At 42.4% G+C, this 117,106-nt stretch overlaps 2 protein-coding genes across 2 annotated transcripts; both read right to left on the bottom strand.

Moving 5' to 3' along the window:
* Window positions 1-37,977: 37,977 nt before the first annotated feature.
* LOC115139208 (protein Wnt-10a) lies at window positions 37,978-54,474 on the bottom strand. The gene is made up of 4 exons (XM_029676391.2): window positions 53,958-54,474; window positions 52,420-52,685; window positions 47,646-48,019; window positions 37,978-39,329 (listed from the first exon to the last, which is right to left on the bottom strand). The coding sequence occupies exons 1-4, from the start codon at window positions 54,017-54,019 to the stop codon at window positions 38,859-38,861; spliced, it is 1,173 nt and encodes a 390-aa protein (XP_029532251.1). The 5' UTR covers window positions 54,020-54,474; the 3' UTR covers window positions 37,978-38,858.
* A 7,580-nt stretch (window positions 54,475-62,054) lies between these two features.
* LOC115139101 (protein Wnt-6-like) lies at window positions 62,055-95,357 on the bottom strand. Its single transcript, XM_029676277.2, has 4 exons — window positions 94,607-95,357; window positions 90,173-90,393; window positions 66,540-66,850; window positions 62,055-64,815 (listed from the first exon to the last, which is right to left on the bottom strand). The coding sequence occupies exons 1-4, from the start codon at window positions 94,684-94,686 to the stop codon at window positions 64,354-64,356; spliced, it is 1,074 nt and encodes a 357-aa protein (XP_029532137.2). The 5' UTR covers window positions 94,687-95,357; the 3' UTR covers window positions 62,055-64,353.
* Window positions 95,358-117,106: the final 21,749 nt, after the last annotated feature.

Genomic DNA, 117,106 nt, shown 5'->3' with positions numbered 1-117,106 from the left:
GAGCTTTGGTGGCGCGCCCGATCGCTGTGACAGCACGGTTCCTACCCCAGCCTCAGACTTGTCCATCTCCACTATGAGCCCTAAAGAGGGGTCCGGATGCACCAACACGGGCGCATTGGTGAACAGCTCCTTCAGACAACTGAAAGCAATGCCCGCCTCTGCTGACCAGCGCAAGCGCACCGGTCCTCCCTTCAGTAGTGAGGTAATGGGAGCAGTCACCTGACCAAAACCCTGGATAAACCTCCGGTAGTAATTGGCAAACCCTAAAAACCACTGCACCTCTTTTACCGTGGTCGGAGTCGGCCAATTACGCTCGGCTGTAACACGGTCATCCTCCATCGCCACCCCAGAGGTGGAAATGCGATAACCCAGGGGGGAAATGGCATGTTTGGAGAACACGCATTTCTCAGCCTTGACATACAGGTCATGCTCCAGCAGTCCCCCAAGTACCTTATGCACCAGAGACACGTGCGCGGCACGTGTGGCAGAATAGATCAGGATGTCATCGAAGTACACTACCACTCCTTCCCCGTGCAGGTCTTGGAGAATCTCGTCTACGAAAGATTGGAAAACGGCTGGAGCATTCTTCAACCCATATGGCATGACAAGGTAATGGCCAGATGTAGTACTAAATGCGGTCTTCCATTCATCTCCCCCCGGATACGCACCAGGTTATACGCACTCCTCAGGTCCAGTTTTGTGAAGAAACGCGCCCCTTGAAATGATTTCACCGCCGTAGCGATGAGAGGTAGTGTGTAACTAAACCCCACTGTGATTGAATTTAGACCTCTATAATCGATGCACGGACGCAGACCTCCCTCCTTCTTCTTCCCAAAAAAAGAAGCTCGAGGAGACGGGTGACGTGGAGGGCCTGAACACTCCTCTGACCAGCCTCGAAGAGCCCCCTGTCTCCATGGAATCACCAGATTTTGATGAGCTAGCCAGGGAATTCCCAGCACCACTGGAAACGCAGGTGAATCGGTAAGGAAGAGACTAATCTGCTCCTTATGATCTCCCTGCGTTACCATGTCCAGTGGAACCGTGGCCTCCCTGACCAGCCCTGACCCTGATGGTCGGCTATCTAAGGTGTGCACGGGGAAAGGTTGGTCTAACGACACCAGTGGAATCCCTAGCCTTAGCGCGAGCCCACGATCCATGAAGTTCCAAGCTGCGCCTGAATCGACTAGCACCTTATGCTGTAGAGAGGGAGAAACCCCAGGGAAAGAAGTTAGCACAAACATATGGCCGACAGGAAGCTCTGGGTGAGTCTGGTGCTGACTCACCTGGGGTGAACGAGTAGTGCTCCGCCTGCCTTCCCGACTCCCAGACGAGCTCCTCCAGCACCGGTCGGCAGTGTGTCCTTGCCAACAACAACTGGTGCAGGAGGAAACTCCTCCTCCGGTCCCCCTCGATGCAGCCCCCCCTAACTCCATGGGGATGGGAGCAGGAGGGCCTGGAGGTGGAATCGACAGGGCCCATTCTGGACTCCCACGGGCAGCCAGCAGGTTGTCCAGACGAATGGACATGTCTATCAGTTCATCCAGGGAGATGGTGGTGTCCCGACACGCTAGCTCCCTGTGGACGTCGTCCCTGAGGCTACAACGGTAGTGGTCCATCTAAGCCCTGTCGTTGCACCCCACCCCTGCGGCCAAGGTCCGGAACTCCAGTACAAAGTCCTGCCCGCTCCTCGTCTCCCGTCGCAGGTGGAACAGCCGTTCACCGGGGTAGTGATCCCTCGCAGAGTCTGGGTCATTAAACAATGCGTTGGCCCACTCCAGGGCTCGCCCCGTCAGACAGGAGACGAGGACGCTCACGCTCTCCTCCCCTGAGGGAGTCGGAAGGACGGTAGCTAGGTACAACTCCAGTTGTAGGAGAAACCCCTGACACCCAGCCGCCATCCCATCGCACTCCCTGGGGAGCGCAAGACGCAGGGCACCGGAGCCGGACACTGAAGCAGGGGTAGGCGGTGCTGGTGGAGGGGGCGCTGGAGAAGAGGTGGGAAGGCCACTCCTCTCCCATCGGTCCATCCTCTCCATTATCTGATCCATAACCGACCCAATCCGGTGGAGAATGGTGGTGTGATGGAGAACCCTCTCCTCCATCAATGGGAGAGTAGGTGCGGCTGCTCCTGCTGATTCCATAGTAAGGTGTTGGATTCTGTCACGGATGACTAGGAGTGGAAGGTAGGTATCAGGCGCAGAGAGCAGAGGGTTCAAGGAAAAATTGCAATTTATTCCGGCACAAAATGGTTATGCCCAAACACAGGGCGGAAAACACTGACCAACCCAAAACACAGGGTAAAACGGTCCGGAGCACAACAACACCTCCAACTCAAAACGTGAACACAAAATAATCCCGCGCAAAATAGAGTGGGCTTCACAAGCTTAAATTGGGGAGCAAATCAAGAAAACACAAATAGGAACAGGTGCAACTAATAAGACTAAACTAACAGAAAAGGAAAAAGGGATTGGTGGCGGCTAGTAGGCCGGTGATGACGACCGCCGAGCACCACCCGAACAGGCAGGGGAGCCAACTTCGGCTGGAGTCGTGACAGATGTGCCTTTTTCGCCAGTGAATCTCGTATTTAGAAACGATTGGCTTCCCCTCATTTAGTTTCATTTGATTTAAAAAAATCAAGCATAGTCCACCCTCCCATTAATCAAGACTGGTTTAGTAGCATTGTGTATGTGCATCTTTTTATTCTGGCCATTAACCAAAAGTAGCCTATGAATAACGTTTTTATTTTAATGGTCTACTGTAGGGATTATCAACTATCACCCGTGCAATGATTTTATCTTGAGCAGATGAACAGGGGGCCAAAAGATATTTACAAATAATTTGTAGACTGCAAATTGACCACAAGAAGCCCAAACAAATATAATATTTCAATTAAACATAATAACATCACATATACAGTATCTCTCTATTATGCATGGACATACTTTGAAACAGATTTCCAAAATGAAAATAACTTGGAGCTGATTTGCAGTTTTTTTATCCAACAATAGAAATGCAAAAACATAGATATTTTTGGGGCTCAGAAAACTTGTGGGGCCAAATAGAATCACCCACGGGCTAGCCAGTTGGGGAACCCTGGTCTACCGAGTGCGCTTTGAAATATTTTGGAGGTTTTTGGCCGTATGCTTTTCCCTTATTCACAATTTACATGCTTGCATTTCGCTTGTTCAAGAAAGCTACACATCCCCATTTTCAAAAAGCACCCCTCATTTGATTACCATGATTATTACACACCCAGGGGAGCAATTATGGTGCCTTTAACCGTATTTACATAGCCTATTTAAAACAAGTTTTTGTTTGGTTTTTATTAGAACTGTCTTTTTAGCCCTTATCAATAGCCTAGTGAATTTCATTTCATTTATTTACTACGTTTGGCATGTCCATGTCCAGACTGCAATTTACAGTAGGCCTAGCCCCTATATCAGTATGAATGCTGTATAGCCTATGTTTAATGCATTTCCATATTAAAGAAATGCAATTAGAACAATGTAGACTGCAAACATGTTCCACACACAGTATTTAACCAATATATGGCAGGCAATTTAGGCAAACTAGGCATAACGGATTAACATTCGAATTAGAGTTGATCACAATGCAATACATAAAAGACCTTAATACACCGCTTGAAGCAACCGCATATTTAGCCATGGATCATGTTCTCATTGGCCAGTGATGGGCCAAGCCTCGACACATGCACCACTTGTTTATTCATCAAAACCCAGCCTTTTTGTGCAACCGCCAGCTACTGTACCCATAATTCTGGTTGTGAAAATAGCAACAACAAAAAAATCGGACACACCCCCGAACCTATAACGCTACCGCCAGGACTAGGATTTACCATTGCCTTAGGTTTGTTAAAATAGAGCCCATAGAGACAGGGAAACTTCCTACAATAGATTCAAATCGAAACTCAAACAATACATTCACACACTTCTGTGATCAACATCAGTGTTGAATTCCATCGGGCTCTCGACACAAGAATGCGCCTCAATATTTTGACTGTTAGGAGAAAAAGAAGAAGAAGAAAAAAACAGAGTGGCAGCTATTGGAAGTATTTCTGCAGATGGTGAACTGAACATGTGCATGTTTTCTTGTGTATTTTTGGATTTCACTAGATTCTCAGATATTAAATGCACAAATGAATGAGTGCATGGCAGTTTTTTATTTATGCAACCACAAAATGGTACACAAATAAAGAGCAGAAATGTCCAAACGAAAGTATAGGTCTTTAATATTTGTAAAGGAAGCCACAGAGAGGGTGTTCCCGTTGGAGCAGGGGCCAGCAGCCCAGCAGTGGTGGCTGGAGTCTATAGGTTGTTTGATCCCTGAGCCGGATTCCCTGGAAACACTGAACGTTCTCTTCAACCAGAGAGTTCAGATGCTCTGGTTCACCGGCTGGAAGCATTACAGTCAAGTCAGCAGTGGACTGGCCCTGATTCTCCTCAGCTGCACACTGCTCTACCACGGGAACCGCTCAAGAACCACTTGAGAACCACTCGAGAACCTCGACATGTGTCATAGCCACAATTTACCGAGAGCTGTGTTGTGAAACAGATATACGATACCATAGTACTTACAAAGTTATTTTGGAAATGGTAAGAAGTCCTAGGCCCGCTGCCATTGGGAAGATCTCACATCCGACAGATGATTAGGCGATACAGGCTGATACACAGATGGCATTGGGGAAAGGTGACTGGAAGGTGGGGAGCTTCAAAAGATCTAAAATGGATGCTCACTATTTAGGCCTTGCCTCTGATTATCTGAAAGGGTCAAAGGTTCGGGTTGGAGAGTAGGGCATGGCATGAAGAGAATACACATAGTTATAGTAACATGAATTCCCCCACCACCCAAACGAAGACAAGATGCAGAGGGTCTGTTGCTAATGTCTTAACGGGTCCAATGAGAAAGCCCAACAGAACAATGGTGGAAGGAATTAAGAGAGTTTTAGAAAAAAATAAAAAATAATTTAAGGGCCCCATTACATTTTAAGACAGTAAGAAACCAGGACAGACCATGGACACGTCCCAAATAGCACCCTATTCCCTTTATAGTGCACTACCAGAGCCTATTTAAGGAACCATGAGGGAACAGGTTGCCATTTGGGACCCCACCATTAAAAAAATCTTTACACAGACAATACAAGACTACACTCTTAGAAAAAAAGGTCCCCATAAAATAACCCCTTGAAGAACCGCTTTTGGTTCCAGGTAGAACCCTTTTGGGTTCCATGTAGGACAATTTACACAGAGCGTTCTACATGGAACCCAAAAGGGTTCGAGGTGGAACCAAAAGGGGTTCTACTTGGAACAAAAAAGGCTTCTCCTATGGGGAAAGCCGAGGAATCCTTTTGGAACCTTTTTTCTAAGAGTTTTAAAACTAAGTTATACACTGAATATCACTGACAATCACCTTGAATTATGGGTCCAACGTTGAAAAGAAGATACGATCGCGATTTGATATAGCCATTAAAGAAAGGGGATCATAGGCTGGTCATAGGTACTGGCAAGGTGCTTTGGCCATCTGTAAACTTGTGGAGTGTAATCATCTGTGTGTGTGACCACAGCAGAGCTTTCACTGATGGCGGTGGACTGGGCCCTGACATTCCCATGGAGTCATCCTGATGTGCATCGCTCATCACCATGTGTGAAGTAGCACATGGGAACCACATCATGGGCCGGCCCTGCCCAGTTCTCCCACAGCTCCTAGTCACACACCAGATAGGAATCCAACAAGCAGGCCCCTCCCTAGCAATGACCATTAAATACACAGAAACAGGCCTGGCATATGGAACCATGCAGGACAGTCACATCGGATTTGTCAAAAACACATTTTCAGAATCGGGTTGATGTGATTGTGGTGTGTGTCTGTATGGGAAAGCAGTATAATTTAAACAATTAAAGAGTGAGCTCTTATTACAGTACTTATAATACATTTCTCATGTTGTCTAATGCATTCTGTCACTCTCGGAACTATTCTAGATTGAGATTATTGTATGCGTCTCATGGAAAGACAGTGCTTTCATTGAGTGAAAGCTGAAAATGTGACACTTCATTCATCATGGAAACTCTGGGGGTGTTGTGGAATGAAACACCGCAGGCATCCCAAGTGGCACTCTATTCCCTACCTACGGTAAATAGTGCCATTTGGGACACAACCCATGCTCCCATCCCATCAATGTGACACGGTGTTTGTCAATCTCTGTCACGGTCATTAGTGCTGGTGTGGCCCAGAGTCATATATTTAGATAATATGTGGTTCTGGTTTGGTCTATCCTAGAACCATACCGTGTTAAAACCTTCCATATCATTCCACATAGACACGAAATAGAACACAGGCCCCTTGATGCTTATCACCCAGGACAATTTCTGTTGTTCAGTCAATGTCAACAAACTGGAGAAAAAAAAGGAAATCAATTTAGGTTTACCTGAATAAAAATAACACAATCCAAAACAAACTGTTTTTCCTTCTCTCTCTCAAACAACATGGCTAATTTTAGAAATGAATACAAACTATACCTATGGTAAAACAGAAGGTATTTCTATACTTTTTATATTTTAATTGAGAAAACCACTCTGAAAAATTGTGTCCGTGCCCAATGGGTGGAAGGCCTGTAGAATGCCATTGTGAAGAACTATTTTGACACTTAAAGGAACCGTGGAGCCGTTTGCTGGTTATAAACAATTTCTGTCAGTTTTGCTACCCATAATTAAAGTAGTAAATACTTAATTATTGCAACGGGGTGTTAGTTACTTTATGAGGCAATAACATGCATTCTCTGGTATCTGGTTGTCTCTGTAGCTGGCAGCTCTCCAGGAACAAAGATGTAATGCATTGACAGCAATAAAACATTTGTTGACTTATTTTTATTTCAAAAATACTTTGTATAGCATTTGTATCTGTCATGTGTGAATATTTATGTATGTTTTCTATAATGTATATCTTTATCTTTTCCCACTTGCCACAACTGAAGTTCCTTCTAGGAAAAATAAAGTCATGATATTCTATTTTATTCTAAGAGTATGCAATTGGCACTAAAATGTTACATGATTAGCATAAGACAAATAACATTTAACAATCTGAAAATATGAATTGATTTGCCATCATATTGCCCTGGACTTGTAGCCAAAATAATCCCCCTGTCTACAAACATACCCAGGATGACAATTACATCATCTTTTCTCTGAGCCGACCGTTAGGAACTTTTGTTTACTAAATGTCTTCCCTATTTCATCATATCCATTTTTTTTAAATAACAAAGCCAGACTGAGGAGTTTGCATCGCTGTGATTAAGTAGAAAATGGCGGCAGGGTACACAGTACAATGGCCATGTTTCAACTGCTCCCTGATTCAGCCACCACTGGCGGAGCACAGAGCTGAAGATGAAAGTCTGTGTTTTGTGATTCATATCTCACTGATGTGGTTCAAGATGGTCTGCTAGGTTTACATGGCCCGCTCGTAAATTGGCACCAGAGTGTATGCAGAGTGTGGCAGTCTGTGGCGGGTGACTTTAAAGGGGTGGATTATCATCTGGATACAATTGTGTCATTTACAGCTTACTTCTGTCTGTAAGTGTGGGGATGCTAAATACCCCGACGATAACGACTGAAATATCCCCCCATTATCCTTCAAACTCAAACCAATCACTGAAGCCACACAAGTCGTGACTGCAGGAAATGGGGTGCCTGCAGTCCAAGTGAGTTGGACTTACTTTGATCTCTGACCTCTTGTCTGTGAGTGATTCAGGAGCAATGACTAACCACTGGGGCACACAGACAGTTACCGTAACTCAGCTCACTCCTTCCGGTAATGTTTTAATTGGACAAACAGTCATCTATGTTTAACTATGTTTGGTAAGTCCTTGAAAACAAAGCAAGCAAGAGATCACTTGTTGGTATTCCTAAAATATCAGAGGAATCCATTGCAATCTACTTCCCATTCCAACAAACCTTGGAGAAATCACAACATCAGACAAATCTGCTTCTGCAAAGACTGTTCTATTCACCAGCCTTCACATATTTTCAAAATTGTTTGTCCCACAAATACTCCTCAAGAGAAATTCCCCTCAAGAGAATTTCATGAATTTTTATTTAGCCAATTCTATGCGGAAGGTGATGATGACTCAATTATTTGATTTACGGCAGACCAGCTCATTTTAATTTTAACTCCATTTCGGGTCTTTTGAGTACAATATGTCTAAAGGTTTCAAGTCACACCTGAGAATTTAGTTAAGTAGCCATTACCTCATCACAATATACTTTAAATAGGTCTTTGTCATTTCCCCCCCCTTACAGAATCTTATATCCTGCCTTTAATTACTAATTAAATAGCTTATTTTCTCTTTATCCTCAGAGGGTGGCAACTGTTCATTCTCTGTCCCTGCGAATAACATCACCCTGTTATTTAGCTTCAAGTTGTCTCATCCTTCACCATCAGACAGGACACGCTTATTACACTTTAGCTTGTGGTCATAACTTAGCCTGAAATCAAAGGCCTAACTGCACGCAGACTAATTGACTCCCCTGCACGATGTTTGGCATCTTACCTCCAAGGACCTCAACCAGTAATTGTCTGAGTTAACAGTTTACCCCTGTCACAGCACTCTGTAATCTAGATATGCAGATTGGAGGGGATGTCATGGATGGAAAACAAATCAAGCATTGTGTGACAGAGGCGGAGCTAATTGTGTGGTGTGATTCCATCCGTGTGGCCTGCAGGTGCCTGATCGGGAAGTCAGTTCAACTGAAACCTGGAATCTTAGTCATCTATTCTTAAGTGTAGATATCACCTGAATTATTCAAAACGATTCAGCAAAAATGATCAGCAAAAAGACAGGCATGCTAGGACAGCCTCACTCTCAAAAACAACAATGTCAAACCTGCCATCTAGCTGTTCCAGACTACATTTGTTAAGCGTTGCTACCATTTGAGCATTTGAACTGCAGGCGGAAGTCCTGGCACCGTCACCCACTAGCAGCATGTTCACATTGGTTTAATTAGTACATTGCCTGTGCTGTGAGGAGGACTGGGTTGTTTGCTTTCTTTCTTTCTTTCTTTCCATTCCAGTTCCAGTAGCAGGGCTGCTAACTGACAACATCCCCCTGACATTTTGTATGGGATGGCTGGCCTTGTTTTGATGTAGAGATCACGTCCCCGAAATGAAGACCCGTACGGGGTCGATTGAAACAACTCCTGCTGAGACTGAGGCTGTCCTAATATGGACACCGTACACAGTACACCGTACGCCACTGTGGCTTACATATAGTATTGACGTGATATGTACTCAAACGTCCAATGAACCTGAAGGTCATTCTGTAGAAAGCCCCTGCCTCTTTTCTATGATGACTTTTTGGACAAACATGGGTATACAGTGATGCCATGTACATTCTAAGTGTGAAATGTATCAGGTCATATCTAGTAGTTGTTTGCTAATAGTTCCCAGGGCATTTTGAAATCTGTCCAAAGATAGCCTTTGTTTAATAAGAACTTCCCCCACCTCGCATACTGTATATCCGCAGATATAATGACTGACAATGTCATTTGGTCTTGTTTTCAGGAGCAGCACCCTGCACACTGAGATGTGCTCCTTGTGCTCTGAGAAACCGAACAGTGTATTTTATGCATTAATGAGCAAGAATGCCCGTTTGTAAATCCACACACTGTGTCACACCCATCTTTATCACCAGATGTAGAGGTCTCTTATGCATTTTAAACTCAATTGTAAGCATCACGACAGGCCATTGGAATGTGGAACACACAGGGACATCCATCCTCATTGGTTTTCAAAGCCACATGAACACCAAGGAAACAGAAATAGTATTCACTAAACAAACCTTATAGCTGATACCGACATTTCATTAGCTTGGTCCCAGATCTGTTTGTGCTATAATGTCAACTTCTTGTCACATGTTTGACATGGTCGCACAAACATATCTGGGACCAGGTTAGCGTTTCATTACCCTACAGCACCCCTGAACATGTAACTTCAGGTTTCCCTTGTAAAAGAGGTCTTCTGACCTCAGTGTGACTTCCTGGTAAGATAAGTGTAAATGTAAAAAATATGTATGTTTTTGGACATATCGAAGAAGTGGAAAGGCAACTTGACCATTGCTTCTTCCCAATGACTTGGCTTCCACTGGAGAACATCTGAACATGTGATAGATATTATATCCCTTCTTCTTTATATAGCCCTGTTGGCCTCAAACCTGAGAGCATCTGAACTCTGGGAGAAACCACAGAGCCCTATGAGCCCATTGCATCCATCATCCTCAAGTTACCAAATATGAGGAGATCACTGACCTCAGGGCCAGATGTTCATGCAGCCAGGCAGAGCTTAGGGCTCACGGCCTGCTGTGGTTGCCACTATTGATGAGACCATCTGCGAATGAAGCCATTTTTAGAAATGGATTAGGACAGTTTACATTAGCTAACGGATTAGCATTGGACCGTTAAAGTATGTGCTTATTGCCAAAACGATATGATGTAAACTTGTGAAGAGTTCATCTGGATAATGGCTTTGGTTACTATAAAGATATTATGTAACAGCTACTGTACAGTTGGGTCCGGAATTATTGGATCCCTTCATGAAGACGAGGAAAAAATACTATCAAATGAACAATACAAATACTGAGCTATATTGTATACTACATTACTTTTTTTTATCAATTATATTATTTTATACTAATACATTGCTCAAATAAAGAGATTTTGTTTAACAAGTAATAGCCAATTGCAAACTGGGGATGATTAGGTGCCATGATTTATCCAGGAATTTATACAGGACACCAGGGTTAACACCCCTACTCTTACAATAAGTGCCATGGGCCGTTTAGTGACCACAGAGAGTCAGGACATCCGCTTAACGTCCCATCCGAAGGACAGCACCCTACACAGGGCAACGTCCCCAATCACTGCCCTGGGGTATTGGAATATTTTTTTTTGACTAGAGGAAAGGGTGCCTCCTACTGGCCCTTCCAACAGGGACCAACCCTGCTTAGCTTCAGAAGTGAGCCAGCAGTGGGATGCATTAGGATTATCATAGAGATGTTTCTCTTGAAATGACTAAACACTTAACTGTCCATTGAAAATCTCACTTTTAAAAGTTCCTATTCTGTTGACTCATACCCAAATATTGTTGTTGACTCATCCTATACTTGTATTTGTGACCAAAGCATAAATTGGAGAAAAATAAAAAGACTTAAAAACCCCCACCTCAAACTTGTATCTCAAACAGACCATTTAAAAAATGCTTGCTATGTCCTCATAGACTAGAGGATGATGTGGCCAATCAGCAGTCTACTCGCATGAATATGTTTAATGACCAGTATACGCTCACACCATTCTCTTGTTCGGTTATGCTCACGCCATTCCAACACAGAAAAGCACATTATTAACATAAGTATTTCATTTTTTGGGGGAAGGAAAACTATTTTACTTGTAATTGTAATTAATTATAGGTCATATTTCATAAAACTCTAGAAACACTGGACAGTTACTTTAACCTCTACGGGATCGGTGTCTAAAACGTTGCACATACACTGATGCCACCTAGTGGCCAAAATCTAAATAGTGCATTGGCTGGAATAATGCATTATGGCCTTTATCTTGCATTTCAAAGATGATGGTACAAAAAAAACACAACATTTTTTTTCTTCTTTGTATTATCTTTTTAGATCTAATGTGTTATATTCTCCTACATTAATTTCACATTTCCACAAACTTCAAAGTGTTTTCTTTCAAATGGGATCAAGAATATTCATGTCTGGGTGGCAGGTAGCCTAGTGGTTAGAGTGTTGGACTAGTAACCAAAAGGTTGCAAGATTGAATCCCTGAGCTGATAAGGTACAAATCTGTCATTCTCCCCCTGAACAAGGCAGTTAACCCACTGTTCCTAGGCCATCATTGAAAATAAAAATGTGTTATTAACTGACTTGCCTAGTTAAATAAAGGTACAATTATTTTTTTTAAATCCTTGCTACAGGCAGTTAGATTTGGGTATGTCATTTTAGGCGAAAATGGGAAAAAAAGGGTTGGATCCTTAAGTTAAACAGTAGAAATACATATGATGCATAATGCATGAGTCAGAAAGGAGGAAATACCACACCTGAATGTCCTTCCTTCATTTGCTGCAAAGGTGCACAGAGAATGTACTGACTATTTGTTATTTATTTATTTACTTACGTACATGCCTATTTATTGTCATCTACTCACAACCCTATCAGATTACTTCCATTGATTCAGACCAGAACATGAAACTTCATGAAATATATAACAAAATTAGAAATTAGAATATTACGAGAGTATGGGACTATAAAGTTAGATCTGCAAAAAGATGATTCTGGGATAATTGCCTTTAAAGTTCCGATATTCCCAATATCTGGTATTATTTTGAATTTAAGAACATGAATTGGAGTATTTAGAGTACTATATAGGTAGAGAATATTGAACAGAACAAGGATATGTCAATAACTACATTTTGACAAATGCAGCAACTGTTGCTAGTCTGGCTGCACTGTTTGACATGGCTGTAAATTAGCCGCAGTTACATTTACATTTAAGTCATTTAGCAGACGCTCTTATCCAGAGTGACTTACAATTTGGTGCGTTCACCTTAAGACATCCAGTGGAACAGCCACTTTACAATAGTGCATCTAAATCTTTTAAGGGGGGGGGGGGGGTGAGAAGGATTACTTTATCCTATCCTAGGTATTCCTGAAAGAGGTGGGGTTTCAGGTGTCTCCGGAAGGTGGTGATTGACTCCGCTGTCCTGGCATCGTGAGGGAGTTTGTTCCACCATTGGGGGGCCAGAGCAGCGAACAGTTTTGACTGGGCTGAGCGGGAACTGTACTTCCTCAGTGGTAGGGAGGCGAGCAGGCCAGAGGTGGATGAACGCAGTGCCCTTGTTTGGGTGTAGGGCCTGATCAGAGCCTGGAGGTACTGAGGTGCCGTTCCCCTCACAGCTCCGTAGGTTAGGAATGCTTTATTAGAAAAGGTGAAAGGTGACCTTTTATGAAATAGAATGAATAAATTATTCAAAATAACGTTTTTTATTGAAAATATGTATATCATTATTTTTACATGTTGGTAAAAGTGATAATGTCCTTGAAGCCGGTGTATAAAGGGCCACTCACTGTAAGTTCCTCAATGTATTTATCCTTCTGCACACCTTTCACCTTTTCTAATAAAGCATTCCTAATACGGACACCGTATTCCTATCCAGTATTTCACCTGATATCACTTGAAATGCTTACTTAAGCCCTTAAACGACAATGCTGTTTAAAAAAATAATACATACAAAATATATACACAAAATAATAATAATAATGGAAAAAAAATGAAAAAAGAAATGTAACTAATAATTAAGGAGCAACAATAAAATAACAGTAGCGAGGTTATATACAGGGGGTTCCGGTACAGATTCAATCTGCGGGGGCACCGGTTAGTCGAGGTAATTGAGGTAATACGTACATGTACGTAGGTAGAGGTAAAAGTGACTGTGCATGGATAATAAACAGAAAGTAGCAGCGGCTTAAAAATGGGGGAAATAGTCCAGGTAGCCATTTGATGAACTGTTCAAGATCTAATGGCTTGGGGGTGGAAGCTGTTAAGAAGCCTTTTTGACCTAGACTTGCCACTCCGGTACCGCTTGTCATGCGGTAACAGAAAGAACAGTCTATGCCTAGGGTGGCTGGAGTCCTTGGCAATTTTGTGGGCCTTCCTCTGACACTGCCTGGTATAGAGGTCCTGGATAGCAGGAAGCTTGGCCCCAGTGATGTACTGGGCCGTACGCAGTACCCTCTGTAGTGCCTTGTGTTTGGATGCCGAGTTGTTGCCATACCAGGCGGTGATGCAACCAGTCAGGATGCTCTCGATGGTGCAGCTGGATAACTTTTTGAGGCTCTGAGGACCCCATGCCAAATATTTTCAGTCTCTTGGGGGGGAATAGACGTTGCCGTGCCCTCTTCACAACTGTCTTGGTGAGTTTGGACCATGATAGTTTGTTAGTGATGTGGACAGCAAGGAACTTGAGGCACTCAACCTGCTCCACTACAGCCCTGTCGATGAGAATGGTGGTGTACTCGGTCCTCCTTTTTCTGTGGTCGACAATCATCTCCAGTTTTCATCGGTTTTACTCAAGTGTGACAATTTAGTACTTTTTCCATCACTGTACTTAAGTACACTTGAAACCAGATACTTTTAGACCTACTCAAGTAGTATTTTACTGGGTGATTTTCATTTTTACTTGAGTAATTTTCTATTAAGGTATCTTTACTTTTACTCAAGTATGAAAATGTAGTTGTTCTTCCACTACTGCCTGGGGCACATTTGTAAGGAAGCATTCTAATTGTTTTATGCAGCACAGCAGCTCCCTCTCAACCCCTGTCTAAACGACTGATGCAAAAAGCACAAACCTTAACATTGACATTACCTCCAAAACATTAACTTGAATAACTGTATACTCTGTAAGGTTTTCTTATTCTTTCTATGTTGAAAGTTGTTGTTGAGGTTACTGTTGTGACATAAACAGGTTGGAAATAAATGACAGGAAACCATTTCAAATCTCAAGATGGTGTTTTCTGTTTCTGCACAGAGCTAAATTGTCTCTTTTCCTCTCAAACTGTGTACTGTAACTCCAAGGTTAGGATTACTCTATCGCTCTTCCTCTCTCTTTCTTTCTCTCTCACAGGCCCTCACTCCCTCACCCTCTCTCACCCTCTCTCACCCTCTCTCTCTCTCCCTCCCCCTCTCTCTCTCTCTCCCCTCACCCCCCCCCTCTCTCTCTCTCTCTTTCTCTCCCTCTCTTTCTCTCCCTCTCTTTCTCTCTCTACCTCTTCTACTCGGAAAGTCCCCCTGCTCGGGAGCGATGGAGTAGAGGCACGCCACTTGCAGCTGCACGACCACATGAGAGGGCTCACTGGAGGAATACGGAGATAATGAGAACCTCAGTGCTGTCAGCCGAGGCCAGCTGCTCTAGCCAGATTAAAGACCTGCGTTTATTGCTCGTCTAACTGATGTGCTCTGCACTGCCGCACCGCTCCGTTCTGCTCCACGCTGTGTGACTCTCTCTGCCCTGTGTCCCCACGCCGGCTAAGCTGGCCACTCACTAAAGGGCCACTCACTGTAAGATCCTCAATGCGTGTCTCCTGCTGCACACCGTTCACCTTTTCTAATAAAGCAGTCCTAATATGGACACCGTATTCCTATACAGTATTTTACCTGATATCCCGTTTCACTGCAGCAGCAGGACCACAAGTAAACTCCATCACTCAAAGGAAAGAGGGAAGAGCACACCACCAGTGCAGGTCTTTCTTGTGGGATTCCTAAGGTTTCCTCACAACTCATTTGACAATGCATTACTACTGATTAAAATCATCAAAGGCTCGGATGTGTTTTCGGGCTCCACATCACATTTCACAGAGGTCTCTTTTTAGTCGGGGCAAGGCTCATGCTCTCCTTGGTTTATGGCTGTCTCATGCATGCAGCATGCCATTATTGTCTCCTTCTTACTGAACTTCCAAAGAATGTGTAATGAGTGACTCACTTGTCTTCATTTGAAACCACCAACCTGGCAACAATGCCACAGAAAGGAGAGGGAGAGGGATTCCTGCTTGGAGAAGATTGGACAATTACCTGTCTCTGGCAGACATTTGCTGTGTAATAGTTTTCAGTAGAACACACAATCCCTTCTTCACTAAAGTACCTAGAGAAACTGTCACTTTTATGTTGAGCGCCAACAATTAAACATTCAGTCCGGGTGAATAAGAGTGAAGGGTCTTTTCTTGATACAAATACAGCAATTTAATTAAATATCAGAGCTGACTTTGACTCCATAGCCCCCCAAGTCAAATGTCAATTGAAGCTAAGTGTCTTCCATCAGTCAGATGACACAGAAGCCTTCCAGGTGCACAGTTGTGGTTTCCACATCGAGATGAAGAGTATACCTATGACACTGGCTGTTTGTAGCGCCTGCAAGGTACCCCTTTACTGGCTCTTGTGTTCTGTTTGTCTGTGTAAGAGAGCACCCTGATGTCGTAAGCCTTATAAAAGTTGCCTGTTCCAGATGTCCCCCTGTACTGTTTCAAAAGGGCGGGTGTCACTATCTAGGCCGACCGCGCAAGAAAAATAGCACATCAGAGAGAAGACATCTCCTCAGTCCCCCTCCTCCTCCTCCTCCTCCTCCCACCCCCAACCCCCCTACCTCTCCAAAAGGTACAGCATCAAGATTTTCAAAAAGTTGGTGGGTTAAAATATAATGCTGCCAATAAGACGAAGTAGAATGCCGATGTCACATGTCCAAGATTATGTGATTTAATTCAGGGGTTGTGGTTGGTGCAGGCAGAGAAGAAGAGGTGAGGTGAGAGGGTTTACTCTGCCCAAATGTTTTCCATGAAAATAAGACTACGAAGTGAGGTATTTTTATATGGAGGTCAATAAGAGAGAGTTGAACAAAAAATGTAATTGATCATTTGCTACATGAGGCTTATTTGATTGTATAGAAGTTTCGGAATGGTTGTTATGACTGCACTGATATAAGTGGGCGCATGTGGCATTTCTCCAACTTGGAAAATAAATACTTTACTGTATATCAGAGTTGTGCCTGTTGTTCATGCCAATATCTGTCACAACTTCCGCTGAAGTCGGTCCCCCTCCTTGTTGGGCGGTGTTCGGTGGTCGACGTCACCGGTCTTCGCCGATCCATTTTTTATTTTCCATTTGTTTTGTCTTTGTTTTCTACACACCTGGTTTTTATTCCCCAATTACATGTTTTATTATTTAACCCTCTGTTTCCCACACGTTTGTGTGCGTGTTTATTGATTGTTCATGCCGGTACTTGTCGGCTGGTTATGTTTGCTGGGTTATGTATTTACGCCCGTTATTTTCGAGTGACCTGTATTTCTCCACACTTTGAATATTGTCTGTATACTGGTGCTGTCATGGAATTAAATACCTTGTACACTCATCTGTGCTCTCCTGCACCTGATTCACTGTACCAGTCACCCACCGCCTGACAATATCTGCCCTATCATTGGCTAGAATGATCCCACATGATCTTGCCTTCTCCCGCCTGCCTTCCATCTTTGATGACATGAATTTCCATTGTTAGAGTGGTCACTCGACTATCTTGTCAATATTATTGATCATCTTTGGTGTGGGTAATGTCTGACGCACACATCAGCAGGCAGGTTTCAAATTTAGGGAACAGTGAAGCGTTGGCACTGCCCTTCAGACATGTTCTAATCTGTCTCGGCCAAGTAATTTCTAGTGCTGCTGAATCTTATCTGATTACTTTTCTGACCTATTAAATAAAACAAGAAGATGTTGTGGTAGAGGACACACTTACTAGCGTGTCATTTGTCATGGACTTCACATGGTACCTGTGAGACTTCGGGTGAAAGTGGAGCACATTCCTGTCCAGGACATTTCTGGTTAACTACAGGGGACAGCTAATGTATGCAGCTGATTCAACTTGTTCACAGCATACTTGTATAGTGTACCACAAGCAGTACTAGATATATTTCCCGGGCAGGATCCGCAGGGTGGAAGGACGGAAAAATGTCTGGAATGATCTCTGAGCTCAGTTCTACAGGTCTCTGCAGAGAATATTGAACTTTTGTTTAAGGTAGCCAAAAGGCCCTGGGGCTTTGTATATTTCTGAACAAAAAGCAGTTACTGATTAACCTACAGGTAACTGCCAAAATAAAGGAAACACCAACATAATGTGTATTAATAGGGCATTGGGCCACCACGAGCCGCCAGCACAGCTTCAATGCACCTTGGCATAGATTCCATAAGTGTCTGGAACTCTTTTGGAGAGATGCAACCCCATCCTTCCACAAGAAATTCCATAATTTGGTGTTTTGTTGATGGTGGTGGAAAACACTGTCTCAGGCGGCGCTCCAGAATCTTTCATAAGTATCAATTGGGTTGAGATCTGGTGACTGAGACACACACACATTCATATTCATCATATCCAACACCACCCCAACATCAACATATGTGGAAATTGCACGTTTCTATGTTTTGTAGTAAAAATATAGAGGAAGATAAGTGTTTCCAATGACATCGTCAGTGTACATCGTGTGATTTTAATCAATTATGAGTAGGCATTGCCTACTAATTGTCTACAAATTGTTTGGTGATGTAATTTGAAACACTTATCTTCTATCATTTGTACTACAAAACATAGAAACACACCATTTTCACATATGTTGATTTTGGGGTGGTGTTGGAGATGATGAATATGATGTTTATTTTTTATTTTAATGTCCCTTTAAACCCCCTATGCTCCTTTGAGACCTCTCTTTAGAAATCTCTGAGATCTCTTCTTCTAGCCATGGTCGCCATAATAATAGGCAACTGAATAATTTTATGCGTAACCCCAAGCATGATGGGATGTTAATTGCTTAATTAACTCAAGAACCACACCTGTGTGGAAACGCCTGCCTTCAATATACTTTTTCATTTACTCGAGTGTTTCCTTTATTTTGGCAGTTACCTGTTTATCTAGCCTTTCTAGCCTATCTAGCCGGATGCCATGTCCCTTTAGCAATGCTTCACTGATAAATATAATAAATACCATTTGATATTTTTCTTAGGTTAAGACAGCCATCTGTTTGGCCATGCAATGGAGTAGATGGTAAAGATTTATACAGAAATTGCTAGAATTTCTTTAATATATATTTTTTTAAACACACAAAAATCTTTAAAGTACAAAAATTGTCACATTGTCCTGTATCTGTGATACCTATTCCCAGCTCTACTTCTCTGGAATATTCTCTAGAAGCTTTAAATTATAGTTTTACTATGGGACACTGTTTTTACTTCGACAGTTCAGGTCTAAAACAGTCTATAAACTCCTGAAGTCCTCCATTTAGTCACAAGTGCTTGGCTCTGTTGTTGTTCCACCATCGCTCCTCATACCAGTCAATAAAACCACTTTACTATCCACAGCTCTGCGATTTAATATTAGGTAACCATAAACCATGGCTTGTGGCTTGGTGGGTCAGCAACTGAAAAAAAGCACACACCAAAAAAAAATCTGAATAGCCTGAGATTAAAGGATAACGTAGCTTGTACGTTTTATGTTATTAACTGCTGAAATGGCTAATTATACTCTTTAGAACTTTTGAATGGTTGGTTGATGATGCAGCAATTGAACTAATTTAGTGCAGATAACTTTGATCAGAACTGTAGGGCCCAGAGTCAGTGGTGGGAGTGTGCCAGGACTTAGGAGGTAATTCCAGGGGCACAGGCAGGGACATTTGATTTCCATGATGACCAAGTGTAAACATTTTGAAATAGTATATCTAAAATTCTCCAGGAGACCTCTCATGGAGGCAAGGGGGGCCGATACACCAATACTCACAGCTGTCTCTGTTCGGGAGAATGCAAAACAGATGACCAAAATATGCATCCTAGCACAGATAAAAGACCGTTTCCTAATGGCGTTTTAAGTACATTCCATTGTTTAAGGGCAATCGTGGATGATACTGTCCTAAAATCAACCTAAAACAATTCTCAGCCCTTGAGGAGAAGCCAAAGATGTTGATGGATAAAATAGAATCTGTATAGAAATTTCACCCGTTGGGAAAAGTGATCAAATAACCATGCTGATAAAGAAAAAAATGCTATTTAAATGTTTTCCTAACTCCGTTAGCGAGGTTGGGAAAATGCGTGCTTCCCCAATTCATTTCTCCAATTCACTCTAGAGTTCCAAGGCATTAGGTATGTTTCAAACACGCTCTCTTTAAATAACTAACGCTTAACTAACAAAATATTCCCCAAAAACTTTGCACAGCCTCCATTAGATCATGTTCAGCCCCCACTCAAGTATGGCCTAAGTACATGATGTTTTATGAAAGATGCAACAAGTGACTCAAGGAGCCCTTTTTTAAACAGAACTCGTGAAGTATTTAAGAAGTCACAATAGGAGAGGGCGCACTTAAATAGAGAACAGGTTTGCTCTAATGACAGATGGGGGACATTGGGAGGTGGAGTGGGCCGGCTGTGAGTCGAAGACTCTCCCTCATGGGGACCTAGCTGGACCCATGGCTTTCTGGCTTCTACCCATTTATGGCACTCGTGGCGAGGAAATATTTAACCCCGTCGATCAATATTTCAGTGGATTGCTCTGTGTCACTCTCCATCTCCTGCATTGTAAAATACATGGCCATAGAGCCTAAGCTAGTGTAATGTGGGAACAGTCACTTGGGTGAGCAGGCTTCATAACTCCCTTTTCGCAGAGCCTTCAAGAAAATCCAACTAAATCCACTCGTGGTGTCGGCTTAGGTCTCTCGGAACATGTTGCGAATGGTGTTAAAAGCATGCACTTGCTGGCTTGCTCTCAATATTTCATGAATACGGCTCACAAATTATCCTTCTTTCCTCGTCAACAGCATTCATGCTGGTACAGGCCATTAAAAAGTAATAAAGATCAAACTGTAATGTTAGCACAGATCAAGTATTTTGTGAAGAAGCTGACAGAATGAGGTATGAGGTCCTACGAGATAAAGTCTGTGTCCGAAATCTGGTTTACTTAAAATGCATACTGTGTACTAATCGTACTACATACTATTTAGCATGTACTGTTTAGTAAAAAGTATGCAGTATGTTACGGACGAAACATGCTACTGTTGGTGCACTCAAGACAACTGGGAATTCGGAAACAAAATCGTGACCTAGGTGATCTTCAGGTCGTAGAAGTCAGAACTCTAGGAAGAAACCCGAGTTTCAATATGATTTTTCCATGTTGAGTTCCCTGTTGTCTTGAACCCACCATCAGTTACAGGTTCATATGAACCAGAAAGGTTCATCTGTAGCCCCACCCAGTGACCGTTCTTGTGGTTGTTTTGAGCTAATGTTAGCTAAGTAGCTAGCATTTGGAACAAAGTATTTGGTGTAGACTTCAGTGTACCGTAGGCCTACGCATGTACACTGCTCAAAAAAATAAAGGAAACACTTAAACAACACAATGTCACTCCAAGTCAATCACACTTCTGTGAAATCAAACTGTCCACTTAGGAAGCAACACTGATTGACAATAAATTTCACATGCTGTTGTGCAAATGGAATAGACAACAGGTGGAAATTATAGGCAATTAGCAGGACACCCCCAATAAAGGAGTGGTTCTGCAGGTGGTGACCACAGACCACTTCTCAGTTCCTATGCTTCCTGGCTGATGTTTTGGTCACTTTTGAATGCTGGCCTTGATTTTACTCTAGTGGTAGCATGAGACAGAGTCTACAACCCACACAAGTGGCTCAGGTAGTGCAGCTCATCCAGGATGGCACATCAATGCGAGCTGTGGCAAGAAGGTTTGCTGTGTCTGTCAGCGTAGTGTCCAGAGCATGGAGGCGCTACCAGGAGACAGGCCAGTACATCAGGAGACGTGGAGAAGGCCGTGGGAGGGCAACAACCCAGCAGCAGGACCGCAACCTCCGTCTTTGTGCAAGAGGGGCAGGAGGAGCACTGCCAGAACCCTGCAAAATGACCTCCAGCAGGCCACAAATGTGCATGTGTCTGCTCAAACTGTCAAAAACAGACTCCATGAGGGTGGTATGAGGGACCGACGTCCACAGGTGGGGGTTGTGCCTACAGCCCAACACTGTGCAGGACGTTTGGCATTTGCCAGAGAACACCAAGATTGGCAAATTCGCCACTGGCGCCCTATGCTCTTCACAGATGAAGGCAGGTTCACACTGAGCACATATGACAGACGTGCTGCCTGCAACATTCTCCAGCATGACCGGTTTGGCGGTGGGTCAGTCATGGTGTGGGGTGGCATTTCTTTGGGGGGCCGCACAGCCCTCCATGTGCTCGCCAGAGGTAGCCTGACTGCCATTAGGTACCGAGATGAGATCCTCTGACCCCTTGTGAGACCATATGCTGGTGCGGTTGGCCCTGGGTTCCTCCTAATGCAAGACAATGCTAGACCTCATGTGGCTGGAGTGTGTCAGCAGTTCCTGCAAGAGGAAGGCATTGATGCTATGGACTGGCCCGCCCGTTCCCCAGACCTGAATCCAATTGAGCACATCTGGGACATCATGTCTCGCTCCATCCACCAACGGATGCTTTAGTCCAGGTCTGGGAGGAGATCCCTCAGGAGACCATCCGCCACCTCATCAGGAGCATGCCCAGGCGTTGTAGGGAGGTCATACAGGCACATGGAGGCCACACACACTACTGAGCCTCATTTTGACTTGTTTTAAGGACATTACATCAAAGTTGGATCAGCCTGTAGTGTGGTTTTCCGCTTTAATTTTGAGTGTGACTCCAAATCCAGATCTCCATGGGTTGATAAATTTGATTTCCATTGATCATTTTTGTGTGATTTTGTTGTCCGCACATTCAACTATGTAAAGAAAAAAGTATTTAATAAGAATATTTCATTCATTCAGATCCCAGGATGTGTTATCTTAGTGTTCCCTTTATTTCTTTGAGCAGTGTATCAATTGAAGAGTGACCCGAAGATTGAGAGTAATGGGAGATGCAGAGTAGAGGAACGCAGAGGTTAGAGGGACCAAAATTATGATGACTGGCTGCTACTTTGAACTGTGAGTGGTGAGCTTTCTGGAGCCCAGACCTGCTGAGGCATCACCCAAGTGGGTACCATACATTGTGAAGGAGAAGTCCAGTGGCTACAGGACTCAGTCTGGTTCCCAGAGTAGCTAGCCCTCTACAAGATCTTCACCAGACTCCATCTTCATCAACCATCTCCCTGACCACTTTCCTCTGATTAAGCCATTAATTGGCACTCTCCATCTTTGGAGACTGCATGAACTCAAAGACTCGGCGTCTATTGATTCACCTAGCCTAGGCTACTCATGTTGTTGTTAGTGTTAGTTTTTTTGCTTTTGATGAGCTTTGAGATTGTTTTGAAAAGCGCTATAGAAACTGAACAAAAACATAAACGCAACATGTGAAGTGTTGGTCCCAAATTTCATGAGATGAAATCAAAGATCCCAGAAATGATCCATACGCACAAAAAGCTCATTTCTCTCAGATGTTCTTCACAAATGTGACAATCATTCCACGTGTGGCATATCAAGATTAAACAGCATGATCATTACACAGGTGCACCTTGTGCCGGGGGAACAATGAAAGGCCACTCTAAAATGTGCAGTTTGGTCACACAAACACAATGCCACAGATGTTACACATCTTGAGGGAGTGTGGAAATGTCATGCTGACTGCAGGAATGTCCACCAGAACTGTTGCCAGAGAATTGAATATTCATTTATCCACCATCGTTTTAGAGAATTTGGCAGTACGTCCTCACAACCGCAGAACACGTGTTTGGCGGTGGGGTTATGGTATAGGCAGGCATAAGTTACAGGCAACCAGGGTTGAGGAGTAACGTATAACATGTAATCAGTTAGTTACATGAAAGTGATTACAAAAAAACGGTAACAGTTACCAGCAAAAATATTGTAATCAGATTACAGATAGTTCTGAAAAACTAGATGATTACTTTGAGGATTACTTTAATATTCAGAAATGATGTTTGCAAAAAAAAAATCTTTAACACTTCTCTGTTTTCTTAATGACATTCAAATCAGCATTGAAAAAAGGTGCATGTTCAAGTTTGTTCCGCCTGGGCGAGTCTGACCACAAGTCAGAGACCACTATGATGACACACCAAATGTGTTTGATGGATCACGGGAAAAGCGCAGGAAAAGGCTTTTGTTGAATAAATGCTTGGAGGTAAGGATGACAGCAGTGGTGTAGTCTACGGCGACACAGATATCACTGATTATTGATATCTACATATTGCATTGATGTGAATCACACTGCTGCTCTCTCATTTAGCTATTTGCGCCTTATGGATTGTTGTTGTGGATGTTTGTTCAGAAATCTTCAAGTGTATTTGAAGCCAATAATGGTTGAATTCATTAAGTTTCAGCTGCCTATCAATCATTATATTTGATACCAGTGGACAGCCAGTGAAAAATGAGCTCTTGCAGCAGCTGCATAGTGCAGATCCCAGCCTAATTCATGCTAATAAAAAAGAATTCCATAGGCCTAATCGACACATGCTCAAACGTTCACGCTTTTGATTGACTTTAAGGGCCATTCTGTAGTTGCTACATCCATTTTTGTGACTCATAAATGATATATACTGTATATATATGCATTGATTCTTGAATAATATAACTTACAAATGCCTCATGATCTTAGTTTTGTTTTATTTAACCAGGCAAGCCAGTTAAGATCAAATTCTTATTTACAATGATGGCCTACTCCAGCCCAACCTGGACGACGTAATCGTATTATTATATGTAGTAGATGGGTTAGAAGAATGCTGCATAATCAACCCATGAAATCCATATAAGGCCAGCTATGTAAACCTTTACATTGATTTATCCTGCAATAGATGTTGTTCAATTGGTTACATACATTTTTGTCTTCTTCTAATGCCTCTTAAGGGGAAAGTAATCTAAAAGTAACTGAATGTAATCAGATTATGTACCTGGGTTTGGGTAATCCAAAAGTTATGTTACTGATAAAAATTTTGGACAGGTAACTGTTAACTGTAACAGATTACATTTAGAAAGTAACCTACCCAACCCTGCAGACAACGAACACAATGGCATTTTATAGATTTGAACGCACAGAGATATCGTGACTAGACTAGTGCCATTAATCTACTGCCATCGACTCGTGTTTCAGCATGATACTGCACTGTCCCATATCGCAAGGATCTGTACACAATTCCTGTAAGCTGAAAATGTCCCAGTTCTTCCATGGCCTGCATACTCACCAGACATGTCACACATTGAGCATGTGTGTGATGCTCTGGATCGATGTGTACGACAGTGTGTTCCAGTTCCCTCCAATATCCAGCAACTTCGCACAGCCATTGAAGAGAACTGGGACAACATTCCGTAGGCCACTGATCAACGCCTGACCAACTCTATGCAAAGAGGCGGGGCGGCAGGGTAGCCTAGTGGTTAGAGCGTTGGACTAGTAACCGAAAGGTTGCAAGTTCGAATCCCCGAGCTGACAAGGTACAAATCTGTCGTTCTGCCCCTGAACAGGCAGTTAACCCACTGTTCCTAGGCCGACATTGAAAATAAGAATTTGTTCTTAACTGACTTGCCTAGTAAAATAAAGGTAAAATAAGAAAAGAAAAAGAAAATGTGTCACGCAGCATGAGGCAAATGGTGGTCACACCAGATACTTAATGGTTTTCTGATGCAAGACCCTACTTTTTGGGGGGTACAGTATATTCCAAATATGGTTTAGTAGAGCAAAAAGCTCTAACTAAGGCCAAGAGGTCGACACGTAAGCTTCAATAAAAGTGATATTAAGAGCGGTGTACCATACAACAAGATAGCTCAGATGTGAGAGAACATTTTTGAATGTTGAAATGTTGAAAGTAAAACACACCAACAGTAGATGTACTGGTATAAAATAGCAATGTTTACTACAAACAAGAAACACCTTTCAATTAGAAAACAGAAATTCACTTTAGGTAAAAAAACAAACATAAAACTACATAAAATGACTTAATTATGGCCTCTAAAATGTCTCCCTGGCAGTCACGTCCTTCTCCCATCTACACATCTGCACCCTTCTGGGAGGGAGTATTCAGACCCCTTGACTTTTTTCACATTGTGTTACGGTTACAGTCTTATTCTAAAATAATAATTTTATTATTATGATAATCTTATTCTAAAATCATTTCTAATCAATTGAATTTACCACAGGTGGACTGCAATCAAGTTGTAGAAACATCTCAAGGATGGAAACAGGATGCAGCTGAGCTCAATTTTGAGTCTTATAGCAAAGGGTCTGAATACTTATGGAACTAAGATATTTCCCTTTTTAATTTTTAATACATTGGCTCAAATTTATGTGTGCAAATTGCTGAGGATTTTTAAAATGTAATCCATTTTTAGAATAAGGCTGTAATGTAACAAAATGCGGAGAAAAAAATCAAGGTGTCTGAATTCTTTCTGAAGTAAATATATATATATATATATAAAGTGGGTGAAACAATATGTAAACATTATTAAAGTGATCAGTGTTCTATGACTTTATGGACATACTGTATGGCAGCAGTCTCTAAGGAGCAGGGTAGAGTACCGGGTGGTAGCCAGGAAAGAACAGTGACTAAGGTTCAGGGCGGGGCACTGGGCGGAGGCCGGCTAGTGGTGCCTTTTTAACAGTTCAATGGCCTGGAGATAGAAGCTGTTTCTCAGTCTCTCTCTAGCTTTGATACTTCTGTACTGTCTCTGCCTTCTAGATGGTAGCGGGGTGAACAGGCCATGGCGAGGTCCTCGATGATCCTCTTGGTCTTCAAGTTTCAAGTTTTAATGTCATGTGCACAAGTACAGTGAAATGCCTTTTTTTGCATGCTCCAAACCCTTTTCCTGTGACACCAGGTGCTGTAGATGTCCTAGAGGGCAGGCAATGTGCCCCAGGTGGTGTGATGGGCTGACCGCACCACCTTCTGGAGAGACCTGCAGCTGCGGTCAGTGCAATTGCCGTATCAGGCGGTGATACTGCCCGACATGATGCTCTGTCAGCGATCAATGGCTTTTGGTTTGAATAAGTTCTAATCGTCACAGTGGGAACAACATCCTCTATGCACTTCCTGAGTCACCGAGTCAGTGTATACGTTGATACTATTCTCAGAGGAACCCGGAACATTTCCCAGTCTGCTTGCAAAACAATCTTGAGGCATATGTGGATTCCGATTGGTCAGACCAACGTTCAACAGTCCTTACCAGGGGAGCTACCTGTATAGGTTTCTGCCTATAGGTGAGGAGGAGCAGAATTAATCTGATTTGCTGACGGGAGGGCAGGGGAGAGCCTTGTAGCCATACCGGAAGGGAGAGTAGACATGATCCATGGTCCATGTTGCACGTGTAGCACAGATGTGTTGGTAGAATTTCGGTAGCGTTTTCCTCCTATTTACCTAATCAATCACTGCAAACCACCTCCAGGATACTGGTGCTGACTGAAAAATATGAAAAAGGATAGCTTTCAGCATCAAACATACTATATGTAAAGGACTGTAAAAGGTATTATGCCAATTGCAATACCTTTCTCTTGAATACTTTCAGTATTTCAGTTCTGCCCACAAAAGGTCAGGGCTTTGTGATGGCCACTCCAATATCTCAACTTTGTTGTCCTTAAGCCATTTTGCCACAACTTTGGAAATATGCTTGGGGTCATTGTCCATTTGGGAGACCCATTTGCGACCAAGTTCTAACTTCCCAACTGATGTCTTGAGTTGTTGCTTCAATATATCCACATCATTTTCTTCCTCATGATACCATCTATTTTGTGAAATGCACCAGTCCCTCCTGCAGCAAAGCACCCCCACAAAATGATGCTTCCACCCCCATGCTTCACGGTTGGGATGGTTTTCTTCGGCTTGCAAGCTTCCCCCTTTTTCCTCCAAACATAACGATGGTCATTATGGCCTAACAGTTCTATTTTTGTTTCATCAGACCAGGGGACATTTCTCCAAAAAGTACGATCTTTGTCCCCATGTGTAGTTACAAACAGTAGTCTGGCTTTTTTATGGCGGTTTTTGAGCAGTGGCTTCTTCCTTGCTGAGCGACCTTTCAGGTTATATCGATATAGGACTCGTTTTACTGTGGATATAGATACTTTTGTACCTGTTTTCTCCAGCATCTTCACAAGGTCCTTTGCTGTTTTTCTGGGAATGATTTGCACTTTTCGCACCAAAATACGTTCATCTCTAGGAGACAGAACGCGTCTCCATCCTAAGCGGTATGACGACTGCGTGGGCCCATGGTGTTCATACTTGTGTACTATTGTTTGTACAGATGAACATGGATTTTCCCATGATGTCAAGTAAAGAGGCACTGAGTTTGAAGGTAGGCCTTGAAATATATCCACAGGTACACCTCCAACTGATTCAAATGATGTCAATTAGCCTATCAGAAGCTTCTAAAGCCATGCCATACTTTTCTGGAATTTTCCAAGCTGTTTAAAGGCACAGTCAACTTAGTGTATGTCAACTTCTGACCCACTGGAATTGTGATATAGTGAATTATAAGTAAAATAATTTGTCTGTAAACAATTGTTGGAAAAATTACTTGTGTCATGCACAAAGTACATGTCCTAACCGACTTGCCAAAACTATAGTTTGTTAACAAGAAATTTGTGGAGTGGTTGAAACATAAGTATATATGTAAACTTCCGACTTCAACTGTACATGAGTGAGATATTATCATTTTGATTTTCATTTTTTTTTTAGCATGAGCATTTTCCATAAAATACTGTATGTCAAATTTGTCCTTACAATTTGTTCAGTTCCAAGCAATCATCATCAATACTGATGAAAATCTTGTTTCATACTTGGTGTCCCAAGTGGCGCAGAGGTCTAAGGCACTGCGTCACAGTCCTGTCTACGTCACTACATATCCTGGTTTGATTCCAGGCTGTGTCGCAGCTGTCTCATCAGGTAGTGCACAGTTGTCTGGGTTTAGGGGAGGGTTTGGCCCGGCTGGGATGTCCTTGTCCCATCATGCTCTAGCAACTCCTGTGGCAGGCTGGGCGCCTGCACGCCAACGCAGTGTTTCCTCTGACACATCGGTGTTTCAAGTGAAGTGGGCATTGTGTCAAAGAAGTAGTGTTTCTTGGTGGGGTTCTTGTTCCGGAGGATGCACAGCTCTTGACCTTTGCCGCTCCCGAGTCTGTACAGGAGTTAAAGGGATGGGACAAGACTGTAACTACCAATTGAATACCATGAGAAAGGGGTGAAAAAAAACATGAAAACCCTACAAGGGGTAATTGCTGTGATAAGAGAAAAATGAGGACGGATCAAAAACATTGTAGTTACTCCACAATACTAGTCTAAATGACAGAGTGAAAGAAAGAAGCATGCACAGAATTCAAAATATTCCAAAACATGCATCCTGTTTTTAACAAAGCACTAAATATTGCAACTCACTCTTTGTCCTGAATACCAAGCATTATGTTTGGGGAAAATACAAAATCCAATATAAAACATTACCGAGTTCCACCCTCCATAGTGGTGGCTACATCATGTTTTTCAGGATAATCTGCTTTCCACCAGACACTGGGAGATGAATTCACTGTTCAGCAGGACAATAACCTAAAACACAAAACCAAATCTACACTGAAGTTGCTTACCAAGGTGACATTGAACGTTCCTGAGTGGGCGAGTTACAGTTTTGACTTACAGTACCTTTGGAAAGTATTCATACCCCTTGAGATTTTCCACATTTTATTATGGTATAGCTTTATTCTAAAATCGATTAAGTTGTTTTTTTCTCATCAATCTACACACAATACCCGATAATGACAAAGCAAAAACAGGTTTTTAGAAATGTTTTCTAATTTATAAAAAGAAAAAAATATATATATATATATCACATTTAGATAAGTATTCAGACCCTTTACTCAGTACTTTGTTGAAACACATTTGGAAGATATTACAGCATATTTTCTTCATGGGTATGACACTACAAGCTTGGCACACCTGCATTTGGGGAGTTTCACTCATTCTTCTCTGAAGATCCTCTCAAGCTCTGTCAGGTTGGATGGAGAGCGTTGCTGCACAGCTATTTTCAGGTCTCTCCAGAGATGTTCGATCGGGTTCAAGTTCGGGCTCTGGCTGGGTCACTCAAGGACATTTAGAGACTTGTCCCAAAGCCACTCCTACGTTGCTTTGGCTGTGTACTTAGGATCATTGTCCTGTTGGAAGGTGAAACTTCACCCCAGTCTGAGGACCTGCTCACTCTGGAGCAGGTTTTCATTAAGGATCTCTGTACATCGCTCTGTTCATCTTTGCCTCGATCCTGATTAGTCTTCCAGTCCCTGCTGCTGAAAAACATCCCCACAGCATGATCCTGCCACCACCATACTTCACCGTAGGGACGGTGCCAGGTTTCCTCCTTTGGCAGTCAAGCCAAAGAGTTCAGTCTTGGTTTCATCAGACCAGAGAATATTGTTTCTCATGGTCTGGGAGTCTTTAGGTGCCTTTTGGCAAACTCCAAGCAGGCTGTGATGTGTCTTTTACTGGGGAAGTGGCTTCTGTCCGGCCATTCTACCATAAAGGCATGATTGGTGGAGTGCTGCATCCATGGTTGTCCTTCTGGAAGGTTCTCCCATCTCCACAGAGGAACTCTAGAGCTCTGTCAGAGTGACCCCGGGTTCTTGGTCACCTCCCTGACCAAGGCCCTTCTACCCCGATTGCTCAGTTTGGCCGGGCGGCCAGCTCAAGGAGGAGTCTTGGTGGTTCCAAATTTCTTCCATTTAAGAATGATGGAGGACACTGTGTTGTTGGGGACCTTCAATAGTGCAGAAATGTTTTGGTACCCTTCTCCAGATCTGTGCCTTGACACAATCCTGTCTCAGAGCTCTACAGACAATTCCTTCAACCTCATGGCTTGGTTTTTGCTCTGACATGCACTGTCAACTGTGGGACCTTAAATAGACAGGTTTGTGGCTTTCTAAATCATGTCCAATCAATTGAATTTACCACCGGTGGACTCCAATCAAGTTGTAGAAACATCTCAAGGATGATCAATGGAAACATGATGCAACTAAGCTTAATTTTGAATCTCACAGCAAAGGGTCTGAATACTTATGTAAATAATATAAATAAGGTTTTCACTTTGTTGTTATTGGGTATTGTGTGTAGATTGCTGGGGTTTTCATGAATTTAAATCCATTTTAGAATAAGGCTGTAATGTAACAAAATGTGGAAAAAGTGAAGGCGTCTGAATATTTCTGAAGACACTGTAAATCTACTTGGAAATTTGTGGCAAGACCTGAAAATGGTTTTGAATAATGGGCAAATGTTACACAATCTAGGTGTGTAAAGCTCTTAGAGACTTACCCAGAAAGACTTACAGCTGTAATCACTGCCAAAGGTGCTTCTACAAAGTATTGACTCAGTGGTGTGAATACTTATGTAAATTACATATTTCATTTCAATAAATGTGCAAACATGTCTAAAAATATGTTTTCAGTTTGTCGTCATGGAGTATTGTGTGTAGATGCGTGAGAAAAACATATATTTAATACATTTTGAATTCAGGCTGTAACTCAACAAATTGTGGAATAAGTCAAGGGGTATGAATACATTCTGAAGGCACTGAATATATCCCTGGGAAATACTGGTAACTGGGTTATTTACCATAATCTCTGGGCCCATATTCACAATTCATCCAAGAATTTGAGTGCTGATCTATCATGAAAAATAAGACAGGGTGGACAATATCAAGCGTCTCAAAGTAGGAATTATATTGTGTGTTTTCACAAATTGAACTATACATTTTTGCAAAATGCTTCATTTTTTACAGGTATTCTAAACTCTGCATTGCTGACTGGATCTATATATCTGGATGACATCTTTTAGGAGAGTATATACTGTATATATATATATATATATTTTTTTTAAACAAACATGGTTGAAGAATATGTGGAGTGAACCTGCAATCGTAAGCACTGTAGCCAGATCATTAACCCTCTGCATCACCAGGGGAAAACAGTGGTCTTCCAGGTTTGTGTTTGTCCTAACATGTTCAATCAGGACACAGAACACAATTTCTGAGTTATTGAAATGTTCCTATCCCTTTCATATGCTGTGTACATGTAACACTGTGTGATGATTAAAAATATATATATATTTTCTTCATCACATACAAATGCATGCAAAACATATACAAATGCATGCAATACCCATTCTGAAAAATGATGATACATAATAAATATACAAAAACAAATTCAGGATTAATGCAATAATCTTTGAATTGATTTAAAGGTCCAATGCTGACATTTTTCAAATCTCAATATCAAATCATTTCTGGGTAACAATTCATTACCTTACTCTGATTGTTTTCAATTAAAATGGTATTGTTCTTTTTTTAACGCAAGGGCAAAGAGCTAAATCATAAATCCGGCAAAATCAGGTCTATCCCCTGGTGGTGCAGAGGGTTAGTCATCTTGCTGCAGATCTGAAGATTGCTGGTTCAAATGCACATATTATTTAACGTTTCTGTTTTTTAACTATGAAATTGAGCCTCACATATAATCTACTAAAAGAGAGGATTTATTGTATTTTGTCCAGATGTATAAATCCAGTCAGAAATGCAGAATTTACTATAACTGTAAAAAATAAAACATTGTGTAAATATTGACTGTTTAACCTTTTTTTTTAAGTAGATTGTGTGAACAGCAATTGAATATTATGTTAAACCTAAAACAAATGTGCTATAAATGTCATAAAAACGGACTAATTTGGAAATTGTCGAACATTGTGCAACATTGTGGGAATGTTCTGTGCAACCTTTGTGAACATCACAATAATATTCTTGCAACATCCCAGACAACTCACATGACATAATGAAATGTTGTGGGAGCCTTTAAAAAACTTAGACCAGGTGTTCCATCAACATTTTTAAAACATTAAGGGAATGTCATGTGCAACCTAACTTAAACATTGTATTAATGTCACAACTGAGCATATTTTGTGTTTTGGGAACCTATCTCTTGTAATGTAACCAGACTGTTCCCACAACCTAATTAAATGTTCTGGGAATCTTTAAATAACTAATGAAGGCTGTTCTGTCAAAATTCTTGCATCAAAATAATGTTTTGTGCAACCTCGTACAAACATCTGAATGTCAGCACAAAGTGACAGTTTTAGTGTTACGGGAACATATCTCTTGTCATGTCCCACACTTTTAGTACAACCTAAAACAAATGTGTTAGGAACTTTTAAAGAAAAAAATATGTTCTGGAATGTTCTTGTAACCTCAGGTGAATGTTTTGGGAACATATATTTTGTGATGTCCCAACAATGTTCCCACCAGACTGTTCCCACATCCTTTCTTGCAACAGCAGGTTCATGTTTTATACAAACATTGTATACTAATTAACACGACTGCACAGTTTCACTATGAGAACGTTTGCTGCAACCTAATGAATGTCCTGGGAACTTTCACGGAACTAATTTTGGTTTGCTGGGAAAATGTTACTCGTACGTTGTGCTATTGCATTACCTGAAACCTCATGAGAACTTGGGAATGTCGTTGGTTGTGTGGAGGTTGTTACAGATGTTGTGCACAACATTTTAGTAAATGTTAGGAGAACATTCCAAGGATATTTAATAAAAACATATATACATAATAATTATCCAAAACATTTTTTGAATGTTATTGGGATGTTATGATCCTAATGTTAAATTAAACCCTAACTAGAACTTAATGGGAATCTTAGCTAATGTTTTGGAAATGCTCCAAATTTGCCGGGTAAAACAACCGAAGGGGAAAAACATTTCTCAAAACCCAAGCAGAATTAGAAGTAAGGATTAGGATGTTTTCACCAAACAGGATGATAGTCCGGAGTATTATCATATTAACCATAGAACAAATCCAATAATAAAGGTGCATCAAAGTGATGTATCACGGTGTAATCTCAGGGAGAAATAGGGCCTTGATGGGATTAAGCGTCTATATGTGTTCTAGTTCTCGTCTGATCTGACCTGAGCTGTTACATCTCTGCTGACTGTGGCATCTTTCAGACCACTGGTCAGCTACAGTAGGCAACAGTCTATAATCACCTATAACAGAATCAGGCGGATTCACACAACTGCCCATCTCGTGAATGTCTTTGAACATCGCCCGCTCAGGCATTACGATTACATAAAGTATTATAGCATGTTTGGCCAAACTAATATGATCAACTGCTTGGTGTTAAACAGAATGCATGAGCAAACTGTATATCCCCATTCAAACCCTGAGTTCAGACATCCCAGCAAACAGGAGATGTCCTGAGAACGTTTGGCGACGATCCCATTAGGTCCCTTAAGGGTTTCGGTGCGAAGTTATCCCACTGACATTCTGAGAACGTTCTCAGGAGGACCTTTGTCTAGTTTCCTGTAAGTTCCCAGGACCTTTTAGAACCTTTTTAGGACGCTCATTTTTAATAGTCCTTAGGACATCGCATAATGGCCCCAAGGGAACATTCTCTAAGGGACCTTTTTATAGTTCCCGGTTTGACCTGGGAACGTTTTTAGGACATTCTTGGGACATTGTGTCTTGGACCCCTGAAGGTCACCTGAACGTTCTTGGGATGTTGTGTCATGGTCCCCTGGAGGTTTTTGTCACGTGATGGTCCTAGGTGTCCCACACCATTAGAAGTAAGGTAATGAAATGGTAGTGAGAGTTTTAAGGTAAGTGGTACGCTGTTCAGCTAACATAGTGTAAAACATCTTAAATCAATGAGAACTACATTTTACATGATCAAGACTGACTTTTCTATTTGACCCCACCTGGGATATGAACTCCTCACTTCTGGATTTAGGCATGCTGTTCTTTCTGCTGCACCACAAAGTCTGTAGAAGTTTGGTTCCCTACACATTCATTACCTACAATACATCTCTGCCATCTGCATTGCTATTTTAGATATCAGTTAATCTCACTATTCTCTCACCAATTTAATTGACCATTTTCAGCACTTTGAGTTTGGGCTTTCAGTATAATTGTCTAATGTTAGTGAGGCATATTATTCTCTTTTAATGTTACTCCTGAATCACTACGATAAATATAATATTTTTAACAGCACTGAGATTTACTTTGAAGTGCAAAGTATAGGAATAGGCCTACATGTGAAATCAGTCATTGATACAGACATGGTGGCGTAGCAGGAAGATTAGAATACTGTGAACAAGAGGTTGTGAGTTCAAATTCCAGGTGTTAAATAATACTTACTATAAATATGCACAATGTAATCATGTTTGTCAAATATGTAAGTTGTTAAACACTGTATTTTAAAAGCACTGTGGGTGTCCCTAACATTGCCAAAAGACCAAGAGCTGTGACTGGATCAGTGGTCCACCAATCAGGGCTTTGATGGACTTGGCAACAGTAACAAGGGGTAATATGTAATGAAACTAGGGTGCACGTGCCTTGGGGAGGGAGAACGTTTCTTTGCGGCCATCAGGTGACGTCCCTGGGACCAATCGGGAACGAGACACAACCTCCAGGGGACCATGAGGCAACATCCTAATACTGTTTGCAGGGGTTGACTTTCAATTATGGATTGTTCATATGGTCCATTCATATGGTCCATTTACAAGATTTTTGCAGATTCAGCAAGGATTTCTGGAAAACCTGTGAATTTGGGGAAATCTACTGGAATTTTGCAACCCTAATCTGTGATTAGCCATTGTGTTACTGGAATAGCCAGTGTGGCATTCCGTTACGAACCAATATGGGTCTCTAGAGGAGGTGGCCCGTGGCCGTACAGTCACACAGACAGGACTACACACTGACCGCCCATAGGAAGGGTGTCTGTAAACAATGGGTCTGGTAATCACCAAGCCCTTTCCCCAGATTAATGGTACTGATAGCAAGGATCAGAGTGAACACTACTGCCCCTTGATCTCCTCCTTCACTGTAGCCACAGTACCGTACTTTGGTATGGCGTCCATATTAGGACAGCTTTAGTCTCAGCAGGAGTTTACTGAGTCTGTCCTAATATGGACACCGTACCTGTGCTCAGATATGGTGGGTAGGCCATGCACTGGATGTCTAAACATGAGAGAAACGGTTACATTTTCTGAAGGATTCTAGTAAACCAATCATGTATGTTCATAATTTGTCAGTCTTCAGCAGAGCTTGCTCATTTCAGACATGTCAAAGTGATCAGTAATCCTATGCCCGTAACAGAGCTCACATGTGATCTTCGTGTACAAAATAATGATATCTAATTAAAAGAGAAATTAGAAGAACAAGTTTGAAATGGGTCTCTTGTGATAATAATTCCTCCTTAGTGTATGGGCAAACAAGCATGAATGACTCATGTAATACGTTCAATAGACATGCTATGGTTATTGACTATGGACGTCAACAAAGAAAATCACAATGACTCATTTCTTCTCGCAATAAAAACTCGCTCAGAAATTCACGTGTTGTGTGTACTCTCTCAGTTTGGTACCTTGCTTGTATGGACTGGTCCCCTAGATCTGCTTCACGCGATCCACCCTTCGGGAAATATGCACAGAGAACTTTTATTTCCCATCAGTCTTTGGCAGTGCACTGCCTGTTTCCCATCTGCTAGCTCTGAGGCCTGCTCTCCTCGGCCCTTCTTTATGACTTCTGGCTTTTCCTGCTGTCGTTTACACCACAAGGAGCAACGCTTGTTTGCGGAGAGTAATGTACTAGCATTTTCGGTTGCTTACATTTTTGGTCACCTAAATTTGCCGACTCTTTAAATATATGGTTGGTGACACAGTTCATGTTTTTTAATTCAGAGCATGTACGTTCTATACGCCAAGGTCAGACATCGGGCAACAGTGTTTTCTGATGTTTAAAAACACGGATTAAAATGCTATTGAAAGTTTTTCTGCTATTTCACTGGAAAATGCTCGAGAGGGTGAACTATTGGATAGTGAATTTGTGCAAAGATGAGTATGTGTTTACTGTGGGTCCAGTGTGTTCTCAATGAATTATTGCAGCATCAGAAGGTTTTCATTTCTTATAAAAGAGGTGTAATACCACACCTGCCAGTTCATGCAATGGGATCAAAAATCTACATCTCAATCACCAACATAATGTTCGGTACTAATGTTAGGTACTTAGAATAACTTAGAATAACTGGGATATACACTCAAGACCAATAGGAGATACTATTCTAATGAACTGCACAAGTCCAGACCTGGATTCATGCACCAGTTAGTGCCAATGATTGATTGCTGTCCATTTCTTTGTCATTTGATATTTACCAAGTATTTATCTGGATGATTATACCTATTCATGATTCAAAATGTCAACGTCACAGGTTATTTTATTTTTTTAAAGAATGAGAGACAAAAGGGAATTATCAAAGGGAAGCTTAAAATCATCTTCTACGTGTACTGTTTGTACATTTTCTGCCTGTTTATATAAGGCTGAAATGATCAGCTCGCTGCAATTTGGCTGCTGATGAGGCTCACCGTAGACTGACAGAAGGCCTGGGGATATCTCTGTCCGGATTACCAAACATACATGTCAAACTTCAACCTAGGGTTTTGAGGCACAACATGTTCTCACAGTGCAAGCAGTCCTCACCAAGGCAAAACAAAAACAAAAATCACTGAAAGTTGTATTGGATGCCAAGCTACTACTACAGCTCAGGAAAGAGGGAGAGCTTTTCTTCTCAGCTTGTACGTTTAGATACGAAAAGGTCTGTATGACTTTGCACATTAATAGTGCACATCTATTTACTTTGAAAGCATATCTCTCACATTCTTACACTTGACTTGGTAACTTCATCCTACACGAGGGAACTGAGAATGCATCACTAAGCCAGGATGCCACAGTGGTGCTGCACGCAAACGTCTATGGAAGGCAAACAAGTCGTGATGATGTGCATTGCCGGTAAACATGCTGACTCATGACAAGATATATTTGGACACTTTATTTTTTAAATAAATGTACTTTTCTCATTTTTCCATCACATTAAATTCCCTTTTATACTTTAGTTCTTTATTGCTTCACAAATATTAAGTGATCCACAAAAATAAAATAACTTAGAAAATAACCATGACCATCGAACATGAAAAATAATACATTTATAACAAATTGCATATAGCTATGTTATATCCCCAAAATACACGTTCTCCAGAACAAAATGCATGTGCAAACTACGAATCTGCATCAAAATAACCTGTGCCAATATACCAGTAACACATTTTCAGTTTTTTAAACACAGACACAATGTGTTTGCTCATAATAATTTACCCTGACTGACAAGGTATTTGATGAAATTCATTTTGATATATTCTATGGGGAAATCATCTTTTTCAGAATAAAACACACAACACAGACAAACAACGGACCTATTGGCAAGCAAGGATATATACAACCATATATTTGCATTGAATTTTAACGATTTATCTGTACAAATTCTAATGGTGGTTTTACGATAGATTTCTAACATTTAAACTTAATTGAGTCAAACCTATGAGATAATTGTAGTGCTTTATTACATGGACTATATCGTAACAGTTAGTAGTGTGAAGGTAGGGCTATAGATTACCAGAGTTTGCAACTACTAACTGTACCAAGAGCAGCACAGACCAATTGGCCCAGTCTTTTCATTGTCAGCTCCACCATTGCCCTCAGGCTGTCCATTCTGTATAACTACTCATGTCTCTATCACTTGACCCTCTGTCTTCACAACTCCATCCTTGCAATCGAATGCCCGCAACCGTCAACATAGTCCACATTCCCTTTCTTTTTTTTACCAGTATGGATAGATATACTTTTTTTGAGGCACATGGTAGCCATTTTGCAGATTGACATATTGAATTGGCACATTTTGTAACCTGAAACATTACTAAACAGCCCATATGAGTTAACATCATTAACGTGTGGCTCTGAGTATAAAGCAAGAGCAGACATAACATTCTGGAACAACCTCTTTCTTTCATATATCTGCTGTTAGTTTTTCTTCTTCTTCTTAAATTACCGGAATCAGAGCAATTTTTTTTTTTTTTTTTTTTTTACATCTATAGATAACAAAATCAGCCATTTGTCATTTTCAGAAACCTAGTTTAAATTCATGAGTGCTCAATTATTAATATTGTCCGTAGTATTTCACTATCTTTAATCTAAAAACACTTTCTGAGATGAAGGGCAGTGCAGCTCCAGATGCTCTTAACTATGGTGGTTGGACACATGCTGTGCACACTCTGATTGTACACCTCTTTGAACTGGCTATATTCCAGTCTTGTTTTCGTGCGTTCCATTCTACTAATGGAAATGGCAGTCCACTGCAAAGGGAATGGGTGTTTTGCAGTCTTTCCCTGTTTTAGAAAAGGTATATTATTGAATTCCTGCATTTCTTCATTTGCAGACACTGACCCACTCTGTTATTCGACACTCTTCGCAGACCACGTAACAGCACCAGTGGAACTTGCAGTTGCATCGTTCACTGCGGGTCTGCTGTAAGATGTTATGTCCTCGCCCGCAGCAGAGGCTTTCACAGTTGTCCATCTCTGGACTCGTCTTGTTACAGATCCTCCCTTGCGTTCCGGCCGAGTCGGACCGCAGATCCCTCTCGCAGAAGTCCGGGGACTTCTCAAAGTAAACCAGCTCGTTGAGGTTGGATCTGCGTCTGTGTGTGGGGTGGTGGGCATGCTCCAGCTGGCCCGTGTTCCTGTTGTGGGCTTTGATGAGGGTGGCGATGTGGAAACGCTCCTTGAGCAGCGAGCCTACCACCCTGAACTCTGGTGTGACTTGCCAGCAGGTCTTCAGTTGGCAACTTCCTGATGTCCCGTGGCATTTGCATTTCCGTCTCATGTGGTCCATCACCACCTGCACAGAGAGGAACAGGGAACTGCATGTTAACATCCTCCTTCATCCCATTCTGCAGTAGGACACACGTTCCCTCATCAAATTAGGCAAATGAACTAGACTGTGATGAGACTCCTCTTTCATTCCACAGCTGTTAACATTTATCACATAATTGTCACTACAATAATTGGCTTAAGTGTTCTACAGTAATGTTCTATAGAAATACACTTAATTTAAACTATTTCTGACTCTAAGGCGGTGGAACTCCCTTCCACTTGATCCTGGCCCCTGCTCCTAACATGGGCTGTGTGTGGGTGCTTCATATTGCTAATTAGGCATCAAAAGTATGTAGGTAGCACTAGCCTACTATTGAGATGTTTTGCCTGGAATAACTGACTCGAAGAAGCTGTGCTGAAGTAGTGCTCTTTCAGGACAATGCCAAGTTCACATCCCGAATGAGGATGTCCCTCCCACACTCCCAGACCTCCCATTTTCTCAACAATGCACTCATCTGTCAGCCTGAGTTATAAACTTTTAGATCCAATTACCAACAGGAAAAGGGGCCACCCTCAGCACTGACAGATGCTCCTACACCCACCCCTATCAACAGCGCAAAGAACAAACACACACCTTCAGCACTCCCACATTCTACTCTCTCCTAGGCCTCTACGTAGCTGCCCTGGGACACACACACACACGAAGACGTTCAAAACCTTTGAGAGAAGTCAAGTTTAGTCTGTCGATTGCTAAAGGATTACATTTCTACTACCACACTGTGTGAGTGAGTCAGAGCTAAAACGAGCTGAGATGAGGCTGCACTATTTCATGTACTGGGTTCTCTTTCTTTGTTTTGAGATAGAATCTGATGAAGAGTGAGGAGACCCTGAAACGTGTTTTCCCTCGGTCGAAACGAGTCGAAACCCACTGTATTATTCAGCTGTGTTCTGATCCATTCAACAGAGCGCTCTGACGGTTTGAGCCGAGGGCTTGTCGCAGCCACTCTAAGACTAAAGGTCATTTTGAACAGTTGCCAAAAGCAGATATACTTTGTGGAGGAGCATGAATTCTTTAAGGCTTGGGTTTGCGCGCTGCGGGTTTCCATTCCAGGGCCTCTCGTACGTGTTCCCATTGAATAGAGAGAAAGTGATATTCTGTGTGAATTGGTAGAGTGGGAGAGTGATAAATGGACCCACTTGGAGTCATCCATTAGGAATGACGGGGAAAGAGAAACAACACTCTTGATCTCACTGGGGCCGAAGCTAACAACTATCGATCACAACCCAATCAGACCACCATCACAAACCTGGGGAAATACTTTCAGGCCTTTTAAGCTTCGTTTTTACATCAGACCAACTTACTTCCCTGAACTGCATCCTTCTGGCTATATATACACCCTGTAATTACGCAACAGTAACCCACTTAACCCTTTAGATACACACTGAACTGGCCGGTCTAATTGTCTCCCCTACTGTAGTTGTTTTCACAAATTCTCATAATCAACTGTCTAACTAGTAGGTGTTTTATTTACTACAACAACAAAAAATCTAGACGAAGCAATATCCTGAAGCCTGTAAGCGGGGTACACAAAAATGACACACTCAAACGAGAGACGACTGAAACCAAAAGTGGCATAAAACCTCAGAGCTGTCACAGTTTAGGAAACGGGACCTGCCTGCTCTTACCATAAGTGGCCTGTTCTGACATGACTGCGGTGATGATGATCAGATCAGGAAGATTGTTCCCTTTCCTCCAAGCCGTGGTGCACCAGGGTGCACCTGGGGGCATGAGCTGAGTCGACGTGGGTGTGCCTGTGGCACCGGGAGGAAGAGTGTGTGAGCCACTGCCGAGCTGAGCTCTCCTGGAAGTGACTGCCTGACGAGAGACGCTGATATGGCAGTGATTTATGGTGCCCTTTTGGAAGCGGAACTGACTGGGTTATAGAATCTCACTCATAGGCCCAGAGGCTAGACAGGCCTAGAGGGGAGAACAGAGAGCAGAGTACAGGAACTATCTGATGGTCGTGTCTGTGTCTGCCATCCACTGATTAGCATCTCCTAGGGTGCGCCCCAAATGGCGCCCTATTCCCTATGTAGTGCACTACTTTTGACTAGAGCCCTATGATCTATGGGATATACAGTATATATAGGGAATACGGTGCCATTTTGAATGCAACCATAGACTCATTACACTGCTAATACTGCCTGTCTCGTACAGGTCTCACTCTACAGTGTATTCACACAATACTCCCTCATGTTCACAAAGCATATTATACATGGTAACTGTCAGATATAAACAAACAATACTTACAATATTTAGCAAAGACTGGTACCTCGGTATTACAACTGTATCGTCTTAGAAAAAAACTGCATACAAGGATTCTTTGGCTGTCCCCATAGGATAACCCTTTAAAGAAACCCTTTTGGGTTCCAGGCAGAACCTCTTTTGGCTTCCATGTAGAATCCTTTCCATATTAGGTCCTACACGGAACCTAAAAGGATTCTTCAAAGTGTTCTCCCGTGGGGACAGCCGAAGAACCCCTTTTCTTGATTTGAATACCCTCTTATACTGTATGAGGAGATGTTCATGTTTAACTACACATGGTCATATCCTCCAAGGCCTCTGTCTCAGCACTTTGACTGTCAGTCTCAATGAAAACTGTGGACTACATATGTAGGTCTTATAAACTAACATTGTAGTTATGCAAAGGGGGGGGAAAAAACTTCTATAGAAGTAATTGCCCTCAAATTCATTGGCAGACCACCGTTAAAAACACACATCTGGGCTGTTTTAATTGGGGAAGAGCGAGACAGACTCCTCTATAAACCAGCCCCAGACTGAGATCAAATAAGACATATTGGTAGCAGATTAGGACCACAGGCAATACTAGGTATTACATGGTGTACAGAGCACTTAAACACTTCGCTATGTTTGCATCCCAAATGGCTTCCTAGTCCCTATTTAGTGGCGTTTGGGACGCAAACCATGTTCCTTCCTCTATCAATGATGTGTCTGTTTTATATTGCCATCGTGCTTCATCCCCTATTCCTCTCATCCTAATTGTGTCATAATAATTTTCATTGAATAGTCTTTTAAAATGTTAGGCCTAAATGACTTCTGTTGACTGTCTTGTTTGTGGATTGTTACTGGTATGTTGTCTCCAATGAGATTTAGAGTACTATAATGACTCAATGTTTAGCAAATATGACGTTAAGTTATGAACTTAGCTACATCCTGTGGGTTATGACTTAGATATTTGTGGGAGATAAATCTGTCCTGGAATGTCAAACGTCCGTTTAAAAAAAAAATTTTAACGAACAACGCAACATTGCACACTGCTTTATGTAGTTCATTTCGAAGACACGCAATAACAACCATAAAGGGACACAAAGCCAAGAATTCAAAGAATATAAACAAACCCACAACGCGTTAAGTTTCAGCATCAAGTAAGTCATTTAAACACGTCATCAAAAGAACGATTCAAACGTGGCCACACAATAACCGACAGTGAACAATGATTTCATCTTAACGTAACAATCTAATGAAAACCGTTCACTGCACAACAAGCACATGCAGTCTTACTCTCAGTTAATTGTACACGACAGTCACAGATCCAAATTGGGGCCCTTTAATAAAACGTCATTACATCGATAGCTTCCACATGATGTGCCTTAAACAGTGTTGAGCATTTGTTGTGGCGGTGCCCCTGTGAGACCCTAGACCAGGGTGGCGAAACTGATCCACTGCCGGCCCAGTGGAATGCTCCCTCTCCTTAGATGCCACAACTCTCTAATGGAGATCCAACAGGCCACCGTAAAGGCTTCATAAAGGCCAGACCAAGCAGTCACAAGGCCCTTCAATGTGTAATAAGCTCTGCTACATACGAGCGAGAGAGAGAGACCGCATTAAATCGAAATATACAACATAAAAGCAGAGCGCTAATATCTACTTCCAGGCACACAGCTCGTAGCTGGGAATACAGACATGCTATAGGTGAAATAATGCCATCATTTGTTGGGGCTGTGCAGGTCAAATTGAGTGATTCCAATGAAAATGTAAGTGAAAGGAATTTTACTACCCTTGCAAATGTTTCCATGTTATCGACAGACACCGTAAACATTTAATCATGCAGAGGGAATCTCGAAAACCATGTTCCAATCAATCATCAGTAATTATACACAACACACTGCTGTACACTAAACATTTGCTTAAAATTAACTCAGAGAAAATTGTTGGAATGAGAGGGATGTGCTTTGGTTAAAAAATATATTTTTTTTCTGGGACTTTTCTCCCCTGATCAACTTCTCTGAAATCTGTATTTGGGGGGGAGGGGGAGGAAGGGCGAATCTCTTTCTACTTTCCGTCGTGTTTGATGTCTAAAATCTTTCGCTGTGTTTAAACATCTGTTTCCAAAGAGCCAACAGCCACTAATTAGAGCTTTTAACAAGACTGAACGTCGTGACAACCAGAGGGTGGGCATGAGGCGACATGTATACCCCACTAAAACCGCCACATTCCTCTATAAAAGACAGCTCCTTTTTAAGGGGAGGGGTTGGGGGAGGTGGGGGAGGGTGGAGGTATTATGAGACCTCACCTGTCAGTGTTTTCATTTTGATTTGGGGGGGGCTTTCTGCTCTGTTTGAAGTTATCAAGGTGCTGCCCTGGCTGTGTTCTCCTATTGATGCATAACTCCATGAGTCATACTGTACCTCTGATGTCTCTGTACACTGCTTTAGTATATTTAATTTGCACCTTCAGTTGTTTTCTCCTCCGAGCTTAGAACTCATTAAAGCATTGATATATGAAGTGTGCTAAGAGAACTGCACTCCACATACCCAGAGCATTGTGCAGCCTGACCTGAGTGACGACTAGCAGATGCACAGACTGCAGCTTTGAACGCAACTCTGGTCAAATCTGTATCAAAACACAGGTCAGATAATGTACATTGAGTTCATTAAAACTGCTCACAATAAACTGCATATACATTCCAGCGAAATGTAATTGTGCCATACTGAAATACATTTGATGATAAACTGCCTGTTAATTACACAGTTGCAACTGTTGGACAGGGTAATTGGATATCAGCTTGGATAGCTTTTGTTTCAACCAATGTGTATGTTAATAGTTCCGGTTTTCTTGGCTCTCCTTCAAGAAACTGTCTCCAAAAGCGGTTTTGTCAGTTTCAAAGCATTTCCCAGTAGCAGCAGGTATATTTCTAGCACAACCAGCTATTGTTGCCAAATAGGCCTCTTGTCAAAAACAGAGCTTCAATGTGCCCAACTATGAATCTTCCCTGCAACTTATCACCCTGATTGTCAAATAGATCAAAAAGTCAGTAGCTAGCTACGCCTCTCTATCTTCCCTATGTTGATATACTTTTGTCATAACACTGCAACTTCCTAAAACAAAGGGGTGTAACAATGATCATATATCATCGGTCTTGTCATCCAACTAACAACATTAGCCTTGTAGTACGTAACATAGAAACTCTGAAATTCTTAAGAGGATTAACTTGACTGTTGAATTAGAAATGACATTCGTTCTTTTTCAATGTATGTCATCTGATTTTATAGTATATCACTGGCCAAGAAGCAAATCATTTTATGGCTCATTGTGCCTATGCTATGGACACACAGATGGGTCACTGTGTTGGGCAGAGCATTGGCTTTATTGCCGGCCCTGCTGTACATGAAAAGCAGGACAATCCTCCGAGTCTCTCTCTCTCTCTCCTTGACTGAGTAACTCCACATTTGTGTTTTGTCTGAATAATCAAGGAAACCCGAAGTAAACGGATTAAAAGATACAAGACCAAATTACTCAGGAGGAAGCGTTGAACAATGTGGAATTTACTGCTACTTTTGGGTATGGCAGCAGTGCTGCCTGGGAGTGATAATCTACAGTAACAATAGGTAGTAGTAGTAGTAGTAATAGTATCATCAGCAGCAGCAGTAGTAACAGGAGCAGGAGTAGTAGTAATAGTAATAATAGTAATAGTAGTAGTAATAGTTATAGTAGTAGTTGTATTAATAGTAATATTAATAGTAGTAGTAGTAATAGTAGTAGTAGTAGTAGTAGTAATAGTAGTAGTAATAGTTATAGTAGTAGTTGTATTAATAGTAATATTAATAGTAGTAGTAGTAATAGTAGTAGTAGTAGTAGTAGTAGTAATAGCAGCAGCAGCAGCAGTAGTAACAGGAGCAGGAGCAGGAGTAGATGTAATAGTAATAATAGTAATAGTAGTAGTAATAGTTATAGTAGTAGTTGTATTAATAGTAATATTAATAGTAGTAGTAGTAATAGTAGTAGTAGTAGTAATAGTAGCAGCAGCAGTAGTAACAGGAGCAGGAGTAGTAGTAATAGTAATAATAGTAATAGTAGTAGTAATAGTTATACTAGTAGTTGTATTAATAGTAATATTAATAGTAGTAGTAGTAGTAGTAGTAGTAGTAGTAGTAGTAGTAGTAGTAGTAGCAACAGTAGGAGAAGGAGCTGTATCGGTAGGAGTAGGAGTTGTAGTAGTAATAGCAATAGTAGTAGTAATAGTAATATTAATAGTAGTAGTAGTAGTAGTAGTAGTAGTAGTAGTAATACCAATATTAATAGTAGTAGTAGTAGTAGTAGTAGTAGTAGTGGTAGCAGTAGTGGAAGGAGTAGCAGTAGCAGTAGGAGTAGTAGCAGTAGTAGTGGAGGCAGTAGGGGAAGGAGCAGTAGCACTAGGAGTAGGAGTAGCAGTAGCAGTAGTAGTAGTAGCAGTAGCAGGAGCAGTAGCAGTAGCAGTAGTATTAGTAGTAGTAGTAGTAGTAGCAGTAGTAGTAGTAGTAGTAGTAGTAGTAGCAGTAGCAGTAGTAGTGGCAGTGGTAGTAGTAATAGCAGTAGCAGTGGTAGTAGCAGTAGCAGTAGCAGTAGTAGTAGCAGTAGTAGTAGTAGTAGTAGTAGTGGCAGTAGTAATAGCAGTGGCAGTGGTAGTAGCAGTAGCAGTGGTAGTAGCAGTAGCAGTGGCAGTAGCAGTAGTAGTAGTAGTAGTAGCAGTAGTAGTTGTAGTAGTAGTAGTAGAAGCAGTAGGAGTAGGAGTAGGAGAAGGAGTGGTACGTAGTAACTGTAGTATATCAACATTTCTATTGTTAACTCATTCCTATTGGGGCACTTTCTCTTCTCTGCTTATTTCATAAAACATACTTGACTAACCCTAAACCAATCCCATGCTCCTGCTACTCTTCGTGTCATCTGGAGCAACACAAATCTGACTCATATTATCCAATTAGTCTAACACCAGACCAATAACACCATGGCAACCCCAAGCATCTGTCCATGAAATCAACTATATGCTGGGAAAATACCTGTGGAATAGCATACTAATGTTATTCACTTCATCACTTATGGTATCATAACATCAGCCAAATTAAACTAGAGTTAAGGATAATCATGTTTTTTTAGACGGAAACTGTCAATGTTTACGTTCTAATTCCAAACCACTGCTATATGGCCATCATAACCAAGCTTCTTTATTAGCCAAATGCTACACTGCCCATAGGAACACATAAGTAGATTAAACTGAGCATGCACAAATTGCAAGATCACATAGACAGGAGAACTGCCTGTGTTGTCCACATAATTAGGCATCTTGCTTTGAAACGTAATAATGATAGGAAAATGTATATGGTGAGGGGTGGTGCAGACACCTTCATTGCCAATAAATGTCAGCTATGACATTTATTTCATATCAATCCATTAACGATTTCCTATATTGACATCTGAAAAACCATACTAAAAGTATGAGTACTTTCAAACAACATACGCAGCTGCTTCCATGGTTGTTATTGTAGGCTACAACTGCCTGATTACGAACTAAGTGGGAGAGGAAGCCTGGCTCAAAAGAACACAGATGCAAGGCAATTGCATCATGTGGAGAAATCAGTGAGTAATCTGTATTGATAGGTCACTACTGACAACCGAGCCAATAAAATCAGAGCATGTGCCTCAAAATGACGTTATCGTTAGGACTCGAGTCGTAATCCTCTCATTTTGTACCTGCATTAATGTGTCTTTTCCATTCAAAAAACTCCTCAGTGAACTAAGAGTGTGTCCCAAACGGTGATCTAAGTGCACTGCTTTTGACCATAGCCCTATGGGCCCCCACAAACTAAGTCCTCGATACTCAACAGATGGTCCACAGGCCGGATCCAGACCCAGAGAACGGGGTCAATACGGACCGCGATCCCGACCTTCTCAAATAGTATTTTCTCTAGAGAGAAGAGAGCTGTACTGTAAAGCCCTCTACACAGTCATAACACCCACCACCCCCAAACAGTGCCCTTCAGTAGCTGAAACGCCTCCTCTCACCTGCCTGCCAACTCTGTTGTTGTGGAGCCTCATCCTGGCATGGATGTCCTTGTAGGTCTCGCGCGAATCCAGGAAGTCCCGGGAGAACTTCTCCCCAAAGTCCACATCGGGGCTGCAGCCTCCCCACTCCCAGGAGTCCTGAGACCCGGGCAGATCTGCAGGGAAGTGCTCCATGACACCGTGCACCATGCCCTTCCCGCGGTGTATGGCCTCCAGTTGCAGCCGGTTCAGTTTGACGCGGAAGGCCTCCTCGTCGCCTCTCCGCTTTTCATCACAGCCGCACGCCTTCAGCTTCCCCATGGAGCAGGCGTTGGACACGGCGTGGACCACGCCCGCCGCTGCGATGGCGTATGCAAAAGCACTCTCACGGAAACCTGGGGGTGTGGGGGGTGTGTGTGTGGGGGGGGGGGGGGGGGGGAGAAAAAAACAAGGGGTCATGTTTAAGATCGAGATAGGATCCTGCTGTACACCGTTTGATTCCTACTGCATATACAGTACAGTGCAGTGGATGACTATCTGTTGAGCTGAGGAGAGGTCCAATGAGCCTGCAGTACCAGTATGAAACCCCCGCCGTGCCTCACAACAGAGGCAGAGAAACATCTGGGACAATAGCAATTAATCCCAAACACTTGCATGTCTCCAGGCTCAGAGGCTGAAAGTGAACAGACCCCCACCATCAACCATCCTTTCAACACAAGGATCTGACAGTGATCATAAGCAGGGATGGAAGTGGCCGATGATGGTGCAGAATATATGAGCACCGTATTGTTAATCCCCTTTAAAGCTCTCGCTTTATTGAGCTCTCCGGCATGTTTACAATTAGCCTGGCTACTGTTGGCAGCCGTTTGATCTGCCTGCCATTTCAAATGGGGGAAGGGGGGATTCTGATTCAAGTTAAGCACGGGTAAATGGAAGGCATTTCCCTTTTTTATGCATTTTTCTCTCTATGCATATTCTGACCTTGAACCTAAGCATGAGAGCAGCGTGCTGTTCAACCGCTATTCGTTGGAGGCGGAGGTCAAAGAAATGAAGGTGTAGCAGTGGTGTGTCTACAGATATACTGTATTCGGACCTTGATTTCATTCTCTCATAATTCCACCACCGTAACGCACAAAGATCCCATGGATAAGGTTGAGGGAACCTGCCGGTTCCAAAAAGCGTCTTCTTTATTATTTTGCGATAGAAATAACAGCATTCTCCGTGTACTGTCATTTATAAATTGATAAGAGCTATTGATAAGAGCTAGGTAAATGTGTAATCTCTTTGGAGAAGGGGATTGTAAATACACATACTGTACAGTGCTGTACAGAAACTGTACAGAAAGTGTTCATACCCCTTGACTTATTCCACATTTTGTTGTGTTACAGCCTGAATTCAAAATGGATTAAATATATGTTTTTGCTCAGCCATCTACACACAATACCCCATGATGACAAAGTGAATGCGTTTCTAGACATTTTTGCACATTTATTGAAATTCAAAACAACAACAAAAATCTAAATGTTTATAAGTATTCTCACCCCTGAGTCAATACATGTTAGATTCACATTTTGCAGCTATTACAGATAGTGAGTCTTTCTGGGTAAATCTCTAAGAGCTTTGCACACCTGGAATATGCAATATTTGCACATTATTCGTAAAAATAAATGTCAGCCATTTTCAAGTCTTGCCATAGATTTTCAAGCCGATTTAAATCAAAATTGTAACTAGGCCACTAGCTTATGTTTCTTATGCCTAGGGCAGGGACCTGTCCCACGTAATGTATATACATATGTAATAATTCCACACATCTTTGACAGTGGATCCACACGTGTGTAAGGTGATTCTGAGGGTTTTTCTACAGTTGTGCTAGAGAATCTTAACATTGTTACACCAAGTTAATGGGCCTAGACTTTCTCTGTCCAGTGCTCCCCATTTACAGGGTAACAGGGTAACATACAGAGTATCTGTCTATACTATAATCTCCTTAGTGCCCGTCAGACTTAATAGCCTGCAACCATGACTCGCTGAGTTCCTGTAAAACCATCCCTTCTCAGAATAACTCACTGAAGAGAAATGTTGTGTTATTAAACAAACATGTTTAGAATATGTCAAATAAATTGTTAAATTCAAGACTTTAAAGGAGCAATCCGCAGTTGAGACATCCATTTTTGGACTTAATTAGTGATATGTACCCATTGTTTCTTGAATAATATAACTAAGCCTCGTGTGCTTAGTTAAACTGGCATACCCGATCAGAACCCAAAGAATAGGCTTGTTTTGCTTAAATGTTTGTAAACAAATGGAATGTTAATAAACACTATAGCCTCAAAACATGGTTAAAACTATAACTGATGTCATGGATGGTCAGTCCTTGCATCCATATCTGTCTATGAACTTGAGAATGGTTGCATTTCTCCAGACCCAACCTTCAGATTTTTACCGAAACAGGGGCAGGATAAACGATTTGAGATTGTTTCAACTGCTGATTTGCCCTTTAAAGCTTACAGTTTGATTCCAAATCTTACAGCAAAACAGCCCTATTTGTCACCATTGTAGAGATGCTCAGTTCGGCCTCCCGAGTGGTGCAGCAGTCTAAGGCACTGCATCGCAGTGCTTGATGCGTCACTACAGACCTGAGTTCTTCGACTTTCCCGAGGCCTTCGCCTCTCCCGAGTCCGTATGGGAGTTGCAGTGATGGGACAAGACTGTAACTACCAATTGGAGATCACGAAATTGGGGAGAAAAAGGGGTTAAAAATACTACAAAAAATAAAAACGTTTAAAAAAAGAGATGCTCAGACCCAAGTCCTAAACTGGCCATGACTCCAGTTCAATGCAGATTTTTTTTGTTATACCTTAGATGGAGCACATGATTAATGAAAAACTGTACTGCACTGTTCAATCAGATGTGAGCCGGTAATGTCTGAAATTTGCACTATTCACAAAACATGTTCAAAAAAAAATGCTACCATGGCTAAAAGAAAAGCATCCAAAGGGTTTAGGCAGGGCTTCTGAAACGTTTTTGGTCCACGACCCCATTTTGATTCCCCATAAAATTTTACGACCCCACCATGTAAAAAAAAAAGATGGAATCAACGGCCAATGTTTGCTTTTTTAATTGGGGGCTATGACAGTCTATTACAAATCAGTCTGACAGTACTTTTGACAGTATTGAAATGCATCAGAAAGGTATTGGGAAGTATTCAGGTAATAATTTTGTATGATCTTCTTGTATGATCTTGTATGATCTTCTTTGATCTTCGTCCCCCAAGGGTCTGATTTAGTGCCTGGTTTCTTCTATTGAGGTTTGTGGCGATTGTAGAGGGAAACAGAGAGTCTTATCTTTCAGTGATTGTCATAATATTTTGGATCGTAGCCCTTTCATGCAGTTGATGACCAAAAGTGCCATCTTTGGCCTCATGGGTGGATTTCATAATGAATAAAGATATTTATTTTTTTAACTACAAAAATCAGATTTTTTCTTTGTCAAATGGTTTTGTTATATTTCAGTCTTCTGTGATGTATATAAAGTGTAATATTGGGATGCAAACCAAAAATTGAAAACATTTCAACTCCATATCTGACATCTGATGCTTTTGGAAATGCTGGTTTAGATACATAAGATATAGTCAATGATGTTTCATTGATCATCCCCTATTCACGCACATGTACACGCACGTACACGCACGTACACACGCATGCAGGCACGCACACACAGAGTACTTTTTCTCCCTCTCCATCTTGCCATGATTCCATGGGGGGCGGAGGACAGCACTTAGATGCAGTCCAGAGACACAGACATGAAAATGCTGTTTTAGATTTCCTCCCAAGCAGGCTGAGGCGAGAGACCTGGAACAAATCAGTCTAACAAATAATTTAAAATGAGAGGCACGCCCGGCTGAACTGATGGCTGAGGAAGTGGGAAAATTAATTAAAGATTAAAGAAAACTGTCACTTTGTCTTACAGAAACCAACTAAACAGGTTTATGTATTGCCACTGAGAGTTGGGAAAGTGCTGAGAGCAAATTCACAGCACTTGCACTGGCAGAGAGTAAAAGCACTAGCCAGGCCTTGAGAAGGCTCACTTTATGTGTCTCATTGGCTTTTTAGCTTAGCTTTAATTCCGGTTAATGTAGAAATATGGCCCTATAAAGTATGTCAGAATTAATCAACAAGCAGATATATGTTTGAGGTAAAGAGGATATGACATCCGTTTCCTGTAGTAAAATGAGATATCCAAACAAACAATTAGTTAGGGCATGCATAATATGCTGCATTTGTAAAACCCCACTCATAAAAGCATTGAAACAAACAAAGACTCACATTACTTAATTTTATTTATTTCTGCCATCGGGCTACTTACTTACTTAAAACGTAGTACAAGAAAACATATTTTCATGTATCTGCAACTATGCAACAAAAAAATCATTCAGTATGCATTTCTTAGCGGATGAATCACCTAATTTAAAAGTGTCTGTTGATATCTATCATTTAGAGTTTCTATGCCTCAGGAAAAACATACCCGTCCATAACCAAGTGCCAGAAAACCAACAACTCTTCCAATAATGATAATGACAAACAGCTTTGTGAGTCAGTGTGTGAAGTGAATGAGTAAAGGGGACCTGTGGTAGAAGTCCCAAATGGTACCCTAATCCTTTTATAGTGCAATACCTTTCATAAGAAGGGCATTCTATAGAGAATATGGTGCCATTTGGGATGCAGGCGTGTTAATCAGAAGCACCCTTTTTAACTAAGGGGGTTCCCTACCCCGTACTTTCTGTAAGGTGACTCACCTCGTTTGAAAACCACACTATCGTATGGGATCTTGTTCCTGGTCTCCAGGCTGGAGCAGTTCCACCTGTGTCCTCTGAACTGATGTTGGCACTCATGGATGGCGATCTGGATCCCTTGGATGGCCGAGGCGGTGACGTCGGGGTTTCTCATGCACACCTCCAGTTGTCTGCGGTTCAGTCCAGGCAGGGTCAAGCAAACGGTGTTGGCGTTGAGAATGGGGTCAATATTGGGGATTTTCAGCCCTAGAATCTCATTGGAATCTACCCTGGAACACAGAAGGTTTGATGTTAAGGTGTGCCTGTTCTGTAGTACATGATTGATACTTCTGTGCCCCGTAAATCATGTGTAACAATCGTCATTCACAAGACAGGAGTCAGGTGTTTAACAGTATTACACTTCTGAAAGTTTATGGTTGTAAATTGTTTCTGACAATATTGACTCAGGAAGCGTTTGAAGGTCTGAAAGCGGTGCATTGTACAGTGAGGAAATAAAAAATATCTGTTTTATTATTATTGTGTTATGCATTCTTAAATATATTGCCTCCTGCACACACACACACACACACACACACACACACACACACACACACACACACACACACACACACACACACACACACACACAATGAAGTTCATTACATCAAATTCCATTTGTGCAATCATTCATATATGCTGAGTTGTTACTGTAATCATAGTATTGACCAATAAAACATGTATAAACATGTACCAATCAAACACCAATTAAACAAATAACAGATTGCATTTTCCCAACCCATTTTGACCATGTCTCAAAGCACTCTGTGACAACAAACTTGAAATCTTGCAGTCTGGTATTGAATGAAGGGGCATGTCACAACAGAGGATGGAACCACATGTTGGCAAGAATAAAATAAAATAAACACTTATCCCACAAGTGTGGGATAACTTTTCAAGTCAATAAAAAAAATCCCAGAAAAGTACTTGGGAACATTTATGTGATACAGCATCCTGATCTTTAAACAGGTATGCGTAAATACATATTTCATAACCCTTTCTTTCAATGTTGGGTTATTACAGCATCCAAAGTAGCTACCTACACTGACCCAACATGGAAGGAACAAAAACCTGTTTTATCTGCAATATTATACTTATTATGTGATTATAACAAACTGAACCCCATTTAATGTTAGACAAACAGGATTTGCAGAGCTAAAACTTGTTTTGAGTTATTTATTGGACAGTACTATAATTGCACAATATGATTTGCAAACAAAAACAATACCTACAATGAACCTGATTGCGCCTTCATAGATTAGCCTGGGTTAACTGTAGCTAGGTTATGTAATTAAAACACACCTGAATGATGTAGCAACTGTATAAATACTTGCGATATAAACTTTATATAAACACTGGCACAATTATTTATTTTTATTAACTTATGTGTGAGTACATCTTGAAGATGAATAACTACGCCGGTGAAAGTAGAAGGCTTCCAACTACTATTCAAATAAATGTTCAGGTAAAATATTAAAGTAAGTAAATTAAACTTCTCAACTCACCTTTGATTGAGCAGAGTGATAGCCATCAGAAGACATATTAGGCGGCAGAATGAGAAATCCATTGTATGGCTCGTTTTTGACCAAAGATACGTGCAGAGATAGAGCGCGTATAACAAGTTTTATGTCCCTCTAAAATCTGACAGCTTTATCAAAGCCTCGTCCACTCCAGAGTTCCCGGCGATGGAGTTTGAGGATGACAGGTCCTGGGTTCAAGTGTGTATCTGATTTGAGATCTGATGAAAGGCAGACAAAGTGCTGGATGTATCCTATCTACTGCAGGACAAGTGATTTAAAGAACGAAAAAGTTTGACTGCACTTTCTTATAACTTATTGAATGAAGATAAATTGGAAGTGAGTTGACTGAACACTCTTTCATGCTATCTCACATCTGCGCAAATGTACGATAGCTCCGCCAAGATATAAGCATTGGAATCCATCCGAAAGCAGTGGGTGTACTAACGCGCACTATCTTGAGTCTCGTTGACTTGTGATGTTTTTCTTATAGCCTACTGATAGCATTCTAAACTACAACACTTAGCACTTTGCCAGCCCACTTCGACGTCACTCAGAGCAAAGAAAAGCGGCAGAAGAGCGCAAGTGTCTTGTTAAGGGATATGGAGATTCCCAGATAGGTCTAAATGGGTCGGTCTGGGACAGCGGCAAATACTTTTAGTCCTCTTTTCTTATGATGATGATGATGAGATTGAGAAGGATGATACAACAACAAGTTAATTGACTTACTTTCAGTCAGAGAATGAGTTGACATGGGAGTGATCGGGCTGCACTTTTATGAATAACAGTCAATAATCCTATTAATACATATGATGACATTGTAACTTTTCTTCCTGACTAGAGTTACTTTATAGTTGTTCAACCCTAATTTGAATGTCCATTGATTTATTTTCCTAAGAGCTGTATTGTCTAAATACGAAGTTGTTCCAAGCCATGTGATTACGCATATTATTAGGCTTTGAAGAGAGCGGGTGGGATGAAGAAATGAAACCATTTAACCTTTAGCCACCGCCACCAGTGTAAAGTACCATTCTGACAATGTGAAGTCACAACCTGAGTTCATATGGTCTGAACCTCTCTACTTGACTGGGAGTAGATACATGGCAATTGTCCCACTGTCTGCTTCATACTACTGCAGATAACCACGACTGTGAGCCATTACGACTGAGTCAACTGTTCTGCTTAAATGACTCACGTATTACTTTCCTCAGGTCACATACATTACAATATACAAATTTCCTCTCAGAGAATTAAATAGCAAAATGTTAGAAGCTCAAGAAAAAATAAATACTGCTTCCATCTGGTGTGCTGTGGGGTTTTGCCAAGAAGATCTGCAGTCAAGACTCTCAGGACTCTCACACAAGGCGCCTAATTGTTTCCCATTGTTCACTGGGGAATCCATTTGCTGTTCATTTAAATTGATCGGTCCCAAGTCAACCAAGGGTAGGCCAGTTCTAACTTACAAAAAATGTGTTGCTTTTCTCAAATGATTCATGGCAATTAGCTTCCTCAAGTCATTTGAGTTAAAACTTTGTGTGCTTTACAGTGTCCTGTCCAGGGACGAACCATGGCTATTTCCTACCAATAGCATGTATCTAAAAGGCTTATACAGTAGATGATATCATTATATTATTATTATATTACTTCCGTTGACACTATATTCATATTTCAGGATAGGCACTATGAATTCACCAATATGAAAATTCACCAATATACTTTCTTGTCAGTTAAAATTACATTCCAACTTTTCTGTCCACCTACCATTCTCTTGAAGTTAAGTAGTTGTGCTTGTATTTATGTCCCTCATTACAAATTTACGACCAGTCTCTGTTGGGAGAAGCCCCTTGTGTTCAGAGGCTCAGAGGAGAGGGGGGAAATCTGCCATGAATTTGAGTGAAAGGTTGTTTTGCATTGTTGCTCAAATAGCAGAAGGGATCCTATAGTAACTCTTGCTATCAAATGAACATCCCTTTTCTAAGAATTTTCTCCCTTCCAGTCGAAAAATGGACAGACGGTGAAAAAAATGATCATATTAGAATAGAATAGAATAGAATAGCTTGATTTTTCCCAGAGGGAATTTCAGTTCCCGTATTGTGAAAACGCTGCATCATTACTTTTGTACTACATTACAACTATTCACAGTATTAAACACATGTATTCACTACACATGTAGTGAATATATATAGAAGAATAAGCCATTCAACTAGTTGGAGAATACCCATCTACACTACTGTACATCTCCATAGTAACATCCACTACAGAAATGGAGTGATTATGGTACAGTAAAATTCTGCAGAATTTCTATAAAAAAAATTAAATAAAGAGACTTACAGTAGTGTGCAGGGACACTTCAAAGCTGGGAATGACCTTTTTTAGTTCATGAAAAGCCAAGACATTATAGTTATAATCATGTTTATTAAAACTGCACTGTTCAACAGATGCATGGTGCAATAGAAAGTTTAGGCCGATCTTGTTGTTGCTTCGTATCTATGTTGTAATCTTCTGGGAGGAAGAACAGTATGGTTTTCAATTAACTAGTCATTGTGGGACTGAAAATAGTTTGGGGATGAGTGTAACTTTATTTTGGACGGTCTTAACAACTCACAGAAGGTACACTAATCTGTCGCCTCGGGGAGGGTTTAAACTTTTTATGGGCTTTTGAAAAATGTGGCTTGTTTTGTTTTGATTATAGCAAAGAGAGTCAGAAGTGTGGTGAAATGATGCAGAAAGAGTGTGGCGTCTATGCAGTGTATTTATCTGGAAAGGACATGCTGGAGGTCAGGCTGAAATAGGGTGTGTCGCAAATCACGGTCCTATGGGCCTTGGTCAAAAGCAGTACACAATATAGGGAATAGGGTACCATTTGGGACGTAGATTGCCGCTCTCTACCTCTCTCTAATGTCTGACATGCATAAGAGCACAGGAAGATATAAGTGCAGTCCTTCATGTGACATTGCCTTTTGCCTTTTGTTGTTCCCATGTTACCATGGGAAGATATAATCTGCTTTCCCAATGGCACCCTATAACATTTATAGTGCACTACTTTAAACCAAGGTACCAAAAGTAGTGCACTATATAAGAAAAAGGGTACTATTTGGGTTGTACCCATACTGACTGTAGAATGTGTGAATAGCTACAGTTGAAGTCGGAAGTTTACATACACCTTAGCCAAATACATTAAAACTCAGTTTTTCACAATTCCTGACATATAATCCTAGTAAAAATTCCCTGACTTAGGTCAGATAGGATCACCACTTTATTTTAAGAATGTGAAATGTGAGAATAATAGTAGAGAGAATGATTTATTTCAGCTTTTATTTCTTTCATCACATTCCCAGTGGGTCAGAAGTTTACATACACTCAATTAGTATTTTTAGCATTGCCTTTAAACTGTTTAACTTGGGTCAAACATTTCGGGTAGCCTTTCACAAGTTTCCCACAATAATTTTGTGAAGTACAACAGTCCCTCCTGCAACAAAGCACCCCCACAACATGGTGCTGCCACCCCCGTGCTTCACGGTTGGGATGGTGTTCTTCGGCTTGCAAGCCTCCCCCTTTTTCCTCCAAACATAACGATGGTCATTATGGCCTAACAGTTCGATTTTTGTTTCATCAGACCAGAGGACATTTCTCCAAAAAGTACGATCTTTGTCCCCATGTGCAGTTGCAAACTGTAGTCTGGCTTTTTTATGGCGGTTTTGGAGCAGGGGCTTCATACTTGCTGAGCGGCCTTTCAGGTTATGTCGATAGAGGACTGGTTTTTACTGTGGATATAGATACTTTTGTACCTGTGTCCTCCAGCATCTTCACAAGGTCCTTTGCTGTTGTTCTTGGATTGATTTGCACACCAAAGTACATTCATCTCTAGGAGACAGAACACGTCTCCTACCTGAGAGGTATGACAGCTGTGTGGTCCCATGGTGTTTATACTTACGTACTATTGTTTGTACAGTTGAAGGTGGAATCTTCAGCCGTTTGGAAATTGCTCCCAAGGATGAACCAGACTTGTGGAGGTCTACAATTTATTTTCTGAGGTCTTGGCTGATTTCTTTTGATTTTCCTATGATGTCAAGCAAAGAGGCACTGAGTTTGAAGGTAGGCCTTGAAATACATCCACAGGTACAATTGACTCAAATTATGTCAATTAGTCTATCAGAAGCTTCTAAAGCCATGACATAATTTTCTGGAATTTTCCAAGCTGTTTAAAGCCACAGTCAACTTAGTGTATGTAAACTTCTGACCCCACTGGAATTGTGATACAGTGAATTATAAGTAAAATAATTTGTCTGTAAACAATTGTTGGAAAAATTACTTGTGTCATGCACGAAGTACATGTCCTAACCGACTTGCCAAAACTATAGTTTGTTAACAAGAAATTTGTGGAGTGGTTGAAAAACGAGTTTTAATGACTCCAACCTAAGTGTGTGTAAACTTCCGACTTCAACTGTATCGAGATACATAGAGCTCATGGTGTTACAGTTTCTTTACATCCGTGAGTTACAAAAAGACTGGGGACACAATGGACTTTGGGAAAGTTGCTGTTGTGAAAACCGAGGCTCCCTCTTCTGGACAGTAGAGTAAAACAGAATATAACCTAAGCCATTTTGGGATATCTTTCATCCAGAATGCAGCCCACAAATTAGTCAAGTGAAATGTTCTTGGGGAAAAAAGCAACGATTTCCACTATTCTATTTCGTTCTCTTCTATTATTTGTTTATTCAATTCTATTCTGCTCTTTTCTGAAGCCTTGTGTCTGGGTATCCTCAAGCTATTCAAAGGCATCCCATGACCAGGTAGTTGTTTGTGGTTTGAACATAGCATTGAATGTGGTATTAATTACTGGAGGGCAACAAGCAGGGAATCCTCTGTGCTGAGGTTTACCTACCAGCTGGCTCAGGCACTCTACAACCCATTGAGGGAAATCTGAGCATCACTTATTTTCTTTACAACTTGAATTAATCCTGGGTTTCCCTAATTTGACATAATTACACTATGTTTGCGTGCTATTGTTATTGTGCAAAAACATCTGCGTGAGCAATGCTGGTGACACAACCAGAGAAGTATGTAGGGTCGAAAACATAAGAGGTACAATAATGTTGATGTTTATTGCTGTGCAATCACGCAAAGAATTGCAGTATAGTAGCTGGCTAAATGCATAAGTATTGTAACTGAAATGACAAACACATGTGCGCACGCACAGTCTCTCCGAGCTTTGCTCTGTTGTTGAACAGTGGGAGCTCTCTCTCTCTCTCTGCTGTAGACGGTGGTCTCTCAATCTCTCCCTCGCTTTCTCTCTCTCTCTCTCTCTCTCTCTGCTATAGACAGTGGGCTGTGCTGACCCGACCATCTGGACTCTGTCTCTCTCCACGGCTTCCTGTGAATCATCCACCAACGTCTTGTTTATCAAGACAAGGATCACATCAAAATAAGGATTGGCACTTTTACAACTTTAGGTAAACTGCACATAAAGTGCAGAAAGTTACCGGAGGAAGGAGAAAGGAGTTGCTCGAGGCATTATTGATAAACAATCTGAGGAGAGAAATGGGTTGGAGATGGAGATCTGAAGAGATGCTATGCATGGCCTTCCTTCAAAACGACCTCTAAGTGGAGTGGTCTCAGGTCACAGAGATGAAGATAAGGATGAGAGAGAAAGCAGGGAGTTCAGTCTGTTGAAGCACCTGGCCCACCGGGACAGTGGTTGCGTGTCTCAAATGCCATCCTATCCCCTGAACTACTTTTTAACCATGGCCCATAGGGCTCCTAAGGTCAATGTAGTGCACCATATAGAGAGTCAGGGTTCCATTTGGGAGTGAGTGCACTGAGCTGACCAGGCAAAAACAGATTACTGTGGCTTGCCAGTGGCCTTGAACAGCAAACTATACTGTGGAGTATTTGAAAGCCCCATAACAGTCAACAAGAAGCTCCAAACCCAGACGTGTTAGTGTTGTAAGTCAACCCTCTTGCAATTAACCAGCTGTTTCATGACACAACATTTCAAGGAATTGTCTTTGAAGCATGGTACAGCTGGGGAGAGAAAAAAACACACCCTGTTCAAAGATCGCCATCTTGTGTTAAAAGACCATACTGTCCTCTGAGCTGGCACTGCATCTTGCTGCTGATTTAGTATCTTTTTTTTTCTTCTTTTTTTTTTTACATGGAAAGGGGGAACCTGATCCTAGTTAAGCCCACCTACTCTGAGACGCTTGATACATACAGCCCTGGGACTCTCTAAAATTGAACCATATATAATAAACAGTCAACAAGAGGGCTGTGTTCAAACAGAGAAAACAACATTTGATTGGGGACATAGGCTAAACAGCATTAGGAAATTCCCGTCTGGAGTGTTGGCAAACAAAAGTGTTTATTGACAATGGAGGGACTGTCCTGAAGCCTGTTTTCTGTTGAACTGGAATTGCCAAGTCAACCTCAAACAGCAGGTTCCTCAATCACTCCCCGACCAAGCAGCAGTTTTTTTTGTTCACCGTGAAGGATAACAAGGTCTACTTTTACTACACAGAGAGTTCCTCCCGGACAAAGTAATGATACACTGAAGGTAATTGCGTTACTCACGTACTCTATTGCCACCTACCTCGGTGGGCCCCTCTCAGTCAGTCCACCAGGCAGACAACAGCTGAACTTCCAGCTCCAGCGGCATGTCTCTCTCGTAAATATCATTGCTTCATCCAAACACTGTGCTCACACATGACTAGAACAGAGGTTTTACACTATGTGGGTTATAATTAGACTGATTACGATCAGATCAAGCCTCACACAACGCTTGGGAATGGAGTCGAGAGCGTCTCGGTGAAGATCAAGAGAGGTTCACAGAACATTATGGGTGTTACATTACCTGTGACAGTTACTCTTGCTCTTACGCTCTCCTTTGTTCCTGGTCAAGATTCAAGCTGACTGACAACAGAGAACGATCTCCCCAAGGAAAGGAGCAAGCAAGAAGAGATTCACATCTAAGTCATCTAAGTTGTTCTCATGTCAACAGTTACACTCTGTGACAAACCTTCATCCCATATCGCACCCTATTCCCCATTTACTGCATTACTTTTGACCAGAGCTGTGTGGCCCCTGGTCAAAAGTAGGGCTGTAAATAGGGAATAGGTTGCCATTTGGGACATTGCCAAAGGTTCCAGTATCTAGAATATGCACCTTTAATGAGAACCTCTAAGCTCAGTGACTAGACCACCGGGAGTTCATTCATCATTGCCCTTATGATAGTCAGACATTACCCCAGGAGGAGTCATATTGGTCTGATTGATCCAAGGAAATGTGTCTGCCTCATGACATATAGCCACATAGAGTGGCAGGCCTTCATTAACGTCTCTGTGTGTTTTACAATCAACGGGCAAAGGCAGACACATATCCGAATACACCACATTCCTCAGGGCACTGTTCAGGGGGAGACGTGGAAAAGTACACCTCTCCATTGAAAGACGGCAGGCAGGCAGAGAGGCAGCCACATTAATACCAGGGCTTCTATAAATCTATCCACTGTCTATGCAGTTCCTCTGGCTCTACCGACGCTGAACCGTGGCAGCTCGAGGAGAGAGCGCTCCTAGCGCTTTCCCTGTCTGTGGCCTACCTCTGTATTAAACACTGCTGGCTCCACTGAAATGTGAATTCCTGGAAAAAATGAACTTGTGTCAACTTGCAAGGCTCAAACTAATACAGCACAAGTTTTTTAAAGTTTTTTTACATCATAAATAACTCAAAACAACACATTTTTTTGTTGGGAGGCAAAATGATATAGTTGAAGCAGAAGTGTTGAAAATATATCTTCCAGAATGGTCATTGGAAGGGAGTGAGGTGAAACCATCCACCCTGACCCAGCATGAAGACAATTAATATGAATAACACTTACACAATGTGTTGAAGGTCAACAGAAGGCAAAAGTGACATACGTTTCTATAAATCTACTCGTTTATAAAGGGTTATGCATTTAAATCTCTGCTTTGTCTTGGTCTAACAAAAAAAGGCACTAAAACGAGACAACAACAAAAAAGACATTTGAATTCATTGCTACACAGACCAGAAAACAAAAAATACAAATAAATGAAAACTAGAGTGAACAGTTTACTTTTTATTTGTATAGTAAATGCAGAAACTCAATTGCCAATTTATTTAAATTTATACAAATACTGTAACTGGAAAGTAACTAAATGGACATGAAATGAACTTCGTAGAATAATACAAGTTTAATCAATGAACAACTAAGTATGAGAATATCAAATGATGTCTAAGAATCCAAACAAATGCTGAGAAATTATCTTTAAATCATTCAACATTCCATGACAAAATCCTGTTTTCTAAACTTGTGTCTTGCTTTGAATCCAGAAAGCAACAAAACAACCTTCTTCCATTTTGACAAGGGCTGTTTAAACATACATACAGTAGCAGTAAAACGCTCCTGGCAGCCCAACAAGTCCAAAAGTTGTTCTATGGGGAATGGATAGGCTAAGACCTTGCTTAGTCATGCATATATCTCACATATGAAATGTCACATTTGGTCTGATTTCATAATTTGGTCGACTACAACCCAAACTTAACATGGTACAGTGACCAATTCTACTGCTAAACATAACTGTATGTAAAGAATGCCTAATATTTTAGTAAATCTCAGTCAGAATAGTTCAGTTTTACCAAGTCTTTCTCCCTTAAAGTGATATTCTTTTTTGTACAAAAACTGTATTTAGATTAAATTAAACACAAAATGTTGCTGTTTCCACAGATAGAGCTAGTAACTCTGAGAATAGAGTGATCCTGTGCAGTGTGTAGTCACTGTCATGGTAACAATATGAACTATGAACTCTGGCCAGAAATCATCTGGTCATAAACCATGGTATATTGGCAATAAATTATAGCGATGTGATCTCTCATCGTACTCTCTCTTTGTTTTGCCAATGGTTTCTTGTCTTGCAGATCCCTGAAAGGTAAGTAGCAACAAAAAAACGTACTCTAAAAGAAGGGTACGACACAGTACATTTCAATAACTTATAGCTATGCACATCAACGGAAAATGTACAGCGTGTTTGGGTACCAACACAACTCATGAGGAATCGTTATTATTATTAATCACAGTGAATGCTTTATCCCCCCCCCCCCAAAAAAAAAACAAGCAAGGAGATCTTATTTGCCTATTTTAAAGAATTTAGGGGAGAGAGTAAAAATAAATGGTCTTTCTAACTTCCAACTCACTTCAGCAAGTTGACTTATCAAAGAGACCAATGTATGGATTCATTGTCAGCATTGTATGTGATTGTGACTGGCTATTCTGCACAACATGACTATACCTAACAAAGCTTAACGTAACCAATGCTTTAATTGAAAGTGCATTACAAAAGCCCTTTATATTAAACAGATAAACATAATATCATACTTTCTCGACACTGCACCATATAACGAAAAATAAAAGTTTTCCATTTGCAAACTACTCTAACAAACAAAACCAGAAATGTAACAAATGGCTTACATAGATAGCTCCAACATCCAAAGTGCTTTTCAGAGAGACGGTAGGCACGTTCCTCACCTTATCACTATGAGTAGTCTTGTCATAAAAAATTTCATAAATAATAGTCTCGGATGTCAGTTCAGCTCCTCACCATGAAACAAGATGGGGTTCGGTTCGTCTTCCAAAAACACAACCCCACATTTCCCTTTTTTATACATTTTGTGCTAGATACAAAAAAACTGTATTCCATGTTGAGCATGTCCATTTACCTTTCACATGAAGGACATTTATGTTACATAGGAAAATATTTTATCACCATGACTGTATTTTCCACATGCAAAGTCATTATGTTTTCTTTACAATAGTCACCCCTCGTAGAAACATGGTTAACTGACTATGCAAAGTTTTTCCCTAATGGTGGGTTGTAGGCCCCATGTTCTTAGTGGGTCCTAGCATTGGGTTTGAGGCTAGAAACAGTTGTTATGCTATTTTCTGGGTCAATGGCTAATTCTAAAGACCTGTGGTGGGTGGTTCACTGTGCAAACATGTTTGGGAACCACTGCTTTAGAGGCTAACAGCTCTGTACAGATGACTGAGAATAGTACCAAACTTTCTGATTGTCTTATATGACATGGGACCCAGCATTCTGCTCTAGAAAGTTCTGGGAGCTGAAATGTAACTTTTAAAAAGAGCCTAAGTTCAGGGTCATAGAGCTCTATGTGGTGAGCACTGAAGTAGGTGGCCATTCTGGACTGTTCTACAGCTTGAGAGGAGAGTTCCTCCAGCTGTCTGTCCAAGATGATCCTAGATAAGACATTCATCTTTCAGCGTGCTCCTGAAGTGAACTGTGGGAGCCTGATCTCAGTGCATCATTCCTGTGAGGCTGAAGTGGCCTGAAACCAACCAAGTTCCTCTGTGGTAATGCTAGTGACAGAGACTGAGCTCTTTCCTCACCGAGCACTTCTTACACTGCACCACGCAGCACCAGTGGAAGCGGCAGAGACAGTTCTCCTCAAACACCACCGTCTCGTCTCGGTAGCCACGCTCACAGCACAGCAGGTCACAGCCGCTCACGTCCATGGCTGTGCTGTTGCACATGCGGCCCCGCGTGCCCAGCGAGCCTGTCTTCCTGTTGGGTGAGCAGAAGTCGGGCGATTCGGCCGAGTAGATCAGGTCTTGTTTGTCCGGAGGCTTGATGTTCTGGCCCACAGGAATCAGGGTCTTGCCATCGTTGCCTCCCATCACCTTGGAAGCTCCATTAAACCTCTCCAGCAGGCGATCACCCACCTCCCGAAAGTGAGGCATCTTTTTCCAACAGGTCCGGAGTGTGCAAGACCCGGACAGGCCATGACATTTACATTCAGTCCTCATATAATTCCTCACCGCCTGTAGTTAAGACACAGAGATAGATAGGTGAGATAAAAGCAGACACCATACAGAAGGAATTTACTCTCCCCCTCCTGCCTCTGGCCTTCACAGAGCTCCCAGACCTTGACAACAGAACAGAACAGAGATCATTCAGTTATACTCATGCTAATTAACCCTGGCTGCATGCAGTGCTCTAACCTCTCAGTAGCTCTTTAAGATTACATTGTTGTTTCTACATTTGGGCTCCCTTTGCTTCTTGTATGTTATTTTTCCAAAGATGTCCTCCTGAGACTATAATTGGCCCAACTACACAGCCACTCCTCCCCATTTACCTGTCTCTGACCCCTTGGAAAGGTTTTGGCTTGTGTGACAGTGTAACATACTGTGATGAAGCAATACTGACAAGGGTGAGCAAGTCCCAGGAAATTCAGAGTAATAACCTGTAATTACCTTCTCAAAAGAGCAGACAACCTCCAAACTGAGTCAGTGTTTCCCCTATATTCATTTAGCAGCGATGGACCACCGCTGCTAAATTCTTTCCACCGCTTCTGCCGAGACTCACTTTTAAATCAATAGTTGTTGGTTCAATGACTGGAAGTATATGGGAACAGCTAGCATGTTCTTGCGCTAAGGCTAGTAGCAATGCACCCCCCCACACACACACCCTTGCCACCATTGCTGAAAAAATACTACGGGATCAATGTTGCAATGTTCCTCTCTCCCTGTCAACAAGAAAGTCATTGTATTTCAATATTTCACTTTGTCTACATACATGTATTTAGTCCTTCATAAAGAGCTGGAAAAATCACAGTTTTATAAGGAGAAATATTAGCAGCTACTTGGCTTAAAGGTTTGAAAACAAACTGTGTGGCACACACTTGTTTCCTTGTTCAGAAACATGATTTTTGTTGAACTATCAGTTTACAGTGTTATAGAACTATTGTGGTGTGGTGCGTACTGGCGGCAGAGAAGTCAGGGGCAGGAGAGCGGAAACTGATTTACAACGGTGTCGTTTAATATCCATAAACCACCGTCAACAGAACAATACAATAAATGGGTCAAACAAAACCAGGTAAATACCAGCATACCGTTGCACAAGCACTACAAGAAACAATTACCGACGAGGACATGGGGGGGACAGAGGGTTAAATACACAACATGGAACCAGGTGTGATCGAAGACAAGACAAAACCAATGGAAAATGAAAAGTGGATCAGCGATGGCTAGAAGGTCGGTGACTTCGACCGCCGAACACCGCCCGAACAAGGAGAGGGACCAACTTCGGCGGAAGTTTAGAGTCCAACTATGGCTAGAGGCTGTCTTTGATGATGCATTAGATGAAAGGAGGAACATTCAGCTAGACAATTAAGATTTTCAGCATCTGAACCTAATTTTCACCATTGTAAAAAAAAAAAAATTAAGCATCAGGTGAACATAATCTAAAACATTTCTGAAGTATAATTTCCTGTACTTCTGCTTATATCAGGACAGGTCAAGTAAAACATATGAGATTAAGTGTGTTTGGAGTGAATGATAAAAAGTTAGCTGACCGCTTGGGGTGGTCCAGTGCTCCTTAAGCTACTGCCTCTGGGTGCACATTAACATTGTGCAACTGCAAGGATGGGTTTGAATACGACCCACTGTTCTTTCCTACCTATATCCATTGTAATAAAGCATGAAGAATTACGAAAGGAGTGGGACTGTATCACCCGTTATTTAAAAAAATGTAAGTTTCACTCTACCAGTCGTCCTGCTTCGTTGTTGTGGAGATCGATCAACGTCCTGATGTCACTCTTGCCCTTTTTCCTCTTGGCATCCATGAACTGCTTGGACTTCTCGTAGCCAAACTCCACGTCGTCTCCGCAGCCGCCCCACTCCCACTTGACTCCTTCGACAGAGGTGGTGGTGGAGAAGGAGGCAGGCCGGGGGGGAGCCCTGCTCCTGGTCGCCTCACAGCCACACTGCAGCAGCTCCCCCATACTGCAGGCCTGCGTTACCGCGTGGGTCACCCCAGCCGCCGTGATGGCGTACACAAACGCTGTCTCCCGGATGTCTGAAAGATCATACAGACACAGACACACACAAACACACACGCACACACGCACATTCACACACACAGGGGTGTCATCAGAGGAGTGAACAAAGAGTGACCCAGGGCACCTAGTGCTTTTCCAATTTTTATTTGATTTATTTTGTATTTAACCTTTACTTAACTAGGCAAGTCAGCTAAGAACAAATTCTTATTTACAATGACGGCCTGCAAATGAGTGGGCCGCCAGTGTTTTGTGTTAATGCAGGCACTAGTGTTATTGTGTTTCAACCAGAGTGTGACACAACAGACTTGAGGCGAGAAGAACCAACAACCTCTGCAGCATTCAAGACTGTTGCTTTGTGCGAAGGTGTTAAAGTTCACAGTTAGCCATTGATATGTTAATCCTAGCAGAACAGTAGCCACGGCCTTGCCTTGGCTCCAAGTCAGAGCAGGTCCGCTGGAGCCAAGGCCCAGTGAGACATGGGTGCCGGCCCGCGTAGATGGAAACAGAAATGTCGGATCCTTTCGGGTAAAACACTGGGGTAAATCCTCAATACCCCTGGTATCTCAGACACAGCTGCAGGGCTATTACTGTAGAAGAGGGGGCTTACCCCCCTGGCCCAGAGGGATGTACAGCTGCAACTGCAGATTCCCCTGTTCTTTGTTACTTTGGAAAAGATCCAGGTGTATTTTAGGCCAGTTGTCGACAACATCTCTATTCACTGTTTCTAGCTGCTATATTTCCAGGAACTGGGGGAAGGGAGGTAGGTAGTTAGCAGTCCATTGTGTCGAAGCTAAAATGAATGACTTATTTTCTGAAGCTGGAAGACATGAGCGTGCAGTCACCGCTCTGCCCTGTTGCCAATTCCATATCGCATGATTCAGTGAATGGGATTCATTAAATCTAGTGAAACAGAATCGGTGCCGTGCGAGGGCCCTGCAGACCAGCACCCTGTGATATGAATACCAGCTGTCTGTCTGCACACCCAGTGATGGCTCCATACAGGCCTGTTCTGTGTGTGTGGCGTCTCCCTGCCAGCCCCAGCCCCAGCTCAGCCCGAGCCTTGCCCCAGCCTCAGCCCATCCCAACCCCAGCCTGAGCCCAGTCCAGCCCCAGCCTAGCTCAGCTTTGAAAGTCACCTGAACAGCCCCAGCCCAGCTCCAGCCCTAGAACATCCCACCTGAACACACTTCATCCTGATTCCTCCTCAGTCCTCCCTACATACTTCTCCAATAAAGCCCCTCCCTGCCTGCCTGTCATATGCATTGTGCAGGCCATTCCCTATCACACACCATCACTGTTTGTTCTCAGGTTCAACCAGCTGTATAGATCTGGGGGGAAAACAAATGTTCTCCTCCCAGGCCAATTGAGTGTACAGAAGGGGTAGAGCTGACTAACTCAATAACTTCTGTTGAGACTCCTCTTAGACAGGCCAGTCACGTCAGCTGCTGTTGCAGGAGGTTTCATATAGCCTGTGTCTCAAATGGCACCCTATTCCCTTTAAAGAGCACTACTTTTGACCAGGGCCCATAAGGCTCTGGTCAAAAGTAATGCACTGCATAGGGAATAGGGTGCCATTTTAGAAGCGTCCATGGAGGGATTGAAGGGAGACGTCGAACAGTCACACCTGTTTACTGTTTCAGCAGGAGAGGTGGAACTAGAGAAAACAACTACAGACAACTGTTTAGAACCCCCCGAATCTCTAAGGGGTTCAATGTCTAGACAGTGTTGTTTCAGTTAAGAGCTATGTCCCTTAGCTTCGCTCGTCTTTAGCTACTACACCAACGTGTAATGCCATCATCATATCTATATTGGATAGAAGACGTTCAATTCATAACGTTAAACGAAACTTTATTACAAACACAATCAGAAAGTGTGTCCGTTCAGTTGTACAATGTGACCGACCCTCTTGACTAAGATGATAAAAAAAACAGTTACATGACTACGAGAGAGAGGAGATTATGAAAATGTATATCTCTTGATTTGAACACCCTTTTATAATTTCCTCCAAGACACAAATTCCAAACTTCTCCAGCAGCCTATGCCTGGGCTTGCCTGGGAGATCACTTGGTGCCAGAAGGGGCTTCACGAGGAATTAGCTAATCTTTTTTTAATACTCAATCTTTGAGTCAATGATGCATGGGTTCAGGTAAAAATATATATATATATATATATATATATATATATATATATATGGAGGGAACCAGGGCCCCTCTCTGTAGCAGTACATGAGACAAAGCCTGACGAGTGCGAATACTTTTTATTGATTGATTTTGCTTCCATGTGTCACAGTCAAGTTGTGTACAGCACATATCTCATAGAAAACCTGAAATCCATTCTATTAAGTCATAGAACAGTGAGCACACCAAGTAATCCCTAAAGATGCACAAAATAGACGAAGACACTTACTCCAAAACTATACACATTCCACCTTAAAAATTATGCATAGCCTTATATTGCATAGCTTTTACTATAATCTGATAATTGACTCAGCGCAGCTGCTCTGTTGATCTCTGAATGGCGAAAACACATATTTCTTTCATCGTACAGAGTCCAAGGCCATAAGCCCCTCTCAAGCCCTCAACTTCGAGCCAGAGGAATGTTCAAGAGTATTCTGACTGTAGCTGGACATTGGTGTTCACTGGATGCACACTACTGTGCCTTAACACAGGTGTGAAATAAATTATTATATTGAAAATACATGAAAAATAAGTAAGCTTAACAACTGTCTGCCCCAGTGGAGCAGTGAGAGGTTGATATAGTACACAACTTTAAGTGTTGGTGGTATGGATAATGAATGAATGTTCATTTATATTTGTACAATTTATCCCATGTCCAACTGGGATCATTTAATTGACATTATTATGACATTATGTCACAATGTCTCATCTCATTCAGAGAGGAATGTGTGCAATGTTAAATAAGTATGTTTTTAAATAATTTGTTTTTATATATAGAGTACCAGTAAGAAGTTTGGCCACACCTACTCATTCAAGGGTTTTTATTTGTTTTTACTATTTTCTACATTGTAGAACAATAGTGAAGACATCAAAACTATGAAAGCAATGTAGTAACCAAAAAATTGTTAAACAAATCAAATTATAATTTTATATTTGAGATTCTTCAAAGTAGCCATCCTTTGGCTTGATGACAACTTTGCACACTCTTGGCATTCTCTCAACCAGCTTCATGAGGTAGTCACCTGGAATGCATTTCAATTAGCAGGTGTGCCTTGTTAAAAGTTATTTTGCAGAATTTCTTTCCTCCACAATGTGTTTGAGCCAATCAGTTGTGTTGTGACAAGGTAGGGGTGGTATACAGAAGATAGCCCTATTTGGTGAAAGTCCATATTATGGCAAGAACATCTCAAATAAGCAAAGAGAAACGACAGGCCATCATTACTTTAAGACATGAAGGTCTGTCAATGCGGAAAATTTCAAGAACTTCGAAAGTTTCTTCAAGTGCAGTCTCAAAAACCATCAAGCGCTATGATGAAACTGGCTCTCATGAGAACCGCCACAGGAAAGGAAGTCCCAGAGTTACCTCTGCTGCAGAGGATAAGTTCATTAGAGTAACTGCACCTCAGAATGTAGCCAAAATAAATGCTTTGAATTAGTGCAAAGAAACCATTACTAAGGGACACCAATAAGAAGAAGAGACTTGCTTGGGCCAAGAAACAAGGGCAATAAACATTAGACTGGTGGAAATCTGTCCTTTGGTCTGATGAGTCCAAATTTGCCTTTTTTTGGTTCCAACCGCCATGTCTTTGTGAGCGGATGATCTCCGCATGTGTGGTTCCCACCGTGAAACATGGAGGAGGAGGTGTGATGGTGCTTTGCTGGTGACACTGTCTGTGATTTATTTTGAATTCAATGCACACTTAACCAGCATGTCTACCACAGAATTCTGCAGCAACGCCATCCCATCTGGTTTGTGCTTAGTGTGACTATAATTTGTTTTTCAACAGCACAATGACCCAACAAACCTCCAGGCTGTGTAAGGGCTATTTGACCAAGAAGGAGAGTGATGGAGTGCTGCATCAGATGACCTGGCCTACACAATCCCCCGACCTCAACCAAATTGAGATGGTTTGGGATGAGTCGGACCGCAGAGTGAAGGAAAAGCAGCCAACAAGGGCTCAGCATACAGTGGTTGTTCCACTAAAAGTTTTGCGATTAGGCTTCAGGACTTAGAGGTAATTTGTGGTTTAGTGCGGTACCCTGCGTCACCACTTCATTGCTCCAGACCAGCGCAAGGGGGAGTTAGAGCACTGATCATGCTTTTGGGTCCTACTGTGTCTCTAACTGACAATGAATGGGTGGCTTAAATCTAAATAGAAACGGATAATTGTGCACAACTTCAGTATTACTTACTAAAATTGTTGTTACACTAAGGTTTTTATTATTTTATTTTGTTAGGATTCTTTTGGTTTTACTGTAGTACTGTAGGCCACTCACGACCGGTCACGTTATACAGCGCCTGAGTAGCGCAACGGTCTAAGACACTGAATACCAGTGCAAGCTGTGTTGCTACATACCCGTGCCGTCCTCGACTGGGAAACCCATGAGATGATTGTCGGTTTTTGGTTTCTCTCCCTCTAAAAACATGTCTCACCCCATGTTCAAGAATGTTTTTTTTCTCCCTCATTTTACGTTATTTGAAAATGAAATAATCTCCAAAATATTGTTATTTTTTAAACAAAACAATTATTATTAATTTAGTAGAATTATATAAAATCCCGTTGGATGTTCTCACAGATATTTTATCAACCATGTTATTAGCAGGACAATATACACTGCTCAAAAAAATAAAGGGAAAACTAAGATAACACATCCTAGATCTGAATGAATTAAATATTCTTATTAAATACTTTTTTATTTACATAGTTGAATGTGCTGACAACAAAATCACACAAAAATGATCAATGGAAATCAAATTTATCAACCCATGGAGGTCTGGATTTGGAGTCACACTCAAAATTAAAGTGGAAAACCACACTACAGGCTGATTTAACTTTGATGTAATGTCCTTAAAACAAGTAAAAATGAGACTCAGTAGTGTGTGTGGCTTACACGTGCCTGTATGACCTCCCTACAACGCCTGGGCATGCTCCTGATGATGTGGTGGATGGTCTCCTGAGGGATCTCCTCCCAGACCTGGACTAAAGCATCCGCCAACTCCTGGACAGTCTGTGGTGCAACGTGGCGTTGGTGGATGGAGCGAGACATGATGTCCCAGATGTGCTCAATTGGATCTGGGGAATGGGCGGGCCAGTCCATAGCATCAATGCCTTCCTCTTGCAGGAACTGCTGACACACTCCAGCCACATGAGGTCTAGCATTGTCTTGCATTAGGAGGAACCCAGGGCACCATCATATGGTCTCACAAGGGGTCTGAGGATCTCATCTCGGTACCTAATGGCAGTCAGGCTACCTCTGGCGAGCACATGGAGGGCTGTGCGGCCCCCCAAAGAAATGCCACCCCACACCATGACTGACCCACCGCCAAACCGGTCATGCTGGAGGATGTTGCAGGCAGCAGAATGTTCTCCACGGCGTCTCCAGACTCTACGTCTGTCACATGTGCTCAGTGTGAACCTGCTTTCATCTGTGAAGAGCACAGGGCGCCAGTGGCGAATTTGCCAATCTTGGTGTTCTCTGGCAAATGCCAAACATGCTGCACGGTGTTGGGCTACAACCCCCACCTGTGGACGTCGGGCCCTCATACCACCCTCATGGAGTCTGTTTCTGACCATTTGAGCAGACACATGCACATTTGTGGCCTGCTGAAGGTCATTTTGCAGGGCTCTGGCAGTGCTCCTCCTGCTCCTCCTTGCACAAAGGCCGAGGTAGCGGTCCTGCTGTTGGGTTGTTGCCCTCCTACGTCCTCCTCCACGTCTCCTGATGTACTGGCCTGTCTCCTGGTAGCGCCTCCATGCTCTGGACACTACGCTGACAGACACAGCAAACCTTCTTGCCACAGCTCGCATTGATGTGCCATCCTGGATGAGCTGCACTACCTGAGCCACTTGTGTGGGTTGTAGACTCCGTCTCATGCTACCACTAGAGTGAAAGCACCGCCAGAATTAAAAAGTGACCAAAACATCAGCCAGGAAGCATAGGAACTGAGAAGTGGTCTGTGGTCACCACCTGCAGAGAACCATTCCTTTATTGGGGGTGTCTTGCTAATTGCCTATAATTTCCACTTGTTGTCTATTACATTTGCACAACAGCATGTGAAATTTATTGTCAATCAGTGTTGCTTCCTAAGTGGACAGTTTGATTTCACAGAAGTGTGATTGACTTGGAGTTACATTGTGTTGTTTAAGTGTTCCCTTTATTTTTTGAGCAGTGTATATATTGTTCATGGCTCCCGAGTGGCGCACAATGGGATTGCCTTGCAGTTCTCCAGTTGTATCCACTGAAAGCGCGCAAGGTTCAAGGCACGAGGGCAGGGGGCACGGGATGGGACGCAGAGCCGTGCACAGAAGACCGACCTAGCCCATGGGGAAGGGAGGAGGAGGAAGGGGGGCGGGGGGTGGACCCCATTCATTGTCATTAATAAAATAATGCTAAAAATAGTTTTTCAAAATGCCGATGTATATTTAGTTATTGATTTATAACAAATTACTATGGGAATAAATATCACTGAATTACAGAAATATCCTCCAATCCTTAATATGTAATTATTGGTGGAGAGTCATGTCATATTTTTCGACATACTGTAGCCCTACCATAGGTGACATGAGTCTAACTAGTGTTGAGTAATGTGCTGTTAAAAGTGGTGTAGGTCTTATTTATTTAAAGAGCATATTGGAGTTAGTGTAACCTTTATTTAACCAGGCAAGTCAGTTAAGAAAAAAAATCTTATTTACAAGGACAGCCTACTCCTTCTTCTTCGACATCAGGGAATTGAACCCCGGTCTCCCGCACAAAACAGGGATTCTTTAGCTAAATAGCCCAGTATTGTACTCGCGCCCGTCACGTTGTACATCGCCATATTTTCCATTCCATCCTAACGGAAACACAGAGGGTTTTTATTTTTTCTTGGAATAGAAACACCATAATATTAATGAAATTAATTTAAGCAAGTACCAGTGATACGTTTTGAAACACCTACTCATTCCAGGGTTTTCTTTTATTTTTACTAGTTTCTATCATAGTTTTGATGTCTTCACTATTATTCTACAATGGAGAAAATAGTAAAAATAAAGAAGTATGTGTTCTAAAACTTTTGACCGGTAGTGTATATTTAGTCTCCCACCTGCCTTTTGGCGAACACCAAACGTGTTTGCTTATTTTTTTTCTTGAAGAAATGTTTTTTTTTCTGGACACTCTTCCGTAAAGCCCAGCTCTGTGGAGTGTACGGCTTAAAGTGGTCCTACGAACAGATACTCCAATCTCCACTGTAGAGGTTTGCAGCTCCTTCAGGGTTATCTTTGGTCTCTTTGTTGCCTCTCTGGTTAATGCCCTCCTTGCCTGGTCTGTGAGTTTTGGTGGGCGGCCCTCTCTTGGCAGGTTTGTTGTGGTGCCATATTCTTTACATTTTTTAATAATGGATTTAATGGTGCTCTGTGGGATGTTCAAAGTTTCTAATATTGTTTTATAACCCAACCCTGATCTGTACTTCTCCACAACTTTGTCCCTGACCTGTTTGGAGAGCTCCTTGGTCTTCATGGTGCTGCTTGCTTGGTGGTGTCCCTTGCTTAATGGTGTTGCAGATTCTGGGGCCTTTCAAAACAGGTGTATATATACTGAGATCACGTGACAGATCATTGGACACTTAGATTGCACACAGGTGGACTTTATTTATCTAATTATGTGACTTCTGAAGGTAATTGGTTGCACCAGATATTATTTAGGCGCTTCATTGCAAAGGGGGCGAACACATATGCACGCACTACTTTTCCGTAAAAAAAAATTTAAATAATTTTTTGAAACAAGTTATTTTTTAATTTCACTTCACCAATTTGAACTATTTTGTGTATGTCCATTACATGAAATTCAAATAAAAATCAATTGAAAATACAGGTTGTAATGCAACAAAATTGGAAAAACGCCAAGGGGGATGAATACTTTTGAAAGGCACTGTGTTACCACTCATTTTGACATCTTCGGGAGATGAGAATCGTAGGCTGAACAATAATAGGCTACGGACCTAGAAAGACGGAGCTTATTCAGAAGTCCCATTGTGTTACGACCGGTTGTAAATATATGGTGTAGGCTAGGTTCCATAAGGCTAGGTCCCGAGTTGGGGTGTTCCTCTGCGAGATCCATGTAAATATATGGTGTAGGGTAGGTTCCGTAAGGATAGGTCCAGAGTAGGGGTGTTCTTCTGCAAGATCCATGAGTGTCACTACAGTGTAGGGTAGGTTCCGTGAAGGACAGGTCCCTAGTGGGGGAATTCTGAAAGAGGGACGAAAGTGGCCATGAAGCCGAAGGGTGTGTGTGTGTGTGTGTGTACGTTTGAAGATGATTCATGTGTAGTAGCAGTAGCAGTAAAGAGAGATTGGTTTATGCCTTAGTGGTGTGGGGAAATGTGACATATTAGGTGAATTGACAGACACAAAAGTATCATCCAGCACCAAAAGGTGGAGTATGGTGTAGTGGCCAAACTATTGATAGCCTAAGCTGTTACTACTCAACACTGTTGGGGGGTGACGCCGAGTCAGTTATAATGGATATGGCTTTTAGAAGCCAGTGTAACTGTATAGCTTCCGTCCCGCTCCTCGCCCCTACCTGGGTTCGAACCAGCGACCCTCTGCACACATCGACAACAGCCACCCTTGAAGCATCGTTACCCATCGCTCAACAAAAGCCGCAGCCCTTGCAGGGCAAGGGGAATAACTACGTCAAGGTCTCAGAGCGAGTGACGTCACCGATTGAAACACTATTAGCGCACACCCCACTAACTAGCTAGCCATTTCACATCGGTTACACCAGGAGATTCACGGAGTGGGATGGGTAGAAAGGCAAAATGTTACCAAAGCATTAGAAGTGCAAAAAAAAAGGCATATGACCAGCACCAAGAACCAAATAAATGGTGGGAAAAATTTGCCAAATTGGACAAAACTGCTACACATTATCCCGTAGATAGAAAGTTTAAAACCAGCCAAGAATGCAATCGTAGTGTGGAATATTGAAATCAGAGAACGGTCCAAACTACAATATGTAGGCATCCTAACCATGGCATTTTATCAGCAGCGGATAAAACTGGAAAAAGGGAAAAATAGAGACCTGCAAGGTCAAATGGAGCAGGCAGTGGACAAGAATGAGACAACAAATAAGAAACTAGGCGTATCCGAAGGGAGTGCGCGTAGATTAGATCAGGGGTGTCCAACCCTGTTCCTGGAGAGCTACCTTTCTGTATGTTTTCGCTCAAACCCCAGTTGTAACTAACCTGGTTCAGTTTATCAACCAGCTGATTAGTAGAATCAGGTGTGCTAGATTAGGGTTGGAGTGAAAACCTACAGGATGGTAGCTATCCAGGAACGGGGTTGGAGAGCCCTGGATTAGATGAACAAAAGCAGGAATTGGCTGTTGCGCTAGAAAAGAGTCAAAACCTAAACCAGGAATTAGAGGGTGCCCTTGAGGATAGACAAAAACAAATAAAATAACTCGTGGTTGCGCTTCAACAGTATTACAAATACGTTTAGAGGAGTATATGTAATTGCACCTCATCCGCCGTTCACCACATGCTACAAGGTGAAAGTTACGAGTCTGGATTATAGTAGTACCGGACTGGATAGTGATTAGCATTATCCAGGTAATCGTAGAGATGTGCACCCAGTACGAACACATGAGACCCCGGTTACATATTATCCGTGACAAATAGTACCAGGGGAGGACAACCCTGTTCCTGATGACGCACATCCTCAAGTACGGATCCAAATTCAGCATCACCATCAGCCAATGAGCGAATTGGGTAGTATTATGAAAGAGGCACCAGATCCAGTAAGGGAGGGACAGGAATTTATCAGTTGCTGGAGGAAACAGGGTACAATTTTTGGGTTCCATGCTGGTGATTACAATCATATTGTACGCTCGCTTTTGCCAAGGGCCATGTTACCAGCACTCGCACGGGGATATCGAAGCATGTGACCCAGCCAACAGCAAATTATGAAATTGAGGGATTCTTAACTAGTTGGGAATGTATTGTTTAGACGGGTGCAAGTAAAATTAGTAACTGAAAGAAGGAGTACGCGATTATGTGGATCGGATGGATGATGCGTTACGTCTTTTCATGGTTCCTCCTGGCACCAGAGGGCGGTAGAGTCCGCCCTAGAGACTTTTATTGGACTCAGGTGTGTCTTATTATTTTAACGATGTCCCTCTTAAAAGAGGTGTGTTTTCTGTGGTCGTTACGTGAGTGAGTTTGTGAGACTTAGTGTTTGTTGGCTTTTCAAGTGTACTTTGATCCCGTGGCTTCTGTTTCTCTGTAAAGTATTATGTTTATCCTTAACTTCTTGGATATAGGGGGCACTCTTTTAATTTTTGGATAAAAAAACATTCCCGTTTTAAACAAGATATTTTGTCACGAAAAGATGCTTGACTATGCATATAATTGACAGCTTTGGAAAGAAAACACTCTGTCGTTTCAAAACTGCAAAGATATTGTCTGTGAGTGCCACAGAACTGATGCTACAGGCGAAACCAAGATGACATTTCAAACAGGAAGTGCCCCAGATTTTGAAGGCGCTTGTGTTCCAATGTCTCCTTATATGGCTGTGAATGGGCCAAATCAAATAAAAAATCAAATCAAATTTATTTATATAGCCCATCAGCTGATATCTCAAAGTGCTGTACAGAAACCCAGCCTAACACCCCAAACAGCAAGCAATGCAGGTGTAGAAGCACGGAATGAGCTTACACTTTCTGTCATTTCCCCAAGGTGTCTGCAGCATTGTGACGTCTTTGTAGGCATATCATTGGAAGATTGACCATTTTACACTACATCTACCAGGTGCTCGCTTGGTGTCCTCCGTCGCAATTATTGCGTAATCTCCAGCTGCGTGTATTTTTCCATTAGCTTCCGAGGAGGAACCCAACTGCCACGAATGATTTATCATCGAATAGATATGTGAAAAACACCTTGAGGATTGATTCTAAACAATGTTTGCCATGTTTCTGTCGATATTATGGAGTTAATTTGGAAAAAAGTTTGGCGTTGTAATGACTGAATTTTCAGGTTTTTTTCTTAGCCAAACGTGATGAACAAAACGGAGCGATTTCTCCTACACAAATAATCTTTTTGGAAAAAATGAACATTTGCTATCTAACTGAGAGTCTCCTCATTGAAAACATCCGAAGTTCTTCAAAGGTAAATGATTTTATTTGAATGCGTTTCTTGTTTTTGTGAAAATGTTGCCTGCTGAATGCTAGGCTTAATGCTATGCTAGCTATCAATACTCTTACACAAATGCTTGTGTAGCTATGGTTGAAAAGCATATTTTGAAAATCTGAGATGACAATGTTGTTAACAAAAGGCTAAGCTTGTGAGTGAATATATTTCTTTCATTTCATTTGCGATTTTCATGAATAGTTAACGTTGCGTTATGGTAATGAGCTTGAGGCTATGATTACGCTCCCGGATACGGGATTGCTCGACGCAGGAAGTTAACCACTGATTCCTTGTCTGGTCTCTTCTCTGCACCTGGGTCCAACCTTAGCACGTCACAGTACTAATCTGACAATGGGGGACGTTACAGGGAATTGGAAGAGCAGAATTTAATATGACTGGGATGGCGATTTGTGAGGCTAATAAATGAAGGAAGTGGGTAATCAAGTCTCTGGGGAACGATACCACTCTGTGTATATTTTACAGGGGATAGCTCGTAGGAGAGGAAGGAGAGGAATGACATCATGTTTAACTGAACATCACACATACCCAGATCATGGTGAGAGTAGCAGAGATAGTGTTGTCATTTCAGACACTATTGTCAACTTTCAGTGAGGCGTTTGTCAAAGAAGGTACAACGCTTGAAAGAATAGCTACAGATCCCTGTATACAGGAGGCCATCTCACCGGAAGGGAAGTTCACTGAGGTAGTATCATCACATCTCCTGCAGAGTGTGATTAAGAAACATGTGACTCAGAGTTTTGTACGGTTGGATACTCTTCCAACTCCACTAATATCTCCCACATTTCTAACAGCCAGCAAACACTTGACATTTCTCCCAGAAGATTGAGACCGAGTGACGGTAAACAGAAAGTGTCAGAAGGTGGCTGCTTATCAACCATTGGGACCGAAAGTTAGCACAGTAACGAGGGTGTTCACAAAGGGGTGGGTGTGGATCGGCCTTGGGATGAGCGATGTGTACCTAACTGGAGCACAGGAAAGTATTATCCATGGTACCGACTGTAGCAGAATATAGGAGGTCATTGAAGATGTTGGTGGCTAGGGAACCAGGTATGAGTTGGGAGACAGGGAGTATCTGAAAGGTTCAGTCCTAGATCTATCTGTGCATTGTTGGGATATCATCTTCTGAAGGCATTGATGTTGAAACGTATATACAGTGCTGATTTACCTCAGGATGAGATAAAGTTGATTAGGGCCGTGTATCTCGTGTATCTCGTGAAGGAGTTTGGGAGCGAAGTGAAAATGACATGGCTTGGGAACACCTCGTGTAACCTGTAGCCTGACAGGGCGAAGTCTGGCATGAGGAGGTTTTTTAGGGCCTTCATTTTTGAGAAACACGGCAGAAAATTATCCCAACGGCATAGACATTTACATTTACATTTAAGTCATTTAGCAGACGCTCTTATCCAGAGCGACTTACAAATTGGTGCATTCACCTTATGACATCCAGTGGAGCAGCCACTTTACAATAGTGCATCTAAATCTTTTAAGGGGGGTGAGAAGGATTACTTTATCCTATCCTAGGTATTCCTTAAAGAGGTGGGGTTTCAGGTGTCTCCGGAAGGTGGTGATTGACTCCGCTGTCCTGGCGTCGTGAGGGAGTTTGTTCCACCATTGGGGGGCCAGAGCAGCGAACAGTTTTGACTGGGCTGAGCGGGAACTGTACTTCCTCAGTGGTAGGGAGGCGAGCAGGCCAGAGGTGGATGAACGCAGTGCCCTTGTTTGGGTGTAGGGCCTGATCAGAGCCTGGAGGTACTGAGGTGCCGTTCCCCTCACAGCTCCGTAGGCAAGCACCATGGTCTTGTAGCGGATGCGAGCTTCAACTGGAAGCCAGTGGAGAGAGCGGAGGAGCGGGGTGACGTGAGAGAACTTGGGAAGGTTGAACACCAGACGGGCTGCGGCGTTCTGGATGAGTTGTAGGGGTTTAATGGCACAGGCAGGGAGCCCAGCCAACAGCGAGTTGCAGTAATCCAGACGGGAGATGACAAGTGCCTGGATTAGGACCTGCGCCGCTTCCTGTGTGAGGCAGGGTCGTACTCTGCGGATGTTGTAGAGCATGAACCTACAGGATCGGGCCACCGCCTTGATGTTAGTTGAGAACGACAGGGTGTTGTCCAGGATCACGCCAAGGTTCTTAGCGCTCTGGGAGGAGGACACAGTGGAGTTGTCAACGGTGATGGCGAGATCTTGGAACGGGCAGTCCTTCCCCGGGAGGAAGAGCAGCTCCGTCTTGCCGAGGTTCAGCTTGAGGTGGTGATCCGTCATCCACACTGATATGTCTGCCAGACATGCAGAGATGCGATTCGCCACCTGGTCATCAGAAGGGGGAAAGGAGAAGATTAATTGTGTGTCGTCTGCATAGCAATGATAGGAGAGACCATGTGAGGTTATGACAGAGCCAAGTGACTTGGTGTATAGCGAGAATAGGAGAGGGCCTAGAACAGAGCCCTGGGGGACACCAGTGGTGAGATGACGTGGTGAGGAGACGGATTCTCGCCACGCCACCTGGTAGGAGCGACCTGTCAGGTAGGACGCAATCCAAGCGTGGGCCGCGCCGGAGATGCCCAACTCGGAGAGGGTGGAGAGGAGGATCTGATGGTTCACAGTATCGAAGGCAGCCGATAGGTCTAGAAGGATGAGAGCAGAGGAGAGAGAGTTAGCTTTAGCAGTGCAGAGCGCCTCCGTGATACAGAGAAGAGCAGTCTCAGTTGAATGACTAGTCTTGAAACCTGACTGATTTGGATCAAGAAAGTCATTCTGAGAGAGATAGCGGGAGAGCTGGCCAAGGACGGCACGTTCAAGGGTTTTGGAGAGAAAAGAAAGAAGGGATACTGGTCTGTAGTTGTTGACATCGGAGGGATCGAGTGTAGGTTTTTTCAGAAGGGGTGCAACTCTCGCTCTCTTGAAGACGGAAGGGACGTAGCCAGCGGTCAGGGATGAGTTGATGAGCGAGGTGAGGTAAGGGAGAAGGTCTCCGGAAATGGTCTGGAGAAGAGAGGAGGGGATAGGGTCAAGCGGGCAGGTTGTTGGGCGGCCGGCCGTCACAAGACGCGAGATTTCATCTGGAGAGAGAGGGGAGAAAGAGGTCAGAGCACAGGGTAGGGCAGTGTGAGCAGAACCAGCGGTGTCGTTTGACTTAGCAAACGAGGATCGGATGTCGTCGACCTTCTTTTCAAAATGGTTGACGAAGTCATCTGCAGAGAGGAGGAGGGGGAGGGGGATTCAGGAGGGAGGAGAAGGTGGCAAAGAGCTTCCTAGGGTTAGAGGCAGATGCTTGGAATTTAGAGTGGTAGAAAGTGGCTTTAGCAGCAGCGACAGAAGAGGAAAATGTAGAGAGGAGGGAGTGAAAGGATGCCAGGTCCGCAGGGAGGCGAGTTTTCCTCCATTTCCGCTCGGCTGCCCGGAGCCCTGTTCTGTGAGCTCGCAATGAGTCGTCGAGCCACGGAGCGGGAGGGGAGGACCGAGCCGGCCTGGAGGATAGGGGACATAGAGAGTCAAAGGATGCAGAAAGGGAGGAGAGGAGGGTTGAGGAGGCAGAATCAGGAGATAGGTTGGAGAAGGTTTGAGCAGAGGGAAGAGATGATAGGATGGAAGAGGAGAGAGTAGCGGGGGAGAGAGAGCGAAGGTTGGGACGGCGCGATACCATCCGAGTAGGGGCAGTGTGGGAAGTGTTGGATGAGAGCGAGAGGGAAAAGGATACAAGGTAGTGGTCGGAGACTTGGAGGGGAGTTGCAATGAGGTTAGTGGAAGAACAGCATCTAGTAAAGATGAGGTCGAGCGTATTGCCTGCCTTGTGAGTAGGGGGGAAGGTGAGAGGGAGAGGTCAAAAGAGGAGAGGAGTGGAAAGAAGGAGGCAGAGAGGAAAGAGTCAAAGGTAGACGTGGGGAGGTTAAAGTCGCCCAGAACTGTGAGAGGTGAGCCGTCCTCAGGAAAGGAGCTTATCAAGGCATCAAGCTCATTGATGAACTCTCCGAGGGAACCTGGAGGGCGATAAATGATAAGGATGTTAAGCTTGAAAGGGCTGGTAACTGTGACAGCATGGAATTCAAAGGAGGCGATAGACAGATGGGTAAGGGGAGAAAGAGAGAATGACCACTTGGGAGAGATGAGGATCCCGGTGCCACCACCCCGCTGACCAGAAGCTCTCGGGGTGTGCGAGAACACGTGGGCGGACGAAGAGAGAGCAGTAGGAGTAGCAGTGTTATCTGTGGTGATCCATGTTTCCGTCAGTGCCAAGAAGTCGAGGGACTGGAGGGAGGCATAGGCTGAGATGAATTCTGCCTTGTTGGCCGCAGATCGGCAGTTCCAGAGGCTACCGGAGACCTGGAACTCCACGTGGGTCGTGCGCGCTGGGACCACCAGATTAGGGTGGCCGCGGCCACGCGGTGTGGAGCGTTTGTATGGTCTGTGCAGAGAGGAGAGAACAGGGATAGACAGACACATAGTTGACAGGCTACAGAAGAGGCTACGCTAATGCAAAGGAGATTGGAATGACAAGTGGACTACACGTCTCGAATGTTCAGAAAGTTGAGCTTACGTAGCAAGAATCTTATTGACTAAAATGATTAAAAATGATACAGTACTGCTGAAGTAGGCTAGCTGGCAGTGGCTGCGTTGTTGACTTTGTAGGCTAGCTGGCAGTGGCTGCGTTGTTGATTCGGGGGCTAGCTGGCTAGCTAGCAGTGTTGATTACGTTACGTTGCGTTAAAAGAACGACAATAGCTGGCTAGGTAACCTAGAAAATCGCTCTAGACTACACAATTATCTTTGATACAGAGACGGCTATGTAGCTAGCTATGTAGCTGGCTACTATCAAACAAATCAAACCGTTGTACTGTAATGAAATGAAATGAAAATGTGATACTACCTGTGGAGCGAGGCGGAATGCGACCGGGTTGTTGAGTTCTAATCGGTAGACGTTGGCTAGCTGTTGGCTAGCTAGCAGTGTCTCCTACGTTAAGGACGACAAATAGCTTGCTGCGTTGTTGATTCAGGGGCTAGCTGGCTAGCTAGCTAGCAGTGTTGATTACGTTACGTTGCGTTAAAAGAACGACAATAGCTGGCTAGGTAACCTAGAAAATCGCTCTAGACTACACAATTATCTACACAATTATCTTTGATACAGAGACGGCTATGTAGCTAGCTATGTAGACGGTGGGCGTTAGCTAGCTGGCTAGCTGCTGGGCAGATACGTTAGGACGACGAAATATGATAATTACGCAATTATCTTTGATACAAAGACGGCTATGTAGCTAGCTAAGAAGAAATTGCTAAGATTAGACAAATCAAACCGTTGTACTATAATGAAATGTAATGAAAAGTTATACTACCTGCAGACCGAAGTGCAGAGTGCAGAGTCAAGTGAAGAGCGAGTGGGAATCGTCATGTTATCAAACTTCAGTTTGTCTTTGCATATATAATTATGCAAGGCTTAGCACATTATTAATACTTGTTATGTTTTGTGTTTCTTTCTGCTTTTCAAGTCTTGTGCTATCTCTCTCTTAGGAACCAGAAGGAGGAAGTGGAGAAAGTAAAAAGGTCCATCTGAAATGGAGGAAGTCAAAAGCTTCAGCTGAAATGTTATTCTCAGTTGAACGACGAGAGATGGAAATAGCAGGGTGCATAGTGTAATTATAGATCAGAGGCCATAAGCCTCGGAGGTGTAAACATAATAATCAACTGTGAATGTTAACCATGTTTAAATTCCTGTTCATTTATAAGTAATTCCAAGTTTAAATGAGTTGAACAGTATGGAATTAATGTGCAAAAGTGGGGACTGTTGGGTACTACATTCTAAACTTGAAATATGAAATATCCCTATTCATGTTATCATATTAGAACCGAGGGTATAGAGTGAGAGAGGGGAATGCAGAAAGTGCACATTCTGTCAGAACATGTTATTGTTATATATCAGGTATCCTATGGAGAGGGCCAGAGTCTGGTTCCAGTCAACAGGACAGTCGTGAGTTGGTGAGGAGTGAGGAATTTGGGCCAAGTTCAGGTCAGATGAAGTGAGAAAGAACACGCATCACTAAATTCTGTCTAGCAACAGAGATGCATTGGCTGTCCAGATGTGTAAGGGAGGAGACACGGCAAAGGAAGAAGGTATAAATATATGGGCTTGTGTAAATATGTCTTTGTCTTTCAGCTGTTTGAACCATTGGGTGAATAAACTTGGTTTGAGCTTTGACTAGTTGTCCGTTAGTTTTTCACTCCATTTTTCAGAACCTAACACTCTCAACCAGCTTCATGAGGAATGCTTTTCCAACAGTCTTGAAGATGTTCCCACATATGCTGAGCCCTAGTTGGCTGCTTTTCCTCCACCTCATCCCAAACCATCTCAATTAGGTTGAGGTTGGGTGATTGTGGAGGCCAGGTCATCTGATGCAGCTCTCCATCACTCTCCTTCTTGGCCAAATAGCCCTTACACATTCTGGAAGTGTGTTGGATAATTGTCCCGTTGAAAAACAAATGATAGTCACAATAAGTGCAAACCAGATGGGAAGGTGTATCGCTGCAGAATACTATGGTGGCCATGCTGGTTATGAGTGCCTTGAATTCTAAATAAAACAGACACTGTCACCAGAAAAGCACCACACCATCACACCTTCTCCTCCATGCTTTACGGTGGGAACCACACATGCGGAGATCATCTGTTCACCTGCTCTGCATCTCACAAAGACACGGGGGTTGGAACCAAAAATCTCACATTTGGACAAAGGATGATGGATATCCACCAGTCATTACTCGTGTTTCTTGGCCCAAGCAAGACTCTTCTTATTATTGGTGTCCTTTAGTAGTGGTTTCTTTGCAGCAATTCGAACATGAAGGCCTGATTCTCTGAACAGTTGATCTTGAGATGTGTCTGTTAATTGAACTCTGTGAAGCATTTATTTGAAGATGCAATCTGAGGTGCAGTTAACCCGAATGAATTTATCCTCTGCAGCAGAGGTAACTCTGGGTCTTCCTTTTCTGTGGTGGTCCTCATGAGAGCCAGTTTCATCATAGCGCTTGATGGTTTTTGCGACTGCACTTGAAGAAACTTTCGAAGTTCTTGAAATGTTCTGCATTGACAGACCTTCATGTCTTAAAGTAATGATGGCCTGTCGTTTCTCTTTGCTTATTTGAGATGTTCTTGCCATAATATGGACTTGTTCTTTTACCAAATAGGGCTATCTTTTTTATACCACCCCTACCTTGTCACAACACAACTGATTGGCTCAAACGTATTAAGGGAAGAAATTCCACAAATTAACTTTTAACAAGGCACACCTGTTAATTTAAATGCATTCCAGGTGACTATCTCATGAAGCTGGTTGATAGAATGTCAAGAGTGTGCAAAGCTGTCATCATGGCAAAGGGTGGCTACTTTGAAAAATCTCAAATATATTTTGATGTTTAACACTTTTTTGGTTACTACATGATTCCATATGTGTTCTTTCATAGTTTTGATGTCTTCACTATTATTCTACAATGTAGAAAATAGCACAAATAAAGAAAAACCTTCTTTATTAATGAGTAGGTGTGTCCAAACTTTTGACTGGTACTGTATATCAGTGGAGGCTTCTCAGAGGAAGGGGAGGACCATCAGCAAATTTCACAAAAATATAATACATATCCTTTTTTGATAAAACTATACAAAATCTATTAATGTCACCAAATCATTTATTAAAACACATGACTTTTTGCAATGAAGGTCTACAGTAGCCTCAACAGCACTCTGTAGGGTAGCAACATGGTGTAGCTGGAGGACAAATTGCTTCCGTCCATCTCTGGGCACAATGACTTCAATACAAAACCTAGGCGGCTCATGGTTCTCACCCCCTTCCATAGACCTACACAGTAATTATATCAACTCCAACCTCCAACATATCAGAGCTCTTGCAGCATGAACTGACATGTTGTCCACCCAATCGAAGGATCAAAGAATTAATCTAGTACTGAAAGCATAAGCTACAGCCAGCTAGCACTGCACTGCATCAAATGTGGTGAGTAGTTGACTCAAAGAGAGAGAAAGACAATAGTTGAACAGTTTTGAACAAGTTCATTCATTCAAAAATGGAGGAGCAAGAGAGAGAGAGGGAGATTTGGTCATTTTTGTCACTATCACTTAATTAGCTAGCAAATGCAGCTAGCTAGTTTAACCTACTCAAACACCCAGTTCAAACATAGAGGGATACTATGTTAGCTAGCTGGCTATGACTATCCAACACTGGAACTCTTCCAAGTCAAGGTAAAGTGCATTCGGGAAAGTATTCAGATCCCTTCCCTTTTTCCACATTTTGTTACGTTACAGCCTTATTCTAAAATGGATAAAATAAAAACATGTCCAAATCAATCGACACACAACACCCCATAATGATAAAGCGGAAAACTTTTTTATTTTAGCAACAACAACTAAAACTATATACAGTATACCTCGTTTGAAATAGTATGCAAACCCTCGACATTGAGCTCAGATGCATTCTTTCCATTGAATATCCTTGAGATGTTTCTACAACTTGATTGGAGTCCACCTGTGGTAAATTCAATTGATTGGACATGATTTGGAAAGGCACACACCTGTCTATATAATGTCCCACAGTTGGCAGTGCATGTCAGAGCAAAAACCAAGCCATGAGGTCGAAGGAATTGTCCATAAAGCTCAGAGACAGGATTGTGTCGAGGCACAGATCTGAGGAAGGATACCAAAAAATGTCTGCAGAATTTAAGGTCCCCAAGAACACAGTGGCCTCCATCACTCTTAAATGGAAGATGATTGGAACCACCAATACTCTTCCTAGAGCTGGCCGCCCTGCCAAACGGAGCAATCAGGGAGAAAGGGCCTTGGTCAGGGAGGTGACCAAGAACCCGATGGTCACTCTGACAGAGCTCCAGAGTTCCTCTGTGGAGATGGGAGAACCTTCCAGAAGAACAACCATCTCTGCAGCACTCCACAAATCAGACCTTTATGGTAGAGGCCATAAAGGCCAGGCCCTCCTCAGCATAAGGTACATGACATCCCACTTGGAGTTTGCCAAAAGGTACCTAAAGGATTTTCAGACCATGAGAAACAAGATTCTCTGGTCTGATGACACCAAGATTGAACTCTTTGGCCTGAATGCCAATCGTCACGTCTGGAGGAAACCTGACCTATGGTGAAGCATGGTGGTGGCAGCATCATGCTGTGGGGATGCTTTTCAGAGGCAGGGATTGGGAGACTAGTCAGGTTCAAGGGAAAGACGAAAATCTGATCCTGAGCGCTCAGGACCTCAGACTGGGGTGAAGGTTCACTTCCCAACAGGACAACGACCCAAAACACACAGCAAAGACAATGCAGGAGTGGCTTCGGGACAAGTCTCTGAATGCCCTTGAGTGACCCAGACAGAGCCCGGACTTGAAACCGATCAAACATCTCTGGAGAGACCTAAAAATAGCTGTGCAGCGACACTCCCCATCCAACCTCACAGAGATTGAGAGGGTCTGCAGAGATAAATGGGAGAAACTACCCGAATACAGGTGTGCCAAGCTTGTAGCGTCATAATCACTGCCAAAGTCGTTTCGACAAAGTACTAAGTAAATGGTCTGAATACTTATGCAAATGTGACTGTGTTTTTTATTGTTAATATATTTGCAACATTTTCAAAAAAACTGTTTTTTCTTTGTCATTATGGGGTATTCTGAGTAGATTGATGAAGAAAGAAAACTATTTAATCCATTTTAGAATAAGGCCATAACGTAACAAAATGGGGAAAAGTCAAGGGGTCTGAAGACTTTCCAAATGTACTCAAAAGTTTGGACACTTACTCATTCAAGGGTTTTTCCCTTATTTAAAAAAGAATTTCTTCTAAATGGTAGAATACATCAAAACTATGAAAAAACATGTGGAATCATGTAGTAACAAAAAATGTTAAACAAATCCAAATATATTTTATATTTGAGATTCTTCAAAGTGGCCAAATGGACAATGACCCAACAAACCTCCAGGCTGTGTAAGGGCTATATGACCAAGAAGGACAGTGATGGAGTGCTGCATCAGGTGACCTGACCTCCACAATCACCCGACCTTAACCTAATTGAAATGGTTTGGGATGAGGTGGATCGCAGAGTTAAGGAAAAGCAGCCAACAAGGGCTCAGTATATGTGGGAACTCCTTCAAGACTGTTGGAAAAGCATTCCAGGTGAAGCTGGTTGAGAGAATGCCAAGCATGTGCAAAGCTGTCATCAAGGCAATGGGTACTAATAATAATAATAAGTATGCATCCCAAATTACACCTTTTCCCCAAAGGTATTGTCCTATATAGGGAATATGATGCCATTTTGGACTAATTGTGTCACATTCATAAGGAAGGACTACTGAAGGACCTAGAATGTGTGGTGGTTGTTATCTCTCCAGGAGTCTGGAGAAAACATCTCCGCCAAGCCAGGCGATGCAAAGCTCCCAAATGATGATTGACAGAGAAGCAGACAGAAGCAGGAACATTCTGACAAATTAATATTGAGTTGCATTCCTGAGGTGGCAATGGAAATTACATTCAGACTATATTATGATTATTATATCTAATCACAACCACATATTGTCTCTGAGCACGTCTAACTACTCAATTATAACCATGAGACAACATGTCGAAGCAGCCAGCAGGGATCACCGTTAACCTCTGGCATCGAGAAGCCAACACAACAACAGCTTTGGATTATAAGTTTAAATCTAGAAAATATAGCTTCAAGTTATTTTTGCAAAAGGAGAAAAATGTAAGCTACTTCGTGCAGCAGCCCCAGCCCACCGTGCGCACGTAGGAAAGTGAACCTGTCTTTGCAGATCTCCCTGCACTGACAAATGGTCATTAGTGGTACATCTTGATAATTGTGCTGAATGCTTCAAAACAGAGGAGCACTTAAGCCTTACCTAAAGACATGGAGGAATTTACGATTAATTACCATTTTACCTAGCAGTTTCACATAGTTCTCTAGTCCTCAGTGAAAGGAGTTGCTAATGTTGTAGCCTAATCCTGACAGCAACATCTCGTCACTCAATTTACACTCAACTAAAGCCACAAAGATGCTACTCAGATCAGACTGTCTATGAACTGATCAGTCCAATAAGTGGTCACATACCACACCACAGGCACTCTGCCCTCTGCTGGCCTTCAGCAACAAAACAGGAAAGTTACAAACCAGAGTTTACAGGAAGATGACATATGTAATCTAGCACTTTAGGAGGTATCATCTTAATACCCAGATCTTCCTCATTGTGCGACCAAAATTATGTTAAAACACCCGCAGAATACTTAGCTTTGCCACAGGAGATTACAGGCTTCGTCTGGAATTGCTTATATGGCTCGACTACGGCATGAGATATGTTTAACTCAGAATGTAGTCTTAGAACTAAGTAGAGGTTCTTTGAGACAGAAAATATTTAAGTGAAAGTTAGAATAGGCATTTCTGGTTATCAGATGACTGACGATGAAGAACAGGAATTTTGTCAGTGCCAGGCGGCACGTTAGTACTCTAATTGTTTTAAAGATGAACGACATCCTCTAAAGGCCACGTATTAGCTAAATAGTTAAGAAGATAAAAACCAATAAAGGATACACTGTATTGGATCTAAACGGTGGCTTGTTGACAGTTTTATTTCTGACTTCAAATGAGCACAGTTGATGTTAGAGATCAATGGTTATGAGAAGAAATTTAGGAGATCAATTTGGAGTGTGCAATTGAATGCAAAAGAGGAGCAGTCAAGTGTAAATCTGCCTTGTTAACATACAACAGATGGCCTTGTTCTCCACTGTACTTGGGATCAGACCTGAAATTGAAGTGAGGCCATTGGCTGTGCTCTCAAAGGGTCAAGGGGTCACATCCTAAGTGATACACTTTTGAACCATGAGAAAGGCACTTAGATGATCATTCTCCATGTCAGGCAGCGTGTGTGTTGAGGTATTAGAAAAACTTTGGGGGTAATTATTAAAGGTTCCTATTTATTTCCATTACGACAAGTCCTCACTCACCTTGTTGGAGTATTTTGCCAAAGTACTTGTTCTGACTGGTGCAGTTCCAGCGGCGAAAGCGAAACTGGTACTGGCACTCCCGCACACCCAGCTTGGCACCCTTGGCGACCTCGTGGACGATCTCTGGCTGGGTCTGGCACAGCTCGGCCTGCTTTCCCGCTAGTCGCTTGGTCTTCCTGCAGATACTGTTGGGATCCATAACCAGAGGGCTCCCCACTGCCCTACAGGGAAGCACACAACACATAGACTGTGACTACAACTCCTGTGTCATGCTACAGTGGCATAACATTAATATGAGGTCTTGTTACATTTCAGAGAAGTATCTTACCTAGAAGTAGCACTACATTTAAATGAACGTGTTCTTCTATCAGGCAGTTTGGTTACTTGACACCACATAGTTGTGCAAAAAAAAGACATTTCAGGTGTGGAGAGAAATAGTAAAGCTGTGCTGATCGTCAGGGAACATAGGAAAGAGAGAGAAAGTTGCATCTTAATTGCTGTGTTTCTTACATCGCGTTGACAGATGTATGTTTACACTTAGGTAAATTGTTTATTTCAATTCCTAATGGGAGTACGGGCCTCAGGTCCAACACTGTGAACTCTCGCCAGTACTTCCCATGACAGTTGCTATGACATCATGTGAGAACAGCCCTATCCCCCTGTTCCCTCTATTCAATAACTCTGCATCTGACTCCAGTTCAGCTGATGTGATCCGTAAACCTCGAGTCCATTTTTATCATTATGTGGGAGTAAGGAGTGAGTGAGAATACCTCATTGCTTTTCACTCACCCCTGTCACAGCTAATCTTTCTAAGTAATAACATTCATCTGCCTCGTGAGTTTGTTTTAAGAAGTCAAACAAGCGCTCTTTCCAATCCCTAGCATGGCGGTCTGATAAGAAGCATGAGACACAGGATATTTGCTCTTAAAATGTAATGCATCCCATCTCCGGTAAGTCAATTACTTTATTGAAGTAGAAACCATTTATATATCAATGTCTGAAATGTCACTGTATATCTGTGATTCAATCAAAATACCAATTATTTGTACAGTTAGATGTTTTTAGTTATAGCGTAATGGAAAACTACAAACTGAACTGCCAACATGCTGTACACTTGTCCTTGAAAGACTGAAAAATAGCATAATGGCTGCACAGATTAAGCAAATAGAAATTCCTAAAAGCCTAAAAGTGGGGAGTGAAAAGCAACTTAATGCCCACAATGTGAGTTATCTTCGCGGAAGTGTGAAAACTTGACTCCGACAGTCCAGCGTCAACAACTTCTGGGATCCAGACATCCTTCAATGTATTGACAACGTCTCCACAGAAACGAATTACAGGGGAATGACATCTCAAGCACGCTCTAGTATTCCTACACAGATCTGACTCCAGTGAATCCACACCCCTGTGTAATTAAGATCTGCAGATGCAGTACTTAGCAAGACACCCCAGGTCTTTACAACCCCTGATTATCTGATGTGTCACGGCCTTCAAATCTGCGTGAATCTGTGTGCGAGGATCACAGCTTTGAAATTGGCTCGACGAGCTGCTCGCAAAAATAAGGGACCAGGATTTACTGCAGTAGGTGTAGACTCGTAAAAAATAGCAGGCCATGTTGGACAGAGTTTCTTCTCTAAGTCCTGTGTCATTGTTCAAGGCAAAGGCAAACCCTCCTAACACAATTCAAAAGAAACGCTTGAATATCACATGAGCAGCTGATGCAGCTTGAACAATGGCAGGGCCGTGCCTAGCTTTTCGGGGGCCCTAGGCAAAATGTTGTTGTGCGCCCCCCCCATTTTTCCATGGGGCGGAGAAAATGTTGCTATTTTATAACAAACTTCATGCAATTCTGCTCATTTTGCCATTGGTCAAGTTTTAATAGCTGGCTAAACTAATTTACCAATCTACAAAAATGTTGCTGACATGGGCTAATTGAGTGATTGTCAGTGACTGACAAGGGAAAAACTGCTGCATAACCAAATTTCCAAATTGCACCTTGTGTAGTCTACTATTCTAACTCTCAACAGTAAGTTGAGACTCAGACTGAGTTCAACATTTTTTGTAAAATAATATGAATCAATACAAAATTTTGTCGGGCCACCTATAGCAAGTGTGGGGCCGGCCCGGAACGCTGGCATTGACCAAGTCTGAGTATGGTCGAGAAATATGCAGATGAAGACATTTGTCTGTCTTGACCACCATACTGTGTTCCAGTGTTAATCCAAACCAGCACTAACCTGAACAGGACCCTAAGAGGAACATAATGCTATTAGTGTTGAATATAAAGGATAGGGCTCTTTATAAGCACACATAAAATGAACTACAAAATCAAGCAATCAATCTTCCCTGTCCATGCAATGTGTCTGTATTCCTTTGATTTATCAGTCACAGTAAAGCCCCTGGACATGATAACGTTGAAACAGAGTCCAATCATAACACAAATGAGGATGTATCGCCATCGATGCAATCAAGAGCCCTCTAAGCAGCGCCTCACATTAAATAGCATAGAGATGACCAGAGACCAAAATAGAGCGGGAAACACTGATAAGGGGACAAGTATCCAAATAATCAGTCTCAATGGAGGCCGACGTGATCCGTTGGAGATAAGCCGTTCTTCTAGCTGTATGTGTACCTCAAGTTACATTATGAATTGCACGGCCGTAGATACGTGTCCCTTTTTTTCACTTTGCAAACGAGTGAATTTCATCCTCCTTAATCCTCTAAGTATGCTGGATATGAAGTCAGTCACGACAAGGCTGGATCGTTAGCTGGAGAGTGGCTTGGGTTCAGCTCTGTGGTCCGTGGCTCAGAGCCATGGCCCAATCATCGCTAGAACTCCACACTAAATCAAGTGACTGGAGCCCGGGGTCCTGCATGACACCGATGCACCGCTGCTGTCTGTCACATGTTTGTCTTGCAATAAGTGAGGATAGCATGAGGCCTACGTGTGCACTGAAAAATCCCAACGTCTGGAAATCGGCAGAGGCCACATACTCAGTGTACATAGTATCCCTGGCCAAGCCTCGTCATTGAATCTTTATCTGATCCCATCTCTCTGGCCTGGATTGGAAATCATGCAATTTTCCAGAAATATGTATTGCTTTGAAATGGGAGTGAGAACAATAAATATCTAGTATAATGAAGTGCTTCTCTGCAGGTGATGCAGAGCTGTAGACTGGTCCGGGACCCATTCCAAGCCGGGTGAGTGGGAATGGCACACGCTATATGCATACCTGTGGGCCACACTCCTGGCTGTCTGCCAGACTTATGACCCACACTTACCCAGGAGGATCAGGAGGTTACTTGTCCTGAAACCTGCAAAGGCATTCCACACTCGCTGGTCTCACTGCTCTCTGTCCAAATGATTAGAGCCTAATCAAGGAAGTTCTGAAAGAATGGGTTTATCTCTGGACGTTTCATCTTCCCCACAAATTACATCCTGTCTGTCTGGTCACGCTGACAATCATTTGCTTCAAAAGACAAGGGGTAGAGAGACAGGGGTGTGATGGCATGCCCAGCTCTCAACAGAAAGCATCTTTGTCCTGTCAAACTGCAGGACCTCCAGGTGTGCTCACCTGAGTGCTCCAATTTTGTCTTAGAGGAGAGATGTTCACAGTTCAGCAGTACTAATAGCTGGCCATTATCGAGATTGGATGAGATGCAAACTTGAAATGGTTTGATTTATCTAAACATCCCCCTTCAGATGTGCATGTCTCAAATGGATGTATTATACTTTAATAACACATCTGGCTCTGTCTTTTCAAGTCTCATGCATCTCAGAGTGCTGAACAAAGAATTGTTTTATGATGACATATAGGCACTGCCTCAAGGTCCACCTAAAATTCCAACTCTGACAGCACTAATATCTTCTCTTTTTTGTTTTTACTACAAAGGCAGACCTCCAAAAGTTGCAGCTGCATCTTTCTGTCGAGCCAAGGCATAACATTAGGGTCTTTCGTTTTTATTTACTTAACCACATTTTATAGATTCGTTTGTTATCAACAATAAAAATGCTGTATCGAAAAAATATTGTGTGGTAAATTAACAAATGTTGGGAGACTGACAGGGATTGTTTTGTCAATCGTTACAATTTATTTGAGTAAGGTTGCAATACGGTGAGAGGTTAAGCAGAATATTTAATTGGAAAGTAATTGCAGACAAAGCTTCACAATGCGGTCAAGGTCATCAAACGGGTTACCATGTTATTACACTTGTCAATACGAGGCTATTTGAATAGTGGTTGTATCAATAGAGTCGGATCCAGAATTGAATTTTAGTGCAATATGCAGAGCATGGACACAACATCAAAAACATGGACACGCGTGCATAACCTAGCCTACAAAACATCAGATGACATAAACGCTTTATTCTGAGAAACCTCATTTCCATTTGCAACTACACTGGAAGCACATGTTAATTGTATGTAGCATGACTTACCACCATAACCCAATGATATTGACCGGACATAGGAGAATGAAAAACAGGGCAAGTTGAGTCCGAGATAATAGAATCGTCATGATGAGAGTATCCTACCAACAAACAAAAAAAAGTTACGTTCAAAAATTAGACCCGTCAATTAATGTGTTGTTGTTTTCTTGGGACGTCCTGCAAAATTGGTGATCTGCAGGATTTAGAACCTCCACGAAACGCGCAAAAAATCCATTGAACTCCTCTTTGGGTGCATCACTAACGTTCGATTACTCGGTCAAGAGGGAAGAAACATCCGTGGTGAAATGTGTTAACCTCTTCATAGTCCTTTCTCTGGCAGACAGATTCAAAGCTCAAATGCCAGAGGAAGAAGTGACAAGCACGTCTTAACTAAAACACACAAATTCCAATAGCACAGCGATTTTAATCTGGCAGCAAGGATACTACAGCCCGGGGGTGGTGGGATGCAGCCAGACCTTGGGCAGAAAAGTAAACCCAATGACCCAGCAGATTCCGCGTCCACAATTAATGTTGACGTTATTACGCAAAAGTAATCAATTGTATTGGCCTTGGTAACATTGGTTGGATTTGTGCGTTGCTCCGCATCGAAATGGTTGTTCATTTTCGATTCACGGGTAGTAGTCAAAGCGCACAAGTTTACCCAGGTGTCTGCGCGCTCGTGCACCCCCCTTCCCCCACCACCCGTATTCAAGTGGGAACGTATTTTCCTTGGATAAGAAATGCGCTCATCTCCAACCCGGTATGACGTTGCTTCGGGGCAAGTGAAATCCTTACTGTCGCTCAGAAAAACTGGATAATTACTTGGACGAGCCTGTGTGCACAAGGGTATTTTGTGAAATGGGAGAAAGAGAGAAACATTTCCCTTGCGTGTTTACAGTAAAGAAATAAGAGCTCACGGGAATGGAGGAATTCATCTCAGGTGTTGCAAATAGGCATACCTCTGCCATATTTGCCCATATCTGTTGATAACGTAAACATGCACACTTTTGGGGAAACTATGTATGCCCTCACCTGTTTTTCTATAATAAAGTAGGCCAATAGACCAGTAAACACAACTTTCATTGCAACTACAACAGCTGTGGAAATGCAACAACATGCTAAACTATTTCTTGACAGACTGTTATCAAATGTGTTTGTGCTCATCCATTCATCTATATTTTTTATTTAGGCCATGTAGCCTACATTAATCTAGGCTAATAGCTCCATCTGTGCTCAAATCTATTTTGTCATGTTTCCATTATAGGCCCGACTCTTATCGAAACACCTGCTCTCAGTGCTTTTTCTTTGCTGAGTTCACATTCTATTTTTTTGTTGTCATATTAGTCATTAATAAATGATTTACAATATTTCCAAGACAAAATGACACGTGCCCATGTGTCATTACATGTCTTACATAGGTATCATTGGCACGTTTATATCTCCCCTTTCGAGTGGCCAATATGCCATCCCGATTGAAAATTCAAGATCTCTGCTCTCTTGTAGCCCATCAAAGATTCACGTCTGCATTCCAACACAGTGAAGCAATCAATCACAATACAGTCACAAGCCAACAGGTAACAGCACTAGTCTCATTCACATGGCTCACTTCTCTCTCTTGATAGCCCTGAACAGCAGAGTGTAAAGGACAGGAGCCGTTTGTCTGTCTCGTGACCAGGTCTCTTTCATTCTCACCTTTTGTTTTTACCTCCAACGTCAAAAGGTGAGATATGGAATAGTTTTGTCTGAACCGCAGGTGTTTTCACGGTAGTGATAGTTCCATTTATCATTAGATAAAAGAGAAGTGATATCTGGCTCAGCCTCAATGTATGGTAGGTTGAAGTGCATCAAACAGTAGCAAAGCATCCCCGGGTCATGTGACAAAGCAGATATTCAATCTAATATTATGTTTTTTTTTTTTGTTTTTGTTTTTTAAATGTGCATGACCTACAGTATACTCATGATCAGATGTAGGACGACATTCAAAGTGGGCTGATGTGTGTGTTTGTTTTGGCGCAATGTTGTATCAAGTTTGAAGTGTATTTATTTACCACATCCAAAAAGTTAATGTCCCAGCTTTGAGTGCAATACATTACATTTGACCTAATCCAATAAATATGCCTAGATAAGTTTATCCTTACATTTTTGGAATTCCTGCAATTACATTCCCTGCTATTTACATGAATATGTGACTTGCACTCCTAATGAAATAAGAAAGTTATACAAAAAAATGGCATTATCACTCCTTGTCTATATTTAACTGAGGCATAATGTCAAGCATGACTACTCCACTTGTAGTCTCTCTAACTCTCTCGCTCTCTCTCTGGGGCGAGTGTTTTTGTTCGGGAGGACTGATTCTTCATACTTGGTTTAAACTTTATGGACAATAAAGATCCTATTTCAAAGTACAGCAGGGTGTTGAGCCTGAGGTCTTGGCTGAGTGTGCCTGAGAACAGCCCTGAGCAGACCCAGAGTTTGTCTTTAGCTGACAATGCTTCAACAATACATTTTCACTGCTAGTATGTGCTCCATACTTTGCCCTCCACCCTTGCCCAGCACACTCCCTCTTTCAAACTGCTTTCATCCAACCATGAAATGGCTACCTACTGTCTGCCAGGGGATTGCACCTTCTATCTCTGGTTACCAGAGCTTCATCTTTCTACCACACATTAGCCCTTTGTTTCTCAAATCTTTCAATCCCCTTGCTTTGGCAAAAAGTCCGCCCAATACATTCCCCTAGGATTATCATCCAAAACGATTAGAAATCCCATCACACATCACATTTCATATGCCGGGTTAAATTAAGGCTAAATCAGAAACACATGACGCCGATATTCCTTAACCTTTTTAAACAAACCACAGTCGTTTCTGGAATTCCCTTGAGAAGTCAAGTTTGTGAAATTCCTTTGCAACTGGCAAGGGAATTTTATTATAAAACATTGATAATGCCGCATGATTTCACATATCTGTAATTTAAACACTAAGTATGTTTGGAAAAATAAATGGCGTTATGTCATATGATACCCTGACTAAAGCAAATTAGGGACACGAACGCAATGTTTTTATCAGAATTGTGTAAATGTTATTAGGAAAATAGTAAATTGCCCAGAGGGGAAAAAAACACCCACAAATCAATGTCACCCAAAAATCAACTATGACCCCTTTGATGACCCTTTTCAGTGAGTCCAGACTGCATGCTTCCTCAACGAAAACCGAATTCTTGTGCAGATTACACATTCTGACTGTAAAAAAAGTCTTCATATTTTTACTGATCATGAGATCACCCCCTCAGCAGCAAATAGTCCCCTCAGAATCGGGCCAGCCTATTGGAAACCTAATTCATTCCAGCAGTGGTCGCATCTTCCAAGTGCGTCACATTTAATACTCCACAATAACATCACTGTTGAACTTTTGTTTATTAGATTAGGTTTGGCCCAATCGATTGTGTGAAAGTGAGACCCACTGTGTGTCTATCAGTTATATGTATAGCTGCTTTGACATCACCAAGGTATACTCTCTTGGATAGGGTCATGTTACACAAAGCCATGGAACTAAATCAAATGAAATTGTATTTGTCACATCCGCCATGTACAACAGGTGTCGACCTTACTGTGAAATGCTTACTTATGTGCCCTTAACCAACAATGCAGAGGTAAAAAAAAAAGTATGAACAATTTGCTCATGTAAAGGAAAAATAGTAACACAATAAAATAACAATAGCGAGGCTATATACAAGGGGTACCGGTACCGAGTCAATGTGCAGGAGTACGGGTTAGTTGAGGTAATTACAGGTAATGTGTGTTCTTATCTTAGGTTGTGTTTAAAAGACAAAGAGACCAAAGGAGATGAGTGGAGCTACTTCTGGATCTTCTTTCATTGAGCACGCGTCTCCATGTGCAACAGTACACACCCATCTGTGTCTAACAAAGGAAATATTTATGTACTAGTGGAGCTCTCCTGGAGGAGATGGTCTCCGAAGATAACAGGCATTCACACTGATCAACGGAATGATAAACCCAGTTCATTAACAGTGCTCATAATGAGATGTAGCAAATCATTGTGCGCGACAGTGTGCAACCAAGGGAGAGATGCATTATCTTGAGTATGTACAACAACATTGAAGATATGATTTTCTTTACTTTTTAAAAATCTTTGCTCTATTACCTTTCTTTTCTCTTCGTTACCCTCACTCACTATATGATTATTCATCATGATGCCTCGTGATGTTATGTACAGTAGGTAGACTACATAATGAAGCCTTGCTACTTTGAAAATATTGCTTCATTCATTTTGTTTGATTTTTACATACTGTATCATAGCCTATTGAAAGAAGAACAATTTGAGATGAAATGTTTTCCTGTATGTAAAACGTTGATATGGTTTATTAGTATATAGCGCCATCTTGTGGAACTCTATGTAAAGGACACTTCAGAGAGAACAGAGGAAAGTATTAATGACTAGCCTAGGCTGCTCTGTATGTGGTGTGAGCTTTAATGTCATCCATTTTTTTATGAGAAGGCACAACCTGGAATAATTTAGTAGGCTATTTAGTTTTTTTTTTTAGGATCCCCATTAGCTACTGCTGAAGCAGCAGCTACTCTTCCTTCAGTCCACACAAAACATAATACATGACATAATACATTGGCCTAACATTAATAGACAAGTAGGCTAGGCTATATAGGACAGAACTACGTAATGTAAAATAGGTACACATGTTTTCATCAATTATGCCTTCATAATCACATGATTCATAGATGCTACTGAATGCAAGTGCAAGTGCGACACACAAAAACAAAAATGGTAATGCAATAACAAGGAGGTGCCTTGCAAATAGGCTGCCACTTCTCGCTAAATTCCCCTGAAGTGAAAATCAACCATGTTTTGCTAAATTCACCTGATGTGAATAAGGCTACCTTGTTTCTATAGTTACAGTCCATAATGGGTAACCTGGAGTAAGTATAGACTTTTTACAGTTAAACTAACTCCGGCAATGGGTTTTCTAGGGTAGCATGTAGGCTAATCTCTGAAAATTGTAGGTCTTGTGTTACAGGTACCACCCACAATGGATTTCATTAGATAAAATGCAACATTCATGGACATGAAATAACCAGGCCTTGAATTCGGATAGGATTAAATGTATAGAAATCATTCCTGGTCTTTAATGGTCATTTTAATTAATGACATCCCACTGGGCACAGACGTCAATTCAACGTCTATTCCATGTTGGTTCAACGTCATTTCATTGAAATGATGTGGAAACAACGTTGATTCAACCAGTGTGTGCCCAGTGGAATTGACTTTTGAAGAATAACTTATAAACAGAGATCTTATTCAAATACTATATGATTCTATGCAATGTGCAATTCTATAGGTCTACTTATAAATTCAGTATGACTAATTAGTAGCCTAGGCTACCGCTGTCTTATCATTTTGTTTGTTAAGCTTGCAGATGTTATGTAGGCTAATACCTTTCATTAATTATATTTAATTGTATTCCACATTACAGTACACTACATCAACAATAATGTGGATGCTCCATAATTTTCAATAGGCAAAATTTAATATTTTTGAACATTCTGCACCCTCCTGAACCGGTCTCTGGTGTCACAGGCCTAAATCAGTCCCTGAAGAGTGAACATTTAAAGTTGTGAATATGCCTACTAGGTTTACCACACTATGGGGGAGTCAACGACCAATCCTATTTACCTGAAGCAAATTGCAGTCACGGCCAAAGGGCCAATGGATGCGAAGCCCGCCCTCGGAAGCCCCGCCTTCCTGGCTCTAATACCAGGGCTCGCATCAATTTCCTCAATTCAGTACCGCTCTTCAGCGAGCCCAAATCCCCTGACAGCGCAGGGCCAAAATATGTCATACCACGTTCCCTCCTTCAGCAAACAGTAGTTATATTCAAAACTGTACATTCCTTATCAGTCACTCGGTATAACATAGTATGGGAACATAAAATCAGGCTCAGTGTTACCAAACTAGGAGACCAAAGGCAGTCCAAGCACACACAGGTTCCACCGGCTCCAAAAAGGATGTTACAGAAGCCTCATGAGGCCTGAACTGTCAGAGCCCCATATAGGGAACCAGAACCTACTGCAACTTGGTTTTGTGCATTGACATGCTGCCACTACATCCCAAGTCCATAAACCCCACGGTTCAAAGAACAACACTTACCATACGAGCCTGAAATGTCAGAACTCATACAAGGAACTCATGAAGCTCTCAACTTGCTCCACTACAGCCCCGTCAATGAAAATGGGGATGTGCTCAGTCCTCCTTTTCCTGTAGTCCACAATCATCTCCTTTGTCTTGATCACATTGAGTGAGATTGTTGTCCTAGTACCACAGGGTCAGGTCTCTGACCTCCTCCCTATAGGCTGTCTCATTGTTGTCGGTGATCAGGCCTACCACTGTTGTGTCATTAGCAAACCTAATGATAGTGTTGGAGTCGTGTCTGGCCGTGCAGTCATGAGTGAACAGGGAGTAGAGGACGGGATTGAGCACGCACCCCTGAGGGGCCCCGTATTGAGGATCAGCGTGGCGGATGTGTTGTTACCTACCCTCACCACCTGTCAGTGAAGACAGTTGCCAGTTGGTCCGCGCATGCTCGGAATACACATCCTTGTAATCCGTCTGGCCCTGCGGCCTTGTGAATGTTGACCTGTTTTAAGGTCTTACTCACATCGGCTGTGGACAGCTGGGACAGCTGGTGTTATCATATGCATGTTTCAGTGTTACTTGCCTTGAAGCAAGCATAGAAGTTATTTAGCTCATCTGGTAGGCTCATGTCACTGGGTAGCTCTTGGTTGTGCTTCCCTTTGTAGTATGTAATAGTTTGCAAGCCCTGTCACACCTGACGAGCGTCGGAGCCGGTGTAGTACGATTCAATCTTAATTCTGTATTTACACTTTGCCTGTTTGATGGTTCGTCGGAGGGCATATCATGATTTCTTATAAGCTTCCGGGTTAGAGTCCTGTTTCCTGTTTACTTATGGCGGAATACAGCTCATTGAGTGCGGTTTTAGTGCCAGCCTCATTCTGTATTGGTATGTAGACAACTACAAAAAATACAGATGAAAACTCTCTAGGTAGATAGTGTGGTCTACAGCTTATCATGAGATACTCTGCCTCAGGCGAGCAAACCTCGAGACTTCCTTAATTATTGTTTACAAATATGCATAGGCCCCTGCCCCGAGTCTTACCAGAGGCAGCTGTTCTATCCTGATGAGCATATAATCCACCAGCTGTCCACAAACTCCAATGGTTCAAACAGAAACACAGAGCATCCAGGACCAAAGCCAGGTCCCAGGTTGGTGCCATAGGCGCAGATAAGGGCCAGGTGTATCAGAAAGAGAGACCGCGTCCCTCCCTGCCTGTTAATATACACCCCCACCGTCCTGTTGTCAGACCTTACCAACACATGCTGGCCCTACAACATCAGAAGGAAACGCCTCAGCAAAACAGTCAGTAGCTCCAGGTAATCGATATGCAGTGCCCTTTGTGCTGTTGACCAAATCCCTCTTTCTGAGTAGCCCACACACAGTGCTCTCCCATCCCAGTAAGGATGCATCTACCCGGCCCATGAGAACCCCCTGCAACAGCAATCGTAGGTCTCCGAGGAGTCAACTCCCTTAGGCTCAATGGGGATACAGTACCTATAGCAAACCAATGGCAGTGGTGTCCAGACGCGTAGCAATCGCCCAGCGCTGGAACACACATATCAACGGATGTACCAAAGGTGAATAAGCCGGATGTGGAGGTCCTGGGCTGGCGTGGTTACACGTGTTGTGAGGTACTGACAAATTCTCTAAAACAACTTTGAAGGCCGTTTATGGTAGAGCAACAAACATTCATTTCTCTGGCAACAGCTCTCGTCGACATTCCTGTAGTCAGCTTGCCAATTGCATTCCTGCCAATTGCACGCTCCCTAAAAACTTGGCATTGTGTTGTGTGACCAAACTGCACATTTTAGAGTGGCCTTTTATTATCCCCAGCACAAGGTGCACCTGTGTAATGATTATGCCGTTTAATCAGCTTCTTGATATGCCACACCTGTCAGTTGGATGAATTATCTTGGCAAAGGAGAAATGCTCACTAAACAGGGATGTAAAGAAATTTGTGCACCAACATTTTTAGATTTTTTTTTTCTGTGCATATGAAACGTTTCTGGGATCTTTTATTTCAGCTCATGAAACATGGGACCAACACTTTACATGTTGGGTTGATATTTTTGTTCAGTGTAATTCTTATTCATTCTTGTTTTATTTGATCTGCATGCCTCTTGTACTTGAATTAGTCCATTTCATATTTTTATTGCTATGTTGTATATTCACAATGTAACTTATTTCATTGTTTTCCTTATTACTATGTTGCTTTTGTTGCTTTTGTCGCCATTGCACTGTGTGAAAAGCCTGCAAGTACATGTCAATAACATTTCATTTGACTGGATTTGATTTGTCCTCACCAGTGGACACAGGTGACAAGGACGCGTGGGTTGTGAAGAAAACAGCAGGTGAATGTCAGGAGCAGGGCTGCCGCTTACTAAAGCATAGGCCAATAGGCAAAAAAGTGACCATTCTGGAAGGATGCCGGCCTTTCCAGTGCTCATTGCTAACTGGGTTGGTTCTTGTAAAGAGGTGGACCAACAGCTATTGGGAGAGGGTGCAGCAGAGCAAGTTGCACAACCCAGTTTGCAATGACCTGCACTGTTGGAGGTCGGAGCTTAAGAATTTCACTGTATCCTGCTATTTACACCCTGTGCTTGTGACTAATAAACTCATCTAATCATCTAATCAAACCTAAACTCCTCATTTCCTCTATCCTAAAACCAATGCATCAAGGGGCTGATTCTGACTTAGGAAATGCATGACTTTTTTATGCATTTTGATTTAGGCACTTCTCAGTATTTGGTATTCAGACTTACCCGATGCACATAAAGGCCTTACTGATGTGGCTCCCTTGGGCACCCACAGGGTGGCCTACCAATTTGATCAAGGAGTTTTTCTTCAAATGTTTTTCTGTTAATTTATCTAAACCAATCCCTTTGCTTAGGTTAAATGTAAAACATTTTTTTTACAAAGATAAATACTGTCTACCATTAATTTGAATTTGATCGGCACATTAGAATGTAGCCTATGAATGCGTTCAGAACGCAGCTCAATGAAGGACAGCCATCAAAACATATGCATATTTATCTCTGTTTTTGAACTCGTGTAGATAAAAAAACAACTCAGAAATTTCACAATTTGTATGTTTTAGATACGTTTTCATGAACCCTATGTAACCTTAGGGAAAAATAGATCCCAGGTGCACAATTGTCCCAGCGTCATCTGGATTCGGGAAGGGTTTGGACGAGCAGATTTCCTTGGCTCATTGTGCTCTAGCGACACCTTGTGGCGGGCCGGGTGCCTGCAATCTGACTTCGGTCGTCAGTTGTACGGTGTTTCCACAAATACATTGTTGCGGCTGGCTTTCGGATTAAGCGAGCAGTGTAGAAGAAGTAGTACGGCTTGGCAGGTCATGTTTTGGAGGAAGCATGGCTCTCGACCTTTGCCTCTCCCGAGTCCGTTGGGGAGTTACAGCGATGAAACAAGATTGTAACGTCCAATTGGATATCAAGAAAAAGGGGGTTAAAAAAACTCAATAATGATTTAAGGAACCTACATGTCCATTGTTTTTACATTAACCTGTAAAACTGTGACCCCTCTGGTGGCATTTTCTAAATGATGCATGACATTGAATACTACCCTCATTTCGGTTTCAGAAATACAAACAACAAGAGATTTGAAAGTCTAGGTTTGAGATCAAATATGTCACCAATTACTGTGCCAAAAGGATAAAAATGAAATACAAATCATTTCTCGTCTTACAGGAATCATATACATATGAGAAAGCTGAAGTCTCTACCTTTCGATCCATTGATGCAAATACACTGAGTGTACAAAACATTAAGAACACCTTCCCTCCGTTAAGTTGCACCCCTCCCTTCGTTTTGCCCTCAGCACAGCCTAAATTTGTTGGGGCATGGATTCCACAAGGTATCAAAAGCGTTCCACAGGGATGTTGGGCCATACGGACTCAACTGCTTTTTACAGTTGTGCTTTTCCAACCGTCTTGCTGAGGACTTGTTGGCTGCTTTTCCTTCTCTGCGATCCAAATATCCCAAACCATCTCAATTGGTTTGAGGTTGGGTGATTGTGGAGGCCCTCCATCAATCTAATTATCGGTCAAATAGCCCTTACACAGTCTGGAAGTGTTTTGGGTCACTGTCCTGTTGAAATACAATTGATAGTCAGATGGGATGGTGTATTGCTGCAGAATGCTGTGGTAGCCATTGTGATTAAGTGTGCCTTGAATTCTAAATAAATCACAGACAGTGTAACCAGCAAAGCACCCCCACACCATCACATCTCCTCCTACATGGTTAACGGTGGGAACCACACATGTAGAGATCATCCGTTCACCTACTCTGCATCTCACAAAGACACAGTGGTTGGAACCAAAAACTGCATGAATGCCTGATTCACGCAGTCTCCTCTGAACAGTTGATGTTGAGGTGTGTCTGTTACTTGAACTCTGTGAAGCATTTATTTGGGCTGCAATTTCAGAGGCTGGTAACTCTAATGAACTTATCCTCTGCAGCAGAGGTAACTCTGGGACTTTGTTTTCTGTGGCGGTCCTCATGAGAGGCAGTTTCATCATAGCGCTTGATGGTTTTTGCTTCTGCACTTGAAGAAACTTTCAAAATCCTTGAAATTTTCTAGATTGACTGACCCTCTTAAAGTAATGATGGACTGTTGTTTCTCTTTGCTTATTTGAGCTGTTCTTGTCATAATTTGGACTTGGTCTTTTACCAAATAGGGCTATTTTCTGTATACCCACTCACCTTGTCACAACAAAACTGATTGGCTCAAACGCATACATTTTTAAGAAGGCACATCTGTTAATTGAACTGCATTCCAGGTGACTACCTCATGAAGCTGGTTGAGAGAATGCCAAGAGTGTGCAAAGCTGTCATCAAGGCAAAGGGTGGCTACTTTGAAGAATATAAAATATAAAACCATAATTTGATTTGTTTAACACCTTTTTGGTTACTACATGATTCCATATGTATTATTTCATAGTTTTGATGTCTTCACTTATTATTCTACAATGTAGAAAATAGTACAAATTAAGAAAAAACCTTGAATGAGTAGGTGTGTCCAAACGTTTGACTGGTACTGTATATATTTCACTGTGACCTGCTGCTGGCTGTCAGGCAGTGCGGCAGGCTGTTGCTGAGTGAGTGGTGGGGAGGGCAGGAGGCGTGTGTCTGTTGAGAGAGCACGACAGATATTGTTTTATGGGTCTGAGAATTCCCTCACGTGGTTCTTTTTATGGGGACATTAAATGTGGAGAATGAACCATTTTCCTCTGTTGGCCATCAAGTTGCCTATTCATTTATATGCCATTGAAAGCTACCATTTGATACTAAATATGTTGAAATTACGATTGTGTATCTTACCTGGAGCTAGAAAACCAATTTAATTGGTGTTTAACACAAGCAATTCTTACCTCAAAATAGCTTCGCTATTCATGTTGAATAAATTTGTCTGTTAATTTGAACTAAGCAAGCTGCTAAGTCGTTCAGTTTATATCTTGCCTACATCTTGTCTAGGCTACTGTAAACAATCTGAAATTAGATGTAGGCCTATCAGGGCCTATTGTAATGACAAATCAATCTCGCAAATGGGACATTTATAATGGTTTTTAATCTAAACCTCACATAATAACAGCACAATTGTCAGAAAATAGCCTAACAGTGTCACGGGCGTCCTCCTCTTCATCTGAAGAGGAGAGGCGAGAAGGATCGGAGGACCAAAATGCGGCGTGGTATGTGTTCATGATGAAATTTAATAAAGAAAACACTGAAACACACTATCCAAAACAATAAACAAATAACGACCGTGAAGCTAAATGAGAACTGTGAATACACAAGCAATCAACATAGGCAATCACCCACAAACAAACCCAGGCTACCTAAGTATGATTCTCAATCAGAGACAACTAATGATACCTGCCTCTGATTGAGAACCATACTAGGCCGAAACTTACAAATCCCCAAATCATAGAAAAACAAACATAGACTGCCCACCCATCTCACGCCCTGACCATACTAAATAAATACAAAACAAAGGAAACAAAGGTCAGAACGTGACAAACAGTTTTTTTTATGTTTGTCCAAGTTTTTCATACTCAGAGATTGAGATCCCCTGTCCAACTTTCATCACTCAAGCTCTCCTGTCAAATTGATCCATAGTTATGCACATGCTCAAAGGGGATGTATTTACAATTATAAACTTGGTTCAAGCACTGAGTGCTGATTGGCTGAAAGCCATGGTATACCATGGTATATCAGATCACCACTGAACAAAGAAAGCGTCAGGTTCAAGGATAGATGGGCCAGTACCTGAAAGGTTGCTGGTTGAAATACCAGAGACTGCGATTTAGAAAAAGTTGTTGTGTCCTTCAGCAAGGCACTTAACCACCAATTGCTCCATGGTTGCCTACACAAGCACTTTGGGAATTGGGATATGTCAAAAATAACACATTTCGAATGCACTTGTGTGTTTATGGACCAATATCAACAATTGTTATTATCATTAGAGCATGTCATTTGTGGTTACAATCAACACATTGTTGTGGAATATTAGATCCAAAGATTAAGGCAGAGACTATTTAATTGTATAATAGAATAATATTTAATACAAGCAGCTGCATGGGAGATCTACCTCTGATTTCACAGGAAATAACTCAAATAATAAATGGTTACATGTCCCTTATATAGTGGGAGGTGATAATAAAATCATATTGTTACACAACAGTTCTTTCAATACAAGCAACCGTTCCGGAACACAATGGCCTTGTGTTATAGGGTGCACAGATAGCAGGAGTCTATGAAAGGCATAACATCACAGTACAACACAGAACATATCCCTTGAGAACTGACAACAGATTCCCCCCCACACAAATTCTGCCACCACAGCATGTAGTTCCTTTCACAGAGTTTTGGCGCCATGCCACATGTCAAGGGAATAGAGAATACCAGAGTCCTTATATTTTCCTTTCTCTGGCTCTGAAATGGAAGTAGGACAATACAGATTGGAATATTCACATGTTCGAACTCAAAAACACACTGGGAATAGTGAACATGTCAACAAATAGGTAAAAATAATAAAACGTTGTGTAATCACTTGTCAATATAGGTCGATGTGGATGGGGGGGGGGTGTTCCCCCCCTCTGCTGTTTCCTGAAGTCCACGATCATCTCCTTTGTTTTGTTCAGGTTGAGTGAGAGGTTATTTTCCTGGCACCACACTCTGAGGGCCCTCACCTCCTCCCTGTAGGCCATCATATCGTTGTTGGTTATCAGGCCTACCACTGTAGTGTTGTCTGCAAATTTGATGATTGAGTTGGAAGCGTGCATGGCCATGCAGTCATTGGTGAACAGGAAGTACAGGTTAGGGCTGAGAACGCATCCTTGTTTTGAGGATCAGCTGGGTGGAGATGTTGTTTCCTACCGTCACCATCTGGGGGAGGCCATTCAGAAAGTCCAGGACCCAATTGCACAGGGCGGGGTCGAGACCCAGGGTCTCGAGCTTAATGACGAGTTTGGAGGGTACTATGGTGTTAAATGCTGAGCTGTAGTCAATGAATAGCATTCTTACATAGGTGTTCCTCTTGTCCAGATGGGATAGGGAAGTGTGCAGAGTGATGGCGATTCCATCGTCAGTGGACCTATTTGGGCGGTAAGGAAATTGGAGTGGGTATCGGGTATCAGGTAGGGTGGAGGTGATATGATTCCTGACTAGTCTTTCAAAGCACTTCCTGATGACAGCAGTGAGTGCAATGGGGCGATAGTCATTTAGTTTAGTTACCTTAGCTTTTTGGGGAACAGGAATAATGGTGGCCATCTTGAAGCATGTGGGGACAACAGACTGGGATTGGTTGAATATGTCCGTAAACACACCAGCCAGCTGGTCTGCGCATGCTCTGAGGACGCGGCTAGGGATGCTGTCTGGTCCGGCAGCCTTGTGAGGGTTAAACGGTTTAAATGTTTTACTCACATTGGCCACGGAGAAGGAGAGTCCACACGCTTTGGTAGTGGGCCGTGTCATTGGCACTGTATTGTCCTCAAAGCGAGCAAAGAAGATGTTTAATTTGTCTGGGAGTAAGACGTCGATGTCCGCGACGGGGCTGGTTTTCTTTTTGTAATCCGTGATTGACTGTAGACCCTGCCACATACGTCCTGTGTTTGAGCCGTTGAATTGTGACTCTACTTTGTCTATTCGCTTGTTTGATTGCCTTGCGTTGGGAATAGCTGCACTGTTTGTATTCGGTCATGTTTCTGGTCGCCTTGCCATGATTTAAAGCGGTGGTTCGCACTTTCAGTTTTGCGCGAATATTGCCATCAATCAACGGTTTCTGGTTAGGGAAAGTTGTAATAGTCACAGAGGGTACAACATCGCCGATGCACTTGCTAATAAAGTCGCTCACAGAGTCAGCATATACATATATGTTGTTGTCTGAGGCTATTCGGAACATATCCCAGTCCACGTGATCGAAGCACTCTTGAAGCGTGGAATCCGATTGGTCAGACCAGCGTTGTATTGACCTGAGCATGGGCGTTTCCTGTTTTAGTTTCTGTCTATAGGCTGGGAGCAACAAACTGGAGTCATGGTCAGACTTGCCGAAGTCAGGGTGGGGGAGGGCTATGTATGCATCGCGAAAGTTCGAGTAGCAATGATCCAGAATGCAACCAGCTCATGTCGCGCATTCGATATGCTGATAGAATTTAGATATTGTTCTTAGGTTAGCTTTGTTAAAATCCCCAGCTACAATAAATGCAGCTTCAGGATGTATGTGTCACGTCCTGACCTTAGTTCCTTTTTTATGTCTCTATTTTAGTTTGGTCAGGGCGTGAGTTGGGGTGGGCATTCTATGTGTTGTTCTATGTTTTTGTATTTCTGTGTTTGGCCTAGTATGGTTCCCGATCAGAGGCAGCTGTTTATCGTTGTCTCTGATTGAGAGATTTCCTGACCGATCTCCCCCCGTCTCAGGGGAACACCACGGTTTTGGTGATTGTGGATCGGTTCTCTAAGTCCTGACGTCTCCTCCCGTTGCCCGGTCTCCCTACAGCCCTACAGACTGCGGAGGCATTATTCACCCACGTTGTCCAGCACTACGGGGTGCCGGAGGACATCGTCTCTGATCGGGGACCTCAGTTTACGTCACGGGTAAGGAGGGTGTTCATGGAGCTTCTTGGTGTCTCGGTCAACCTTGACCTCCGGTTATCCCCCCGATACTAATGGGAAGATGGAGAGAGTGAACCAGGAGGTGGGTAGGTTTCTGCGGCCGTATTGCCAGGACCGGCCAGGGGAGTGGGCGAGATACATCCCCTGGGTTGAAATGGCCCAGAACTCACTAAGCCACTCCTCTACCAACATGTTACCATTTCAGTGTGTGTTGGGGTACCAGCCGGTCCTGGCACTGTGGCATCCGAGTCAGACCGAGGCTCCTGCGGTGGAGGAGTGGGTGCAGCGCTCCAATGAGACCTGGAGGGCAGTCCTGGAATCCCTCCAACAAGCCAGTGGACGGCAGAAAAGGAGTGCTGACCGCCACCGCAGTGAGGCCCTCATGTTTGGGGGACAGGGTCTGGCTCTCGTTTCCTCGTTTCATGTGTCTCTCCTCAGGCCGGTGGTAGCTGGTCCCCTGCAGGACGGTGAGGTGCCAGAAGTCCCTCCTCCCCCTCTGGTCATCGAGGAGTCCCCGGCGTACACGACACGGGCCATTCTGGACTTGAGACGCCGGGTGGGGGGCCTGCAGAACCTCGTGGACTGGGAGGGGTACGGTCCGGAGGAGAGGTGCTGGGTACCGGTGGGGGACATTTTGGATCTGTCAATGTTGAGGGATTTCCTTCGCCTCCATCCGGAGTGCCCTGCGCCTCGCCCTCCGGGTCACCCTCGAGGCCGGTGTCGGCGGGGGGGGGTAGCTCCCCTTTCCGTTCGGGTGGCGCTCGGCGGTCGTCGTCACCGGCCTCCTAGCTGCCACTGATCTTTTCCTCCCCCTCCTTGTCTGTTTCTTAGTTACACCTGTTGTTAATTAGGTTTATTAGTTGGGCTTTATTAGCCAGCTGGCCCGCCACAAACCAATGTTGCAGTCAGCTAACAAGCTACTAGCTAACGTTAGCTAGCTAATATGAAGTATGCATGGCTAGAAAACAGTCAAAACAAGTCATCCCACATATGCTGAGCACTTGTTGGCTGCTTTTCCTTCATTCGGCTGTCCAACTCAACCCAAACCATCTCAATTTGTCAACTAGCCCTTACACAGCCTTGAGGTGTGTTGGGTCATTTTCCTGTTAAAAACAAAAGATAGTCCCACAAAGCGCAATCCAGATGGGATAGTGTATTGCTGCAGAATGCTGTGGTAGCCATGCTGGTGTGCCTTGAATTCTAAATAAATCACCAACAGTGTCACCAGCAAAGCACCCCTACACCATCACCCCTCCGCCTCCATGCTTCACGGTGGGAACCACACATGTGGAGATCATCCGTTCACCTATTCTGCATCTCAGAAAGACACAGAGATTGGAACCAAAAATCTCAATCAGGCCAAAGCACAAATTTCCACCAGTCTAAGGTCCATTGCTCGTGTTTCTTGGCCCAAGAAAGTCTCTTCTTCTTTTTGGTGTCCTTTAGTAGTGGTTTCTTTGCAGCAATTCAACCATGAAGCCCTGATTCCTCTGAACAGCTGATGTTGAGATGTGTCTGTTACTAGAACTCTGTGAAGCATTTATTTGGGCTGCATTTTCTGAGGCTGGTAACTCTAATCAACTTACCCTCTGCATCAGAGATAAATCTGGGTCTTCCTTTCCTGTCCTCATGAGAGCCATTTTCATCATAACGCTTGATGGTGTTCGCGACTGCACTTGAAGAAACTTTCAAAGTTCTTGAAATTAATCAGATTGACCTTCATGTCTTAAAGTAATGATGGATTGTCATTTCTCTTTGCTTATTTGAGCTGTTCTTGCCATAATATGGGCTTGGTATTTTACCTACTAGGGCTATCTTCTGTATAACACCCCTACTTTGTCACAAAACAACTGATTGGCGTTAAGAAGGAAAGAAATTCCACAAATTAACGTTGAACAAGGCACACCTGTTAATTGAAATGCATTCCAGGTGACTTCCTCATGAAGCTGGTTGAGAAAATGCCAAGAGTGTTGAAAGCTGTCATCAAAGCAATGAGTGGTTACTTTGAAGAATCTCAAACATAAAATATGTTTTGATTTGTTTAAATACTTTTTGGGTTACTACATGATTCCATCTGTGTTATTTCATATCCCAACCAAAACCCATGGATTACCGACAACATCCGCATCGAGCTAAAGGCTAGAGCTGCCGCTTTCAAGGAGCGGGACACTAATCCGGACGCTTATAAGAAATCCCGCTATGCCCTCAGACGAACCATCAAACATCAATACAGGATTAAGGATACAGGATTAAGATTGAATCCTACTACACCGGCTCTGATGCTCTTCGGACGTGGCAGGACTTGAAAACTATTACAGACTACAAAAGGAAACCCAGCCGTGAGCTGCCCAGTGACGCGAGCCTACCAGATGAGCTAAATGCCTTTTATGCTCGCTTCGAGGCAAGCAATACTTAAGCATGGATGAGAGCACCAGGTGTTCTAGAGAACTGTGTGATAATTCTCTCGGTAGCCGATGTGAGCAAGACCTTTAAACAGGTCAACATTCACAAAGCTGTGGGGCCAGACAGATTACCAGGGCGTGTACTCAAAGCATATAAGGACCAACTGGCAAGTGTCTTCACTGACATTTTCAACCTCTCCCTGTCCAAGTCTGTAATACCTACATGTTTCAAGAAGACCACCACAGTCCCTGTGCCCAAGGAAGCGAAGGTAACCTGCCTAAATTATTCACCACCCCTTAGCACTCACGTCTGTAGCCATGACGTGCTTTAAAAGGCTGGTCATGGTTCACATCAACAGTATCCTCCTGGATACCCTAGACCCACTCCAATTTGCCTATGTGAGAATGCTGTTCTTTGACTACAGCTCAGCGTTCAACACCATAGTGCCCACAAAGCTCTTCACTAAGCTAAGGACCCTGGGACTAAACACCTCCCTCTGCAACTGGATCCTGGACTTCCTGAAAGGCTGCCCCAGGTGGGAAGGGTAGGCAACAACACATCTGCTACGCTGATCCTCAACACGGGGGCCCCTCAGGGGTGTGTGCTTAGTCCCCTCCTGTACTCCCTGTTCACCCACGACTGCGTGGACAAACACAAATCCAACATCATCATTAAGTTTGCTGATGACACAACAGTGGTAGGCCTGATCACCGACAACGTTGAGACAGCCTATAGGGAGGAGGTCAGAGACCTGGTAGTGTGGTGTCAGGACAACAACCTCTCCCTCCATGTGAGCAAGACAAAGGAGCTGATCTTGAACTACCAGAACGGGCCCCCATTAACATCGACAGGGCTGTAGTAGAGTTGGTTGAGAGTTTCAAGTTCCTTGGTGTTCACATCACCGACGAACTATCATGGTCCAAACACACCAAGACAGTCGTAAAGAAGGCACGACAACACCTTTTCCCCCTCAGGAGACTGAAACAATTTGGCATGGGTCCCCAGATCCTCAAAAAGTTCTACAGCTGCACCATCGAGTGCATTCTGACCGGTTGCATCACCGCCTGGTATAGTAACTGCTTGGCATCTGACCGTAGGGCGCTACAGAGGGTAGTGCGTACGGCCCAGGACATCACTGGGGCCAAGCTTCCTGCCATCCAGGACCTATATACTAGGCGGTGTCAGAGGAAAGCCCAAAACTGTTACCGCATGGCAAGAGGTACCGGAGCACCAAGTCTACAACCAAAAGTCTCATTAACAGCCTCTACCCCCAAGCCATAAGACTGCTGAAAAATTAATCAAATGGCCACCGGATTATTTACATTTACACCCCCCCTCCCCCCATATATTTTTTACACTGCTGCTACTCAATGTTTATTAGCTCTGCATAGTCACTTACCTACATGTACAAATTTCCTAACTAACCTGTACCCCCGCACATTGACTTGGTACCAGTACCCCCTGTATATAGCCTCGTTATTGTTATTTTATTGTGTTACTTTTTATTTATTTTTTTACTTTAGTTTATTTGGTAAATAGTTTCTTATCACTTTCTTGAACTGCACTGTTGGTTAATTAAGGGCTTGTAAGTAAGCATTTCACAGTAAGGTCTACACGTTGTATATGACGCATATGACAAATAAAGTTTGATTTCATTTGAAAATAGAACCCAGACCTTAAACCCAGACTTGGGACCACACAGCCTCCACTGAATAGCAGGCTAGTGATTGCTTTGCAATACTTGCAGTTAACCACTGATTCCTTCCAAACCACTCATTGTTGAATTTGCGATTTCCAACTTATTGTGTAATAGTTATGTCTAATGCCCAATGAGCACTTATGCGTTTTATCTATAATTTCTCTTAATTATTTATCCTCATATGAAAAGGATTAAAAGGATTTTCCAGTAGACTGTCAACTTGATTCATGATGATGACTGCTAGCTAAGATTTTTTAAAGTATCAGTCCAATCAAAGCTACTGTAGATATGTCATTTGACGTAATTTTATCTGTGGCCAATGAACTTGAGCCTTCTTGGATGGAAGTTTTCTAGCCTTAGATTTGGCAGTGACATAGTGTCCCCATGAGTGACAGAACACTGAGCCAATCACGGTGCAACTAGAGAACATTACCAACCCCTGCACTCTGTATTATCCGCTGGCAGCCCCACCACCACAGAAAGCAATGAGCAAAAAAGAGACCATGTTTGTATGCAGCTATTTTGCTTGCAAACTGATATGTGACAAATTAATGCAAAAATAACATGCAAAACATGCACCCCCTCAATTTTTTAAAATTATATTTAATTTTTTGCAAAAAATGTTGGGTCTCTGCCACTGCCTCTATTTAGCCTCTTGGGGCCAGTTTCTCAGACAGAGATTAAGATACAGAAATATATAATCAATATTGAATTTTTTTGTCAGTATTTGTAGGCCTTCAGAAAGTATTCATACCCCTTGACTTGCTCCACATTTTGTTGTGTTACGGCCTGAAATAAAATTGATTAAATATGTTTTTTTCTCTCACCCATCTGCAAACATATTGACAAAGTGAAAACATGTTTTAAGAAATGTTTGCAAATTTATTGAAAATGAAATACAGAAATATATTGACATAAGTATTCACAACCCTTAGTCAATACTTTGTAGAAGCACCTTTGGTGGTGGCTACAGCCATAAATGATCTTGGGTATGTCTTTATCGGACCACCAGCTCTAGGCAGAGTCTGGGTAGTTCCATATTTTTTCAATTTCCCAATGATGGAGACCACTATGCTCTTGGAAACTTTCAACCCTCAATAAATTGTTTTATACCCTTCCCCAGATATACAGTGCATTTGGAAAGTATTCAGACCCCTTGACTTTTTCCACATTTTGTTACGTTACAACCTTATTCTAAAATGGAATAAATAGTTTCTTCCCCCTCATCAATCTACACATAATATCCCATAATGACAATGCAAGAACAGGTTTTTAGATTTTTTGGCAAATGTATAAAAAAAACTGAAATATCACATTAAATAAGTATTCACACCCTTACACAATACTTTTTTGAAGCACATTTGGCAGCGATTACAGCCTCGAGTCTTCTTGAGTATGATGCTACAACTTGGCACACCTGTATTTGGGGAGTTTCTCCCATTCTTCTCTGTAGATCCTCTCAAGCTCTGTCAGGTTGGATGGGGAGCGTCGCTGCACAGCTATTTTCAGGTCTCTCTAGAGATGTTAGATCAAGTCCGGGCTCTGGCTGGGCCACTCAAGGACATTCAGAGACTTGTCCCGAAGCCATTCCTGTGTTGTCTGTGTGCTTAGGGTCATTGTCCTGTTGGAAGGTGAACCTTCACCCTAGTCTGAGGTCCTGTGCGCTCTGGAGCAGGTTTTCACCAAGGATCTCTCTGTACTTTGCTTTCCCTCAATACTGACTTTCCCTCAATCAAATATTTTCATCAGACCAGATAATCTTCTTTCTCATGGTCTGAGAGTCCTTTAGGTGCCTTTTGGCAAAGTGGAGTGTCATGTGCCTTTAATGAGGTGTGGCTTCCGTCTGGCCATTCTACCATAAAGGCCTGATTGGTGGAGTGCTGCAGAGATGGTTGTCCTTCTGGAAGGTTCTCCCATCTCCACAGAGGAACTATGGAGCTCTGTCAGAGTGACCATCGGGTTCTTGGTCATGACCAAGGCCCTTCTCCCCTGATTGTTCCGTTTGGCCGGGCGGCCAGCTCTGAGAAAAGTCTTGGTGGTTCCAAACTTTTTAATTTAAGAACGATGGAGGCCGCTGTGTTCTTGGGGACCATCGATGCTGTAGACATTTTTTGGTACCCTTCCCCAGATCTGTGCGCCGACACAATCCTGTCTCACAGCTCTACAGACAATTCCTTCAACATCATGGCTAGTTTTTTTCCCTGACATGAACTGTCAACTGTGGGACCTTTGTATAGACAGGTGTGTGCCTTTCCAAATCATGTCCAATCAATAGAATTTACCACAGGTGGACTCCAATCAAATTGTTCCATTGATCATCCTTGAGATGTTTCTACTAGGATGCACCTGAGCTCAATTTCGAGTCTCATAGCAAGGTGTCAGAAATGTCTAAAAACCTGTTTTCGCTTTGTCGTTATGTGGTATTGTGTGTAGATTGTACATTTTTTATGAATCCATTTTAGAATGAGGCTGTAACTAACATAATCAAGGGGTCTGAAAACTCTTCACAATTATATCTATGAGCTCCACAGACAATTCCTTGCACGTGAGAGTTTCTGCTCTTACATGCACTGAAAACTGTGCACATGCACATGTCCAAACAATTGAATTTGCCACAGGTGGACTGACTCCAATCATGTTGTAGTGACATCTCAAGCAGTGGAGGCTGGTGGGAGGAGCTATAGTACAGGCTCATTGTAAGGGCAGGAATGGAATAGATAATAACGGAGTCAAACATGTGGTTTCCATATGTTTGATCCGTTCCATTGATTCCATTCCAGCCATTACAATGAGCCCGTCCTCCTATAGCTCCTCCCACTAGCCTCTCGAGGACGATCAAAAATAAATAAGATGCACCTGAGTTCAATTTGGACTGTCATAGCAAAATGTGAATACTTATCTAAATGAGATATTCCTGTATTTAATTTTCAATGAATCTGCAAAAATCTTTAAAAACATGTTTTCACTTTGTCATTATGGGGTATTGTGTGTAGACGGGTGTAAAAAGATATATGTTTTGAATTAAGGCTGTAACACAACAAAATGTGGAATAAGTCAAGGAGTATGAATACTTTCTGAAGGCACTGTATATGTATTTCTGTGACACCTGAGGC

The sequence above is a fragment of the Oncorhynchus nerka genome, linkage group LG1, assembly GCF_034236695.1.
Source record: "Oncorhynchus nerka isolate Pitt River linkage group LG1, Oner_Uvic_2.0, whole genome shotgun sequence".
In the NCBI taxonomy this organism is placed as follows: domain Eukaryota; kingdom Metazoa; phylum Chordata; class Actinopteri; order Salmoniformes; family Salmonidae; genus Oncorhynchus; species Oncorhynchus nerka.
This window is presented reverse-complemented; position numbering and strand designations above follow the sequence as displayed.

Bases quoted from the DNA above. Each gene is read 5' to 3' on its own strand.
- LOC115139208 (XM_029676391.2), bottom strand. From the start codon at position 54,019: ATGGATTTCTCATTCTGCCGCCTAATATGTCTTCTGATGGCTATCACT. The intron at 52,686-53,957 runs GTGAGTTGAGAA...TCTGTGTTCCAG, and splicing joins ATCACTCTGCTCAATCAAAG to GGTAGATTCCAATGAGATTC. The intron at 39,330-47,645 runs GTGAGAGGAGGC...CTCTCTGTGCAG, and splicing joins ACAACAGAGTTGGCAGGCAG to GTGGTGATGGACCACATGAG.
- LOC115139101 (XM_029676277.2), bottom strand. From the start codon at position 94,686: ATGACGATTCTATTATCTCGGACTCAACTTGCCCTGTTTTTCATTCTC. The intron at 66,851-90,172 runs GTGAGTGAGGAC...ATGATCTTTCAG, and splicing joins TGGCAAAATACTCCAACAAG to ACATCCGGGAGACAGCGTTT. The intron at 64,816-66,539 runs GTAGAGTGAAAC...TCTTAACTACAG, and splicing joins ACAACGAAGCAGGACGACTG to GCGGTGAGGAATTATATGAG.